The following is a 101,488-nucleotide window of genomic DNA, read 5'->3' as shown; positions in this document are numbered from 1 at the left end:
CCACTTTGCAACTTTTCCTATCAGCACATAATCCAAATATTGAGAAAGAGATGAGTGGTACTTAAATTTGATAAACAAAGAAATAATGTTGAAGATTTGATCTTCCTCTTCTAAACATAGGAGCTTAGGTCTTTATGAGTTGGATATACCCTGACAAATGTAGATTTTTTTTAACACATATATCTGTATATATATATATAGAGAGAGAGAGAGAAATAAAAGCCAACAAGAGCAATTGCTGCAATATATATTTTAATTCAAAGTGAATCTTGACAATATTACACCATAAATTCTTATTTTGACACCAAAATAGTCACCTGGAAAACCCGCTTTTTGTGACAAAGTACAGAAGGCTTGGTCACATTTAAATCGCTGAGAACTAGAGAGAAATACTATCGCAAACTGTAGGAAACATTATATCCATAAAAATTTTCCCAGTCCTCTTATTGTAATATTGCACAGTGCAATTGCTACATGACAAACTAGTGTAGCACAGAAATCAGGAACAAAAAAGCCACAAGTCTCCAAATCATTATTAAGCGATAATAGTTCAAACTTAACAGCCAAACCAATATACTCAGTCCTAAAACAAATCTATGGTTTGCAGTGTGAATTTTAGCTTTAAGAAAAATCAAGTTAAATTTAGCAATAAGTACAGAGTATTTTTTTAAAAAATAAAGCAAAATAATTAGTAAATACAGTAGTATATTTGATCAATAACACACCCTGAATTAAAGTTAAAAACTGAATACAAGGAATTAATATAAAAATTATTCTCCAAATTAAAAATAGTACACAATTTATCGTGCAGTGTTTTATTTAAAAAGCATTAGCTATAGCCACCAAGTAGCCAAACTATATTCAACAGCCAACCAGAATCAACTTGACTGCTCAGGAGTGAAATCATGGATTACAGCCTGAGAGAAGGCATACGATCTGATCCTTCTTTGCAAATCACTAAAGAACTGGCTGTACGTTATTTTTAGCGTTGGTTGTGGTAGATCCTATTTTTCATTTCTGAAAAATTAAAAATATATTTTTTACAGTAAACGAGGAGCCACAAGCTTCCTCTGGAGTATACTGATAAGATGTTAGTGTTTAACCTGACATATTGTTCCATGTACATTATTAGCTTTATATCCTGAACGCAACTGAAAAGCAAAGTAAATACTTCAGAGAAAAGACGATCCAGTTTTTAAGGAGAATGTTTCCTCCTTTCAATTGCTGTGGGAAAGTAAGTTACCTTGTGTTTTTTTTGTGGGCCTCGGTGAGTCCAATGCCAGCAATGGAAACAGCACTCAAGAAAACCCATTCCCAAAACTGGGAACTTAAGAGAAGACAGGAATTTACGGTACCATAAATATTAAGAAAAATGACAAATCTACTTGGTGATTTTCTGGATTTCCTCTATATAAGTTTCAGAAAATGCCAAAGCTCTCCAAGAGATCTGCTTACTCTTTGTGTTACGAGAAATACATACAAGAAAGAGAAGTCTGTTTATACAAAATGCATACAATTATTTGTGAGAAATCACTGAAGCTGAAATCCAGCATACTCCTTTGGGTACACTCCATGACTAATATGGGCCCTACTGAGAATTTTTTCCTCCAGTAGCAATTCTTTCAATTCCACAAACTGGTTTTTAATCTTTTCAGTATTTCAAAAGTGCTTTTGCCCGACAAGGCAGGTGGCAAAACTACCCCACTGGCCCTGCAGAACTGTGTCTCTCTGTTTGTAGCTCAAGCATAATGGGAAAGAGAGAATTTATTACCATGTTCGGTCATTACAATGTACTGCTGGTCTTGTGTTTTTTTTAATGAACTAATACTGCTATATTTCAGATGCAGGCACATTTGTTTCACTTAGACATTCATTAAATAAAACACTGCTTGTGTTAATGGAGCAAAGAAAAAAAAAACTCTTTCAACCACTAGATTACTCAGGCTTCAATCTTATGCACACTTTCCTAGAAGCAAGCCCCACTAAAGTCAGTGGGATTGTTTTTAAATAAACATGCTTAGGATTGTGCTTGAAAGAAACTCTTTCCACTCCTATTCCAGTCTATACTGCAAGAACCGTATTCCAGGAACATTTATTTAAAAAGATAAGTAGTTTAAGCGTCTGCACAATGTCAATATGAACACATAAAAATTATATTACATGAATACAGCCACTTATATGCAATGGATAGTTAATAGAGATAAAATACTGATGCAAATAACACACTTAAAGTAACATATGCAAATTGTTTTCCATCATTTACAATATAGTAGTTACAACACTCCAAACATTAAAGGAAACAAAACAAAATCAACCCTCCACTTCCATTTCATGTAATTAGACTTATACAGAAATTAGAAGGCTAAAAACTAGTTAAATCACCTAATTTCACAGCTATTTGAAGTGGCAATCATTATATAGCAGCTTATCTATAATACATTCAAGATAAATGATGCAATTTATTATTTGCCTCACAAGCTAGATCACAGCCTCACTTTAGTATCTTCTTTTAAATCCACCATAGCACTACAGTATATTTGAGGTCTATGAAAAAAGTAGCTACCTTTTATAGAAAATGGATGATTAAGTCTTTGGTGCTGCAAAAGCAATTTCATTTGAACAAAATAAACACAGAGATTGACTACCTAGGGAAAATGCATGTCATCTGTTGTCCCTGATGGAATGTATTTAAATAAGAAAATACTCCCCAAACTTTAGAACAAATACCATAATGTAAAAAAGCTAAAACCTCTCCCATGCATAAATGAAAAATTGCACAAAAGTACTCACATCATTTCAAGCTTCAACAGTAAATATTCTGCTACTATTTATTAAATACTGCATGGTTTGCTCAAGCTAAGATGAAACCACAGTATGAATCAACAAGCATTTTGCTTTTATTTTCTTTTACTATCTACCCAGGTAATTCCTACTATACCTTTAAACAGGTTATTAAATCCAGTTGGATATAAAACACTTTGAAAATAAACTACTTTAGATTGTATTGCAGTTCCACCACATTATAAAACACCATTTTTAATTCAACAAGCTAATGAATCAACTTTTCCTAAACATTACAAAATGCTTTTCTTGAAGCTTATTTTAAGGAAAACTATCAGACAGTGGAATTCGTTTAACAGCAACACATGCTGCCTTCCAAAAAAGAAATCTCACCCAGTACTAAAATCATACCACGCAAAACAGAAAAGAAAGTAGTGAGCGTGCATCAATCTATCAAAGAATCAACAAATCTGAGTGTTAAGTGCTGCAGTCCTCAACATTTATAACGCAGTGACATAACAACCTTGAATATTTAAGGCACTAAGTGGGAACCGTTTACAATGCAGCTGAGATTATCAGGACACCAACATTTAAGAGCAGTTTTCTAGGGAACTGCATTTTTGCCCATGCAAGGGACACATGCAATGTGGAGAACAGTTCAACCTTTTTAGGCATGTGATTCAACACAGAACATCAAGATACATAATACAAACAAGTTACTCATACATGATACTGATGACGTGTGCATCTGTTGCTCTAAACCTGTACACTCAATGGCTTCCCAAATGTAGAAGTGCCTCGCACTAGATCAGAAGGCAATTTTATAAAAATAGGAGGAGCAAAACTGCATTTTTACTCCTTTAAGTCACCTGTTTGGAGCTATTTTGTAAGAAGGTAACATGACTAAAGACAAATTTATACCAAATGTGCAAAAGACACATTAAAAGTGAGTTAAAGCTCAAGGTTATTTAAATTGCACCCAAGACTAAAAAAAAATAATTTTCTTGTGCCATGGCTAATATTTATTAAATACCATGTTTTCCTCTCAAATCACATCTCTATATATATCTATATATGAGCTTTGTCTCACATAAATGAATATTTATTAGAGTCTCACATAAATGGATATTGGCTGAGTTTTGTTGGACTCAGTGGAAATCCTGTATAAGCAGGTGATGCAATGTAAGAATGTGGTGGGAAAATTGGTTTATATCGAGTCTGTTGAATGTTTGGGGAAGGCAGTAGTCGGGGATTTATGCCCACCGGGACCTGATGAACTATGCCACCATGATGAGAAATACTGTAATTGGGATGATGTAATATTGGTCTTGAGGTACATGGTGATGCAAAAATGTGGGCCACAGGGGCAGCAGTACTGAGGGAGGCAGATGATGGGTAAGGTAGAATTGCAGGCTGTCCTCCAAGATGTGTGTTTCCCGCCAACTGTGCATGAACTGAAGTATGAGTGGGACTTCCATGTGGGAGAGAGAATGCATGACCAGCAACATTATTTGGGATGAATGTCTGCTGCCTCCAATGACCACAGTTGCCATTCCACTCCTGAGACCCAGATCCAAATGGCTGAACCTGTTCAAGGAGGTTGAAGAGAAATAGTAGTTAATTTTAAAAGAGAAATTAATCCTTTCTCTCAGTCCTACTAATGCAGCCTCAAAGGAAGTATGCTTCTTCCTTTTCTTACTAATAGATACCATCTCAAACGTGAAGATGTAAAATGTTTTTTGTTTAATACCCATTTAAGTTCCTAAATATGTCCAAATGCAGATCCAACACATTGGATAGTAGCATTTTCCCATTTACTTTGAGTATATTGCTAGTATGTTTAATTAGGTTATTCCAATTTCTAATGTTATGAAAGGAAAAAAATATTTTTCCAGTGCGCACACACACAATATCTCTCCTACAATCAGTTAACTCCATTCAGATAGCTGTGCAGTTAATTAGATGCATCTAATTAAACTGAAACAGCAGCTCATATAGAACTAAATTAAGAAGTCTTCAAGCCTTGAGCACAATATTATCTTGCCCTATAGATACACTTTTGTGCAGCATATGTCATAATTGGTAAAAGATAAATATTCAAGAATTAGAGGCAGTCACAGAAAATACATTGTATTGATGTTGCTTTTGACTTGTAAGAATTTAACATCAATGAAATAATTACAACAGTGGCAAACAATTTTAGATTAAAATGAGCAGCCTGAATGAATTAGAAAATAGTATTTGCAATATAATATTCTCACACATACTTGACCGAGGTTTGAATGCTGCTGATGGAATGCTGACATAAATTTTCGCTGACGATTACCCAAGCCAGAAGAATGGTTGGTTTTTACACGAGCAGATCGACGTTTTACCAGCGGTTGGCAGGTATTGACTAAGAAAATGTAAACAGGGTTAGTTCTAAACTTTGTTATTTGAGTAAAAAAAAAAACCTTTATATTCATTGTTGATATTAAACATTACCTGAAAAAGTCTGTGGAGGTTTTGGGATGAAAACCTCATAAACCCTGATTATTATTTGGGGGGTGGGGGCGAGGTGAGGAAGGATTATATAGACATTAATTGGCTTAATTACTACATATAATCTGAATGAGTGGAAGGTCATGCACACATTGTGCAGGTAGTCCTCAACTATCAGCCATCTAATAACTGTTCAAAGTTACAACAGCCTCGGAAAAAGTGGCTTATGACCCATATGTGCACTTACAACCATCACACCACCCCCTGCAGTCATGTGATTGCAATTCAGGCACTTGCATTTAGCACCAGTTGCAGCATCCTGTGACCACATGATTGTGATTTGCAATTTATTTATTTTTTTGCTATTGTCCAGCAAAAAACATCCACTGGTGAACCTGGATTTCTTTAATAACCAAGCGATTCATTTAACTAGTGCAGTGATTCGCTTACTGATCGCTGTAAGAGTTGTCGTAAAATCTAACTCGAAACAGCAACGACTTACAATGGAAATTCCAGTCATAAGCATGTTTATAAGTCGAGGCTGTAAATCTTTTCTCTTTCCTGCTTTTTTTGTGCCAGTAAAACCTCTCAAACAAAAACTGTCAATGATGAAGCAATTAGTGAATATGGCATATCAGGTCTACCCTGAAGAAAAAATTTTCCTGTGCTTTCTAACATTTTTTTCTGGCATCAACTTACACACGATCACATGGCCCTTGCCTGAAGACTTTCATGCAAACAGGAACCCTAATTTTCCAGAAATACCTTTTAGAGCAGACATGTCAAACACAAGGCCCGGGGGCCGGATACGGCCCACGAAGTGGTTTCATGTGGCCCGCAAAGCTATCCTGGAAACAGTGAGGGAATGGCCCCCACTGCCTTGGCCCTGGCCCAGAGACCCTCCTCCTGCCAGACACCCTCAGATCAGTCCCACTCCTGCCCAGGCCCCCATAGGCACCCTTGATGCGAACGATGTAGAGCTGGCCATGCCCACCCAGTAGGCCATACGCATTCTAGCCACACCCACCCAGTAGGCCACACCCACCCTGGCCATACCCACCTGGCCCCCTAAGGGCAACCGCAATCCTGATGCGGCCCTCAATGAAATTGAGTTTGACACCCCTGTTTTAGAGGATTTGGGTGCAATGAAGAAGACGAGAACAATCAACTACACAAGCAAATCTTAATTCACCAACATTTGGAAAGCAATCAGTATTAAGCAAGACAGACCAAGAAAAATAACCTCACCCTCTCCCCCAAAGGTACCTGAGTTCGTCATTGGCCCGTCTATGTTTAACCTGTTCTGTATCCTTATTGGTGGCACAACCACAGCGCATACAGTTGGTTTGGCTTCCAGGTTAGCAGAGGCTCTGGTTTCTGTTTTTTTATTGGATGCTTCTGAAAAACGATTTGCTAGAAATGGGCTGTCATGACCTGAAGAGTCAGAGCTGGGGGAACCATCCACAGTATCACAGCCGCTTTCCTGTTCATCATCTGATATGCTATAATATAAAGTAAAACACCACTAAGAACTTATCAGTTATATAGGGCTTCTACCTTTAGCAGTATACATCCAGAGAGATACTCAAAAGCTATTAAACTGAATACCAGCAATTCATTCATATTTAATATTTTGAAGTTTCAGAAAGGAACTGATATTAACAATCTCAACTTTCACATGTAATTTTTAAGATAATTTTTGCAGTATGAACTACTGAGAAACATTTCAGCATCTTCAAAATCCAAAGACATTAATTAGGTCAGTACCAGAAAAAAAATGTTTTCAGTCATCACTTATGAAAAGGGATAATTCCAAGCAAATTTAGAAACGTAATTTTCATTTGCTGAGTGCTGGCCTAATTTAGCTGGATTACCAATCACGCCTTCCAAAGAAAAGGTAGACTTTGCTTAGGGAAATCTTCAGCAAACCCTAGATCAGGGGTGTCAAACTCGCAACATCACGTGACGTGTCACGATTTTTTTTCCATTGCCGGAAATGGGGTAGGCGCGGTTTTGGCATGACGCATCCGGCCTGTGGGTCAGCAGTTTTACACCCCTGCCCTAGATGCATGCCATCCCCCACTATTAAAGCTGTACTGTAGCAGCTTCTTTTCAGTCCTTATCAGCCATAGCACCAGAGCCATTAACTGTTCAAAATAGCTTTTCATCCTAGCAACTGCTAAGTTCATTTACATTAAATGATGTTCCCATATAACCAAATCTAATTGGTTGCTACTAGGAGGAAAAAAAAGATGATTTTTAAAAAGTAACATATAAATTGTAGCCAATCAACGGTGCTAAGGGGATTGAAAAATATGGTAATGGTCTTTAACTTAACAATTGTTATGATTTTTCTTTTTTTAACAAAAAATTGCCAAACATTCGCCTCAGCTTTAGTAATACTGGTGTCTTTTTTTTTTATTAGAGTAACCTAGTTGCTACGGCAATTGTCAGAGTAGCATGATAACTTTATGTCTTTAAAGATGAGACTTCCAAGAATCTCACAACTGAACCAAACTGCTCAAATTTATCCTCTCTGTTGAACTATTCAAAATATAATAATATATAGAATATGGAATAAGGTTGATTCATAGCTATTGAATTCAAAGCCACAAGAACTTTGTTAGCTTCCAGCTTTAAAACAATGGGGTTTTTTTGCATAGTTATAGCTTTGCTGAATTGATTCTTAAGCATCAAGAATGTTAGATCTTATATAAAGTTCCTACAAAAAGTTGCAAGAAAGGTTTTAGGTAAATAAAGCACAATAAATATGAACAACATACTTCAATCTATTTTTTCTTTGAAGTGGGAAAACAAGCAGAGGCTGTTACATAAAAAACAGATTACAGTTAAACATTTTCAAATACATCTTGCCTTATTTGAAAGTATTAACTCAAGTCCCTGTTCTTATGTAACAGCATGTTAGGTGTAAATTCATCTTGGTTTTAAGTTGACAACAAAAGAACGAGAAAATAGCAGCAAAAGATGTTTGCAAAGACACAGAACTATCCCATACCTCATTAGGCCAGGATTGGAAAGTTAGTACTGTATGTGTTTCACTGGTGTAATTATTTACAATTCCTACCTGTTAGGTCTTTTACAAGGGGATGGACTTGACTGTCCAGAAGAGCTTGTGCTCAAAGTGCTGTCAGGACTACTTAATGAACACACACGGTCAATATTTAGTGTACTCTGGCAAGCTTCACAATCAAGACTTCCTTTGCATCTGAAGAAAAAAAAAGAGGGACATACTCACGCCGTACCTACTAATATTCAGTCCTCATGCATCTCGCTCTTATTATTATAACCCTCATTAGAATTCACAGACCGGAAGTCCCAGATAACATAGTGCAAATAGTTTTCTCAATTACCACAAAAGACTTTTTCCATGAAGAATCAAAGGAAATCTAAGTTGGCAAAATCTAAGTGACGTCAGCAGCAAAATGGATGAATAGGTCACAGTAGCCAGGCAGATGTATTGACCATCTCTTCCCTAATAAGCTGGACGACAGACTACTAACACAAGAGGAAAAGAAAAGTAGCAACATTTCATCTCCTTTCTGACCATTGCCTAAGACTGAGACTTCACTTTGTACCAGTGCTTGGTCAGATTTACTTTTGTCTTCCTCCATCAGTATCCCAGGCTTCTTTTTTTAGTGGCTTCATCTCCCACAAATATTTGCAGCTGCGGGAGAAGGGTCACTCGGTAAGCCTGTAGCTATACGTGCTGGGCAATGTCATGCTGTGCATACCGGTATATGCTCTTCGTGGAATTTTTTTCAGTGCCTATCCCTGAACAGGCACACAGACATGAGCTCATTTTTCTTTGTCATATGCAGCACAGAGTCCTTCTAGTTTACAAATGAAAACTTCAGTTCAAACAGCTGTAACAAAAGCTGGCTTAAGTGATCTATCGTGTATAACATTCAGAAAAAAATCCATTTGACTCCTAATTTATTTATTTTTTTTTTAAAAAAAGTAGAACCATTTCCTAATGCACCCCCAGATTACATGTGCAATACAACTTATAGGAAAAGAAGTTAAGAGTGCAACAGGAGCACCTACTTACTCTGCAACTGAATGCCTCTGCATTGCATCATCATCATCTGTGTCACTGCTGATGGTAATCACACTGGTTGCTGGACTTGGGGAATCTGCAATGATGATAGCCTGGCGCTGCTTGTGTGAAACAGATGGGTCAGGATCCTGCCTGACAGGTGGTATACAATAGCTGTTTTCCTGCCTCTCTGAATTATGATTGTCCTGCGTTTCTACCAAACTTAGTTTTTCATCAGCCTTCATATTAATTATCTTTGGAGATACAAATGCCGAATTTTGGATATTGGTATTTTGTAATGCATTGTTCCTGTGAAGAAGACATTTATTTAGACCCTTTGTAAGAATGTTTTTACAGAATAAATGCACTAATTTTATTTACCTTTAGCAAACTGATGTAAGCTACAACATGAAACTCTGAAACATCAATGGATATAAATCAACATATGAAACATAAAACAATGAACATACGGGTATCATGGAAAATGTCGTTTTCCAGAATAATGACGGAAAACCTTTTGGATAACTATTGTGTATCACAAGCAGGGTTGTTCATATGCTGGAATGCAAGGTTCAGAGTTGAATCTATCATGAAATGTAGAACAATACACTGAAGGTACTGTTTTGTTTTGTTTTTTGTTTTTGAAAAAAAGGAAAGAAGAAATGAAGAAATGCTGGCTTGGACACCATAGACATTTTTGTATCAGATTCAAAATCCACTGAAATCATCAGGAACTATATTCAATGAGTTCAGTGGACATGAATCAGGGATTACTTAACACAGTTCACCACTGTAACTGTCCTTCCCGGTCTTAGGTTTCTCCATTACTGAAATGTCCCATACCTTTGTAAATAACTTCTGTAGTGATGGGGTATATTTTCTCCACAGAGCACTTACAGTGTTTCTTGCTGCCAGCAAAAGAAAGACTATTCTTAATACTATTCTAAGTCATATTACGACTATTATTATAATGCTAGTTTCAATTGTTCAAAATCGATAAATCCTCATGCACATAAAATTTAGGATCAACTAGAGCTACCAGAAAATAACCCAAAGTATATTTCTGCCCTAAACACAATTGAAGCCACTACTGTCATAAGGAAAGATAACATCAGAGGGCAACAAAATTCTACACATTTCGGGGGTGGGGGAAGAGGTTGGATTGCTTCCCTTGGGTTTTAATCTAAACGTTCTGAAGAAAACTGTATTGTAATATAATATTTAATTTTTAAAGTCATCAAACTTCTAAACAAACGTTTAGCTACAGTATATCAACAACTGGACAAGCACGTACTATTTTTATTTCACTACCCCCTTTTTAAAGGGATTCTGAAAACATGGTAACATCTAAACTAACTACAAATCGTATTCAGTACTAACCTCGCTTTGTTTCTTTTGGTAGGTGTGGGTTGAGGCCAAACTACGTGTGCAATGCCCACACTGATTGGCTGAGGAGCAGATAAAGTTATCTGATTGCTTAAGAGTGGCTGGGTCATCATTGAGTTGTAATGGTTACCATGAGGAATCATTTTCCTGGTAGGACAGAGAAAACAAAGCATTATTCAGAGATGGTGTCTTTAAACAACAATGATACAAAACAAAGCCTACGACTTCAACATACCCCCATTCTCCAAGCCTCTGTGGGCCAGCCACAGAATCAGAAGCAAGTGTTGTAGCAGGAGCCACAGGAGTTATGTGTTGCCATGTAGGAAACAATAGTTGCTGACTTCTATTAGACCACGTCTGTTATAAACACAAAAACGATATAAAATTGGACTGTGGTACTATTGGGAGTAAAATGAATGAGTTTCTAAAGTCTCTGGTAAGATGCTGTTTGTGTTTTTTTAATGTGCATGTGAAAAAAATTTCATTTTCTATGTGCAGAACAAATGGACATGATGTTACTTAAAAAATTAAACAACAGTATCAATATGTGCATTTTGAAAACGCGAAATCTGTAGTAGAATACTAACTGACATACCTGAGAGAGGACTCCTCTTATTTGGAGTAAGGTTGGGGCCTGTGTTACCAATGGCACTGCATTATCTACTCTCACAGAGTACCCATTGGGTTTCCCATGATTAGCAGGAATCCCTAATTCAGACAAAAATAATGCTTAATAATGATACAAAATGATAAGGAAATCAAATTAATGTTTATATGAGATTAGAATTTAATTTATAGAGCTGCCCACTTAGCATGTGACTCAGGGCATGAACCCAATGAAAAACAACCAATGGCAATTACAAAATAATATATAATACAAAATAATAAACATAGTCTCAGAAGCACTTGAAAAAATAAAAAGAATCAAGCAAGAGAAGGTCACAAGATCTCCTGGTCCAATGCCTGGTGGAAAAAATAGATCTTCAAAGTCTCGCCAAAGGCAGGCAAGCACTGGGCCGTCTCTATCTTGGGGCGATTCCTGTTCCATAAGGCAAATGCAAGGACAGAGAAGGCACCCAAGATGATATTGCTTAAGTCAGGGGTCCCCAACCCCCGTCCACTGGCCGGCACCGGTCCATGGCATGCCAGAAACTGGTCTGCGCAAACAAGTGCAGAACGCAAAACCACGCTCCCTCTGGTCTGCAGGAAAACCTCTCTCCATGGAACTGGTCCCTGGTACCCCAAAAGTCTGGGGCCACTGGCTTAAGTGATGAAAGAACATGCCAATCCTTTCAGAACTTATCAGACAGGCATAAATAACTGGAGACAAGCCGTCCTGCAAATAAACGGCCCTGGCCAGGAATGGCTTTAAAAGTGATAAGCAGCACCTTGAATTGCACCTGGAAACCAAGTGGAAAACAATGCAGCTTTATTACGTAGGAATAACTACCTGCACTACTACACTCTGGACCGGCTTGGCTGATGATTGGCCTTCCAAGGACAGCACCGTGTAAAGTTCACTGAAATAATGAGACAGGAGGTGACCAAGGCATAAGTGGCTGTGAACAAGGCCTCCCAATAAAGAAATAGACAAAACTGGTCGACAAAGTGGATTTGCTGAAAGACCCTTTGAAGAGCCAAGGTTGTCTTCAGGCAGGAGTCATGAATCCAAGGAAATCTCAGATTATGCTGCTTGGTGAAGTGCAATCCCATCCAAAATAAAGACAGAAAGTCTCCTGATCCAGAGTGCCTTAAGGCACTCCCAGCCATACCTTGGGTTGAACCAAACCTGTTCATCTCCATCTAGTCCCCCACAGCTTACAGACATTAGGACAGAATCTCAACAGCATCACTTTTCACCCAGGGGTTGAAATGTACACCTGGGTATCTTTAGCACTCTAATTATACTTAACTCCCTGCCAACAGATGACCTTACCCAACAGCATTATACAGATATTAAACAGGAGTGGAAAGAGAATCAAATCCTGAGGCACTTCACAGAACAAGGATCAAGGCATAGATTTTCCACACATCAACACTGACTGGAATCAACTCTGAAAGAAGAACTTTTTCTTCCCTCATCCGCTCCCAAATATAAACTATATAGGTTGTCCTTGACTTATGATCACTTGACTTATGATTGGAATCTTGGTCACTGAACAAAGCGATTGTTAAGTGAAACATCCTACAGGAGAAGGGCGGTATATAAGTTCAATAAATAAATAAATAAATATTACTGCCCTAATCTCGGCACTCCTGGTTGTGGTTAAGCAATCTTGTGGGCTGTTAAATGGATGAGCTTCCAGGTAAGTAACACAGGATACCTCAGTGGTGTGGGGGAGACCCTGGAAAGCCTGGCTCAGGCTGTGTGAGAATATCTCTCCACTCAGGGGCTGAAAATCCTCCCTGCCAAAATCCAAGAAGAATTTTCAACCCTGAATGGAGAGATACACTCACACAGATTTTATCCATCCAATAAGGCCCGGAGCTGAAATTCTTCAACAGGCAATTCTTTCAATCAGCCCCCAGATATGACCTGGAGTTTTCTCAGCAGGCAGCACAGGGTTTGCAACCTTGACTTTCTGGGAAAACCGACAGAGAAGATTGCAAATGGAGACCACATGATCACAGGGCATTTGGCAACTGGTTGTGTGAACAGGTTACCAAGCAACCGGATTCTTCATGATCATTGGACCTATATATATGCAACATTTCACAACAGTCAAAAGTGCTTTACAGGCCATAAAGCGGGGGTGTCAAACTGCCGGCCCACAGACTGGATGCATCATAGCGAAACCACGCCCACCCCATTGCCGGCAATGGCAAAAAAGTCACGATATGTCACAACACATCACATGACGTTGCGAGTTTGACACCCCTGCCATAAAGCATCCTTTCCAAGGACATCATTAATTTGAAACACCATTAAGCAAACAGCTGTTAAGTCAAGGCCTATCTGCATATACTTTTTAAGACACATTCAAATCAGAGGCAGATTTTCCACCCCCTTAGTTTGGCTATGAGTAGTTTGAGAAAAAGAATGACAGCAGGAAACAGAGAGAAGAAAAAGTTTTAGACGTTTACTCAGAAATTGCTTCCTAACTTATAAAGAAGTCAAATGGGGTGGGGAGTCATGTATGCTCTGTTCTCTCAGTGCATTTTATTTGGCTCCAACCTTATTACCAAATCATAATTTAGCAATCAAGAACATTCCTGCATGTCATCCATCTCTCCTCTGAGGATGCTGAACTGTCTTAACTGAACAAGGAAAATCGCAGTTTCCAGGATGCATAGTTTGTCAGAAAATAAGCAGCCACCAAGAGGTTACATGTCTCTGTGTTGGTTTAATCAGACGGAGGCATCAGTAATATACACCATGCCTAAAATGCAAATGAAGCAATCCTGAAATACTAAACTGAAGTAGAGCTTAACACCTAGCACCAGAAAGTGATACAAGGCTGCAAATTATAGAACTGTGTTGGCTGTATCAACTAAACCATTCACTCATCAGTGATACCCTCTTTAATTCTGGATTAAGCAGCCAGCAAATACATAGTCGCAAGTTCTAGCAGACAGCAATACTACTTAATGTAGCAGTAATTAAATTTCCACCAAGTCTGTACCACTTTAGCACCACAGTCCTGAGCATCAATGATAAAAGATGCATAAGTGATACTTCGACAGGGAAGTCAAAAAGATCAAGATTCTCATAAAATATGGCCCAACAACCTCTGTCATGCACAAACAACAAGTACCAACAGGTGCACAATCAATCTAAATTCATGAGCAACCCACTGAGTGTCCATCAAGACACACCCTTCAAATTCCAATCGGCTGTGGCATCATCACGCATTGTCATCATTATCAGCATCTTGTGCATTTCTCTGTGATCAAAGAACACATTTCACCAATTTCCCAAAGGGGTCCTTTCAGTAAGTTTTATAGTTTTATGTGGAATATGATTGTCGAAGGGTTCAATCAGCTTAGCTGAAATGGCAAGTAGTATTGAAGTTTTGATTCCTCCAGTGCACATAAATGTTACTTAAATGACCAATAAAAATGCTTTGTATTGGTATTAATGAAATCTTATTTTTAAATCTAGAGGAGGAACCTGATACTACCAAATCTTCTTATAACACTGAATGTCATCCTTTCCACCCCCCCCCCCAGAAACAAAGATAGAACCATTAAAAGAAAGCAATTAAGTGATTTCACAGAGTTTATAATCACAGCCAGGAGAGGCTTAGATTTGAAGTGACTTTCCAGGAATGCAGGGCTTGTTACATTTGCAGAAGACAGCAGATGCATCTGCTGATAAAAGGGACGGGGGCATTATTCCTATTCCCTCTCTTTCAGTAGACCTTCCCCGTCCCTTATTCTGGGTTACCAGTTCTACTGAACAGGCTTTTAAGGGAAGAGCTGGTGTAATTTGTGTATCAGGTTCTTATCCTGCTTTTCATTTAGGATTTCAAACCAGCATGTATATTTTGCTCTCTCTTCCACTTTTCCTCACAACAACAACCCATCGAGGTAGGTGGGGTTGAAAGGTAATGACTGGACTAAGGTCACTTAAAAGTCAGACCAGGAAAAATCTGCTACTCCAATATACTAGATCTTCCCACCCCAAACCATGCTGTATTGCACTGACAAGAGATACTATATAGCCTTTCTTCCTCTCCACCCCCCCCAAAAAAAGAGCAAGATGCTCCTACAGGTGAGAGCAGATGCCAGTGCATTTCGATGGTAAAATTATTATTTTTTTAAAAAAACAAACATTAAAAATTAAGTCAAACCTTGGACAGCAGGGGGGCATATAATCAATGTTTGATGAAAAGCATCACTGCAACCAAACTGAGCAGTTCCTGCCTGTAAGGGTATTCCAGGATGCATAACCGCATGGGCTGTTGCAGCTAATGTCTGAAACAATAAGTATATTATAAAATCAGCAAACAGGCTGTTACATTTTTAAGGCTAAGCTAAAATGTACAGTATTTTGCTTAAAACAAAAGAAAAGCCTAAGTCATATAAATAAGTTTGTTTGGTTTACCAGGATTATATAATGTTCTTACTAGGTAGTGGGAAACAAACACCATACATGAAATTCAATTTGATACTTAGCACAAACAAACAAAAATAGCATTTGACCACAGGAGGGCGCTAAAATAAAACATTTTAGAGTGTACAGCTTCAATTGCGTTTGCCTTGGTTTTGGTAAAACGCTTTCCAACAGAAGTTCTAGACTAGTGTTGTTCCAGAACCTGAGGTTTCAAAAAGAATTTGGGGGGGGGGTTACTCCCCCACCCACATTCAAATGCAGCCAAGATCATGCACAGCCATTTTTTCAGGAAAAAAATTATAGGTTGTCCTCGCTTAATGTCCACTAGTTCAGTGACAGTTCAAAGTTACAACGGTATTAAACAAGGCAGACTTAAAAGGGGTCCATGTAGTTGCAGCTGTTTCAGCGTTCCCATGGTCATGAGATTGTGATTCAGATGCTTCATACTCAATTTGCAATCAGATGTCCTGGTGTCCCACAATCACCATTTGTGACATTCACGGCCAGCTTCCAAAAAAGCAAAATCAATGGGGAAGTTGGCAGGTGACTGTGGAATGCTGCAACTGCCTAGGACTCACCTAACGACAGCAATCAGAACTGGAGTTGTAGATTGGTGCTGTCATACGGTGTGTCACCTTAGGATCTTATTGCTTATGTGCCCTGGTTCCTGTTCCCAATTACCAGTAATGTGTACTGGTACTGGAACTTACACCGCTATCATTAAACATGCATTTCTTTGGTTAAAACATTAACCTTCCAGATAAATGGAAAAGATAATTTTGCATACAGACTAAGAGTTTAGTTTTTACACTGGAACAACTTTCTGGGATAGTAATTAGGACATTCATTTTTGTGGAATTCAAACCATTTTAACATCTACACATGCAAAAATACATTACAACAGCACAAGTTTCTTTTCATTGCCAATTCTCTCTTTACAGCTTTGCTTCGTGCTGGGGAGCAAGCTACAGTCTGAAAAGGTTTGAAAGCTCCTGTTCTAGAGAACAAATGAAATTACTGAACCTAGTTATTACTTCGGATTAGAGTTAAATGAAGACCCAACAGTGCAGCCCTCCTCCTCCTCCTTCTTGAGAAGGGATCACGTAAGAAGCCAAGACAGAAGAAGGATAAATGCTGAAATGTAATCCCTTGTGGATTCTCAACTATTTATACTTTCAATCGTGGAAAAGCCCAAGGAACTTCAGGCACGGCAAACAATAATGCTTATTATGGCTGCAAGCAGCCTCTCAGTACTTCTTATAATGACACAGCCTTCCACATCTTCACCCAAGGGGAAACCTGCATGATTACTATGAAAATTGTCACGTAGCTCTCTCTAAGGAGGCAATGTGAACGTTCTATTTAAGGTTATACAAATAAGCATGGGAATAATGAAGCACTTGCATTTCCTGTTTCCTATGTATCTCAAACACAGCCAATATTTCGCATGTAAATGGATGACGATACTAACATATTTCTCAGGATATGTCTCTGTGGGTAAGAGTTTACATCAGATGAAGTGCTGATTTTTCTAACCTTTAATTTACCGTTCAACTCAAAGCTATAACCAAGTTAAATTGCATAAAATGCCCAATATATACCCACACCGTCCCACCGTGCACTTGAATGTGCAGATTCATACCTTTCTTACTGAAAGTCTCTCTTTCTCTACTACTTTGATGATTCTGTTACAAACCTCCACCATTCTAACATCTCAGATAGAGATAAGAGGAGAAAGAAAGCTTTTGCCAAATTAGGAATACTTACCTGGTTCTGTGCTGCGCCAATCTTGGTGAAATTAGGCATCAGACCTAGTGTGTTGCTTGCAGCAACTGGTCCCAAATGTATTGTTTTATTGCAATTACTTATCTCATATGAATTTGACCGGTACTTGCAAACATCCATGATATGAAAACACGATTTCACACTGTTGATGAGAGGAGGAAAAAAGGAATTGTCAAAAAGATTGAAGTACTCCATATCCTAGAGTCAAACTGAGTTTTAAAAGTAGCTAAAATGTGTACTCACTGTGGTACTCACTGACTATACCCCAGCAATTAGTTTTTAATGTTTAAAAGGCAGAGCATCTTGCTTTCCCGCCTCTACACTGTTAGAAAATTATGACTTCTCCCTGTGCTAGTATTTTACACTATGCCAACAGACCATACCTGCATTATAAATGGGATCATTATTAAGACAATTTTGATTATGTGTGGTTGTACAAAATACCCAATAATGTGAGTGAAGTTTCATTTGTATTCCTGGTGATTTCTTGGACACCAACAGGTTACCACTGCCACCTTGTGGGATTTTTTTTTACTTCTCAGCCTTCCCCCTTTAGTACTAACCAGGCCCAAACAAGACCAGTCAGATGCTGCCTTTTGCTGAAACAATTCTAATCTTCAGGCACGTATTAGCCATCTGCAAACTGCCTGTAACATGCTGCCTCAACTACATCATCACGAAATGAACACTCATATAATTGAAGAAACCCTTGTCAGGAGGTTTTCCAGAACCCAACACCACAGATCAGACAATAACACTTCATGTTTCACCAGTGAAAAAGGCTCAACCGGGATCATTATAAAAAGTGTTTTATAGGACATACTGGTTGCTGTGAGGAAAATCATGGAGGTGCTTCATGGTAACAAAAGGATGGCTCAGTGTGTCAACCGGGGTGATTCTCAAGTTAGCATCGATCAACAGCATTTTCTTTAAAAGACTGACAAACTCTCTTCTGTCTGCTTTCTCTGCCAAAAGGTCACTTCCATCTAGATCCATCACCATGTTCACCTAGCATTGAATAATTAGATGCAAAAGTTTGCTTCATGTTGTTTTCCAAATAAATATGAGTAAAACAACATCATACCATAGAACTATAACATCAACAATAGCAAGTTCTATAAATCTGAATTAAATCCAGAAAGATTTCATTCTACATTACATTACATTACATTACAGCACTTATCTCTCACTTTTTGTCTAGAAATTCAAGGTCTCCCCATTTTTACTCCCTTGAACAACACCTTGGGAAGTAGACTGGGAAGAGAGTGCACACGGCTCCAAGTCACCCAGTGTGCTCTGGAGGCTTTCAGACTTCAACACAGTGACCTGGATCAAGCTCAATAATGTTATACTACAGTATGTAGTATAGCCTACTGTGTTATTCAGAAGAGTGATAAACAGCAGCAAAGAAATATAGGAACTGCTAATAAGGAAATAGCTTGAAAGTATCACAGGTTTAAACAGAAACAAGTGTACTTCAAGTGCCAGATCAAAGACCAACTCCACTGATTACTGTATTAGTTTAATGGTATTACAACAAAGGGCCATTCACACTACAAAGCAAAGGACACTAAACACGGCAAGGAAGTACTTTTTAATATCTAGATTTTCAAAATTCTTGGGAGGCATGGAATTTTTATACATTATTAACAACATGGGATGGGATTGAGGCAAGAGGCAAACTGAATTACTTAAAAAAGTAAAACTCCATTAATTTCACATGCAGTTGATAGAACATGCAGATGAATACATAAATCTGGATATCATGCAATTCAAAGTGCTCCCTGTAAGCAAAACTCCAGGTAAAACAAAAGGGAGAACTTTAAAAAGTGAACAGAGAATATTTACTAGAAAATAAATTAGAGGCAAAAGGCTCTTAGCACAAAATATTTCAAATGTATACACATGTACTCACATGCACTATATCATCCAAACAGTTGAAAATGTATTTCCGGGCTTCTTTGGATTTCATACCTGTTTCACCTTCATGTTCTTCCAGTGTCTTCAGAAATGTGAAGGTAGGGGAAAGATGCATATATTATTAATATACTAGTGTTCAGTGCAGAAAACTGAACAGTAGAAATTACTATGTTTTCTTTTTACTTTTTGAAAATATATGGACATTTCCAAATATAAAGAGTGTTGTGTTTAAATTATACAATACCACACAACTCTTTTGTTTAGAATAACATAAAAATGGTTACCTTGTCATTATTTTTTCTTGGAATTTTCAGAAACTTACCTGGATCTTGGACTGCTATAATCATAACAAATGTAACCCCAATCTAAATATTATCAGGAAAATGCAGTATTTAAGAATGTTGTATGTATGTATGTATATAGGTAACTGCATTTGGCATATGTAATCATGTTAGACATCTATGTTTGGATTTTGCTTGAATTTACATAGGCAGATTAACTCAAGTTTCAGTAGTATTCCTACAAAATGAGAATATGAATGACTTCCCTTGCAAAGAGGCTGTAAAACAAGGATAATTAGAATCCCTGGGTCTGAAAAATATGATAATTTAATATTCACTGCAACAAGTATTATTTTACAGGTCATTCTCAATTTATGACCAGTCAGTCAGTTAATAACTGTTTGAAAAATGTCATGGCACAACACTCCAGCTAGCATGTAACTGCATTTTGGGTGCCTGGCAATGGACTCATCTTTACGACTGGTTGCAGCATCCTTTGGTCACATAACCACAACTTACATTTTTTTTGCCAATTTCTGCCATTTTTGCCACTTTCTGGCAAAAAAAAATGGCCATTCAAAAAAAATTACATTTATGACACATTTGCTTAAGAAATTCAAATTAGCTAATGACTGTGGTGATTCACTTAATGATTAATGTCATACAATCAGGACCAGAAATATATCCCAGTTGTAGTTTTAAGTTGAGGATTACCTCTATTGGTAAGTTCTACTGGAAGGTCTATTATGTTATTCCTGTAGATACAGGACAAAACTTAACTTTTATATTTCGTATATTTGGGGTGGGTGGGTGTATTTTTAGGTTAGAAATTGAATACTTCTTTTTGAGGGGGTTGCAATAAATCTGTCTCACAACAAAGGTACCAAGTGCTGTTTCTATATCGTTTTTTATCTGGCTTAGGGTAGAATAATAGGAAATTCAATCTCTGGAAAAGTAGAAAGGTAGGGAAAATATCTGTTGCAATGCATTCCAGATTAAGTTATAGGTAGAATTTAGTTACAGCAAATTCAAACAAGTACAGAACTGGCCCTAATCTGGATCTTTTATAGCTCTAGATGTATGCTAAATTTATTACAAAGCATAATGGATTTTTGAACGCTGCATTCTATATTTCACTTTGGTGTTAACTCCATATAGTATACAAATTCCTAATGTTATTTCTTTCATAATATGAGTAAATCAAAACTATCTCAGTCTCCTTCGTAATAAATGGACATATATGACATTGAAAAATCTTTTCACAATGGAAAACTTTATTTAGAAGAATGAAAAACTTTGTACTGATGACTCTACCTAAGAACTTCAGAAGTTTATAAAATCTATAAGAACAATCAACCATTTAAACAAATAAAATGCACAGAATTCATAATATAAAATTAACAATTGTAACAAAAAGATACCATCACAATACAAAATCAACAATCCATATTTATTTTTATTTTATTTATTTTATTTTAATTCCATTTATATCCCGCCCTTCTCCGAAGACTCAGGGCGGCTTACAAGCTTAGCAGTAGCCTTCATTCTATGTATATGCCTGCTTATTAGGGCTTTCACACATCCCCCAAGCGGCATTATTACAAAGTCAGCTTAATTGCCCCCAACAATCTGGGTCCTCATTTTACCTACCTCGGAAGGATGGAAGGCTGAGTCAACCTTGAGCCTGGTGGGATGCGAACCTGCACTAATTGCAGGCAGCTGGTGTTACTTAAGGAGGCATTAGCCCACTGCTCCACCAAGGCTCTGTAGGTTCTATATGGTTCTCTATAGGTTCTCAATTATTGCTAAGCACATTGGTTTGTGCTTAAATTGTAAGCCGCCCTGAGTCTTCGGAGAAGGGCGGGATATAAATGGGATTAAAATAAAATAAAATAAATAAAAATTCCCATTCGAACAGATACTCCAAAAAGCTTCATTTTAACTACTCTCCTAAGTCCATCCAGGTGGATGCCAACTGAACTTCCAGAGGAAAAGACATTTAATAGAGATGGAGACGAGTGAGACAAACCTTCAACATCCTGGTTTTTGGGAGATGCAAATTAGACAGGTCACTTCTAACTGAAGTATGCAATACTGGAAGCATCTGTGCTTCATAGGTTAACATTAGCACTTTGATTTATATTTAGAAGCTTACCAGAAACCACTGCAGCAAACACAAAATTGGAGGTGTATTTTACTGGTCAATAAACAAGCCAGTACATTTTGCACCAATGTAGCTTCAGATAGTCTTCAAAGGCAGCAACATGTAGAGTGCATTGTAGTAGTCAATTCTGGAAATTAGTTAGTGAAGCAGAGTCCTTGGAACAAAGTCTGCTTCAGAATTTAAATCAATCCCTCTTTATACACCCATATAAGACTTACATTTTCTTGATAATTTGCTGCTTTTATAAGCCTCGAAGCCTTTATGTTGTTTGAAAAATAATTTTCTTTCCAAGTACAAGTTATATTGTTATGCAGTGTCCAGGATGTTTTGAACCAAATAATGGCACTAAAGCGGCATCCAATTGCTATTGTAAATAAACTCAACTGAACATTATTTCTGCTTGAATCCCAATGTTCATTGTTGGGAAACAAATCAAACAATCCATAGCAAAATTGTTTTTTCCAAATCATTATCCAGAAAGGGGAGACATTTCAGAGAGAATAGTGACAAAGTATCTCTTGTATGGCTCAGTAAATTATTTCCAAAATACATAGCCAAAAGCATAGAACACAGGAACTTGTCCTCACTACCTTTAATCTCCAACCAGAATATGGCGCATCTTTTTCTCTACAGAAAAATCGTGTGGTCTTCGTTCCAAGATTCAACAATTGCTCTGCAGGCAATCCTTGTGTTTGTGAAATGTAGCGAATCTATAGAGAAAATTATCACAGTATTTTTTTCACCAACGCATACACAGCTATCAATTTTGGAACCTAAACAAGCACTTCACTGTACTATATTTGAATGTTGCACTTAAACAGACCTTAATATTCAATTTAAACAGAGCAAATATGCAGGATTGTTTTAGCTACACCCCTTCTGAACAAGCATATATTGAAATCTGACAGACTTTTCAGAAGAGAGAGTGACAAGCGAGTCTGAGCCTTGTTACCTGGGAGGAGTCAGTTGCTCGAGGAAGGTGATAGGGTCTTTGGGATTGTGAGCTCAGTCACCTTTGTTCTAGATCCATGGCACACCTGAGAGGTGGCATGTTGTTGAGCCCATGCAGTGATTAATGCCTCCTTACCAGAAGGAAGTGGTACCACCTGCCCTGAAGGAGGTGGTGGTGCACCCTCTTCTCAAGAGGCCATCTATGAACCCCACAATTTTGGACAACCTTCATCCAGTCTCCACTCTTCCCTTTTTAGGGAAGGTTGGTGAGAGAGTGGCTGGCACACACTACAAAGGGCCCTGGATGGGTTCAGACCAGGGCACAGCACTGAAATGACATTGATCACATCCAATGACCTTTGGAGGACTCAGGATGGAGATTGTGTGACCATTCTGGTCCTTCTAGACCTCTCAGAGGCTTTTGATACCATTGGCCATAGTAGCCTTGTGGACTGGCTTCGGGGCTTGGCAATGGAAGGCACTGTGTTACAGTGGTTCTCCTTCTTCCATAGGTGGTTCTAGTCAGTGCTGTTAGAAGAGGATATGTCAAGCCATAGGCCCCTGCAATAGGGGGTGTCCCAGGGCTCAAACCTTTCACCCCTTCTTTTTAACATCTACATAAAACCTCTAGGTCAGGACTGTCAAACTGCCGGCCCGAAGGCCACATGCGTCATGCCGAAACCGCGCCCACCTCATTGCCAGCAATGGGGGGAAAGTTGCAATACGTTGTGTGATGTCATGTGACGTCGCGAGTTTGACATGCCTGCTCTAGGGGATCTCATCCATTGGTATGAGATCAGTTTGACAGGCCTGCCCTAGAGGTTTTATGTAGATGTTAAAAAGAAGGTTTGGTATCAGTATGTTGTTGATATCTCCGTTGCTAGCTAGCCAAATGATGCTCTGCAGTGCTAGCCAAATGCCTGCAGGTTGTAAGGGTCTGGATAGAGAAGAACTGGCTTTGGCTCAACCCTGGCAAGATGGAGTGGCTATGATACTTCATCTGTGACTTTGGATGGGGTTCCTGCTGGAGTCACAGCTCCTGCTCAAAGAGCAGTTGGCAGTCCTGGTTAAGGGGGCATTGCACATATTCATTTAATGCACCAATAGGGTTCTTTTCTGGACCTGGAAGCCTTGCTCATGGTCAGTCATGCTTTGATCATCTCGTTTGGATTACTGAAATGGACTCTATAAGGAGCTGCCACATAAAATTGCCACTTCAACTGATCCAGAATGAAGCAATGTGCACAATAATGGGGGGGGGCAGTTTTGCGTGACCTGCACCACCTTCTGGTTTGTTTCCAGGTACAAATCAAAATGCTGATCCCTATGGAATATTCTGCCTCTACCCTCCTAAGTAAAGCTTTGAAGACCTGACTTTTTCTCCAAGCACTGGGATAAGATTAGATACTTGCACATCAGGAGTTTGACTTGATGCCAAGTTTGGGTTGGTTTTTTTAAAATGTGTTTAGCTTTAATATGGTTTTGTTTGTTATTTTAAGTTGTGATTAGTAGCCATCCAGAGTTGGTTATAAGATGGGTAGCTGTATAAATGGTTTAAATAAATAAATGTTTGATGTTTTTATATTGTGATATGGTTTTAACTGCTATTCTTGTAAGTTCCCCAGAATCATTTTTTGTGAGGTGGGTGGCTATATAATTTGACTAAATAATAATGAATAATACTACTACTGACATACTAAAAAATACACAGCTACAGATCCTTCTATCCTTGCAAGCCTAGAATGATATGGAGATGTACATATGATATAAACTAGCAGTATATTTTTCCCTCATGCATTTATATGTAGTTATACAGTAACTATTTGTTATATTCTATAACTATTTGCTTTTCAAATTACATTATTCACCTGTATATTTATATAGTTCATCCAGAAAACTGTATAAATGAAAACTCTTTTATTGAATTCATTCTAACTATATTCCAGTCCTGGTTGCCTCTGTTAAATGAGGGCCGCATTGGTCATTAAGCAAGGACCTTAATTCCTGCCAATTTCCCCACAAACTTTGCTTGAGTGAAACTGGCAGGGAACATTGGAAATCATGATTATATGATTGCAGAGATGCTAAATCTCCAAGGAAATATCTTAAGTTCTCTTCACTCAACACTTATAATTTTGAATGGTTGCTGAATGAATGGTCATAACCCAAGAACTACCTGTACTTGAAATTCACAGGAACAGCCTTACTATTGACTGGATGTGCATCTAACTCAGTTACCATGATACGTTCATACTTCATACACTAAAAATTTTATAGTAATGAAATTTAAATTCCCTACTGACCAAATTACAGTTTTAAACAATTAAAATAAGTATTCTTATAGCACCAGTGCAGTCTCTTTTACCTGATCATATTCAAGGGCTCCTGGATATAGTGGCCATCCAAGGAAAAGTTCAGCAATCACACAGCCCAAGGACCACATGTCTATGGCTTCACAGAATGGCAAACCCAATATGATTTCTGGTGCTCTGAAAACAGAAGTGGCACAATGGCTCATTGCATTAGTTTTATATATACATAATAATAAAAACATACATATAATATTGAAATATCAAACCACGTAGACTTTGTGTTCCTGCAACATAAAGAACTTTACATTTTGCCTTCCTCCTTTTTCAGTTTAATTCAGTTTACATGACACTGAAGTTGCCTACTGGATGTTATCTTGCTTCGTGAAAAAATATTTGAGGAATTCAGTGTTTGGGCTATGCTTTTCTTAGTTGATAGTTAGCATGTAAGCTTATTAATAATCTTCTCTTTTCTGCAGTAAAAGCCTATGAAGAATTCAGCTTATATCTGGATTTTTATTTATTAATCTACCCCATTCATTACTTTCTCTGGATATTTATTACAATATAGAAACAATAACTGGATTTTCAAAAATGTCTGGGTGATATTCCAGTGGGGTGCCGTGCAAACTGAAATGACTCTTCAAAAAGTTTGCAAAAGGAATACCTAAGACAGCTTTCATTCAGAAATTTTAACTCATGCCATCTTGAAAAATAGAAGTCCTAAATATTTTTTAAAAGTTCTGCTTCACATCCTAATGTGGTGTGACACTCATGGTGAAGAAATTTCTCATGAAAAGCCAAAAATGGTAGCAGCATAAGGTCTTTGTTGTGGTTGGTTCTTTTACTTTGAATTTAAACAGTGTAACTATGTCTGAAATGATAGAATTGCTATTTTTAGTCTAATCTTTATGGAGCAAGGGGGAAAAATATTTCTGAGGATGACAAATACCCCTATGTCATCACTCTGGAATGTTTTTAATATTCTGGGTAGATTCATCCATTAATATAAAATTACCCTATTCATTTCTTTTACATGATGATTTAATATATTTCTTATAACCTCCTACTTTTATCTTTTAAACAAATTGACATATTTCACATTTTGTACTGGTTCATGCTTCACACCAATGAATAGACAAATTTTTTAAAGACTGAAATCATTCTTTCTATTGGAGGTGATCATTTGACTTACCGCTTTCTGTACCTTTCTAGCTGTGGAAATATCTTTTCTGGAGTATGGTGCCCGAGATTGTACCCAATATCCCAAATGTAACCATAATCAAATCACATATTCATACTTATTTTTCAACCATCTCTATGAAATATGTATTTTCATACAACCGTGTATACTATGATTAATGGAAACATAGTTCCTAGCAATTACAAATAACATGTTTATAGATCATGGATAGGCTATCTGTGACTCCAAAATGCTTACCTCCAAAAATCAACGGCATATGTACCTGCAAACTTCCAAGTGTAAATTACTTGGAAACTGTCCTCTCTAGGGAGGGAGGGAGGGAAAAAGGAAGCGTATAAAGACTGAACTGAACTGAACCAGTTAGTATTCATTCATTTATCCCGTCTGCCCACCCATCCCTCACCCTGCAATGGTGCCAAACGTATGTAGAGCTAGCCCTCGCTTAACTGTTCAAAGTTATGATGGCAGTGGATGATGGGACTAATAAAACTGGTCCTCAAAGTTCCAGCTTTTACAGCACCCTACAATCACATGGGGGGAAAAAATCAGGTACTTGGCAACCAGCTCACACTTACAGCTACAATGTCCCACGTGACTGCCATTTGTGACCTTCCCTACTAACTTTCAACAAGCAAAGGCAATGGGATATAGCAGGAAAAGTTGTCAGTCAGTTAGATACATCTCCCCCATGCCATCCCCTCCTTCCCTCTTTTCTTGCATATACGGACACGCTGCATCCTCCTTTTCCCCTTTGCTTATACCCACGGCGCCTGCCTTTCTCCCTGAATTTGCATCCATCTACAACAGGGGTGTCAAACTCAATTTCATTGAGGGCCGCATCAGCATTGCGGTTGCCCTCAGGGGGCCGGGTGGGTGTGGCCTGGGTGGGCGTGGCCTACTGGGTGGGCGTGGCTAGAGCGCATATGGCCTACTGGGTGGGCGTGGCCAGCTCTACATCGTTCGCATGAAGGGTGCCTATGGGGCCTGGGCAGGAGTGGGACAGATCTGAGGGTCTCTGGCAGAAGGAGGGTCTCTGGGCCAGGGCCAAGGCAGTGGGGGCCGTTCCCTCACTGTTTCCAGGATGGCTTCGCGGGCCGCATGAAACCACTTCGCGGGCCGCATCCGGCCCCCGGGCCTTGTGTTTGACATGTCTGATCTACAACATCTCCACTCCCTTATTCACATGCAATCTGCACCAGGCTTTCCAGATTCTTCTCCACTCTCCTGTAGCACCTCTGCACTCTTTACCTGGGACTCCCTCCCTTTCCTGCTTTAACAACCTGCATGTCTCAAGTTACACTCCCCACCACCACTGTCTGGATTGCCGCTACTAAGCAATGTGTCATGAGACGTTATGCTTTACGACATCACTTAGCAACAGCAATCCCAATCCCGACTGCTGTCATAACACAAGGACTACCTGTGTAGGATACACATTATCTTTTATAATAAAGCTTCCTTTTGTCTTTTCATCCTATTCCTGGAAAGAGTCAAAATCTACACCTTTTTATTGAGTTCTACCAGATACATTTCCATAGAATTTGCATACGAAGATATTGGGTTAAAAGAAGCAATAGTCCACAAATTTAATTTGTCAATAATGCAAATCAATTTGTCTCTCTCTCGTTTCAGGTGACATATTTTGCTATCAAGTGTCATAAATGAATGGCAGGTAACGAAAGAGCAGAATCACAAGTGGACTAAAACTGAACTAGCTTCCTCTAAATATTCCAGTTGTTATTTACCTATTCTTTTTTGAAGCGATTGATAATAATTATAGATGCATTATCATTCATACAATAAGTTCACTTGTTATTTGCTAAAGTAACTTAACATAAACCAGTCAACTCCAATTACGTAGTTCAAACCATTCTTTTATATCCAGACTTAAACTAACACTTCTTTAACTGGGGGTGGTGGTGGTAAAAATATACTTACAGACAATCCTTGCTTAGCTACCACAATTACAACTAGCAAGTTAGTCGTTAAGCCAAATAGTGACTGTGCTTGGGATCTTACTTAGTTTTCTTTGCTTTACAGACCTGCAAAGGGCACAAAGTTATTTTTGAATCACCTGTGAACTGTCACTAAATGAGGACTAGTTTTATTTCTATTCTATTCAAATGGAACACCTGGGTGATTTTTTTAATTTAACATGTATAAAACAAAAACACTGAGGGTAAATAGGGTAAAACACAAGCAATAAAATCACTGATCTATGGATATGAATTCACAGATTTTCTAACAGTAGTGGGAATGGGGGGAAAAAGACAACCCTCAAGGAAATTTACTCTGTAAATGGAAGCAATGTATAAGAAGGCCCTCTTCTGCATGCCCAATATACATCGGGGATTCCTCCTGCAGCCTCTAATTAGCATGAATGTATATTTTCCCAATAATGTTTACACTGGTATGTTAATCATACATGTGGGGCTCAGATTATATTTTCAGAAGCAAATGCTTTTTGGTGATCATACAGGCATAGTTCACGTAAAATAGTAACATCTAATCACAAGAGGATTTTAGCATTACTATATAATAAGACCATACACTTTTTAACAATTTGGGAAGTCTAATTTATAAACTAAATGGCAACGTTCTGATGCATTCCAATTACGTACGTATGAATAAGTATCTTCTACTTTCATAATTGCTGATCTTTTTCAAAGAAGGCACATTTGGGCAGATCTTTTGCCACTGTTTCTTAGCAGAAAGGGACAACTCACCACAGCCAACTCGCCGTGGCCCACTTGCCGCAGACAACTCACAACGGCCAACCCGTCGCAGGACAACTTGCCATGGCCAACTCGCTGTGGGACAACTTGCTGCGGGGCAATTTAACAATTCAATTATTTAAAATAAATTACAAATTATTTTAAAATTTGTCATTCACATTTCATTTTGCCCCTATTTTTGCATCCCTTCTTTATAATGATTCCATTTCACCATTTGATATTAGTGTAAGTCTTGTCCTGCGGCGAGTTGGCCATGACAAGTTGTCCTGCAGTGACTTGGCCGCAACAAGCTGGTGGTGGCAAATTGGCTGTGGCTACTTTTCTGTGGTGAGCTGGCCGTGGCAAATTGTCATAGACCCATTTCTTAGTCCCTTGCATACTTAACAAAGCTTCTTGGATTATGTATCTTTTAATTTTCTTTTAACAACAACTTGTGGGTCAGCCTCCCATCTTGCTTTAAGCCCATGTGTAAATATTAATTTCAATCACTAAATTTAGGAAAGTTTATAAAAGCTTTCAAGTGATGGCACCCCTCCTTATATGTTGGAAGGTTAAGAGTACCTAGAATTCATTCATGTAAGAAAGGGTTTTTTAAAATAACTAGAGTTCTACCAACTGATTTTAAAAATTACATTTCAGGTGTTGTGTTTGCAGTTGCTAGCTTCTCCTGCAAGAACCTGCAGTAATGTATTGTACGAAATATTAGTTTGTGGCTTGTTAATCAAGTCAGTATATATGACAGAGGGGATGCGGTGGCTCAGTGGGTTAGGACGCTGAGCTTGTCGATCAGAAGGTTGGCAGTTTGGCGGGTCGAATCCCGAGTGCCGCGTAACAGAGTGAGCGCCTGTTACTTGTCCCAGCTTCTGCCAACCTAGCAGTTCGAAAGCATGTAAAAATGCAAGTAGAAAAATAGGGACCACTACGGTGGGAAGGTAACAGCGTTCCATGCGCCTTTGGCCTCTAGTCATGCCGGCCACATGACCATGGAGACGTCCTCGGACAAACGCTGGCTTTTCGGCTTTGAAACGGAGATGAGCACCGGCCCCTAGAGTTGGAAACGACTAGCACGCATGTGCGGGGGAACCTTTACCTTTACCTATATATGACAGAACATTTTCCAGCTAATATTTTAAACTAAGTAATAAACTAACATATCAGAAACTTTTGTGACAGATTGAGTAGAAGCCAATATGGTGGCCAAAACTTTGTACTGCAGACAAATGCATTCTCATGTCTGTATTTATTTACTAGAAAAACAGAATAATCTGTTATCCTTTAAAATTGATAATATATACTTCAGTAAATATAGATGGCATTATTCAATAAATATTTAGATACAACTAAATGATGCTCATGTTTACATATAATTTTAATAAGGGATAATTCTACCTACATAATTAGTATATTTCCGTAAGAAAGTCTTTCTTCTTTTTTGGACTAATACAAGTAGTCCTCGACTTACAACCACAAATGAGCCCAAAATTTTGTGTTACTAAGCAAGATACTTGTTAAATGAATTTTGCCCTATTTTACGGCCTTTCTTGCCATAATTGTTAAATGAATCACTGTAGTTGTTAACTTAGTAACATGGATGTTAAAGTGAGTCTGGCTTCCCCATTGACTTTGCTTGTCAGAATGTCGCAAAAGGGTATCACATGACCCTGGGACACTGCAACTGCCTTATATATGAGTCAGTTGCCAAGTGTGTGAATTTGATCACATGACCATGGGGATGCTGCAATGGTTGTAGATGTGAAAAACAATAAGTCACTTTTTTCAGTGCTGTTGTAACTTGGAATGGTCACTAAGCAAACTGTTCTAAGTCGAGAACTACCTGTACACTATTCATGGTTAAACTCCAGTGCTGAGATAGTATTAATTCATCCTTTCATGAACAAAACAATCAAGCTCTTTTTCCTATTCAATGTGCATATCTGTTAAAATACGTTGTTCCTCTGCAAATTCAAGCTTAAAATTGTGTCCATCGATATTCAAGTCACCTAACTCAAATTTATCTAGTAAAATGAAATCCAAATTTATTTACCAATAGTTTTAAATTATGTAAATATTTGTAAACTGCCCCATCACTAAGGTGAGATGGCATTTAGAAATTAATAAAATATAATGCAAGACTAGAGTTTACTATCACAAAATAGTATAGTTAAAAATTCAGTAGGAACAATGACTCTTTATATCTTATGCGAGTGAACTTACCTTAGTTTTAGATAGAAAGCTCCTTTGGGGGACACATTTTTTCCCCATGAACCCTCCTTAGACTGGAAGGCCCAGCTGAGATAATTCTTTTCTGTGATAGCTTGTTTGTAAAATTTGAATCATAATTTCCTATTCTAATGCACAAGATGGCGGGAAGGGGGCAACAAAAGCTAATGGAACTAGTTGATGTTGGTTTATTGCTATGAAAATTTCTGAGGGTGCCTGAGCATCTGTTGCTGATACGATCATAGATTATGCTCATTTGATCCTAGCCAATATAGGGTCCTCAAACCTCCATACTGTATAAATAATATGTGGAATTCTGGTAGATCTATTTTTAGACAGAAAGAGAGGGAAAAATGACTTGAATCAGTTAGACTTGTCAGCCCTATGAACTGACACAGACTAAACACTGGCTTTCTAGGGTAAGTATAGAGATTACCAGTTCTCGTTATTATATGCACTCTCTCACACCATCCCAAGAGCTTGTCGTACTACCTCACTTTGGGCATTTTACCAGCGAATATAGATTGGGGACTGAATAGATTCAGGCCTGCACAACTTGTGGAGGAAAAAGGGCCACACTGATAAATTTAAAATAATCACAGGCCACAAAGTAATACCTGGCATGTCGATCAGCAGTTTGGTGGCTAGTGGAGCGCTGGCAACACTGGAGCTGGTGATGTCGGTGAGGCCTGGAGGCATTGGAGGTGCTTGGCAGGGTTTCTTTTGGGCAGCAGGAGCGGATCCTTCCTGGTGGTGGCGACATCTGGTGGTGAATTTATTGAGTTTTTAAAAAACACTGGTGGGCTGCACAGGGCAGTTTGGTGGGCCACATGTTGCCCATGGGCCGTATGTTGTGCAGGCCTGGAACAGACTTTGTTCAAGATCCATAACCCTAGAGGACTTGTTAATTAGTCCCCCCCTTGAAAATTTCAGATTCACTAGTAAAAGGATTTCTCCTTCCAATATAAATAACGTACAAGAAGGATAAAATACCTGTTCTAGTGTTGCTTAAATTATTTTGTTCCTTAAGTAAAGTCAACTGAAATCTTGGAAAATAATGGATAAGGTTATCTTGGTTATCGTTTTGGGCATATATAATATTCCTTCCATTAATTTTTCCTATGGGTCCACTTAAAGAATGCTGACTCTCTTTCAAGTTATCTAATGTGCATTTTCACTTACTCTTATTGCCACCACTGGTGATCTTCTAAAGCCAATAAGCTAAGCAACTTCTTTAACTTTGAAAAAAGTATCTTAGCTAAATTAGCTGAGACCACATAACTCTTTAGCGTATCATTTAGCAATGGCTGGGTTCATATGTCTTAATAAGGTATAAGCTTATTTCAGAGTAACTCCACTTCCAACTTTGAATGGGATTGTAAACCTGTTTCTTTAATCTAATGTACTGTGTTTATTCAATGACAATTAAGCAAACAATGGCTTAGTGTACTATATAAAGTAGCCAAGAATATATTCTGGTCAAATCCTCCTAGTTGGCGTCTCTTGATAACATTATTACTTTATTTATTAAATTTATATGCTGCCTCAGGCAACTGGTATGATGTGATACAATAAAAGCTATAGAAATAGCTCTCCTGCATTTAACTTAACATTTATATGCAATGCATGAACTCTGGCTTGTCTACATCTCAACAGGTATTTATACCCCAAGATTGAATCAAAATTCTACATTAATATTCCAGATTTAAATATACACTTATTATAATATGTAATAGCTTCTTTCTGAAAGAATAAGTATTTTTAATAACTTGCTAAGCAAAGAAGAAAGTGTTAATACAAAACATAAAAGAACAATTAGCTTCTAGCTTACAGAAAGATTAATTTCTATAAAAATTATATATAAGAATTGTAAGAGTTACTAATCGGTTAATAAAAGTCCAATCAAGTGGTTGGCTACCTAAAAGATCAGCAATATTTCACATAAAATAGAAACAAACAGTATAAGCAGTAAGCTGAAAAGAGTAATAGGTTCTATGTAAATTCATTAGGTCCTAAAGGTTCAAGATACAGCTTAAATAAAGATCAGTAAATATATACTCTGTGTGTCTTTCTGTGTGTGTGTCTGTGTGTGTGTGTGTGTGTGTGTGTGTGTGTGTGTGTGTGTGTGTTTTCATGTCTTCTGCTACTGCTAGTTGTGAAACACATGAAACTTGCATTTGTCAACTAGATTGCAATGTTAGCATTGTTCTAGCCTCAGGTGTGCTCCTTGATATGGTAAGCCTCATCACAGAGCTAACCAGATACTGCTGGACTACAATTTTTATCATCTTTTTATCAGCATTGACCAGGACTGAGGTACAGTACCATTTCTATTCCATACGTATCCCGAGCACAAAACTTATGCTTTGCATAACAGTCTTTAACTACTATGAGTGTTCAATTTTGATATTATTTTCATTTTCCAGTATCTGTATAAAATATGTAGTTTTAAAAAATTTAAAGTATCTTATATGCAGTTAAGCATTTCAATCTATTAATTACTGTCATTTGAATTTACATAAGTACATACACAAAATATTTGTATGCTTACCGAACAACCATTTGAAACACACACACACACACACACACACACACACACACACACAAAACATACTTAAAGGTATTATTTCCAAGAAGGGGTAGGAAAAATAGAGAAGAAATCAATGTACAAAAATTTAGCAGAGATCTGAAAATTAAAAAAAAGATAAATATAGGAAAGAAAAACTACAGACAGATAAATCGTATTTATAAAGATGGTGTCAGAAAATCTAAAGCAAAAAAACAAAATTTTTCTTACATGTTCAAAATAAAAGCTAGATTAAAGAATAAGTACTATCTGCTCAGTGCAAATGGGAAAAGTATAATCAATAATGAAAAAAATACAGAGCTACTCATCTCCTATTTTGACTGAATTCTCCCTAAAACTAATCACTCAAAATTAGCACATAGTTGTAAAAACAAATCTTTTCAGAGTAAAACTCCTTTTGTTCTTCCTTAGAATTTCATGTAACTATTGGAAAACTAACAAAGTAGAAGACAAAATAAGTTTTCTTGATAGTTATTAAAACTGAAAGAAAATAACAGAATTAAGCTCAATGGAGATACATGCTAACTTCTCACTCAGGAAAAATTAGGAATGACTGTAAACTGTTAGGTTTTTTTAAAAGGCCCCTGTAGAATTAAATCAGATCTGGAAGTTTCAGCAAAAGGTACAATTTCAATTTCAATGCTGTATCGTGTTTATTGAAGGAAGTAAATTCCAATTTGATATTCCTATTCTAGCCTCAATTTTGAAGGATTTTTATGCAAATCTATTTTCTAATCTTAACAAAAGCCTCTCATATAAACATACTGACATTTTAGCCTTTGAAGTATCAGAAATCAGAAATCAAATTTATCTTTCAATGTCTAAAATCTAATAAGGTGCCTTGAGAAGATTTTCTACTTCCAGAGCTCTTTAAGACTCATTGATTGGTGTGCTCTATTATTAGCAAGGCTGTCCAGGTTGCGTTCCAGTCGGTTGGGAAGTTGCCAGTATAATCCCCCTATATAAAAAGGGAGACAAAGCTGACTCAAAAAACTATAAGCCTTATTAGAATTGTGGCTAAAATGTATACAAAAGATCTGTTGAACAAGATACAAAATTGGGTAATGGAAAGAAACCTCTTGGTAAAGGAACAAGCTGGATTCAGATCGGGGCCTCCACACTAGACAACTGTTTTACTTTACACCACCTCTTAACAAAACAATTAACAAATTGCAAAAACCTGTTTACTGCAATTATAGATCTTAGTGTGGCTTGCGATTATATACAAAGAAACATTCTGTGGATGAAACTGGCCAGCTTAAATATAGAGCCCAGACTCTTATTCTTGGTTTAGGCGCTCCACTCAAACACCCATTTATTTGAAGGTCTGGTCAGGTGCAACTGGTTCGCTAAGAGTATACCCATCATCAGTATGCTGATGATACCAAATTATCTATCTCCACCCCGGTGAATTAAGCAATGCCATAAATATCCTATCCTGGTGTCTGGAGGCTGTGAAGGTCTGGATGGGGAGCAAGAAACTTCAGTTAAACCCAGGCAAAATTTTCATTTTGGGGGCCCACAGGTTCCAGGACCATGCCACCTTCGAAGCTAGATATGGCTGTACAATCCAGGAGTCCTTGTAGGATCATGACACCTGCTAAATGAACAGGTGGTATTTCTAGTAAGAAGTCCTTTGCACAGCTTCGTTTTGTGCACCAACTGTGCCAGTTCCAGATTGGCAGGTCCTTCTTAAAATCATTCATGTTCTAGTCACCTCCAAATTGGACTATGCACTCTACATAGTACCTGGAAATGCAGAATAAACCAGCATAGGCAATGCACAGCGTATATTACGCTTCTGCCCTGCAAGCTGCACTAGCTGTGAGTTTGCTTCTAGCTCCAATTCAAGGTGCTGGTTTTAATCTTCAAAGCCCTTTGTGGCGTGGGAGTAGGCTACCTGGGGGATGTCTCCCTTGTATCAGCTTGCCCCATTAGGTCTGGCAAAACAGGGCACGCTACAGGTCCCATTGGCTACAGGCCTACATTTGGCGAGTCCCAGGAGACATGCCTTTTCTGCTATGGTGCCCACCTTATGGAACATCCTTCACCTCAAAGTTAGATTAGCTCTATCTCTTTTGATATTGCAAAAGGCTGGAAGGCCCAGGCGTCATAACGTAATCAGAGACTGACTTAAAACAGAGAAAAGAAGAAAAGGACACCTTCATGCAAATGAGCCTAAAGATGTCTTTGATTACTAAGAAAAAAAATATCAAATCCTATCAAACAAGAGATGCATATGAGAAAACTATGGGAATGCCCTTTTTTCATATTTATTACCGGTAGATTTTTATTTCAGCCTTCCTCCATAAGCCTTTAGTGGCACATAATACTTGCTCCTTAAATTTTCCCCAACAACATAGTGAGGCAGATTTGATTAAAAATGTGCGACTGACTCAAAGTCAAACAATGAGCTCCCATGCCCAAATGTAGACTTGAAGCTAGGTCTCCTGGGTTGAACACCTGGACCATTATATCACTGCTTTATTATTCAAAATAAAAATAAAAAATGTATCTGTTTAGGTAAGCTACTTGAGAAAATCCAAATGCCAAAACAATAAAATCTCTGTCAATCAGCAGCATATTTAATCATTACCATCTTCAGTTTGTTTACATTTACACCAGCCAGCTGAACCAGATCATGTTTTCAACCTTGAATAAGAAAAAAAAATAGTAGAGACCACATCATCTTCCCCCACCCATGGTCATCCTCCTCCAACTTCTTGTAAGATGAAGCTTTTCAATTAAATGCAGCCTAACTTAACAAACTTGCCTTTACTCATATAATAGCCGAGGCCTTCTTACACTTACAAGCATAGCAGCTGACTTTGAGCAGACTGACCTTGAGCAAAATGAACACACTTAACTGCATATACTTCTGGCTTATTTCACTGTAGCAGTGAAGCAGCCTCACCATCTATAGTAGTCAACAGTTTCTGATTACCACCCCCTGCCTATTTTAAGCTGTCCCCCCCCCCCACAACATTTCAGTGATGCACAGTTCAAAGTGATAGAATAACATCTGAGGCAACATTCCAGCTCAAGTTGTTTACAGAGGAATCTTGGTCCTGTTCTCATGCGCTGCTTTTTTCATCAATGGCTGCACTCTGTTTTTATTTCCAAAGCCCAAATAAAGTACTTCAGAATAGTCCTTGACCAACTAAATCAAAAGGAAATCTTCGTTTATGGAAGTTAACTGAATCATAGCAACACTAGGATTTAGATGAAAGATGAAAAATAAAGATATTTTTTCATTCATAACATACAGTGTTTCACATCTATAGTTTGTCGTTAAGTCTAAACAAATGCCCACATCTAATTTTACCTTATTTGTGGAGCTAATCATAAAACATTCTCAAATCAATATATTTAGACTAAGTTTGTCCAAAATGACACAGCAATTCAAAGGGCCAAAAATTATTGCTGGTTTATTTTAAAATTACTTTTCACCACGTATATAAATGCCACTCTAATTAATAAAACAACTACTAATCAATCAACCTTCATAATATCATTTTTCATCTAATCTTGAACTGGAAAATCCTAATACTAGCCTCATTGTTGCTGTTCATTTCTTCAAAAAGAAATGTATATAGGAGTTTTAAATAATTTTTACAGCTTGGATCAGCTTCTAGACATTGTTCTCTGACAGCAAGACTCAAAGAAGATTCCTAAAATATTTCCTGTTTAGTTCTCAGCAGATATACAAGTTCATGAACTTCCTCCATTTTAAACTCCCCTTCCCATCATTAATTCTTCATATACTGCTTCAACATATAGACAGTTCACTCCTAGTTACAGTTACAATAGTATGTATGCTTTCATGTATTGCTTTTTCTCCATATTTCTAGGATTTGATCCCACAAAACAGCAATTAAACCCACACCCAAAGAGCCCTTTGGCTTAAAAATCTATCGTTACTATAGGTGGTTAATTTAAAGTACAAGTATTATCCTAAATTTATAATTAAATAATTAGTTCTAAACTATTACCATATGACTAGTAGTCTAAAGTGAATTACAGTGGTGCTTTCTTTTTTATCTTAGACTCCCTACTCAACTTTGGATGAAAAAATGATTTTATGCCTGTAACACTGACATTTTTACTTTCCTTTTTTCTTTTTCTGTTCAATATTTTAAAGATTTTAAATACAATGTTGATAATTTTAATCATGTTATATAAACATTACTGAATTTAAATCTGCACTGAAATAAAATAAAATTTTAAAAAACTAAAATTTTGAAGAAACTTCATGATAAATATAGAATACATACGCACAAAATACATGCTACACAGAAGAAGTGTCTTGCTATTTTTCTAATTAATATTTAAAAACAAACATTTCAGCTAAATAATTTGCTATAAATTAGAGGTTTTCAAACTTTTTCAGTGTATGGCAGGGTTTCCCAAACTGAGGTATACCTCCCTTTAGGAGAGGTAGACAAGAGTCCAGGAGTAGTAATGAAAAAACATTTAGATTCACTTTTTCCATAGTATTCTTTTCATTGTTGGTATTTGGGTTTTTAGGGGAGGAATATACAGTAAGATTACACATACAATACATATATACAATAAAGGTAGGGTGATGGCAAAAGGTTTAGGAACTGTTGGGCAATGGAATCTGATAGTAATAAGTGATAGATTTCTAATGATAGAAAATTGGCCGGATTTATCATTTTTCCCCCACTGTGATTTACTCTGTCTCCAACCCTTCTTGGTTGGCGGATGAGAGGGAAAGGGAGGGGGAAGCATTTTATGAGCTTACAGGGCTGCAAGCATGAGCGACGCAAACAAGGCAGTGCTAGCACTCGCATGACACTCGCTAGCACCACCCATTTTCACTACGTGGTGCCATTTTCACTGCGGCAATGGTGCTAGTGCGAGTGGGGGTGAGTCCGCGCACACACATGCACGCACTGACCAGCCTGTTCCACAGCCTGGTGGCCAGCGGGCCACGGCCCACTACTGGGTCGTGGCCCGCAGGTTGGGGACCCCTGCTTTACTTCCTTTATGCGTTAATGAATCATTTGTATAATGCAATATTAGAAATTATATACATTGATACAAATGACATTTCTTCAAAGCTATTTGTTACTAAGTGAAGTACTGTCTGAAAGCCAAGACTTTTAAAGACATGCAGTCTCCACCAGTAAAAATTTCAATGAATGACCATAAATGTTGTATGGCTGTACTATTATCATTTATCCTTCTTATTTTCTTTACTCTCCCATCTTATTGGGATGATGATGATGATGATGATGATGATGATGATGATGATGTATATTGCTATGCATGTACACTGAGAGCTTCTGCAGAGGAGACAAATTCCTTGGGAATCTAATCACACATGGCCAAATAAAGTATTCTGATATGAAACAGGCAATGTGTTTAAAAAGGGGAAGTATCAGGATGTGATTCTTCACAGTTAGTCCCCCCGTTTAGCAATCAAAATTATGAAGGGCAACTTGATGGTTAAACAAAGCTAAGTGGAGCAGTGGGCTAATGCCTCCTTAAGTAATACCAGCTGCCTGCAATTAGTGCAGGTTCGAGTCCCACCAGGCTCAAGGTTGACTCAGCCTTCCATCCTTCCGAGGTAGGTAAAATGAGGACCCAGACTGTTGGGGGCAATAAGCTGACTTTGTAATAATGCCGCTTGGGGGGGGGCGAAAGCCCTAATAAGCAGGCATATACATAGAATGAAGGCTACTGCTAAGCTTGTAAGCCGCCCTGAGTCTTCGGAGAAGGGCGGGATATAAATGGGATTAAAATAAAAAATAAAAATAAAAATAAAGTGAAATCATGATTGTGCTTATGAATTTACTTTAGCTTTCCTTTACAGATCTGCAAAGGTCATAAATGTGAGGACTGGTTGTAGAGTTAGTTATTCATTATTGTTATAAGTGTGAATAATTACTAAACAACAACTACCTATATTTTTTCATATATTATTTTCTCTATCCAATTACTCAGAAACTATTGCAAACCTTAGAAAAACACATTTAAGAGTCTATCCTATGTCGGATCCCCCAAAATTCCCTTAGAGAAAGAGGCAGAGTATCAATAACTTATAAAACTTATGGAGAAGGGTCCATCATGACTGACATCTACACAGTAATGCAAGAACCCAATAGCTAACTGACCCAGAGGCTTACTTTTTCCCCCCATTCTCCCAAGAAAATCCAGAACCAGAAGGCTGGGAGTTCAGGATGCTTGGGTGTGAAAATAAGTTCCTCAGCACTAATAGGTGTACTCACTTTATCCAGTTAACCATCAGCTGCCCAGTGCGTCAACTTTGAAAATGAGCATGGCTGTGGCCATTTTCCCTATTCATTTTCGGTTGACACATAGAAAGCGGGGAGGGGGGTTGCCAGGTGCTTCGCTAGTCAACATATTTTGTCCTGAGACTGCTGGCTAGGCGTTTCATGTATTGGGAAATTGTTACGTGTGTCTTCAGACTTGGTTTCCCTTTTGACGTGCCAATACTTTGTAACTTAATAAACGTGTTCTTTGAGGAATTTCCAAACCTCAGAGTTCTGTTTTATTTATCTGTCTGTTGGAACCATGACATTAAACCAAGTCTCTTAAAACTTCATTTTCTCGGAGTGCTGGGCTCTGAATGCCTACCCATTCACTTTTGGGAAAGTGGTAAAGACTCGGCAAAGACTCGAGATGGAGGAGAAAATTGAAACCGCTGCTAGCCGCAACAGGACTCAGGCTGTCAGAGCGCAGGCAGGCACTCCAGCCACTGAGGAGGCGTCACTGGCAGGAGCTCGGCTGAAGACCAGGGTGATCCAACCTGGGAAGCTGGCACTGCAGGAAGGAGCTTCAGCCCTAGTGGACTTATTCCAAGCCGAGGCTGCCCCTCAGTGCAGAAGCACACCTGTAACCACTGGAGAGGAACTTCTATTGCTGCTGTCCCAGGGTTATTTATCTGCAGAGGGCAAGAAAGGAAAGGGGTCGATGGGATGGGGCGACTCCGGTGAGTGGAGATTTCAGTCTGCAGTCCACAGCCCCTCACTCTATCAGCTGAAGAAGAAGTTCGGCTGACTGGAGGTGAGGGATACGATCCCTGCTGCCTAGGAGGTGTGTGCCATCGGAAGAAATGCCAAGAACTACCCATCTCTTCCCCCCCCTCACTGGAGCTCCAGCCCAACTGCCAGAGTCCGTGCTGCTTTGCCCATCCCCGCCACAGCTGTAATACTAAGCCCTGTGTCCCAGCCACGTTTCTTGCCACGACCTCGGAAAGCCAGTCCCAGAGTCCAGGTAAGAGAACTACGGAGAGTGGTTCAGCCACATCCACAGGACCAGCAAGCTGCCCAAGCCCAGCAAGCTGCCCAAGCCCAGCAGCAGGTGCAGGCAGCTCTGCCGAGGTTCAAGCCGCCTCTCATCAAGTTCACCTTTGATGAGGATCCCAAGAAGCTGACCTTCTTCTTAAATCAGGTGTGGGCTCATTTAGATCGCTAATACTTATGCCTACTTGGATGGGGCTATGATGGTGAATGCTGTAGCAGCAAATTTAGAGGAATAAGCAACCAACTGGGTGACCAAACCCCATGATGAAGGTGCTCCTGAACTGCACATTAATCTATTCATGGAGCAATTGAGGGGTCAGATTGTAGACAAATCCCGAGTCCTACTGACCGAGAAAGATATCCACTGCCTGAAGCAAAGAGGTCAACCCATAAAGGAGTACGTCCATGAATTCAGGAGAGTTGCTAACCAGATGGAGCAGTGGCCCGAGCGGTCACTGATAAACTACTTCAAACAGGGGTTGGATTGCGACTTGCTCCAAGCCTGCATCATTCAAGGTCTTCCCAACCTGTTGTGTGAATGGTAATGTATGGCAGTGATGCTGGACATCGAGCTGGACCACCGCCGAAAGTCAAGCACCACCAAACCCAAGCCACTGCACGTCCAAGAAAAACGCCTCTATGGTCGACGTCTGCAGAGGCCAACGTCTCCCAAGCACCAGCCAGGACTCCAATCAAGTGCTACTGGTGCAGTCATGGGTCACCATGCGGTGGAGTGCCTAGCTCCTCACCCTCAACCCAGGTGTGTGCAAGTCACAGCCACGAAACCACGAAGAGCTCCCAGAGGGGAAGAAAGAAAACCAACTGGGCACATCAAGGCCTAGGTGTCGAAGCCTCACCTCCCACCGAGCTCAAAGCCAAACCCCAATCCAAGCCACAGCAGATGCCGGCACTGTACAACAGTGATGAGGAAGACAAGGAGGACCCCATGGTGAGTCAGCCCATTCCTTCTTTTGCCATTCCCACCAAAACAGGAGCTCACATGAGTTTGAAGGTCCTAATAGACTCGGGTTGCAGTCGGTGCTTAATTAACTTAACCACTGTGCTCAAACTAGGAATCTGAGCCAACCTATTGCCTGTCCATGAGGATTAAGCAGGCCAATGGGTCCCTCATCAGAAGTGCTCCTGCCACACACCTAACTGAACCTGTGCATTTGGAAATGAGTCGGCATTGGGAAATCATCCGTTTTGTGGTGATTCTGAAGATGACCAAAGCAGTAATTTTTGGGCTAGCATGGTTGGATAAATGGCGTCTTAACATCTGGTGGGAGGAGGGAATGCGGAAATTAAGACTGGGGACAGGACCCCTCCCACCTGACACTGACAATAAAACAAAGACACTGGCCATCTGCGAGATGCAAAGGGAGCCCCATGAAACCCTAAAGAGTGTGGTTGAAAAGCTGCCGGGGATTCAACTCCCCACTGAGTACCTTGATTTGGCAGAAGCATTTTGTGAGAAGGAATGTGATGTCCTCCCCCCACACTGGGCTACGGACTGTGCTATTGAAATTCTGCCTGGTCCCAAACTCCCTAAACCAAGGATGTGCTCTATGACACCCAAAGAGATGAAAGAACTGAGAGTACATTGATAAAAACTTAGCCAGGGGTTTCATTCAGCCCACCAAATCACTTGTGGCTGCTCCTGTGCTTTTCAAGGAAAAGAAAGATGGCTCTCTTAGATTATGAGTGGATATTAAATCCCTCAATGCTGTCAGCAAGGAAAATACGTACTCCCTCCCCCTGATGAAGGACATGTTAGCCCATCTGGCTAAAGGAAAAATCTTTACCAAGCTGGATTTAAGAGAGGCTTATTACTGGATCCGGATCAAGGAGGGGGACGAGTTGAAAACAGCCTTAAATTGCCCATTGGGAGTTTCCAATTTAAAGTGATGCCTTTTAGACTGCAGCCCCCGCCCCCTGCTGTGTTTATGCAATTGATAAAGCAAGTGCTCCATGATTATTTATACAAGGGTTTTTTTGTTTATCTTGATGACATCCTTATTTACTCTTAAACCATGGATGAACACAACAAAATGGTCCGTGAGGTATTAAAAAGACTGTTGGAAAGCCAAACTGTATGCAAAGCTGTCAAAGTGTGAATTTCACCAAACCTGCTTAGATTATCTAGGGTATCGGATTTCGAATGAGGGGGTAGAGACAGACCCTGCCAAAGTTAAAGCAGCATTGGAATGGCAACCCCCGTGCACTCGCAAGCAGCTTCAAAGTTTTCTGAGGTTTGCCAACTTTTATCGTCGATTCATTCCCTCTTTCCCAAAGATAGCCATGCCAATCACTGATTTACTCAAAGCAGGCAACGGAGGGAAACCCCCCCAACCTTGTCAGCCATTGCAATAGTCATTAGAGTGCCAGGCAGCATTCGAAAGACTAAAGAGACTCTTTGCAGCTGAACCAGTTCTTAAACTCCCTGACCCTGAACAATTCATCATTCAAGCTGATGCAAGTGACGTGGCCATGGGGGCTCTCCTACAAAAAAATCACAGAGGGGAGTTACAACCTTGCGCTTACACTTCCCAGAAAGTAATTGACACCAAGAGGAGTTGGGCTGTTTGGGAGAAAGAGGCTTTTGCAGTTCATTGGGCTTTGCTGACATGGCATTTCTTGAAAGGGGGAGAAATACCTTTTGAGATATGGACTGATCACAAAAAATTGGAGGCTCTCAAATTATCCCCCAAGCAAGTTTGGTGGGCTCAGTACTTCAACCGTTTTAATTTCATTTTAAAGTATTTTCCTGGAGGTAAGAACTTTTTGGCTGATGCCATGTCTAGAATGCCAGTTCAAGAGCAACCAAATAACTCCATTATTTCTCCACCACAATATGCTTCTCAAATAACAACCAGATCACATACCCAGAGTCCCCCCTGCTGGTCCTGACAATCGCTCGCTAAATGATTTAAAGGAGAAGTTAAGAGACTGATGCCTGGTTTAAAGATAACAAATCTATATTAAACTTAAGGGGAGGGCTAGCTTGGAAGGGCTCTAAGTTGTACCTCCCAGATGGCCTCAGGCTCCAGGCTTTGCAACAAAGTCATGACACTAAGCAAGCAGGTCACTTTGGTTTTTTAAAGACATTGCATCTGGTGCGAAGGCAATTCTGGTGGCCAAAAATGAAGAAGGATACTGAGAGTTAAGAGTTGTGCTACTTGTGCTGCCATGAAGAGGCATCCTGGAAAACCACCAGGTTTGTTGCAGCAGGTGGCCGATCCCTCTCAACCTTGGGAGGAGATAGCCATGGATTTTATAGTGGAATTACCTGAGAGAAAAGGGAACACTGTAATATGGACTGCGATTGATCTATTTTCCAAACAAGTGTATTTCATCGCTTGCTTGGGACTTCCCTCTGCCCAGAAGCTAACCAAACTATTTTTGAAGCACATATACTGACTCCATGGTGCCCCAAAGCAGATTATTTCTGACTGAGGGGTGCAGGTTACTGCAAAATTTGGGAGGGAGTTGTTAAAATGACTGGGTCCTCCCAGAGGCTATCATCAGCTTTTCATCCAGATACTAATGGAGCTGCTGAGAAAGCTAATGCAATGGTGGAACAGTGCCTCAGAAGCTATGTAAATTACCAGCAGTCCAATTGGGCTGACCTCCTGCCTTTCGCAGAGGTAGCCTACAACAATACGGTGCACAGTAGCACTGGACTCACCCCATTTAAAATAGTAATGGGTCGAGACTTTGTGCCCATGCCTGAGTATCCACAGGAGCCTCCTACTTCCCAGACTCTAGACCAATGGGTGACATCCTTCCAGAGGGGTTCGGTGAATGTGAAGAAAGCACTGACCAAAGCTACTGAGGTTTACAAACAGCAAGCTGACAAATGACGCTCCCTCCAGATACCTTTTCATGTTGGACAATTACTTTATCTTTCAATGAAATATTTAAGATCAAAATTACCCTGTAGAAAATTGAGGTTAAAATTCCTTTTCCTATCACTAAAATCATTAACCCTGTCACAGTAGAATTGAAACTACTACGATTGTTGGGGAAAGTTTACCTTGTGTTTCATTGTGGACTATTGAAACCTATGTCGGAATCCTCTTTGAGACCTGTCCCAAAGAGGTCCAACGGTGGTGGAGGGGGAGACACATTATGAAATAAAACATGTTTTTGATTCTAGGTTGTACAAGAGAAAGTTACAATACCTTGTTCAGTGGAAAGGTTACCCCCTTTCAGAAGCTACATGGGTGAAATGTACAAATGTGAAAGCGGACAGATTGATAAAGAAGTTTTACAATACCCTCACAAGCCTCGAGGGAATGCTTAACCTGCTTTTTCTTTTCCCTGCAGGACACTCTTTCTTTCTGATGGGGAGCCGACTGTCAACTTTGAAAATGAGCATGGCTGTGGCCATTTTCCCTATTCACTTTTGGTTGACACATGGAAAGGGGGAAGAGGGAATTGCCAGGTGCTTCGCTAGTCAAAATAATCTTTTGTCCCGTGGGAACCAAGGTCATCGGCTGCTCCCAAGACTGCTGGCTGGGCATTTCGTGGAAAGCCCACCAAGAAGATGTATTGGGGAATATAGTTGCTTGCATAGCTTTGGAGGTGGGATTTCTTAACTGTATTGGAGAACTGTTACGTGTCTTCAGACTTGGTTTAATTTTTGATGTGGCGATACTTTGCAACTAATAAACAAGTTCTTTGAGGACAAGTTCTTTCCAAAGCCTAGGAGTTCTGCTTTATTTGTCTCTGTCTGTCAGAACCATGACACAGTGATCCAGACTCCAAAGGAGAAAAAGTAATTCAGAGCATGTATTGGTACACATATATACTTGTTGACACCTTCTTAAATGAGACTTTTTGAAGGGGATATCAACAGGTGCAATCTACACACCCATACAATCTCTTAATTACCTTTTCTCTTTGGAATTTGGATCACTGTACAGCCTTTCCAACCATTTAAGGAGCAGCTGGAGCCAAGAGAAGATCCTGCATTCATAAACAGGAAAACCTTCAACTTCAGAATAGAGCAATGCTGGAGCTATATTTGTATCAGACTTTTTCTCTTGCTTGTCCCATTCCTGATCTTCAATTTCTACCTGACTACATTTCTCTATGACCTGGTACCATTTACAGATGAAGTTACCACTTTCCTACTGAGTCTCATTGGTTAATACATCATAACAGGATGGTTAGGGAATTAAAATCATTATACCGTATATACTTGAGTATAAGCCGACTCGAGTATAAGCCGAGACCCCCAATTTCACCCCCAAAAACTGGGAAAAGTTGTTGACTCGAGTATAAGCCGATCCGCCGTTCTGCAAGCCTCCGCCGCCGGCGGAGGCTGGATCCGTGCTCTGCAAGCCTCCGCCGCCGGCGGAGGCTGGATCCGCGCTCTGCAAGCCTCTGCCGCCAGCAGAGGCTCGATCCGCCATTTTGCAAGCCTGAATACACAGGAATACCCTGTGTGGCCGCGGCTCTCGGGGAAGCCCTGGCTGTCCGCTTCCTCGCTCCACGCTGCCATTCGGGGCCCGCGCGTTCCCCGGGCAAATCGTGGCGCCCAGCAGGCGAGGAAACACGCCCGCTCCAGTCGCCCCCCCTTCCCTCAGGAGACGCGAAGAAAGTGACCGCCCGGAGCTTACCGAGGACTTGCGCGCGGCCGAGGCTTCGGTGCTTCCAGGATCGCGCGCACCTCTCCCAAGCCGCCGCCGTCCGGAGACCTGCCGAAGTTTGGGGAGGTTTGGGGAGGTGCGCGCGCACCTCCCCAAACCGCCCCAAACGTCGGCAGGTCTCCGTTCCTCCGCGCAGACCTGCCGATGTTTGGGGAGGTTTGGGCGCCTCCCCAAACCTCCCCAAACGTCGGCAGGTCTCCGTTCCTCCTGCCGACGTTTGGGGAGGTTTGGGCGCCTCCGCAAACCTCCCCAGGTCTCCGTTCCTCCGCGCAGACCTGCCGACGTTTGGGGAGGTTTGGGCGCCTCCCCAAACCTCCCCAAACGTCGGCAGGTCTCCGTTCCTCCTGCCGACGTTTGGGGAGGTTTGGGCGCCTCCCCAAACCTCCCCAGGTCTCCGTTCCTCCGCGCAGACCTGCCGACGTTTGGGGAGGTTTGGGCGCCTCCCCAAACGTCGGCAGGTCTGCGCGACGTTTGGGGAGGTTTGGGGAGGCGCCCAAACCTCCCCAAACGTCGGCAGGTCTCCGTTCCTCCGCGCAGACCTGCCGACGTTTGGGGAGGTTTGGGCGCCTCCCCAAACCTCCCCAAACGTCGGCAGGTCTCCGTTCCTCCTGCCGACGTTTGGGGAGGTTTGGGCGCCTCCCCAAACCTCGGCAGGTCTCCGTTCCTCCGCGCAGACCTGCCGACGTTTGGGGAGGTTTGGGCGCCTCCCCAAACCTCCCCAAACGTCGGCAGGTCTCCGTTCCTCCTGCCGACGTTTGGGGAGGTTTGGGCACCTCCCCAAACCTCCCCAGGTCTCCGTTCCTCCGCGCAGACCTGCCGACGTTTGGGGAGGTTTGGGCGCCTCCCCAAACCTCCCCAGGTCTCCGTTCCTCCGCGCAGACCTGCCGACGTTTGGGGAGGTTTGGGCGCCTCCCCAAACCTCCCCAGGTCTGCGTAACTCCTGCCGACGTTTGGGGAGGTTTGGGGAGGCGCCCAAACCTCCCCAAACGTCGGCAGGTCTGCGCGGAGGAACGGAGACCTGGGGAGGTTTGGGGAGGCGCCCAAACCTCCCCAAACGTCGGCAGGAGGAACGGAGACCTGCCGACGTTTGGGGAGGTTTGGGGAGGCGCCCAAACCTCCCCAAACGTCGGCAGGTCTGCGCGGAGGAACAGAGACCTGCCGAGGTTTGGGGAGGCACCCAAACCTCCCCAAACGTCGGCAGGTCTGTGCGGAGGAACGGAGACCTGGGGAGGTTTGGGGAGGCGCCCAAACCTCCCCAAACGTCGGCAGGAGGAACGGAGACCTGCCGACGTTTGGGGAGGTTTGGGGAGGCGCCCAAACCTCCCCAAACGTCGGCAGGTCTGTGCGGAGGAACGGAGACCTGGGGAGGCGCCCAAACCTCCCCAAACGTCGGCAGGAGGAACGGAGACCTGGGGAGGTTTGGGGAGGCGCCCAAACCTCCCCAAACGTCGGCAGGTCTGCGCGGAGGAACGGAGACCTGGGGAGGTTTGGGGAGGCGCCCAAACCTCCCCAAACGTCGGCAGGAGGAACGGAGACCTGCCGACGTTTGGGGAGGTTTGGGGAGGCGCCCAAACCTCCCCAAACGTCGGCAGGTCTGCGCGGAGGAACGGAGACCTGGGGAGGTTTGGGGAGGCGCCCAAGCCACCGCCGTCCGAGACCTGCCGAAGTTTGGGGAGGTTTGGGGAGGTGCGCGCGCACCTCCCCAAACCTCCCCAACCGTCGGCAGGTCTCCGTTCCTCCGCGCCCTGCCTGCCTGCTTCTTTCCGCTGCGGAAAGAAGCAGGCAGGCAGGGCGCGGAGGAACGGAGACCTGCCGTTTGGGGAGGTTTGGGGAGGTGCGCGCGCACCTCCCCAAACCTCCCCAAACTTCGGCAGGTCTCGGACGGCGGTGGCTTGGGAGAGGTGCGCGCGATCCCGGAAGCACCAAAGCCTCGGCCGCGCACAAGTCCTCGGTAAGTTTTTTTGTTGACTGGAGTATAAGCCGAAGTGGAATTTTTCAGCCCAAAAAGTGGGCTGAAAAATTCGGCTTATACTCAAGTATATACGGTAATTTCTGCTTTTTGTATTAGGATTCCTTTAGCCCAGAAGGAATAGATGATTATGGGAGAGAGCTTTTGTCTCAAGAGTTATGAGGGTTATAAGAGGGGTATGATGAAGCAAACTGAGCAGGACTATGTCATACATATGTGCATTATATTTGGCGAGTGAAGTTTGACTTCTTTTGTAAAAGTTTACAGTGGAGTTTTATTTTTTTTCCTCTGGTTGGAAATGGTGGACAACCAAGTCATTGATTTTTAATCAAAGGAACTTTGGCATTATATAAAAAGGGGTGAAGAAGTTATAGAATACTACCTGTTAGCTCAATGAACGATGTGGAATACAGGCAGACAACACCAGGCTGATTTATCAAAAAAAAAAAAAAAGTCGGTCCCCAAATGCTCTTTATATACATACCTGAACAAAATACCTTTGCTGGCTATTCTGGAAACTTTCCCCAAATCTCAGAACAAATTAGAAACTATTTTGATATCTGCAAACAATGTGTTGATCAGTCCTGAGTGTGCTTTATTTCCCCAGTCAGATGATCTCAGAATACAGACTTAATTGTTTCCACTTGTACATAGCTTTTTTCACACAGTATTCATGTTGTTTGTTCAATGTAATGTCAAGTTTTTACATGGTGCATAAGCAGACTCATCAAGGCTAGCTGCCAACTATCACTTCATGATCTGTCATCTCTATTATCTAAGCTGCCTGGAGCTGACAGTGAAAATAATATAAAGCATTTTTAGTTTTACAGATTTCCCAGTGGACAATACTCTCAACACTGAAAAACATAGAGAGTAAAAGCTAATACTTCTTTAATTATCCAGTCTAATAATTATCTAATAATTATTCTAATTATGTGCTTCTCAGGATCTGTATGCATAACAAAACCATAAAGTTCTACTTAATTAGTCAAATACTGCAAGAAGCTATTTAAAGAAGTATTCTTACCAAACCTTATGCATTTTGGACTCTGGAAAATAAACTAATTTAGTTACATAAGTCACTGCAGAAAATTCAAAACTTTCAGTTATAAGATAGTAGGTACATACCTGTAATAGCGAGATTGCAAGTACGTTGAACAGACTGTCTTTGATACATGACTAGCAGATCCAAAGTCAATTACCTTAACTCGGTAAGGCTGCCGTGCTGGATCCACCAACATAATATTTTCTGGTTTGAGGTCAGCATGTATTAAACCAAGACTTTTTAATTTTTTCAGTGCAGTGGCCACCTGTTGCAGAATAGGCCGAATTACCCTTAGCTGAAGAGGGCTAAATTTGTTTTGTTTCAGAAAGTCATACAAATTCTGTTCCAACATCTCAAAAACTAAGCAAGTATGGTTATGATGTTGAAAGCACTCATAGGCTTTCACAAAATTAAACTCATCAGCATTCTCTGTACTTAATCTTCCTAATATGCTCACTTCTATTTGTCCTTGACGAGCATAAGATGGGTGGTTCTTCAGGATTTTGATTGCCACTATTTCATTTGTCCCTCTTTTCCAGCACTTTACAACTTGGCCAAAAGTCCCTCGCCCAAGGAAATCAAGAACCTCGTAAGTATTTTTCGCAGAACATAATACCTCATGCTGCACTAACTGATAATCTCCATCACCACTGGTACCATTTGGTTTTGAAGCTGCAGTAGTAGTCATAACTGTCATTGGGTTTCCCAAGTTTGTTTGCAACATAGCAGGCAATATAGGCAGTTCATCAACAATCTGCATTGCGCCACTCTGATTTTCTAACTCTTCACTCTTACGCTTCAATCCACATTGCTGGGGACGGTCCAAGATGTTCAAATCACTTTCCTGGGTCCCAGGCCAAGGTGCTTCCACTTGAGGTTGTTGTGCCTGCACTGCTAAGATTTCTGTAGCACCTGCAATAGTTTTTAAATCAACAGTGCTGGTCTGCAACAAAAAAGTCTCTCTTTGAGGTCTGTCAACTATATTTGTAGCTTGTAAGAAAGCACTAACCCTACTAGGAGGCTGAGTGATTCCAAAATTGTTACCATTCAAATAGAGCTGTGGGTAGGCTCTGTCATGATACACACAACTGCTTGGCTCCACTTTCAGTTTCTTCACATTAGAAAAGGCACTTGGCTGAGTTTGATAAATATATGATGGATAGACCAAGACTTGTGAGGCCATACCTGAAAGAGAGAGAACATATTAAGATACTCTGTTGCTTCCAAATCCAAGCCATTTTGTACATTAAATACTGAAGCTGCTATGTTTTACATGGTTTATACATTAGAAATTGACAAATTTTCTCTTTTAGAGACAATAAACCGCATACTAAAACAGATTTTGAATGTTTACCACTCAGCTATCTTTAAGTAAAAGTAACTTTCAAAGTTACAGCACAGTGCTAATAGCAAAGTTTTAAAAGATTTAAGTTTTTGCCAATATCTTTCATTGTGACTAATGTATACAAAATCAGCTTTGTTTTTCCAGAGTAAATCAATAATGGAAATTAATCAGTGATTAAACTATGTGGCTTTATCAGCCCAGAAATAAAAGTCTTTGATTCTTCCCAAATTATGATTCTATACAGATGGCCTTAAACATGCATCATCCAACTCAAATTCTTAAATTGTCTTCTTTTTGGCTTTCAAAGTTCTTTTTCCAATAGTCTTTTATGAGAATATACAGAAGAATTTAAAGGATATTTTTCATTTTAAAAACTACAAATTTATAATATTTATCCAATTTCTCAACAAGAAAGTAAAAATGGCTCCTGACTTACTTTTATAATTTTAATATGAAACATTTAATATAAAGATAGTGCAAAGGAGTATCAACTTTCAACCAAACACCTTCTTTATATTTCTTTGTCTGTAGCAATATGTATGAACGATACAACAGTAGGCAAATAGCATATTATATGAATTGAATGGTCCTGCAAGCTTTTTTTGTATGTAGTAAAATGATTTTCAAAGATTAAATTTTACATTTTTGATGGTAAACTGGGAGGATTATCTCTTTTAGGTACATAGCAGAGCTTGTGTGCTAAACAGAGAAACCAAGTGACTTCAGTGCTTGATGAAAGTTACACACTTTGTTCTATTGCTATAAAGGATACTGGGAGGGAGAAAGCTTCACCTTCCCATAAGTGTGTGCTGCTATTCGTAGCACCTTTTCAGAGAATAGCCTTTTAAAAGATACGTACAGAGAAAGGGAAGAATGAAGACAAATGAGGCTAAGTTGCTGTTTTATTGCAAAGGTTTTAAGAGATCTGAAAGTGAACAGTGCATGGATACAAATACTTGCATATATTCCTAGGTCTGCGGTTTCAAACTTCTGGAAGATTATACCTTTTAAATAACTACTATCCACTCAAAAAATAGCAATGAAATGATTTTACAATCAAATTCTTGTTCCAAATAGCTTTGGATTTTCTTTAAAAATTAGTCAGTTTTCTTCTGAATGAAATTCAAAGACCTGGTTGTCACCTATCAAGTCCAAGATGGCCTAGGGCAGACATGTCAAACTCGTGACGTCATGTGACATTGCACGATGTATCGGAGCTTTTTCTCCATTGTCAGCAATGTGGTGGGCATGGTTTCCTGATGATGCATTCGGCCCGCAGGCCGGCAGTTTGACACCCCTGGCCTAAGGCCTGGTTACTTGAGACACCACTGTCCTCTATACTATCTGGCTAACCACTTTGATCTGGCAAGGTTGGCATGCTCTGGGTTCCTTTGATTACAATCTCATGTTTCAGGACCCCAGAAGCACATCTATATAGAAGTGCCTACCCTCAAGAATGAGGTCCCCCAACTCTGCTGTTGTTTAGAACAGCAATGAAGGAATGGTTCTTCACCCAGGTCTTTAGCAATGGAGACTGAGACCCCTTATTTCATTCCATCTTCTTTTGCACTTTCCATCTTTTTAAAAAAATAATTTGATTTACTGTAATTTCTTTGATTACTGTGAGTTCCCAAAATCACGAGGAGTCAGGTGGCATATAAATGTAATAAATAATCATTATTATTTCAAGATTTTTATCATCAATTTTTATTCTGAAAACACAGTGACAATGCTTGAATATATGAATTCACTGTCCACAGTTTGCCCATCTAACAAATAAGGGATCTAGCAACCTGATTGATATCTCGTTTTCTTTGTTTTTACATTGTTAATTGAGTGGATGTGCTTTTGAGTTAATAAAAAAAGAACTGCTTTGTTAACAATAAGCAAGTTACGTTAAAGGATTTTTTTAAAAAAAAACAAGCACTACCACACAGGTCCATTATCAAAATAGGAGACAATTCACTATGGTGAACAGACTATCCACCTTCTCAGATACGAAATTTTAATAAAATGAATTTTGCCAAAGGAAAAAAATGAGATTTGAAGGAATAATAACTTATTTGTAAAGAGGGTTAATATAAACAACATACCTATCTTCTAATCTCATGGGTAACAACAGATCCAATGTAGTTTGCCAAAATGTCTCAAATGGAATGACATTATCTTAAGGCAGCATTTCTAAACCTTAGAAACTTTTAAGTTGTGTGGACTTCAACTCCCAGAATTCCCTAGCCAGCATGTCCACACAGCTTAAGGTTCCCAAAATTGAGAAACACTACCATAAGGCTTCAAGCTCTGTCAAAATTGATGGGTGGATGAGAGAGTCAACTAATTAAATTTCTGAGTTATTTCTTTAATCCCTACATTGACTTGAATCAAACCTAAATTAAATTTCTGAATAGGGAACATCGATTTCTAATATTACAGTAGCACAACAATATAGAAACCATATTCAACTACAAAGCAAGAGCTGTTCTTCAAGAAATGTTATTATTATAGGCAAAAGCCAGCCTGGAACAACCACTTCATATGGAATTTATGTTAACATAGGACCCAGATTGTTGGGAGCAATAAGCTGACTTTGTAATAATGCCGCTGGGGGGGAGCGAAAGCCCTAATAAGCAGGCATATACATAGAATGAAGGCTATTGCTAAGCACATTCATTTGTGCTTAGATTGTAAGCCGCCCTGAGTCTTCGGAGAAGGGCGGGATATAAATGGGATTTTAAAAAAAAACATCACATAAGCTTTTACCACCATGGCTGAAAATAGAATATTAGCTTAGTAGACGTAGAACAGCCCATGCAACACACATAGCTCCGAGTAGTGATCATCTTGCTATTGCTATGACTATAAAAGGACATATAAAATATTTACTCGTAATTCCATATCTTCCACCTAATGCCTGTTCAACATATTAAGCTATTTTCCTACCAATCATAGTCAAATGTGGTCCAAACATGGAACTGATAACCACCTTAAGATCACTGCTTCGCTTTTCAGGCTATAGTGATGCAGTCACGTTAACAATTAACCAGGAGTTCCTGGGCTGCTCAACTAGAGAGAAATGGAGCTGTATATTGACAAATGATACCATACATTTTCTGCTTAAGTAAACCAAAACTGATAATCTGAACTATTAGAAGAGAATTAGAAAATATAGCCCATAATTTAACTATAAATATACCAAATATGGTTATAGAATATACAAATAGTTGTGAACTTTAGAACTAAACTATACCTTGGAAATTCTCCTTGCTTACCCTCCAGCTGCTAAATACTGATTTAAAATCACTTTAACTTTTGCATTATTAACGTTATACGCCTTAGTTAAATTCTGAAATGGAAGACAGAAGTTCCTCCATGTAATAGTGGAACAAGTATGAGGGTTAAATGAAAAGTAATATATCTACCTCAATAACTTTAGTTTAAATAGGAACAGTTTAATAAATGAAACAGGAAAACAATCCTTGAAATGAGCATACCTCGTTCCCTAATTTACTTCTCCACATAATCACCACCATTTGCTACCTACATACATTCTTTCAAAAATGAATTAAGTGTCTTAAAAGTCATCACAAAAGAACTCTACACTTTACATGTTCAACCATGTCCTCATATCTTTTCCACCTATGCCACTTTGAAGCAATTAAGCAAATTCAGAAGCACAAGAATGAATTGTTGCTGCAACATGAGAATGCTAAGTTCACATCTCATAAGCCACCCAAGATGCAATTATGAATGTGGATCACACCATCTTATTCCATCCGCCATGCAGTCCAGACATGATGCCATGTGACTTTTACTTTTTCCCCAACCTGAAGGAATACCTTTGTGGACATTTCTGGTTCAAAGGAAGAGGTGGAGAGGACTGTCAAGACTTGGATAAAGAGACAAAGGATGGAGTTCTTTCATGACAACTGTAAGAAATTTGTCCATCATTGGCAAAAAGTAGAATGGTGATGATTATGTGGAGAAATAAATACGGTACAGAGAACAAACGAGCTCATTTCAAAGATTATTTTCTTGTTTCATTCACTAAAATATTCCTATTTAAATTAAAGTTATGATGCTGGAGCTATTACTTTTAGTTCAATAGTTTACCATCTGAACCTTCAACCTTCCAAATTATGACATCCAAATATGATTTAAACACTGCTTTGAGGGCTGTGAAATATTTTGAATGTGATATGAAAGATGCGTTTCAAAGTAATATGGAATGGTAAACCCAATACTATTGCAACTCATTAAGAAGCCATGTTTGTTTCCAAGGCTGCATGGCTACTGTGGAAGTCTACTCCTTCATACTAGCAAACTATAATTAAAAAACACTGTGCTATCATTTGGGATATTCTAGGGGCCATCAAGCAAAAATTAATTTTGCTTCTTTGTAATTCCCCAAGCTTCTAAAAAGCCAAAACCACAGGGGGAAAACCCCACAATGTTTAAATCATATCACTTATCTGCATATTAAATCGCCATTGCAAATTTATGCATTTACACACTAATTTACAATACTTTTATCCTTTTTGTGGTTGCTTTACCTTAGATATGAGCTCCAAGCACATGACCCAGAAGTTATCCAAGATTGTTTTTTTTTTCCCTTTAAGCAGAACAGTCTGGTGACATTAATTTGACTACTGCCAACTGATTCCCACTCATAATATATTACATTACTTTCCTTAAAGGTTAATAAGTTTTCTCTTCTTCCAAAAATAATAGTTGATTATGTGAACTAATGCAATTTAGGCAAAATTATTAAAGTAGTGTTGCTTCACTACTGATATTTATATAAGCTGACTGAAGCTTAGTATCTTTTTGCTAGTCACGTTCAACAATAAAACAGTTCAATTTGACTAGCAATGTGATGGACCAAAGAATTAAAATATTAAAAATTGGAGGGATGTGCTTGAATGTTTTAGGAAAAGAATAATAGGAAGAAAATCATAATTTTTGCCTCTTTTAGCCTTTAAATCATTATTTCGGGGGGGGGGGGAATACTGTTTTCCCAATCTTGGTATCTTTAATATATAGTTGTTTTAAAGTGAGCATAAACCATACATGCACTACTCAAAAATGGAATTGCCTGCAACAAATTTTTCAAGTACACAAAATACTCACTACCCATCATCCATATTTATTTGCCACACAATACAAAACATAAAAGAGTACAGATAGTCAAGCCAAGATAAATAAAAGGTTTGAAGTTTGATACAAGCTGCTGCTGCTTAAGATAAATACTGTAGGAAACATAGTTTTTTCTTGCACCTAGAGGCAATGTAATAGATCTTTTCTTATATTCTAAAGATCATAGGGTGAGCAACTTTATGCAGTCAGAAGCCATGCATTGAGGGGGGAAGGGGGAACATCCTTTGAGGGACATCCTTGTTTTGGGAGGAACTAAAATCCACCTTTCCAGAGGTGTCTTTGGGAGTTCTAGGAATGCAAAATAGAGAAATGATAAGCCTAGCAGATTTTATTTTCATTATTACTTTCATTAAAGCACAGTGAAAATCAGAGGGGAAAATTATGTATTTTTACAACATGATCTTGAGTGACTATTGTGCACTGACAAAATATTTAGCGGCTGCCTAACGCGCTAGTCTTCTTTCTAGTTAACTTTTTTTTTACTTCTAAAAGATAGTATAACATTTAAAAAAATTAATATTTGAAAGTATAATAGATATAACAGCTATTGTATAAAGCTATTACAGACAATAAATCTAGCTGGAGATATAAATAACTGAGAGAAAATGGAGGGAACTCAAAAAAAGCTTTTAAAAGCATTTTCCTAGTTCATTACTTTTCTAAATCATATCTTCCATGTTTTGAAACTTAATCTGTTAAATTCATATAGCAAAGGCCTAGCATAACAAATTACATAAGCTAATTATGTGATGTAGGAAGAAATACTTCCTTTTGTAATTAACTTCATTGCATAACCCTACAAAATCTTCCATATCTCCGCACTATAATTCATTTTCTACATCTAATAATAATAATAATAATAATAATAATAATAATAATAATAATAATAATAATAATAATAATAAGTTGGAAGGGACCTTGGAGGTCATCTAGTCCAACCCCCTGCTCAGGCAGGAAACCCTATACCATTTCAGGCAAATGGCTGTCCAGTCTCTTCTTAAAAACTTTCAGTGTTGGAGGATTCACCGCTTCTGGAGGCAGGTTGTTCCACTGGTTAATTGTTCTAACTGTCAGGAAGTTTCTCCTTAGTTCTAGGTTGCTTCTCTCCTTGATAAGTTTCCATTCGTTGCTTCTTGTCCTGCTTTCAGGTGCTTTGGAGAATAGCTTGACTCCCTCTTCTTTGTGGCGGCCCCTGAGATATTGGAACACTGCTATCATGTCACCCCTCACCCTTCTCTTCATTAAACTACACATACCCAATTCCAGCAACCGTTCCCTATATGTTTTAGCCTCCAGTCCCCCAATCATCTTTGTTGCTCTTCTCTGAACTCTTTCTAGAGTCTCAACATCTTTTTTACATCGTGGTGACCAAAACTGGATGCAGTATTCCAGGTGTGGCCTTACCAAGGCATTGTAAAGTGGTATTAGTACTTCACGTGATCTTGATTCTATCCCTCTGTTAATGCAACCTAGCACTGTGTTGGCTTTTTTGGCAGCTGCAGCACACTGCTGGCTCATATTTAAGTGATTGTCTACTAGGACTCCAAGATCCCTCTCACAGTTACTACTATCGAGCAAGGCACCACCTACACTATACCTGTGCATTTGATTTTTCCTGCCTAAATGTAGAACCTTACTTTTTTCACCATTGAATTCATTTTGTTAGATAGCGCCCAGTGTTCGAGTCTGTCCAGATCCTCCTGTATTTTAAGCCTATCTTCTGGAGTATTGTCTATTCCTGCCAGCTTGGTGTCGTCTGCAAATTTGATGAGTTCCCCATCTATCCCCTCATCGAAATCGTTAATGAAGATACTGAAGAGCACTGGGCCCAGAACAGAGCCCTGGGGCACCCCACTACACACTTTTAGAGACCGAGTGCCCAAACTGCAACCCAAAACCCACTTATGTATCAGCGGGTGCCAGGTGGGTGTGGCTCTTTGGTTGGGCATGGCCCACTGGGTGGGCATGGCTGCAATGGTAACAGCAGACTGGGTGGGACTAAAAAGTTTAATCAATCAATTCCAACTTTGTGAGATCTTTTTTTCCCCACGAGAAGTTGAAATTGGTTGATTGAACCTTTTTTTTTCCTTGTACACGGAGGCGGAGGCCTAAAGCGAAAAGGTGTTAGAAAACCCAGCTGAAGGCTTAAGTCTGGGTAGAAGCTTTACAGAAAGAAATTAAAAAACAAAATAAGGTACAATTTTCCTGACCAAGAGAGCTACAGTATTAAGGTTCTTATACTATTTCACCCAATTTCTTCTTTTCTCCATCTCAAATAATGTCCCTTCCCCCATAAAAAAACACTGTTGTTTTACACAAAAGTTTTGACAGCAGGAGCCCCAAACTGGATCTTTCACTCACAAACAATTACACATTGCTCCATTATCCCCAGGATATGTCCAAATTATTCCCTTGGGGATAATTAACCAATTTCTGCACCACTGTTATAAACATTAGAACACTGTATCTCTTGTCACTGTGGGTTTTCCATCACTTGAAATTTTCAAGCAAAAGTTGATCTGGAATGATATTAGGATTCCTGCCCTAGGTAGCAAGTTGGCTTAGCAGATCTCAATTTATAAGGCAGATGACTCTCAAAAGTAACAAAAAAGCCATTACATAATACACACTTCACTTTTACATGGGGAAAAAAACCCTATTACATAGGACGATTCAAATTTGTGTTTGGAATGGAATAGGCCTATTGTTTCTTAGCAGTATATTTATAGATATCCAGTGAAAGAGCACAAAGTAGAGAATGATTTTAATCTCTTTTAAATCAAGGCATATTTATTTTTTATTTATTAAATGTACATGCTGCCCACCTGTTGTACAACTTTGAGTGATATATAAATTGGTAAAGTATCTCAAAAGCTCAAACTAAAGAGCTAGGGAAGAGTAGTTTTTGTCTGAAATAGTGGAGGGCTACTACTATTTGAGTCAACAAGAGAGATCTAAATAAATAAATAGCCTGCCTGTGCACAAGGTAACCTGAGAGACCACATATTTTTATACTCAAATATCTTTGCCTAAGAATTGATATTTTACATTTCTTTCTTCCTGTCAAATTCACATACGTATTCTCTGGTCTGCAAGTTTTTGACATGCTGCAATTGAAACCAAGCAAAACTGATACACAAACTGAAACTATGCATGATGACAACATGTCCAAGTTTAAATACAGACTACCTCAATCACTTATTAAGGCAATGGGAGGTCAGAGGAAAAGTGCGTAGTGGCAATAGAATATACCAACAGCTAAAGAATGCCCCACAGCCAAATTCAGAGACAGATAAACTTAAATCGGGAAACATCTGTGTAGTTTGCAAAAAGTTGCAAGGAGGAGAAGAACAGGAACCCGAGGGTTCAATTCCCTTGTCATCACACAGGCAATCTCTCTACTCTGAAAAACAGATCCCCATTGCCATATAGCTGTGATTTTAGTACATGTAGGGATCTAGTGAAACTGTATATTGTAGTACATTCCAATAGATGAGTTTTCATTCAGAGCATTCCAAATGCTGCACATTCTGCTAGCTTAAAAACTGTCAGCAAGTGATGCAAGCACTGACAGAGAGATATTTGCCTCTTTCTGTCTTTTTTCCTGAGAGAGGGTTTTATTTTCCTTCAATCTCTTCCACCTAATTATGAGCAATGAGAGGAAGTATATACTGTAGAAGTAAATGGAAGGGAATAAAATGAGAACAGCTCTAATTTGGTGTGTGGACCTGTTCAATTTTATCTAATCTTCATCAATACTCATTTTAGTTTGTCTCCTTTTAACATTAGAAGAGCCATCCTGAAAAAACTAGCCGCGGGATAACCCAACGTTAGGTTTTCCGCCTCTTAATATCAAATCTTACCCACTGGGAAAGTCAACCAATCCTATGCCCATCCACTGTCTCAAATGGGAGGGGAAAGGGCAGCAATCTGGAGAACAGAAAGAGCAGTGTTCCTAGACAGCAAAGGCCAAGGCCATAACATCATGGCTATAGATCCACCCATGTTGATGTAAGTGTAGCCATGGCAACTTTCAATAAAATTCCCACCTACATTGGCTGTACTACAAGTAGGTTGCTATGTTTTTGTTTCCAGGCACCTTTTTTTCCTCCTCCCTTCCCAAGGCCTAAGTAGATATTACATGAGAACTGAGTACGTGTGTGCCCAGATGGAATTAAAAGAAAAACAGTCACAAAAGAACAGCAGTAGAAGCAGGGAAACAGTATAAGTTGAGAAGTTGCTTAACTCTTTTCCCTCTGTTTCTTCTGTTTGATATTTCCCCACTGTTTACACAATAAAGAGAACTTGGAGGAACAATTCCAAATGGAAAAATAACTGAAGAAAAAAGAGTTAAATAGTCCTCCTGCAATGTTTTTTTAACTTCCAATGGCAATGTGTCATCTGTTGTCTATGTACTGTCGGGATACTGTTAGACATGCCTCTTGTATAATGCTTTGTTTGGCTTTTATAGAATTCTCCAATCCAGAGAAGGATTTTGAGAAACAAAGCAAAACAGGGATCCATGTTCTGATATATGTATGCCTATGCTTAAACACAGCAAAGGCTTGTCTACAAAACAACCAAACCAGCATTAACGTATTGCATCCTCAGCAGATTCAGGGAGAAACTTTTTAACAGTTTGTTGATAAGAGCTGTTATCAGGCTCTTAAAATATATTCAGAATCAAGCTTTCCTAAATAAACCTAACCCAGGAATGATTCAGACATGGTCCCACCTCACTTTTTCTGCTGCAATATCCTGAAAACTTCATTAATGTGTCACTGAAATTACCAAATGGTGGTGTGATTTCTGATTTTCACTTTAAAATCAATGGAAAAACTGTATGCAAGTCTTCATTTTTTAAAAATGTGCATAACCAAAGTAAAAGATAACTTAAGCCAACATTCAAACATCTCTTAAAACTGAGCTGTCTTTCTTCCACTTTATGACATCATCCCTATAATCCTAGCCATTCTTCTTCCCTCCCCCACAAGAACGTTAGAGTTGCTGCTCCCAACTCCTTAACGGTTGCCTATTCTGTCTTAATCTATTAAAGAGACATTTTTGGAGCAAAGCAGAAGATATAGCTTGTTAACGTGTTTTTTTCTACCGATGAGTAAGAAAAACAAGATTCTTCAGAAACAACTCTAGTTTAGGCGTGCTATTCATGCCTCCACTTTTGCTTCAGGGTAAAAGTACCGGTAGTTCAAGGCATGCTAAAGCGCATACATTCCAACCAATTCATGCAGAAGAACATGTCACCAACTCATATACCAATACACAAAAATGTCTACTACATTTTTGGCAAGCCAACAATCAGAAGGAAGGTATTTACATAAACGTCTGTTGTAGATTTATGAAAATAAACAAACTAGAATAGGCATGTCTAAACTACTGTGCCATAAGCACATTCTACTAATAATACAACTGTTTAAAGCATTATATTCAGGATCAAATCAAATTGGATCAGATACTAATCTTCCGGGACTACCCAATTTTTAAAATTACTTTTTAAAACGTTCAGCCATTCTTCTATTAGATACTTGATTTCTTTGAAACATATTACAACTTTTGTATTTGCATCTTTGGCACAGAACCTACACTTCTAGCAGTTGAAAACATCTGCCTAATTTTTTTTCCACTTTATCTTGCCCAAAGGCATATATTACGTAGGTTAAATAATCAGAACAAACTGTTACTATTACGACAGCATTTTACAGTGCTTCTGAACATGGAGAGACAAATAAAGATGATCAGGTAAAGTTATAATCCTATATTAACTGCAACATGATGTAAAAGCACTGAAACACATGTGATATTTACAGCGGAACATGTGATCTTTTGTCAAAAGGCCTGTTTTCACTGCCACACACTGATACAATGCTGTCAAGCCACAATGAAGAGGTTTCTTCTATTAACTACTTATTGACTCAATGCTGATATGACAGGGTCTCAAAGATATATTTTTCCTTCCACAAACAACTCAGTCTTAAGTCTTTTGACAGCTTTGTAGTAAAAATTGATTTGGCAATTTTCATTATGATGAGGACACAAACCTTATTTCAGTTTGGCAGACATGACAGTAAAGGGCTACCAATCACTGCAATTTTCCAGAAGCTCAATAAGTAAACTAAAAAGCTTGTACATTTGCCTGTAATACTCCTACTATATTGATTCTAATACAAAGATAGGAAATATTTCATATTCAAGATCAGACTCTTACTGCAGCCGGTTTTACATCTATTTTGATTATGGAAAAAATACGTAATTACAATTATGCAAACTACTGTCAGCCAAAATACCTTATTTCATTCCAAAAAATACAAATTCATGCTTTTAACACAATACTCTTTAAATGTGGAATCTATAAAATCAAAAATAAGATTGTATAATTGTCATAGAAAATGTTAACTGTATTTTAAGATAAAAAATCATTCTAAAACCCAATCTACAAATGATCCCCAAGTTCTGAAAGTCAAATGTTTATAAAACTAAGCTAAACATTTGATGCTTGAGCATAATGAGTTAATGTTATTTTAAATTACATCAACCAGAATCACAATGACAAACTATTGAAGAATAACAATAATACTTGGGGAAAGTATTTTTTAAAAATTTTACATGATTTCTAAACTGATCCAATCATACTACTCCGGATAGTTTGCAGTAATTAAAAAAATAAAACTATTATAATAAAAGACTAAAACCTGGAATTAAGGAGAAACTTCCTGGCAGTGAGGACAATTAACCAGTGGAACAGCTTGCCTCCAGAAATCATGGGTGCTCCATCACTGGAGAGTTTTAAGAGGCTAGACACTCACTTGTCTGAGATGGTATAGGTCAGGTGTAGGCAACCTCGGCTCTTTTATGACTCATGGACTTCAACTCCCAGAATTCCTGAGTCAGCTGCTGACTCAGGAATTCTGGAAGTTGAAGTCCATGAGTCATAAAAGAGCCGAGGTTGCCTACCCCTGGTATAGGTCCTCCTGCTTGAACATGGGGCTGGACTAGAAGATTCCAAGGTCTCTTCCAGCTTCTATTCTATTCTACTAAAAATTAATAAATACAGCCAGTAAAAGCAGCAATATCCATAACTAAAGATGGAAAAGCCTAAACAGAACTGCCTGGATTATCTCCTAATATCAGGGATAATCTTTACCTTAGGAGGTAGATATCCACATTGCAGAAGAAAAAAAATGCACATTTAAAAAAAACACCACAGAACAAGCATAATGACTATAGCATGAATATACACTCTATTGGTTTTTGTAATATAAATAGTTATCGGTTGAATCCATAGAGCACACTAAGCCAAAGTCAATACTTTTCTAAGTAAGGCATGAAAGGCAGCTGGGTGACTTTGGGTCAGTCACTCTCTCTCCGCCCAACCCACCTGAGAGGGTTGTTGTAGAGAAAAATAGCAGGAGGAAGTATTGCATACGTTTGCTGCCTTATAAAAATAATAAAAGTAGGATAAAAATGTTAATAAACTAATTTCTGGCAAATAACTGTTTTGGCCATCCTGACAGATAAACCCCTTGGTTATGGGAATGTAATATGTCTTTAACAAGGCATAAATAAGGAATTCTACTGTATATACATGGGCTGGCCAGCAGGCTAATACATTTGACTATCTTGTTTACAATGCTGATTTAATAGAATAACAGAGTTGGAAAGGATCTTGGAGATCTTCTAGTCCAACCCCCTGCTCAAGAAGGAAACTCTACCATTTCAGACAAATGGTTGTCGAATCTCTTCTTAGAAACTTCCAGTGTTGGAGCTCCCACAACTTCTGGAGGCAAGTTGTTCCATTGATTAATTGTTCTAATCTGTTAAGAAATTTCTCTGTAGTTCTAGATTGGTTCTCTCCTTAATTAGTTTCCATCCACTGCTTCCTGCTTTCAGATGCTTTGGAGAATAGCTTGACCCCCCTCTTGATTTGCAAAGATTTAATAAGTAACAAGTATCTTAGCAGATAGTAATGTCCTGGATGTGAAAGATTAGATAAGGTAGGTAACTTAGAGCCTTTGGTCAACAACTACGTTTTTGAGAAAGGAAGTTCTCCGTGAAAGCACAGGGATGAGAGCAGTGGTGGGATTCAGCCGGTTCGCACCACTTCAGCAGAATCGGTAGCTTTTTTGTTGCCCAGGCCTAGAATGGACTTCCGGAATCAGCATCTACACAGAGAACTGGTTGTTCACGTATTTGAATCCCTCCACTGGATGAGAGGTCCCTAAATTACAAACCTGAACCTAACACATGAAAGGGACACTAAGAAAAGGAAATTTTCATTGTAAGCAATGGATTACACAACCTTTCATCCTTTCTCTTTCTTCAGACTACTTGATTTTTAAGAAACCACAAAGGAAAGATGTATGCAATAATTGTATTTTACCTCTCTGTCAGTCCTTACTTCTCTAACATGCTGATAATTTCATCAGATACATAATCTTGTTCTGGAATAAAGAAAGTACTAGACAAACTTTTTTCTTGATATTGCTATATATAGATGCAAGCTTTTCCACAAAACATGTGATTTTCATAACTAGACAATTGGAATGATGTCAAAAATTGAAAGTGAATGATTGCATGGTTTTGCTCTACTTGTGTATTTTTTTTAAAATGCAAGTCATAGTGAAAATAAAATACTATTTAACTTAGTTATCCTAAAATTCATGCTACTATCTATATATTTTGTGCCAAAATGGTCACCCTGTAAACATGGTGTAATCTCTACTTTTGTGTGTTAACAGCCTTTGAAAAATATTGATGTACATGAATGCTTCAGACTTTCCTTGCTTATATGAACATTGCTGTTTCATGTCAATTGCTATCAGTGTGTTAGAAGATATATTTCATGACATAAAAGTCTTTAAAGTACTAACAATATGTGTTTTTCACTTGAAAAAAAAATCCTTATCTTGATAAGTTTTAAAAATAAAAACTAGTTGCAATTAATTACCTATTACTTGGAAATAAGCTCCATTAAACTCAATGGGACTTCTGATAAATGAATTATCCTAAAATAACTATTTATGCCATCTGGCTAAGACAAAACTTGCCAGATTATAACTGGTTTCCAACAGCCATAATGTAGACTGTCTGCTTTGACCTTTTCTGTGCATCTAACCTTTTAGTTTGTACTGTATAGTTTAATGCAACATGTGGACCACTTCTTTGGCTTAAACAAGCCATAGTTAAAATGACTGATGATTTAACACAAAAGCTATATTTCTTATCTACAATACAGATTATGGACAAATCCATATATACTTATATTACAAAACTTTATTATATCAAAGATAAAAGTTTAATAAATAACCAATGGAATATTTTCTCCCATAGAATTTTTTTATTAAAGAATCAAACTACTTCACAAATCAATTCTTCACATGATTCTGCTTGGGCTTTAGGAAAATTGTGAAGGCCTACCTGTTCTGTCTTGCATAAGAGGTGGTGGTGGTGTTGTAATTGAAGGTGGGGTTCACAGTCACATGGTCTTTGTGTTTGTTTTATTTTTTGCCCTTTTTATTTTGTTATGCATTTGGAAAGGTTGAATCATTATTTTCATTTTTCTATAAATTGACTTTATTAGCCACTGAGAGCCTTCAGGAATGGGCAGCAAAATGAGTGAATGAATAAATAAAGCCCTGACCTGATTACATGCTACTTAATCTATGTTCTTGATGACACATTTATTAAAATTAGCCTCTTAGCAATTCTATAGTGATATCATAGCTTAATTCTTCTTTAATACTATTCCATTGTAAAATATCTCCAAGTTTTTAAATTTAGCATTAACCTGTACATGATATAAAAACCACCATAGCAACCTTTAGAGCTAGTGAATTGTATTAACTGCAGTTATATTCAGTTTCCTAGTTGCTATACATGGGGGAAGTTGAGCAAGTGTTTTGTAAATTGCCTTCTAAGGTAAGAATATAAAAAGAGTAAGCTTTAATTTAACTTCCAAATACAGCATTCCAACAGACTAATTCATATAAAAAGCCAATAAAAGAAAATAACCAAATAAGACAGCTAAGATTACTGTCCTTTTTAAAAAATATGATGTTAATGCCACCAAAAAAAGAGCCAATGATTTCAAGTAGCTTTTATACAGCACTTAGTGCGTAGTTATGGCTTAATATAAGTGCATTTACAAAATTAGCTACATGCATATCCAAGTATCTGGTTTCACAAGGCACATGCGAATAAGACACCAATACTGCTGGCCAAGAGAATTCAATGTTTAGAATATCACACACACACACACACACACACACACACTGTCTCAATTAAATTCAGATAAGTATATCTTTAGATGAAAAATAACTTTCATTACCTCAGCATAATATTCTTCCTAAATATGTTACAAGTCATCAGTGGGGATAGCAACTGCTTTAAAAATAAAGCTGCTTTATCACAAGCACTTTCTGACACAGAAAATCATAAAATAATCACTTGCTTAATAAAAAAACGACTAAAATTAAAAACACAACCCAAATAAGACTTGATGTTTGCAGCCAACTATTATATAACCAACTTGGTTATAATAAAAGCCTACAACTCCAAATATTCAACAATTCTCACCAGGTTTTTTTTTTGTTTGCTTGTTTAGTTACGGTGGAAAAAGATTTCTAAAGGAAGATGCGATCTCTAAATTCAACATTGAAAAGACCCCCCTCTTAAGGTCTAAGTAAGGTAAGGTTACATTTAACACCGACTCTTAAAGCCCAACTCGCTTTGAACGATTGCCACTCTGACGTGATTACAACCCTCCACCTACCATTCTGACTTAAGACCGTTCCCTCGGCATGAAAATAGTCGTGACTTTCCCCCAAACCATTGTTGCTAGTTACCTCCGAGTCCCGAAGCGAGGCAAGAAATAATTCCTGGTAACAAGAGTAGACCCGCGACCACGCCTTCCTGCTGCTCTAACAAGTTGCCAGAGGAGCAGCCGTGTCACATTTCTTCTTTCAGACGCAGCGATCCTAACGATTTTAGCCTGTTTGGCCAGCGTAAAAACTAAGCGAGCGAAACGGCACGAAAGGGTGAAGGGGGTGGGGGGGGGGGGCAGAGACAGGCGCACGCACGAAAGGGAAATTTCTAGTTCCCAAATTTAAAAAAAAAAGGGGGGGGAGAAAAAAAAACCACAAAAAACAAACCCCTGCACAGAAAGCGAGAACGGAAGCAATGCGAGAAACCAGCCGAGCTATTTATATAGTAAACTAGGCGCTCTCGTCTACTTTACGCTCTGTAAATAATGGTGTGTTGTTTTTGTTTTTTTAAAAAAAAGGGGGGGGGGAAGAGAGATTTTTTTTAAAAAATAGTCTTTTGCCCACAAGTGGCCAAAAAAAAAGGTGTGGTTTTTTTTTAAAAGGGGGGGGGAAGAGAGATTTTTTTAAAAAATAGTCTTTTGCCCACAAGTGGCCAAAAAAAAAAGGGGGGGCACCTTCGTTCAGACCTCGATGCTGTCGGGAAGAAGGGAAAATTGGCAACTAAGGCAAAGTTTTTTTTTTTTTCCAAAAAGTATCGTCGCGGAGCCCTCTTCCCCCAGGATCGAGGCACGGAGTTGAGTTGGCACCCGGCTCCGCGCTCTCATCTCTTTCCTAAGCTTAAACCCCGGCGGCGATTTAAGAGCCGAGCAATCCAGGTCTCCGGGGTGACCTAAAAAACCATCCTCCTGCGCTCGCCCTTTCCTTCCACACCCACCTGCTGAAGGGCAGTTTTTGCTCTCTCTGCCTCTCTTCTCTCTGGGAAAAACACCAAGCCCCGATCCCCGACTTTGCTCTAAACCAGGGGTCGGCAACCTCGGCTCTTTTATGACTCGTGGACTTCAACTCCCAGAATTCCTGAGCCAGCATAGCTGGCTCAGGAATTCTGGGAGTTGAAGTCCACGAGTCATAAAAGAGCCGAGGTTGCCGACCCCTGCTCTAAACCAAATCCCCCTCTACAGGGGGACAGCTCCATTTCGAGCGCGCTGGGCCGCCAAAAGGAGCAAAGCAAACAAAAAAAAAACAACCCCAGGAAGAGCTAGAAGTTGAGGGGCAGGGGAGCAAATTACCTCAGCCGCGTTCCCACACCCACCACTTTCCACCCCGAAGATCAGCGGTGGGTAGGATAAGCCCAGAGGCTTCGTCCTTCCCGTCCCCCCTCCCGGGGAAGAAAAGAAAAACCCAGCCCGCCTCGCTCGCTCGCTCGCTCTCGCCGGCTCTTTTACCTTCACAGATCAGGCAGCGCCGGACTCCCCGCAGCCGCCGCCACCGCCGCCGCCTCAGCCCTCGGCATGACCGGAGAGCTACTACAAGGAGGCGCCTCCCAGGCCCGACTCAACCCCGGGCTGCTGTTGCTGCTGTTGCTTCTGGTGCTGCTGCCGCTGCTGCTGCTGCCGCCGCCTCCTCAGCCGCTGCCATCTTGTCCTGGCGGCTGTGAGGAAAGCGCCCCACCTCAGCCCGCTCAGCTCCCCGGGCCTTTGCCTCATCTTCCCGGGGAGGGATCCAGCCTGCCGCCGCCGCCGCCACTTCCTTTGCTGCCACCGCCCACTTCGGCGGCTCTTCTCTTCCCGCTTCTTTGGCGGCGAGGCCTGCGGGAACGAGCGCAGCTGGCTCCTCAGTCCGTAGCCCTGAGCCGCCCCCTCGGCTCTCGGGGCTGCGAAGCCCGGGCAGCTTCCTCAACGCCGCTCCGACGTGTCTCAGTTCCGTTTCCAGCCTGCGGGGAATCTCCCGGGGAGCGCCAGCGGCCCGCCCTTTTCCGCAGCTGTAGCGCCCCCGACTGGTTACCGGCCGCCTCCTAACCTGGATGTCGCCATCCGAAACCCGCCGACTTCTCTCTGGGTGAGCATCTTTTTTGCCCTCGCTTGTGCCCTACGACTCTGGCAGAAGAGCCCGACGAACTGGCGTCGAGGGAAGGAAAGAGGAAGAAAGAAAGAAATCGCCCTTCCTTGCCGAGCACCGAGACCCGACCTTCAGGCGGGACGAGCAAAGGGGATTTAGGATTGCAGCCAAAAAGCCAAGTCCACTTAACGGCTAGAGGCGGATTTGCAAGTAGGTAGATCTCTGAAAGGGCTCAAAGCTGTTTTCGCTTCAGTCTGATTGTAATAAGTAGCCTGCTTCTCGTTTGCTTGAGAAACATTTTTAATAATTAAACTTTAATCAGCAATTTGTTTTGCGACTAGAGTTTCCTCTCCTCCTTTGCACGGAGTATCCACATGAAAAGGAAGCCTTTGTCTATTTCTGGTCATGATGACCAACTGACCAAAAGTACTGGATAATGATGCTCCAAAAACAAATACAATGATGGCCCCACCTGTTCTTTTCATAGGTTGTATGTGCACAATGTTGTTGTTAGCTGCGAAGTCGTGTCCGGCCCATCGCGACCCTATGGACAACGGTCCTCCAAGGCCTTCCTGTCCTCTACCATCTTCTGGAGTCCATTTAGGCTCACGCCTACTGCTTCAGTGACTCCAGCCAGCCACCTCATTCTCTGTCCTCCCCTTCTTCTCTTGACTTCAATCTTTCCCAGCATTAGGCTCTTCTCCAGGGAGTCCTTCCTTCTCATAAGGTAGCCAAAGTATTTGAGTTTTAGCTTCAGGATCTGGCCTTCTAAAGAGCAGTCAGGGTTGATCTCCTCTAGGACTGACCGGTTTGATCACCTTGCAGTCCAAGGGACTCGCAGGAGTCTTCTCCAGCACCACAGTTCAAAGGCCTCAATTCTTTGGCGCTCAGCCTTTCTTATGGTCCAACTTTCACAGCCATACATTGCAACTGGGAAGTCCATAGCCTTGACTATACACACTTTTGTTGACAGGGTGATATCTCTGCTTTTTAGTGTGCTGTCTAGATTTGCCATGGCTTTCCTCCCAAGGAGCAAGCGTCTTTTAATTTCTTGGCTACAGTCCCCATCTGCAGTGATCTTGGAGCCCAGGAAAATAAAATCTGTCACTACCTCCATTTCTTCCCCATCTATGTGCCAGGAATTGAGAGGACCGGATGCCATGATCTTGGTTTTTTTTAATGTTGTTTCAACCCAAGTTTTGCACTCTCCTTCTTCACCCGCAACAAGAGGCTCTTTAGTTCTTCTTCACTTTCTGCCATTAGAGTGGTATCATTTGCATATCTTAGGTTGTTGATATTTCTTCCGGCAATCTTAATTCCAACTTTTAATTCATCTAGCCCTGCCTTTCTCATGATGTGCTCTGCATATAAGTTAAATAGGCAGGGCGACAATATACAGCCTTGCCGGACTCCTTTCCCAATTTTGAACCAATCAGTGGTTCCGTGTCCAGTTCTCACTGTTGCTTCTTGGCCCGCATATAGGTTTCTCAAGAGACAAATAAGATGGTCTGGTACGCCCATCTCTTTAAGAACTTGCCACAGTTTTTTATGATCCACACAATCAAAGGCTTTAGCATAGTCAATGAAGCAGAAGTACATGTTTTTCTGGAACTCTCTAGCTTTCTCCATGATCCAGCGTATGTTGGCAATTTGATCTCTAGTTCCTCTGCCTCTTCGAAATCCTGCCTGTACTTCTGGTAGTTCTCGTTCCACATACTGCTGGAGTCTAGCTTGTAGGATTTTAAGCATAACTTTACTAGCATGTGAAATGAGTGCAATGGTGCAATAGTTTGAACATTCTTTGGCACTGCCTTTCTTTGGAATTGGAATGTAAACTGATCTTTTCCAATCCTGTGGCCACTGTTGAGTTTTCCAAATTTGCTGGCAAATTGAGTAGCACTTTTACTGCATCGTCTTTTAAGATTTTGAATAGCTCAACTGGAATAATGTCACCTCCACTAGCTTTGTTGTTGCTCAGTTTTTCTAAGGCCCACTTCACTTCACATTCTAGGATGTCTGGCTTGAGGTCAGTGACCACCTCATTGTGATTATCAGGGACGTTAAGCTCATTCTTGTATAGTTCTTCTGTGTAATTTTGCCACCTCTTCTTAATCTCTTCTGCCTCTGTTAGTTCCCTGCCATTTTGGTCCTTTATCATGCCCATTTTTGCATGAAACGTTCCTTTCATCTCTCCAATTTTCTTGAAAAGATCTCTGGTCCTCCCTATTCTATTGTTTTCTTCTATTTCTTGCACTGTTCATTTAAGAAGGCATTCTTATCTCTTCTAGCTATTCTCTGGAATTCTGCATTCAATTGGGCGTATCTTTCTTTTTCTCCCTTGCCTTTCGCTTCCCTCCTTTCCTCAGCTATTTGCAAAGCTTCCTCAGACAGCCATTTTGCTTTCTTGCATTTCTTTTTCTTTGGGATGGTTTTGGTTGCTACCTGTTCTACAATGTTGCGAACCTCTGTCCATAGTTCTTCAGGCACTCTATCTATCAGATCTAATTCCTTATATCTATTTGTCACCTCTACTATATATTCATCAGGGATATGATCTAGTTCATACCTGAGTGGCCTAGTGCTTTTCCCTACTTTCTTCAGTTTAAGCCTAAACTTTGCAAAGAGAAGCTCATGGTCTGAGCCACAGTCAGTTCCTGGTCTTGTTTTCACTGACTGTATAGAGCTTCTCCATCTTTGGCTGCAGAGCATATAGTCAATCTGATTTCTGTGTTGAACGTCTGGCGATGTCCATGTGTAGAGCCGTCTCTTGGGTTGTTGGAAAAGAGTGTTTGCTATGACCATCGTATTCTCTTGACAAAATTCTATCAGCCTGTGCCCTGCTTCATTTTGTACTCCAAGGCCAAACTTGCCTGTTATTCTGCTTATCTTTTGGCTTCCTACTTTAGCATTCCAATCCCCCATGATGATAAGGACATCATTTTTTAGTGTTAGTTCTATAAGGTGCTGTAGGGCTTCATAGAACCGGTCAATTTCATCCTCTTCAGCATTGGTGGTTGGGGCATAGACTTGGACTACTGTGATATTGAATGGTTTGCCTTGGATATGAACTGAGATCATTCTGTCATTTTGAGGATTGTATCCCAGTATTGCTTCTCCTACTCTTTTATTGACTATGAAGGCTACTCCATTTCTTCTGAGGGATTCTTGCCCGCAGTAGTATACCTGATGGTCACAATATATCCATCTAAAAAACTAAGCCCAAAGGGGTGTGGGGGGAGGGGTACTTTCAAATACACTTACTGCAATTTTTCTAGCTTTACCTTTCAGAGACCATCACTAAATTAACTACTTACATCTTAAATGCTTCCATTAATGATCATCCTGGAGAAATTGCACATTGGGCACAAACAAAAAAGAAGCATGGTTTAATAGCAACCACTTTCATTTCTCCAGAAAGCCACCATCAATAGTTGCCTAGATAATGATCGCTTGATCCTAGTTTGGAACCAGAGACTCATCACTTGATTTGTTAATTCCTCATAGACTTATGTTACATGCAGATTTATCTCTATGAAATATAGATGCAGAAGATGTTTAATGAGATACGGATCTAAGGGCCTCTTCCCAAGGTTACCGTAGCCACAAAGGACTTGGATTCATAAAATGTTTCTTCTTTATGCTGAATAATGAAAAAATGTTTTCAGAGATTATGACAATTTAATCTAAACATGATCCTTAGGAATATATACTATAGATCTCCCTAGAAGCAGCCTTTTAATTTTATATACTCTGAACTCTGGTTTCATCATGAAGCCATACAAGCTAAGAAGGCCATACTTGCTACATATCATAGATACAAATAAAATCTCCCTCACACTTCCTACTTGACAATAAATCTCAAGGGGGAAAAAATAAGCCCCTTCTAATAGCAAAAAACAGACACTGCCAAAGAAGCTTGGCAGCAACTGAAAAACTTAGGGAAAAGCAAAATATTTAGCTATTTTCTGGAGATCTGTTGTACAACCTTTGAACACTGAGCTGCCTAGTAATGAATGACACTTCTCAGCAGCCTCTTAGGAGACCTATTTACCTGAGCTATCTAGGGGTGAATGATGAGTGCACGGGCAATTTGGTATAAGCCAGATTCATCTATCAACTTGTAACTGGGGAATGTCCCAAGAGGGCATGGCATACTTCTTTATTTGTTCAAAAATCAAGCTGTTTGGAGGGCCCAAGTACTGACTCACTGTTTATTTACATTGATGAGTCAATTGAAATTCCTAAATATTGATTTAGGGCTATTATTATTTCCTTCTACAAGTAACATAACAAATTTCTCTCAGCAAATGATCAACTCCTAAGCTTCCTAATTATAATGGACAAAATCTATGCCAAAAATGTACTTTGACATTGTAAAACTGGCCAGGAATAACATTTATCAGACAAACAGGCGGACTTCATATCGGGGCCTAGTTTTCTATGTTCTGATGGAAATGTGTGCCTAGTCCCAAAAAGTTTATATATGTAGTATTTGTAAACTTTGAGCAGGCTTTTGACTCCAGTTTGTTTGTTTGTTTGTTTGTTTGTTTATTATTTTTGGGGGGGACTTATATGCCACCCTATCTCCCTAAGGACTCAGGGCGGCTAACAACAATAAAAATACAATAATACAAAAGTTAAAAAAAAGAATTAAACTAGCAGCCCCAATAATAAGTTAAAAACATTTTAAAAATCCCTGTCAGTCCAGGTCAGCCTGATGGAAAAGAAATGTTTTAAGGCCGCGGCGAAAGGACCGGAGATTCGGGGCCATCCGGAGCTCAAGGGGAAGTTGGTTCCACAGGGCTGGCGTTCCCACAAAGAAGGCCCTCCCCCTGGAGGTCGCCAGCCAACATTGTGTAGCTGACAGCACCCTGAGGAGGCCCTCCCTATGTGAGCGCACTGGGCGATGGGAAGTCGTTCCCGGCAGTAGACGGTCCTGCAAATATCCCAGGCCTAGGCCATGTAGGGCTTTAAAGGTAAGTACCAACACCTTAAATCTCACCCGGAGGGCAACCGGTAACCAATGCAGCTCACGCAGGAGGGGTGTAATATGGGAGTATCGGGATGCTCCCATCACTACCCACGCGACCGGTATTCCTGGCAAATACTATGTCAGAAGTTAAAGGTCTTCATCATCAATCAATGCTTGTTCACTTTCACAATTTTATGTAAATGCCAGTCTGAAAATGAAATTTAATGCAACATATTTATTTATTTTATTTAATTTTGCCACAATCTGACTCCACCTTGACCCTGGGTGGCTTATAATAAAACAAGATAGAATCATAAAATAAATGAGTAAGATAGAAAATCCAGTGTTGATCAGCTATTATATCAACTGTTCTAATCAATAGGCTACATCCTACTCCTTTAAGGTGTAATTTCAATATTAATTATATAATGGATGATTTAAATAAAAAGAAACATCTCCCAATTTAATAAATGATAAAATAGAAAATATAGTATAGTATAGTGATTCTATTGGAGATCTCAGCAGGATTAAAAAGAAACTTCAGTGCAACAGGACTTTTAGCGAGGACCCATTGTTAAAAATTAACTTTTTAAAAAACTGCAATTATAAATTTTGTAACCCCCTCTCCAAAAAAAAAACCCCTCAAGAAATGTTCTTAGAATATCAAAGGACAAATTATCCAGTCTAAATTTATAAGGTAATTGTCTGAGGCAGCCAGATTGTCCTAAGCTTGGCACTTTGCACTGAAGCTTTTGAAAACAAAGTGAAGACTAGAACCTGGATTATTATCTTTTACTATTAGTACAATAAGCTTAAAGGTAAGGTGGCTCAGTGGGTTAGGATGCTGAGCTTGTCGATCAGAAGATCAGCAGTTTGGCGGGTCGAATCCCGAGTGCCGCGTAGCAGAGTGAGTGCCTGTTACTCGTCCCAGCTTCTGCCAACCTAGCAGTTCGAAAGCATGTAAAAATGCAAGTAGAAAAATAGGGACCACTATGGTGGGAAGGTAACAGCGTTCCGTGCGCCTTTGGCGTCTAGTCATGCCGGCCACATGACCACGGAGATGTCCTCGGACAAGCGCTGGCTCTTCGGCTTTGAAACGGAGATGAGCACCGGCCCCTAGAGTTGGAAACAACTAGCACGCATGTGCGGGGGAACCTTTACTTTTACCTTTACAATAAGCTTCCAGTAACAAGATCTGGCTCTTCAACTGGACAATCTTCTTAGATAAAGAACATAGAAATTAAACTGTTAGTATGGATTCTCCTCTCAAGGCCAGATCAAGGATGATAATAAATATGGAGCATCAAACCAAATACAACAGCTTTTTTACTCTTATTTCACTAGAAATATTAACAAATGCTTTAAAAACAGCCAGTTTCTGTGTTTAGATCAACTTCAGATTTCTAAATTCTACAAGCCTTTATGCTCTCATTTTAATGTTTTATCTTTAGCCATCCTAGAAGGCAGCCTTACAAACTAAAGCCCTGCCTTCTAGTCTAGAGCTGAAATAATAGAAACTTTGGTCCTTGTCTTCATATATGGACCTTTTTATGTCTTAAGATAAATTAATACAGCTTCATATTCAGATTTCCATAGCCAAACTAATTCATTCTAGGTTCAAGATTGTATCAGCAAATGTAGGCACATATCAAGTAGTGGCCTGAAAAATATGGCAGCAATTCAGAATCATCTCATCTTACTTACTTCCACTATAGGAGAGTTCAATTGTACAGTAAAGAGCAAAGTAGTTTTCATAGATGTCAGTATATGAGTAGTCAGTTGTCTTTACACTACAGTGAACAAATAATTACTATAGACTCTGCCAATAAGAATAAAGACTCTAAATGATATATCAATCACTATAGCAACCACTGTAGTTATTACCAAAGAAAAGATTCCATTTCATCCAGTAAAAAGGCACAAGAATTCATATATTACACATTCAGACTCTCAAGATTCTAGAGTTAATAGATGAATACCAATCAAAGTCTTATACCTAAGAAACTACAAAATATGTATGCAAGAGAGCATTTAAAAATTGGATTTGGATTGATTCTGCTGAAGTCAGGTTAAGAAAATAACATACAAACTTTTCCTGGATGAGCGTAAAAACCTTATAGTACAGTATTCTTTTCTTTTCATTGTGGCTAACATAAGTACCCTAACTGCCACCATTAATGTTCCTCAGTCATATGCAAATATTCTAATTTACAAAAGAATTCATACACCCATTCTGTCAGTCAAGGCTTCTTACTTTACCAAACTTGGAGCACACAATCCATTTCTGTTGAAATTCCTCTAAGTGATATTGTTTATGACAGTCATATATGCATGCACATTGCCTCATATTTTCTGTTTTAAATCCTCCCCTTCTGTGCTGTTGTATAATACCCACTGATGGGAGTTTAAACTAAACAGTTACTTCTCCACTCATTCAGTGCATCCTTAAAAATAAGAGACTATAAGCTACCTTAGTTATAATAACAACACCAAAAAATGTGACATTTTTCCTGCTAAAAGTATGTGAGGACAATTTGCTAATCATGGTGTCTATTCCAGAATAGCAGACTTACTAAGCTTTTTACAGGCCCCAAGTGGAGAAAGTATAAAACAGAGAAGGTAGATCATCTTTAAGCATACCAGGAAGGATTGTGCCATCTGCACTCCTTTAAACTGCATAGTACTCCAGAAGCATGAATCCTTTTTGGAGAGAAGAGTCCATTAACTGCTGCGGAAAGCATGGCATTGCATCAATCTGCTTCTGTTATCCATAACCACTTCCTAGGACAACTACATCTTAAAAAGTATGCATACATTTTTATTCAATGGACCTTAATCTTGCTAAGCTGTTGCCCAGAGAAAGAGAGATACTCCAGTAAATAAGTTAGCCACCATAAAAATTCACATCAACTTAAGACAGTTCTGAAAAAAAAGTTTTAATCTATAAAGATCCCTTTGTTGTCCACATTCAGTTAAAACTACATACGTAACCAGTTTTCTACATGATTATTATGCTTTACTTTCTCAAGAAAGATAATGAGTAACCAAGTTCATGTTTGTACATTTATAGGCTGGCAGGAAGCTTGGTAAATATTCACTAAGTCAGAAAATAGCTCCTGAGGTGTGTTTTTCATCCGTTTGAACTGAAAATAAGCCACTGGAAGCAATTTGTTTCTTTATTTTTAAAAACAAAAACAATGGGGGGGGAAACTAACAGTCATAGTGTAACATTTACTGCTTCACAAGAAATTTCAAACTCCTTGAATTAACTTTTTAAAAATTTGTTTCTTTTCAGATAGGAAAACAAAAGTTGAGTGGATACTATACCCCAGTCTTACACTGTTGATATTGTTATAGCCAGGCCTCTGTAATATAAGCCAGCCGGAGCTTACAAATACCATTGTTAATGACTCCATTTTTGAGAGGGTAAGACTGAAAAATTAATAATGAAATGATAAAACATCATTCCCCATTTATGCCGTAACTCCTCCAGACAGAAGGAAAATATGCAAAACTTACTTGTACATAATGCTAAATCATAATGGATGAAATTCACATTAAGTCAAACACAAAAAGACAACCTTGTAGGTTAGCATTCCTTCTGAGCCAGGTCACATTATTTACATTCATTGGATAGTAACATAGAATATTTCCTTGAAATGTAAAACGGGTGCTGCCTCCTCCCCCCCCATTATAATTTCATCCTGCTTTGCACCAGCACAGTATGCCTTTTACAGAGTCAAAACAGTTCAAAGGCTACAGATTTTTCCTGTAGGTTAGTTTGTAAAGTACAACAAAAGATAAAGGACTGTAACTGCGCGACTTTATGGACATAAAACGAAGTGATAAACACCTGCTCATATCTATCACTGCTTTGCTTTAACACATCTTTGGGATGCTTCCACAGCTGGAAAAGCTATTTTTATTCTTCCACTGGACTTAAAACAATATCACATGTCATATTTTAATATGTTGGCATGCGAGTGTCCAATAATTTTATACAGAGGTTTTCCTTGACTTACAACCACGACTAGCACCAGAATTTCCATTGCTAAGCAGGGTGGTTGTTAAATGACTTGCACCTGATTCTATAAGCTTTGCCATGATTTTTAAGCAAATCACTGCAGTTGTTAAGTGAATCATGTCATTAAGTGAATCGGGTGTCCCCATTGCCTTTGCTTGTCAGAAGCCAGCTGAGGAGGTCAGAAATGGCAATCAAATGACCCCAGGATTTATTATTCATATGCTCATAAATACATGGCAGTTGCGAAACACTCAACTTTTGATCAGGTGACTGTGGGAGCCTTGGTGGCTCAGTAGTTAAAGTGCAGTATTGCGGGCAAACTCTGCCCACAACCTAGAGTTTGATCCTGATGGGACTCAAGGTTCACTCAGCCTTTCATCTTTCTGAGGTCAGTAAAATGAGGACCCAGATTGTTGGGGACAATATATAACACACACACCCCAGAGAGTCTTTTAAAACAGGGATCCCTAACCCCCAATCCACCGGTGCTATGCCACAGCCTGTTGGAAACCAGGCCACACAAGTGTCAGATGAGTGCGCAAAGCTATATTTGCACAAGCATTATATGCACATGTGAAACCATCCCCTCTCCTTCATTGCCAGCTGTCCACATAGATGGAAAAGTTGAGGACCACTGCTTTAAAGTACTATGAAGCGGTATATAAGTCTTAAGTGCTATTGCTATAGCCATGGCGGGTGTTGCAACAGTCATGTGAGGACTTGCTGTAGGTCACTTTTTTCACTTTTCATTTCTCAAATGACCACTAAAAGAATGGTTGTAACTCAAGGACCACCTGTATTGGATACTTTTATGCTAATATATAAAAATATGGTAGAGGTGCTTAAAGATCAATATATGAAATTCAGACTGGAGGATTCCTCGGCCCCTTGGGAAAGGAGAAAAGAATCCTTCAGAACCATGTGTTTTCCGGCAATTATTATTATCCTCATTATTACATTTCACTGTTAGCAAGTAAGAGTAGAAACAGACAACTGTTCACACAGTGGAAATGTATCAACTTGTTCTAATAGACCTTAAATTTAACAATAAAACTTAGCTAGAACTGACATAGGACTGGAATCCATTGCTGAAATACTGAATAACTTAAAATGATGGTGTAACTTAAAATAAGTTGAAGGCTTATTCTTATAACACATTAAATTGCTTTAAAAACGTCAAGTCACAAAAATAATTTTGGAATAAAAACAGAAATGCGGTCTGCTAAATAATATTAACTTATGACGCAAACTGAATTAACTATTACCAAAAAGGGACCCATACAATTTCAGTGGAGGTGACTCACCATTGCAGACTTTTAGAGAGTAACAAGCATTGATATGCAGAAGTGCTAGTTTGCTTAAAGAACTAGCATAACACAATTCATTAGCGCAACGCCAAAGTGCAATTTACAGACCTCCAGTATAGATGCGTCACTAATTTCACATGTCTGAATAAGTTATTAGTCCTTTCAGAAGAAAGCATTGGTAATCTCTGTGTGGTAAGACAAGAGTTAGAAGAGCAGCAAACTGAAGTAGGGCTGTTGTTGTTTTTCACAGGGAAAGTTCTTTAATCTTGACTCTGGTGTAATGGGGCCATAATTATAGAAGTAAATAAATTAGCAGCCAACTGCAAAGGGGAAATTAGTGAAGCTTAAAGGCTATTATTTCCCACTTAGACTCCCTCCAAAGTGCTAATTGTCAGTGCAGAAAGTACGACAGTCAAGATGGAGAAGTGTGGAAACAGCAATTAATATGTGGAAATGAAGAAAGTGCTTTTTGCTCTCCTTCTGTACCCCCCCCCCTGAAGATTCTATAATAAGAACACAAAACACCTGAACCAACAGGCTGCCGGTCTTTGTTTTGCATTTTAATTTTTATCCTATCCAAATTCAGAATCTAACCACAGTCTCTAGTAATCAGATATGGCAAGAACAGATGGAAGATTCTTCTCAATGTAAAAAGTATCCCACATTTGTTGTCTCTTGACCTGCCCCCCTCTCTCCCCACCTGCTTATCTTTTTCAAGTCTCAGTATATAGACTGGAGTTTATTGAATAGAGAAAAGTGGTATACATACTGTATATCTGCCTCTTTTAGTGTACAGTTGATAGAATATCTCACTGTGTTCAGCAGGGAACTATGGACAGTATGGTAGATATACTACAATACAGTCCTACATACTGTATGTTCACCCATTAGTACATTTCAATAAATAGAGCTTACTTTGTAGTAAGTGTATGTAGAACTGCACTCTTAATCTTCTCTGTGTTGTTTGTTACTTGGATGAATGAACCAAGGTTCGTTTATGGTGAGCCATGAAGTCATTTTTGCCTCCCAGCAACTACATAAGATTTTCTCCATGACAACCTATCCCTAACCTGTTCTTTCAAGTCTCCCAAGGCTGTACTATCCTGCTTTTTTAGACTCTAACGTGCTTCTTTTGTCACAAGGAATATCATAGCTTCCACGATTCTGATCTTTGCAAGTATAGAGACATCATAGCATCTGAATGTCTCTTCTGAGGATCCTTTGCATTTTCAGTTATTAGAATAGTGTTATTAGCATACCACAGGTGTTTCTTCCTCCTGTTTCTTCCAGTGCAGCTTTTAATATGTATTCCACATATAGGTTGAATAAATGAATGAATGAACCTTTATTGTCAAAGTACAACCAAGTATATATTGAGATTGTCTGAGCCTCCCTTCGTGCCCCCACCACCACAACTCACAGTGACAACAAACCCACCATCTTGTTATACCATGTGAGCTAACTTCACAACACACTGGCCTCGCAAGTCAATCATACATAAAGTTATTTCCCGTTCAAGAGCCTGACAGCCCATGGATAGAAGCTGTTCTTCAGCCTGCTTGTATGGCTGGCTATACTCTTGTATCTCCTACCCAATGGTAGGAGAGTAAAGAGGTACCAACCAGGGTGTGAGTCGTCCCAGAGAATTTTTATCACTCTTCCAAGGCAGCGAGCCCTGGCAATGTCATCCAGTGGTGTCAGGGGACAGCCCACAATGTTTTGTGATGTGCTCACCACCCTCTGTAATATTTTCCTATCCGCGGCTGTCAGGCCAGCATACCAAACCACAATACAGTGCGAGAGGACGCTCCCTATAGTAGACCAGTAAAAGAAGGTCATTAGGTGTTGTTCTACCCTGTTCTTCCGCAAGACCCTGAGGAAGTGGAGTCTCTGTTGGACCTTTCTGGCCACCTGGGTTGCACTGACTTTCCAGGTAAGATCTTCACAGAGGTAGACTCCCAGGAATTTAAAGGAGGAAACTCTCTTCACACAGCCCCCCCCCCCGATGTAAAGTGGGGCAGATTCCTCTCTTTTCCTCCGGAAGTCTAGCACCATCTCCTTTGTCTTGCCGATGTTCAGGTGAAAGTTGTTCTCTGAACACCATATGGATAGTTTTTGTACCTCCCCCCTGTACGCTGTTTCATCTTCACCTGTAATAAGACCCACTACGATGGTATCCACTGCGAACTTAATTATCGCAGTAGATGGGTCGGATGATACACAATCGTATGTGTACAATGAGTACAAGCAGGCGCTAACCATGCAGCCTTGTGGCGAGCCCGTGCAAAGCTTCAGGGGGGTGGATAAAACAGACCTGACCCTCACTGTTTGCAGCCTTGTCACATTTTGTTGCCAACCTGAAGCCAGTTTGTTTTTTTAATTGTTATAGAATTTGTATGGCCGTCCATAGAATTTATATGGCTACCACTCACTTTCAGTGAGTCTAGGCAGCTTACAAACAATAAAAAAAACCAATATAGAGTAAAACCAGTTTGTTTCACCATGTTCTGTGTATATGGTAAGAACTCTAATTCATAGTAAACCTAATCATTATTTACAGAGGTTTAACACTGGTCCAAAGAGAGAGAAGAAGCCAAGGGATTGCCTATGTCATGGCAGGACTCATCAGTGCAGTACATGGGAAATCAGGAAACATGAGCTCTTCTCATTCAGGTAACAGCATACCCTGCCTTGTTGCTGAATTGACACAAACTGTCAAACTGAGTTAGCTGATGCCAATGCTGTCTGTGTCCTATGACCAGAACTGAATCCAGAAGGTACAAATAAAATGGTCCACATAAAAAGAACCCTGATGGCAGTGTTTAAGTGCACTATTGCTGGCAAATTCTGTCCACAGCCTGGAGTTCGATCCTGACAGGGCTCAAGATTGACTCAACATTCCATCCTTCCGAGGTTGGTAAAATGAGGACCCAGATTGTTGCGGGCAATGTGCAAATGATACTTCTGTATTGTAGACCACCTAGGAAGTGCTGAAAAGCACCATGGGGCGGTATGTAACTACTCCCCTTGACTTCCATATCCACTAGCTTTCCCAATATTTTTATCCTCTTTTGACAGTGGAAAGTTTCCTGGATGGCCATTTCCATTTAATGTAAGCCTAAATGATATTCCTATTGCTATAATCTGCTTCCTCTAGGGTATTCTGCATCTGAAACACTGCTTTATGCCTCAACACCCTTTCCCACAAAGAAAGATTGAAACTGGATAACAGTTATCAAAAAGGGCTACATCTACAGCCTCTTGAAGAGGTAGTCTGCAAAATCTCTTTCAAGACTGCCAGCATCCCTCTACCCAAGTGAACACCTTCTAGGTTTATCACACATAATTTGACCCACAAAATATCAAAAGAGATTTAGATCAAGCCCACAAATGGCAGACGTCTTGAGACAGAGTAGCACCCTGTTCACTTCCTCAAACATACTAGCTGAAAGGATCTGCAGATAACATAACTAGACTTTGGTCCAGTCACCACATCAGAAACTTCCCAGGAAGAGCCAAGACCTTCTCAAACCTGAATGACCTGACCAGTACAATGGAAAAAAACAACAACAGGTAGGAGAACTACCTGTTCATCCTTTCCTAACAGAATTTGCTATCCTCAGTAAGACTGCTGACAGTTCACTGACACTTTGCCTCCCTTATTGCTATAATGTCAGCTCAAACACGAGCTTCTACTTGTATGTATGCAATCCAAAGACATCTCCAAATTCCAAAGTCTTCAACAGAGTAATGAAAAGTACACTGTGATGTTGTGATGGAAATTATGTATAGTACGTACTTGTGAGTGTCATCACAACACATGTACAAAAAGGAACAAGTATGTATCACAGTGTCATGATGCATTTTTCCCCTAATTTATCTTCTTTGCCTCTTTCTCCCCCACCATCCCTACACACCTCTGATTTGAAAATGTTCTTTTTTCTTTACTTCTTCCACCAATGCTTTAGGTGTCATTTCTGCTTCTTCCAATTTCTGGAGCTCTTCAGTAAAGTGACTAATCTGCATAAAGAGGCTGCTTGAGAGAAGACTTGTCAAAGTCTGGATCTTCTCCTTTTGCCAGAGGTTAAATATGCAATTTACATAACTGGTGACAGGCCACCCTGACCTATTTGGAATGACCTTGTGATAACTTAACACTGGCATGTTTGCAAAAAAAGAAGTTCAAAAGAATTGTTTGCGTCTTCCAAAGTTTACATTCCATAGATTTGCCATCATAACTTGCAGAGCATCCACATTGTTAAGCTGGAAGAGGCAGGGATCCCAGGTATGCAGGTCAGCCAGGGTAGGTGCATAGGTGCTGCAGTGGGGAGCACGGACAGGCAGTCCAGAGTGCATGTGATAGCAATAGCACTTAAGACTTATATACTACTTTACAGTACTTTACAGCTCTCTAAGCAATTTACAGAGTCAGCATCTTGCCCCCAACAATCTGGGTCCCCATTTTACCAACCTCAGAAGGATGGAAGGCTGAGTCAACTTTGAGCCGGTGAGAATTGAACCACTAGCAGTCGGCAGAATTAGTCTGCAATACTGCATTCCAACTACTGTGCCACCATGGTCAAGCAGGGTGTGCTGCAGGCAGGCACTCTGAAGTGCAGGTGGGTGTTCAGGGGATGCCATGGGCAGGTGCTCCAGAATGGTCCTGGGTGCTGTGAGGGTGGGGGAGGCATTGTGGGCAGGTGCTCCAGAGCATGGGCAAATACGCAGATGCCATGAAGTTGAGAGTGCCACAGGCAGGCACAAGTACGTGGATGTCCGTGGATGCTGTGGACGGTGGGAATGCTGTACACAGCTACAATGCAGACTGGCTGGGCGAAGTTGGAGCAGGAGTACCTTCCAACTTCCTGCCAGATTCCCCATTGACTTTGCTGGTGGGAAGCTGGCAGGGAACATCAGAAATTGTCCCTCAGCTCACCCAAGTGCCCAGGTCACAATCAGGTAACTGCAGGGACACTGTAACAACCAGAAGTCCAAGGACTGGTCATAAGTCCTCCTTGTTTAGAGCCATTGTAATTTTGAACAATCGCCGAATCAGTTGTTGTAACCTGAGGACTACCTCTAACAAGTTTGGGATAATAAGCCTGTTTAAAACTATAGTTACTACAGACCAATTACGTATGTCTATTTAGAAGTAAATGTTGTTATGCTCATTGTGGTCTCAAATAAATATGCATAGCATGTCTTAATCATGTGTTTAGTAACAAGGAAAAATACTTAGTACATACCTGAAAGAAAAACATTGCTATTTATAAACATGATAAATATCTCGCTGTAGTTTTTACTCTTAAGTATTGAGTACTTTTAAATAAAATATTATGAGATAATCCCCATCTTATGAATTTGATTATGTTCTCTAGCCATTATACCTGTGTTCTAAACCTAAATTATCTAAATATTATTCCATGGGTAAGCAAAACTGTCAGCAGATTAATATTTTTCATAAAATAAATTTGCAGACGACACCAAGCTGGCAGGAATAGCCAATACTCCAGAAGATAGATATTTTAAATACAGGAGGATCTGGACAGACTCGAACACTGGGTGCTATCTAACAAAATGAAATTCAATGTTGAAAAAAGTAAGGTTCTACATTTAGGCAGGAAAAACCAAATGCGCAGGTATAGTATAGGTGGTTCCTTGCTCATTAGTAGTTACTGTGAGAGAGATCTGGGAGTCCTAGTGGAATATGAGCCAGCAGTGTGCTGCAGCTGCCAAAAAAGCCAACACAGTGCTAGGCTGCATTAACAGAGGGACAGAATCAAGATCACATGAAGTACTAATACCACTTTACAATGCCTTGGTAAGGCCACACCTGGAATACTGCATCCAGTTTTGGTCACCACGATGTAAAAAAGATGTTGAGACTCTAGAAAGGGTACAGAGAAGGGCAACAAAGGTGATTGGGGGACTGGAGGCTAAAACATTGGGAACGGTTGGTGGAATTGGGTATGTGTAGTTTAATGAAGAGAAGGATGAGGGGTGACATGATAGCAGTGTTCCAGTATCTCAGGGGCTGCCACAAAGAAGAGGGAGTCAAGCTATTCTCCAAAGCACCTGAAAGCAGGTCAAGAAGCAACGAATGGAAACTAGTCAAGGAGAGAAGCAACCTAGAACTAAGGAGAAACTTCCTGACAGTTAGAACAATTAACCAGTGGAACAACCTGCCTCCAGAAGTGGTGAATGCTCCAACACTGGAAGTTTTTAAGAGGAGACTGGACAGCCATTTGCCTGAAATGGTATAGGGTTTCCTTCCTGAGCAGGGGGTTGGACTAGATGACCTCCAAGGTCCCTTCCAACTACTTCTTCTTCTTCTTCTTCTTCTTCTTCTTCTTCTTCTTCTTATTATTATTATTATTATTATTATTATTATTATTATTATTATTATTATTATTAGAAAAAATATAATCACAAAACTAATAGCAGTACATCCATAAAATGGTATACAAGTGCTTGATAACTTGTATGCAGTCTTATATTGAATATTAGAGATTTTGAGACACATCTTTTTAGCTAATTTAAATGTTTGTGTAGATTGTGTTTGTATACAGTATATATGTTTGTGTATAATCTATTAAGATGGTTTTTAGAATAAAAATAAATTCATATAATTAATTGGAGATACAATTATTTTATTTATCCCTTAATACAGTAGATTATTAAAATATTTGTAAATGTGTATGTGTATGTGTGTGTGTGTATTAATATTATAAGAGACTGTTAAAATGTTGATTCCGGGATAAAATCTTTTATTTTACACTGAGCCTTTTATATATATAAAATCAGCAACTCCAAGTAGTACAGTATTTCTCCTTATTGTAATCATTATGCTTATTTTGGAAGGATTGCACTTTTCAGAAGTATTTTGTCATCTACTGAAAATCTGGGTCAAGTCAAATTGAGCACCAAACCAAACAGTGTTAAAATGCAAACTTTCACTTAATATCCACTCTTTTAAAAAAAGGTTGAACTTTTAATACATCAGTTGGACTTTAAAAATAAATTATTGCAGGTGAAATGCAGCAGATTTCAACTAATTGGAAGATGATTCAGTATTATGGCATATATAAAAATTGCTTTTTTCATCCAATTATTTACTCACTAACATGGGGCATTACTTAGCCAACCTTGAATTATTTGGGAAAATGAATCAGAGTCTGACTTGGGTAGCACTTGGATGTGAGACCAACAGGAGGCCCATGGGTGTAGCATAGACTGATTATTATTCAAAGCAGTCTAGAGCGTTTTCACAAAATAATAAGAAAATCATCTTAAATAAAATTACCAATACTCCCAAAGGTAACTAAAATGCAAATATGGTATTAAAATATGGTTTAATTTATCTCTGTTAACATCAAGATTTTGTTTCAAAATATTCATAGTAATATTTATTTTTTATTGCATTACCCAAAACATAAAAAGCTTCCATTGCTTACAAAAAAGTTCATGCATTTTCATTAATAGAAATTGATGTTCATCTTACTGGTGGTTATAAATATTCCTAAATTACTTTTCTAACTTAGTTTTATCATTTTGATAACACTAAGTATGAACAGAAATTAATTTCTGAATCTGAAACTCTTGCTGCTATTCCACCTGGCCCCAAGACTGCAGTACCTAAAAGTATACTGAGATCCATTGTCATGATGACGCACATAAAATATTGGAATCAAAGCCAACAATCCAAACATGTCCCTGATAGAACTCTCATTTATCTACCTCAAGATCCTAAAATCATGGCATTTAAGTACCAAGATTTAGAGCTGGGCTGAAAAGTGGAAATTACGCAGAGAATATGTCTAATACAACACATCCTGCAAACTCTCCTCCCTGCTATTGCACAGGAAAAAATGTTTTGCACTTTATTGCAGACTTATGCAATACAAATATTTTGTAAGTAAGGGCTGAAATGGAGGAGGAGAATGAAAAGCAGAGCAGGCTGGGCAGAAATAAACACATACTGAGAACATGTCCTGGCTACATAGGCCTTTATCAGAAGATTAATATTCTAGCAATAATAGAATTCAGTGCTTACGTATCATGTGGTTTTCATCATGGCCAACAATGTTATAATGCCAGACATAACAAAAATTGTTTTTGCTTCCAAAGATATTTTAGTCTAAACTAAACCTACATTGTTGCCATTTCTTTTGGAATCATTGATATAGAATGAGTAACAGAAAAATGAATATTAAACAGAGATGGTTTTAAACTGATGTCTGTATAAAGGTGTGTATGTAGGGAGAATGGAAAAACAAAGTTTGACAGATTTCATAATTGTCTTAACATTTCAGACTGCATATTTAAAATGTTAGAATGACAATAATTTTCTCTCATAGCAAAATTTTCCATAACATGCTGAAATAACATGAGCTACCACAGAAAGAATGTGACCCTTCTGAAAAAACTATGTTCACTATAAAACTGTGCCACAGTTTTTATTTTTTTTAAAAAAAAGATGGAAACAAGAAGTAATCACCTAGACCAAGTTAGGCAACACAACTGAGAAATTAATGTATTAAGTATGCTTTTAAATGAATGTTCTTCAAACAGTTCCCAAGAGAATAGGTATAGCTAGGTCTTAGTTTGGCAATTGAATAAGAGATTACATTCCTCTAATATTTTATTGACCAAATTTTTCCAAGAAATCCAAGCATACTTCAGTCCAGGAATGAGGAAATTCAAATGATCCTTTTACATGTTTAGAGAATATGTGTGAGAGTTATGACATTATGTTATATAACCCTGTCACTGATACACAGTCTGGTTACACACCTACTCCCTCAGGAGCCGTATAGAAAAAAGAAGCACCTCTGTCCAGATTTTGTCCTCGTGCAGATGTTTTGCCAGCCCATGATCCTTCACAAAGATATAAAATAAGTTTAGGAGAAATTCAACTGATCCATGTACTTTAAATGCATTATGCTGTCTATCAGGTACATGAACAGGCCCTGTTTTTACAACACAGTTGCATCAAGGTGGGAGGGGGGGTGTTGATAAGGATGGTGAGACAATACCCAAATCCAGCCAATTAATATAGGGTTTTATATTTAATCACAGACCCAGTCTTACTTGACCTAAATTGATTCTCTCCAGTCAATTAACTCTTCTTATGTCATCCAACCACTCTGACCTTTTCTGTTTTCATTTCTTCCCCATGATTACATGAGAGGATGTAAAGAAGCAGGAACAGATGGGAATGGGTTCAGCATCCTCAGCCATGTCCATAGTAGTGCTGACCCCAACAATGCCACTATGAATTTTCACCCTTTCAGGCACAATAATATTAGGAAGAAAAATGACAGCTTTTCAACCTGCCTTTTCAGTGACTGGAAGGATTAAATGCTCTGAAAGGAGCAATCACTAGACCGCCTATGTCATATAAACAGGCTCAGATAACAGTTTAAAATGTACGTCAAAAGCACAGTGAGAAAAAAATACTCTGCAGTCATTACCAAATTTAATTTGCTTTCCTTTACCTAAGAGATAGATAACAAACAACTCTATTTATTACCATCAAGGTTATACTGAGATCAAGTGCTTTTTTGAGTTAAAGCAAGAGTTCAGTTGCCAAGATGGTGGTGCTGGGCTGACAGTATTAATGATTACCCTGCATAGTTCACATTTTATTGCTTGCCGTTATTGCTTTCCATTATAAGAGGCATAAAACATTAAGAATGGGTACATACATGGACACACTTTGTTTTCGTTTCTTTTTCCCCACCCACTTTCCTTTCAGTTTGCATTATTTGGATTGCAGGCCTGTAAGTCAAGATGTCTAGTTTTTAATTTTCCATAAACATGTGAAAAAATCTCCCAGGCTGAAGAACTGGGTACAAATGCTTATAAATGATACTTTCAATAGTAGAAATTGCTGCTTCTGGTATCTTGAGTCTATGTATGTATTTCAAACTGACACACATCTACACCCAGTTTGTAAACCCAGTTGCTGATCCATAAATAGAGTCCATGTCCAGAAGCTTAGCTCAAGTATAGATAAGCTTTGCTGCTTTAAGAGGTGACCATTTATTTCAAATGCTTCTTATAACAAGCAGAAAATATGAAGGAGTCCTATAAATAGTTAAGAAAATACAAAAGATTTTTCCCATGAATGGAAACAGCTATACCAAAATAGCAGTTTCCATTAATATATTACAAGAAAGTCACTCTATTAAATAAGCTGAATTCCCATATACGTTTTGAGTTTCTTTGAGATATAATTTTTTATTTTTTTATTTATTTTAATCCCATTTATATCCTGCCCTTTTCCGAAGACTCAGGGCGGCTTACAATTTAAGCACAAACCAATGTGCTTAGCAATAATTGAGAACCATTGATCATTTCTCACTTAAGTAAGCTGGAAATAAGACAGAGGGAGCATCAGAACTCAAGGGTAATGTACACACAGAAGGCTCGAGATTCAATTCCTAGCAACTCCAAACAGATTTTTTTTAAAAAAAAAAATCTTGCCTGAATCCTAGGAGACGATTAGTAACTAGTACTGTATTTAGATCTGCTTCTCTCAATCTTGGCAATTTGAAGAGGTATGGACTTCAACCCCCCAGAATTTTCCAAGCAGCAAAGCTTTTTTCTGGCTTGTTATAATAATCTATACTTACAGTTTATAAGACTAGTTTTGTATAGTGTATGCTGTTGAACTCCCATATACTGTCACACTGGAGCAGATGAACCAAAGTCCACCTATCTATATGACACTAAATCATTATATTCTTCTCAATCCTTGAAGATAAGAAAGCTATATTTGTATAGAGGAATGCCATAGATTATAGTGCTCTTTTCCAAAATGGCTCCCTATCTTCCTAAGCATACAGTAAGAGAATATGTCAGCAAATATCCTTCCATTTAAGGAACAATAGGGTAAAAAGAAAGCAAGAAACTTGTTGATTATCACAAATATTTGTGACTTAAGCAAGAAACAATGCAAGTGAAACTGCGACTTTGCTTATAATCTTATCTCAGCTTTCCTGTCATAAAGGTCATAAATGCAAGGATTGGTCGTAAATTTATTTTCTGTCAGTCATGACTGCAAACACTGTCACTAAATGAGTAGTTCCTAAATGAGGACTTCCTATAATGACACAGAGGAGCCCTCAGTTTCGAGGGACGCAGACTTCTAACAAATGGAGCAAGTTATCATTGTAAATAAACAGTGGAATGTAGACTGTCTCTTGCATCTTAGGTTTCCATCCTATAATTCTGGTGTGTTGTTTTTACAAGCAAACTTTTAAATAATTGTATGGGTCTGCTATTTTGGTTTATTCAATATTGACTTTATTTTCAGGGTGTAGACAGCACACTAAAAAGCAGAGACATCACCCTGCCAACAAAAGTGTGTATAGTCAAGGCTATGGTCTTCCCAGTTGCCATGTATGGCAGTGAAAGTTGGACCACAAGAAAGGCTGAGCGCCAAATAATTGAGGCCTTTGAACTGTGGTGCTGGAGAAGACTCCTGCAAGTCCCTTGGACTGCAAGGTGATCAAACTGGTCAGTCCTAGAGGAGATCAACCCTGACTGCTCTTTAAAAGGCCAGATCCTGAAGTTGAAACTCAAATACTTTGGCCACCTAATGAGAAGGAAGGACTCACTGGAGAAGAGCCTAATGCTGGAAAAGATTGAGGGCAAGAGAAGAAGGGGACAACAGAGAATGAGGTGGCTGGATGGAGTCACTGAAGCAGTAGGTGTTACCCTAAATGGACTCCAGAAGATGGTAGAGGACAGGAAGGCCTGGAAGAACGTTGTCCATGGGGTCGCAATGGGTTGGATGCGACTTTGCAGCTAACAACAACTACAGTTGAATTACAGCTAAATAGATATTTTTCTGTCACGGCATCAGTGCATATCAATGTGCCTACTAATGTCTTTCTCAGCAACTGCCTGGCTTCCTGACCTTCCTCATTTTTTTTCTTTACTAGGCATCTAGTCTGCTGCAAAGCAAAGAACCAGCTTCTAATACCATGTTTAATTACAAGAATACTTCTGGAAGTCCACAGATGTACGGGCTAGTTTCTGTAGCTCAGTGCCTTGCTAAGAAGGAAGGAAGGAAAATATGGAAGAGAAAATAAGAAACCTGGTTTGCCATTTGATTAACAGGTATTTTGTGACTGGCACTGCTCAACAGGGCAGTTATTTTGAGAACCAGAAACATGACAGCCATTTTGAGGCAGCGCCTGCAGTGTGTTCCCTCACTATACCCAGTGTGGCCATTCAACCCAAAGGTTTGCCTGTTCTTAGTCCAGATGTGATTATTATTTCTTAAGTTTACATTTTTATGAACCAGTAAAGAACTGTGAACATAGCAGTCCTTCTTCCATTATTATTTTTTTAACAAAAGCTCCCTGTGACGTTCTAGTGGAATGCACAGATGACCCTGGGGAAAGAGTGGAAGAGATGCTGCCTAGGAAACAATCAGACGAGAGAGGCCGGAGACCCCAGTGGCTTAGCGGGCAGAGAAAGAAACCTAGGAAGGACTCACCGTAATGGATAAAGCAGTTAAAAGTGGCAGCAGGACGTTTGGGCCTTCAGACTTGCAAGATTCTGTTAATGTAGCCTTACAATAAAGTGGAATTGGTCCATCTACTCCTATTTCTTGTCTTACTTACCTGGGAGGGCTGATAGAAGCAGATTGGGCTAAAAGTGGTAGATCGGTTGAAGGGAGACTGGAGTTGCAGCTCCCATTTCACATCATCCAACATTTCATCTGACCTGGAAAGTTAACACAACTCAGGTGGCTAGAAAGGCCCAACAGAGGCTTCACTTTCTTAAGGTCTTGCGGAAGAACAGGGTAGAACAACAGCTAATGACCCTCTTTTACCGGTCTACTATAGAGAGCGTCCTCTCGTATGGTATTGTGGTTTGGTATGCTGGTCTGACAGCCGCGGATAGGAAAGTATTACAGAGGGTAGTGAGCACAGCACAAGACATTGTGGGCTGTTCCCTGACACCACTGGATGACATCGCCAGGGCTCGTTGCCTTGGAAGAGTGAGGAAGATTCTCAGGGATGACTCACACCCTGGACGGTATCTCTTTACTCTCCTACCATCCGGTAGGAGATATAGGAATATAGCCAGCCGTACCAACAGGCTGAAAAATAGCTTTTACCCGTGGGCTGTTAGGCTTTTAAATGGGACATAATCTTATGCAGAATTGACTTGGGAGGCCGGTGTGTGGTGTAGTTGCTTCACATGGTGTGGTGGGATGGAGGGTTTGCTGTCACTGTGTGTTGGGGGGAGAGAGCACGGGGGGAGGCTCAGCTAATCTCAATGTACACATGTTGTACTTTGACAATAAAGGTTTATTTATTTATTTATTTATTTATTTATTTATTTATTTATTTATTTCAAACAATATGTCACTTTGATACATAGCATGGATATATGCTAGGTATTTTACCTAGTTCTTTTACAAGAAAATATTGAAACAATATTTTCTGTAAGGGGACAAGTTCAGATATTTCTTATTTTAAGAAATGGCTCCAGTATTTGAGTTTGTTCTCTATTTGTCAAAAGTAGCTGTGTTCTAGAAATGCTAAGATGAAACTATACAGTCTAGCTTTCATTATAGGATTAAGGACTGAGTTTATATCATCAGTTATACAACATTATTATGTGAAACTTTTTTCTGTTAATTATTTTTTATTTAGTCATGTTTAGTTTAGTCTGATCATTATAATACGCCTAGATTTCTTTCTTTAAAATAACTATTTATCTTTTTTTCCAATGGCAATGGTTTTTCCACAATTTAAAAATACAATAAGCTGCCCATCTATTGACATCTACTTTTTCTGTTTCTCAGATTGCAAACTGTCTAATTTATACTGTATCTACAAGTGTCTGCCAGCCTAAAATGATTATTTGTTTATAAAGAGTCAAATGTTTAAAAATGTAAAAAGAAATGTGTTTTGAAGCAACTTGTTAAAGCAGTCATGTGTTAATGCAGTTCATCAAAGCAGCTATTTGTTCTCAATCTGGGTTTAGAGTGATGTTGTTTGCATTCTTCTGTGCTCTAAAATGCATGTTCCAAATAATGTTCAAAGCATGTGCAACCTTAGCACATGCATTTGCCCTGTTTAATGTAGTAAATTACTCTTTCTCTTTCCCCAATCCCAGAAACAGATATACTGTATTTTATAGAAAGTCAAACTTTAATTAAACATATTCTGTTTGCCTATATAGTAGAACCTATATTGCTAGTGCAATATGTTACAATATTAAAGTTTTCCATAAGCACATCCATACTATACAGTGTAAGAGATATTTATTTTTGTATTATTTGCTCTTTTTTCAGCAACACTACCAAATGTCAGCACCTGTAAGTGGAAAAGTGATGAAAGCAATGCACTGGGAAAACATTCCCAAGATTTTGCTTTGTAAAAATATATTTAGATGGCTTCTAAGAAGCAGTTACTCTATTTTATTTTTATTCTAAAAAGAGGCAGAGAAAAGAATTGTTTAAGGAATCTACATTTCAAGTATTCACCAAGAAAAGCAGCAGCAGCTGACAGTCTATGTAAAGCCAACCTACAAAGAGTTGTCTAAAAAATAGATTGTTTTACAAGCTTTTGCTTGCCTACGCTGGCCAGCTGAAGGCTTTAAATAATTTAATCCCTAGAGCAACTGCCAGCCCCAACTGGAATACTGAAAGAAGGACTGAATTCAGTTAGGATACAAACAGGTGCTGCCTCATAATGGTTCTTTAATCTAGACACTGATGACAGCCTTTTCCAGCCTTCCCGTAACTCTCATAATTCCCAGCTAGGGTCCCATGAAATGAATAAGAAGGAAAATACAACTGACACATTCTTAAATCAGCAAGGAACAAATCCAAATCCCAGATTAGTAAAACACCAGGCTAGACACTAGGAGACTGTGAGTTCTAGTCCCACTTTAGGCATGAAAACTGACTGGGTGACTTTGGGCCAGTTACTCTCAGCCCAACTCACCTCACAGGGTGGCGGTTGTTGTTGTGGGATAAAAGGAGGAGGAAGGAGTATTGAGTATGTTCACCACCTTGATTTATTTACAAATATAATAAAGGCAGATTTTTAAAAAAAATCTAAAAAAAATGTGACCATGCAAAAAAATGCCTTTTATAATCTAAATAATGTTCTTTGCATCTTCCTTCCATTTTTTCCCCTTCTCTTTTTCTCTGACTACATACTGTCATCAAATTTCTCACTCACTGCCTGAATCAGAAGCGGCTAATCCCAAGAATAACTGGTCACTGATTATTAGGTTTATTATGAACTAAGTTAAAGCAGCAACAAAAAAGTTCTGATGCCAATTCTATTTTCAAATAAGAAAGAGAGAGAGAGGGAGGGAGGGAGGGACAGAGACAGAGAGAAGTAAAGATTTTATTTATTTATTTTATTTATTTTAATTCCATTTATATCCCGCCCTTCTCCGAAGACTCAGGGCGGCTTACAAGCTTAGCAGTAGCCTTCATTCTATGTATATGCCTGCTTATTAGGGCTTTCACACACACCCAAAGCGGCATTATTACAAAGTCAGCTTAATTGCCCCCAACAATCTGGGTCCTCATTTTACCTACCTCGGAAGGATGGAAGGCTGAGTCAACCTTGAGCCTGGTGGGACTCGAACCTGCACTAATTGCAGGCAGCTGGTGTTACTTAAGGAGGCATTAGCCCACTGCTCCACCAAGGCTCATTTTGTCTATAAATGAAAAGAGTCTTGTCTTTTTTGATAAGATTAACTTGCTTGTATCTGGAGACTGTTTACAAATAACTATTAGCCTTCTTGTCAGTGTGACAACCAGCTCTTATAACTGCTTCTATAATTTGAAGACAGACTCTTATTTTCTTTCTGGGCAACTCCTCCCTATTGAAAGAACCAAAGTTATTTTTTTATAAAGAGCTTTTGATCAGCAAAGATTTTTTTTAGGATTAACACTTATTTCCTCTCTTCTCTTAATGTAGAGAGTAAGGAAGATAACACTGACAGATAATCAGAAACACTTACTGAGGCAAAAGGGGTGACCTTTTTTTAAGGTCTTCAGTAAGATAGCATTCTGAAGCAGCTCAGGCAGATACTTCCCTAATTCACTGAAATGTAAGGAGGAGGATGGGGTAGAACACAATCAGATCTACAAGGTTCTATTATTATACCCTATTTCAATAAAAGTAGTTTTAGCCTTCACGCGAGCTTGCTTTCCTGATCTGTTCTGCCTAGTGGGGCTGACATTTACTTTGGTAAATCACAGAATAAGGGGATTAATATTTTACATTATAAGTCAAAATACTTTCAATGTCCTTGCTCCAATCACCATTCTGCACTAGGAAATCTTTGTCTTTAGTCCTTGTCCCTGCCCCTAAATATTGCCATCTGATGTTTGCCTTTTCCGTGAAAACCCCTATTGTATGAAACATTCCGCCTCGTCGTTCGGCAGACCTCCACCCTATTAGCTTTCCATAAAGCTTTGAAGATCTGGCTCCCCCCCCCCCAAGCACCGGGAGAAGACCAGCACTTTAGAACTTTGATTTGGCACCAGTTTTTTCTTGTTTTAATTGGTTTGGTTTCATAGTTTTAATGTGATTTTACGTGTTTTAGGTCTTTGGGAGCCACCCAGAGTTGGTTAAAAGGTGGGCAGCTACAAAAATGTTTTAAATAAAATAAATAATTCCTGCCATTCATAACTGACAGCTCTAGGGGCCAGAAAGGAATCCACACTCAGCAACGGCAGAACCCATATGTCTGGGCTTGGATGAATGAAGGAACTTTCTCCCTAACCTTTTTTTTCTGGAACAGGGGACACTGCCCCCAGAGCCACCAGTTATATGTCCTTTCTTGTTTACAGGAAAAAGTGTTGCAGCTCTGCCATAACAGCAGTCAGCTGGACATGATTGTCCACCCAAACCAGTTTGGGTGGGTTTTCATAAGAGCAGATGTGAGATCTAAGTTTTTTTCATGGCAACATTTGTCACTGTGCCAAGCCTTCAGACCACCAAACCATCTGTTCCATCCTCTCTAGTACCCAAAGAGGCTTTTGGACAGTTTCCTTGGGCTTTAAACAGAAATGATCTACTGTATATCAAAGACTTGAATGCTATCCTTTGAAAGTTGATTTCTTCTCTAAAATGGGTCTTTTCATTTGTTCTTGTGTGGCTCTTTTCTGCCCCAGAACAGCTTATTTTATTTCTGACAGAGGCCGATGGCTCACAGCATATTTTGGGCAAGTTCAGTTTCATCTATAGGATATAAATCTCCATCTATCATCAGCTTACTTCCACAATCAGATATGGAAGCAAACAGGAGAAATGTCACCATAAAGCAATTCTTTCATTGCTCTATGAGCTGCCAGCCAGACACATAACCTGATTTCTGAATTTGCTTATAAGTTAATGTCTCAAGTCAGGTATCATCATTCCAGACCATTCATCACCACCACTCATGCCTGCTGCCAAATGCTTCCCAGCTTTTCCCTGTTCCAGGGACCTCCAGATATTCCAAGATATTACATAGTCTCCCCTCAAGGATCAACAGGATTGTACCAGGCTCTCCTACAAGTACACTGCTGACCATGCTCATAGTGTTGGCGTTCACGTATGACTCCCCACTAGATTTGTCCACTTCACAGAACTGGATGGTAACATTTTTGGACCACTTTGTTATGTGGGAAGAGAGAGGTTTATAGTGTGTCTTAATTGCCAAATGTCACCATATGACCTTTCCAATTATTTATTAAATCAGAAGGGTAGGAGAAGCAGCCTAGAATCTTAATTTGCACTGCAGCAGTCTGAGAGCTGAACTATGGAGTCAATGTATGGAGACCTATAATTCATAACCAAGCCTGTACGTGAATTCTGACACAATTATACTCTTACTTTATTTTTTACAAATAAAGATTTTCAAATAGACTATCTTATAAAATTGGCAGAATAGTACAGTATGCACTTAAAACTTGATGTACTCTAGGGCTTAGTTCCAGAGTCTTTGGTTAACAACAGAACTGTATCTTAGAATTTGAAGACCAAAATCCATGTACAGAGTAAAGCCTTTTTTATCACTGAGGCTTAAATCCTAATCCTTTTAGCTCCTTGAATGAAGTTTAATTGGAAATACCTGGACAATTGCAATAAGCTCTGAATTTTTCTCCCTGACATGGTGCTCTTCTATTTTCTTTTTATACATATAGTTTCCCTGAACGCCCTGTTTGAATGGACATGCAACATCATGTTTTACTTTAGATTACTGATAAAACTTCAGTATTTTTTCCAATCTGATCCTTTGGTCTCTCTAAGCTTTATTATTGACAGCAACTTGGTCCAATTCATAGATGAAAAGCCTCATTCCCACTTCCCCAAGTATGGAAAAGTGAGAAATCAATTTCAACTGCTGGAAAATGTTATTGTTTAGTAATATCCACACTTATACTTGCTATTCTTTCTAAAACCATGGTTTATTCTGGTGGGAGCTATGATATTTGGGTCTATCCTTTATCATAGAGGTGGTCTGTTGACCTATTGTACTATAAACCAGGGGTCCCCGACCTATGGGCTGTGGCAATGGCTGGCCAGTGTGCAGACGCAGACGCGCATATTCCCTCACACTCATGCTAGCACCCTTGACTCCATTTCTGCATGCGTGTGGGCACGAAGGTGGCTACTAGCGCTGGGCAGGTGTGTGCGGCCCATTGTATGCACGAATGGGGCCACTAGGGCCACGCTGGTATGCGTGGCCCCATTTGCATGTGCGCATGCGCACACCAATTTAGAAGATGCTCTCCTTTCCTCCGGCCCTGAGCCTGGAAAGGCTGGAGACCTCTGGTATAAACAACACTTTTATTTTTATTCAAATTCAGGAATTTTCTGCTTAAGAAATACTTTAGACTGTCCAGCTTCTGCTTTACCAGTCCTGACAACTACACCTACATACCGTGTTTCCCCAAAAGTTAGACTGAGCCCGATAGTAATCCCTAGCTTGATTTTTGGGGGTGGGCCTAATACTCCAAAACTAAGCCCTAGTTTTGGGGCGAGGCACACCCCTAAAAATCAAGGGTAAAGCTGCCCCACATGCCCTACTCCCATTTACCTTACCGATAGGACTACCACTGTCAGGCCTCCCACACCCCAACACCTGTCGCACTGCTACTTGACTTCTTCTGTGCCTGCTTGCCACTTGTGGCTGGCCACCATGTGGCGCATTATGCCATTGCTGCTCCTCCTGGCTGGACAACACATGGCGCTTCGGGCCACTTCCACTGCTTGTGCAGTTCTTCGAACAGCTTCCACTGCTTGTGCAGAACTTCGGGGCCACTTCCCTTGCTCGCTTGCTTCAGGTCACTTCTGTTGCTTGTGCACTTCGGGCCACTTCTGTTGCTCGCGGCAGGAGGCCACGTGGACCTTCGGGCCATTTCTGCTGTGGAAACGGCCCAAAGAGCCTTGCAGCGTCCTGCCGCGAGCTGCAAAAATGGTGCAAAGCACCATGTGGCGTCCTGCCGGGAAGAACGGGAACAGCGCAATATGCAACATGACGTCTGGCTGCAAGTGGCAGCAAGCGGCCAAAGAAGTCAAGCAGTGGCACGACAGGTGTTGGGGTGTGGGAGGCCTGGCTGTGGTGGTCCTAAGGTAAGACATTCTCTGAAATTAAGACCTAGTGCCTCTTTTGGAGAAAAATAAAAATAAAAATAAGACCTGGTCTTAATTTGGGGGAAAAACAGTAGTTAATCAACTTCATCAAGAGGAGGATTTTACATCCAATAATCCACCAATTTGTTTTCCAATTGACGTGAGATAAGAGAAGGAGAAAGTCTACTGCATTTGATAGCAATCAGGAGCGGAAGATATGACCAAGGCTCTCACATTGCCCTAGACCAATTTAGTACAATATGTTTCATCACAAAGCTGTAACTCTGCCAATTGCATAATTTACCTCTGCCCTATCTCGGACTCTTCAAGCAACTGAATAAATATGACTTTGGCAATGGATGACCTACTACAGAAAAGCAAGGTCAGTAGCAAGATAACACATATAATACACACTGGTAGGCCTTAGACTAATTCCATTCTGGGGCTATGGGGAACGAGTTCTATTTAGTATGAGGTTGGCCTCATTTTTCCATTAGGCCCTTCATGTCACACATTTCATAATCTTTGCTAAAAGCCATGTCTTCTGGCTTTATCATTTGGAAAGCCTTCTCCAAGTGCTCACAGAAAATGTGAGCTCTCGCAGATCTAGGTGCTGCAGGAATGAATTATTAGAGTACAAAGTGTAACCTGGAAAGAATCCAAGATCAGTGATGCAGTTTTTGCAGGCTTGTTTACAAAAACCGAGGCTCAGGTTTGAGTATTCTGAACAGAGACATAAAAGTTATTTAAGTGCTGAATTTGAAACCCAAAGAATGTGGGCCATTTTTGGCAGCAGGAAACAAGTAGGCCAGAGGCACCAACACTGGCAGGTATACTGAACAGGAAAGGATGTATATTTAAAAATAAATAATAGTTTTCATTGCTTTTTTTTTTTACGGTTAGGAAGGGAAAAGATGATCGGGAAAGCTGGAGAAGAGAACGTATAAACTGAAACCAAACATTTTCCTCTGGGAAATTGGCGCAATATAAAAAAAATAGCTTCTCTTTGAAAAAAGTCATCACTGCAATTTGTTTATTTGTTAATCACATTTGTAGAGCACCGTGATCCCAAAGAACTCTCGGTGATTCACAAGATAAAATCTTGTTGGTGGGGTTGGCATGTTCCAGGTACCAACTCTCAAATGGTATCAACTGGATCCAGGAGGTGCGTCTTCTCTGTTGCCATACTTGCTGTATAAAATCCATCATCACCACTCCACAAAAAATCCTGATGACCCCAAGTCTGCCTTCTTTCTGAAAAGCTATGAAGATCTGGCTCTTCTTCCAGGCACTGGAAGATTTTTGTGAACCCGTTCTGATTATGCTGCTACTTTGAACTGCCTCCAGTGCAACATGTTTTAGCATAATTTATTTTATTGGCTATTATTTGTTGATTTTAATTGTATACACTCTGCTGAGCTGCATCTTGAATGGCACCCATTTAAGTTGAATTAATAAATGAAACTGCAGCTTGATTCTACATATGTAACATATACCAGATCAGAAGGTGCATGAAGAAGACCCAAAGCTAGATACACATTCTTATGTACCATTATTAATCACTATTATTTCTCTCCACTAATTTGATTCCAGAAAAAATAAGAAAAAGTATGTGTTTACTTTCCTGGAATATCAAGTAAATACTATTTTTACTCTCTCCTCTTCCACCATCTATTATTATTATTATTAGTGGGTTAGGACACTGAGCTTGTCGATCAGTTTGGCGGGTCAAATCCCGAGTGCCACGTAACAGAGTGAGCGCCTGTTACTCGTCCCGTCTTCTGCCAACCTAGCAGTTCAAAAGCACCTAAAAATGCAAGTAGAAAAATAGGGACCACTACGGTGGGAAGGTAACAGCGTTCCGTGCGCCTTTGGCGTCTAGTCATGCCGGCCACATGACCACGGAGACATCCTTGGACAAGCGCCGGCTCTTCAGCTTTGAAAGAGATGAGCACCGGCCCCTAGAGTTGGAAACGACTAGCACGCATGTGCGGGGGAACCTTTACCTTTATTAACAAATTGGGGACACATCCCTGGTTTCAGGCCATTCAGAAGACTCTATGACCATTTTGTTTTTATGTCTGTCTTTCTATCTAGCTATATCTGACTGACTGACTATCTGTTTAGGCATCCCACAGTGATCCTTCACAGAACTCTGATAAGAAAAGCCACAATAGCAGATAAATGAAATTAAGTACGATTTCTATTATTTTCCCCCAGGACTATCTTTTGAAATTTCATTTACATTCTCATCTTCTTTCCTTTTCATCTCTGACATTCCTAAGTGATAAAGAGCCAATAGGGTTTGGGAAAAGATGCAGGAATATTTTTTTTTCTGGGAATCCTGATTTGATGAT

At 39.5% G+C, this 101,488-nt stretch overlaps 1 protein-coding gene across 4 annotated transcripts; it reads right to left on the bottom strand.

The window, feature by feature from the left end:
* Positions 1 to 216: 216 nt before the first annotated feature.
* HIPK3 (homeodomain interacting protein kinase 3) lies at positions 217 to 88,372 on the bottom strand. Of its 4 annotated transcripts, none has more exons than XM_081321634.1 (16): positions 88,306 to 88,372; positions 49,964 to 51,065; positions 25,228 to 25,351; positions 22,502 to 22,621; positions 19,462 to 19,548; positions 18,370 to 18,554; positions 17,529 to 17,688; positions 15,499 to 15,622; positions 11,301 to 11,413; positions 10,941 to 11,062; positions 10,700 to 10,852; positions 9,332 to 9,628; positions 8,348 to 8,488; positions 6,529 to 6,764; positions 5,049 to 5,176; positions 217 to 4,368 (listed from the first exon to the last, which is right to left on the bottom strand). In XM_081321634.1, the coding sequence occupies exons 2-16, from the start codon at positions 51,061 to 51,063 to the stop codon at positions 3,895 to 3,897; spliced, it is 3,564 nt and encodes a 1,187-aa protein (XP_081177760.1). In that variant the 5' UTR covers positions 51,064 to 51,065; positions 88,306 to 88,372; the 3' UTR covers positions 217 to 3,894. The 4 variants fall into 4 exon arrangements, with proteins under 4 accessions (XP_081177760.1, XP_081177757.1, XP_081177759.1 ...); XM_081321631.1 differs by lacking the exon at positions 88,306 to 88,372 and adding an exon at positions 68,597 to 69,070; XM_081321633.1 differs by lacking the exon at positions 88,306 to 88,372 and adding an exon at positions 67,236 to 67,283.
* Between the last annotated feature and the right edge of the window lie 13,116 nt (positions 88,373 to 101,488).

The sequence above is a fragment of the Vipera berus genome (genome assembly GCF_964194415.1).
Source record: "Vipera berus genome assembly, chromosome: 1".
Lineage (NCBI taxonomy): Eukaryota > Metazoa > Chordata > Lepidosauria > Squamata > Viperidae > Vipera > Vipera berus.
Note: the sequence above shows the minus strand (reverse complement) of the source record. Positions and strands in the feature narration are given on the sequence as shown.

Coding starts and splice junctions, on each gene's coding strand:
- HIPK3 (XM_081321634.1), bottom strand. CDS start 51,063: ATGGCCTCACAAGTCTTGGTCTATCCATCATATATTTATCAAACTCAG. Junction 9,629..10,699: donor ACCAAAAGAAACAAAGCGAG/GTTAGTACTGAA, acceptor TCTTCTTCACAG/GAACAATGCATTACAAAATA. Junction 8,489..9,331: donor CAGAGGCATTCAGTTGCAGA/GTAAGTAGGTGC, acceptor TTTTTTCTTCAG/ATGCAAAGGAAGTCTTGATT.